Genomic DNA, 121896 nt, shown 5'->3' on the forward strand with positions numbered 1-121896 from the left:
TGGTCACACCTTTAATCCCAGCACTTGGGAGGGAAAGAGGCAGGCGGATCTCTGAGTTTGAGGCCAGCTTGGTCTATAGAGCGAGTTCTAGGACAGCTGAGACTCCACAACGAAACCCTGTCTCTGGCCAGGCAGTTGTGGTCTATGCCTTTAATCCCAGTACTCATTGTGGGGAGGGGGGAGCAGAGGCAGGTGGATCTCTGTGAGTTTGAGGCCAGCCTGGGCTACAAAGAGAGAACCAGGACAGGCTCCAAAGCTACACAGAGTAACCCTGTCTCTAAAACCAAACCAAACCAAACCAAACCAAACCAAACCAAACCAAAGGAGTATATCAGTGAGGAGGGGTGGAATGAGGGGGTGGGCAGGCAGCGGTGTGGCCTTTCCTGGGAAGCCAGCAGAAGAGCTTCAGAGAGCCACGTGGAACTGCTTGATAAATTAAAGGTCAAGGATGTGGCTGTCACTGCCCATCAGCTGTGGCCCTGAACATGTAGCCTTGCTGTGTAGAACAATCTCCTCAGGCCTGGCATGGCTGCTGCCGTCAGAGCAGCTGCACTCACCCTCTGTATTAGTCCCTTTTCTGGTCACTGACTTGGAGGCTGACAGGAAACAACTTACAGAAGGGACGGTTTATTTGGGCTCACGGTTTGATGAGGTACAGTCCATCAGGGTGGGGAAGGCATGATTGCAGGCGTGTAAGATGACTGGTCATATTGTGTCCACAGTCAGGAAACAGAGCCATGAATACCGGTCTGGTGTTCAACCTGTTTGTCCCTTTCTGTCCAGGTCAGGATCCCAGTCCATGAGTCATGCTACATTTTTCTGGCGCAAGTGTTGCCCTCTGGCCCTCTGACCTGCATGGACAAACCCTTCAACAAACATCAGACTTTGTAGGGATTCACCTTTGCCACCCTAGTGTGCAAACAGATACCCGGGTCAGCCCCGTGTCCTCGTCTTTTTTTTTTTTAATATTTATTTATTTATTTATTTATTTATTATGTATACAATATTCTGTCTGTATGCCTGAAGGCCAGAAGAGGGCGCCAGACCTCTTTACAGATGGTTGTGAGCCACCATGTGGATGCTGGGAATTGAACTCAGGACCTTTGGAAGAGCAGGCAATGCTCTTAACCACTGAGCCATCTCTCCAGCCCCCGTGTCCTTGTCTTGAAGTGGGCCTGTGAACATTAGGAGCTGCGTCAGTTTCCCACCTCTTCAAATACCTGGGACCACAGACAGACATCCAGCTTACTTTGGGGGTGGGTAGGTGGGAGTGGGGCGTGTGCTGATCTTGACACAAGCTGGAGTTATCTGGGAAGAGAGCCTCAACTGAGACAAGGCCTGCATCAGACTGGTCTGTGGGCGTGTCTGTGGGGCGTTCTCTTGATTGGCGATGGGCGTGGGAGGGCAGGTGGTCCTGAGTGGTCTAAGAGGGCACGCTGGGCAAGCATGGAGAACGAGCCAGTGAGCAGAGTTCCTCCCTGACTTCTGCTTCAGTTCCTGCTTTTTGCGCCTTCCCTGACTTTTCTTCACGATGGGCTGTAGCTGTAAAATGAAAGACATTCTTTCCCCACCCCCCAAGTTGCTTTTGGTCATAGAGTTTTATCACAGCAATAGAAAGCAAACCAAGGCAGGGGTGCTCAGGGAATGAACTCAGGTCCTCTGCTGGGCTGGGCAAGAGTTTGGCCACTGAGTTACATGCTCAGCTTTTACCTTTCTCTCCTCCCTTCCTCCTCCTTCCCTCCCTCCCTCCCTCCCTCCCTCCCTCCCTCATTCCCTTCCTTAATAGTACTGATAATTAGGTCCAGATTCTTTCATGCCTTGCAAACATTCTCCCATACAGCCATATCCCCAGCCAAGCCATCCACTTTGAGATAGGGTCTTCTCATATCCAAGAATGGCTTGGAACTAGCTGTGTAGCAGATGATAACCTCAAATTTTTGATCTTCTTGTCTCTACTCCTAAGTGCTAGGATTAGATCTATAAACTACCGCACCCAGTCTATGTGGGGCTGGGGATCATGGCTTTATACATGCTAGGCAAGCACTCTACCAACTAAGCTACATCCTGAGCTCTGTTTTTTTTCTTTAATTTTTTTTCCAAGACAGGATTTCTCTGTGTAGCCCTGACTGTCCTGGAACTTGCTTAGTAGACCAGGCTGGCCTTGAACTCATGTAGATCTGCCTGTCTCTGCCTCTGTCTCTCAAATGTTGGGACTAAAGGTGTGTGCCACCATGCCTGGCTTCTCTTTGATTTATTTCTTTTTCTTTTTATTTATTCTTCTCTCATGTATTACATCCGGACTGCAGTTTCCTTTTCTCCTCTCTTCCAAGCCCCCCCTTTAAATGTTCAAATTTATTATTGTTTTGAGGGGGACACAGGCCATGGCATGTGCAGAAGTCAGGGACTGCCCTGTGGAGTTGGTGAGGGAACACAGACCATGGCGTGGGGGGGGGGGGGTCAGGGACTGCCCTGTGGAGTTGGTGAGGGAACACAGGCCATGGCGTGTCGGGGGGGGGTCAGGGACTGCCCTGTGGAGTTGGTGAGGGAACACAGGCCATGGCGTTGGGGGGGGGGGGGTCAGGGACTGCCCTGTGGAGCTTGCTCTTTTCCTTCACTATCACAGAGTTCCAGGGATTGAGTCAGGTCATCAGACTTGCATTGTCTGGTGACAAATATGTTTACTTGCTGAACCATCTGTCTGATCTAGCTGTCCCCCACACACATTTTTTCCATCTTATTGCACAAACTGGCATTGAATTTACCATCCTCCTGCCTCAGCCTTCTGAGTGATGTCATGATTAATAGACTAAACCTCTGTACTGTAAGCTGCAACCACAGTTAAATGTTTTCCTCTGTAAGAGTTGCTATGGTCATGGTGTCTCTTTACAGCAATAGAAACCCTAAGACCGTGCTCAAAGGGCATTCATATGGAATGGGTGCTTCTCACTCCTTGAAGGAGGATACTGCAGCATACAGAGCCCCAGACACGTTTCTAACTGCTGGTGTCACCCTGCCAGCCAGGCTCTGATGCCTGAAATGGCTTTTTGAGTCAGTGGTTTCTGCCTGGGAGGGGAATCAGAGATACAGAGACACAATTCCCTGATGTGCCCTATGAGGACCCAGGTTGAGCCCTGTCCCCGGAAATGATTAGATAGGACAGGTGCTGGTCCTCCTTACTTCCCCGGGTTGGAACTTGCATCTGAGGATCAGGCTAAGGGTGAGAACCACCAAACACCAGACCTGAGAGAGTGCATCACCGTCAGGAGCTGTGGCAGGCAACCTTCCAGGGAAGTTGGAGCTTAGCAGGTTCTCTGATTGCATACTGTGTTACCAAAGGGTCTAAAAATGGCTGGCCCTGTGATGTCACAAGTCTGCAGGATGAAATAGTGATGAGTTCTGGTGTGTTCTTTGGACTTTGAAGATCTGAATTGGAATCTGGCCACCTGAAACTGCCCTGATGTGAATGCCTGGTCCTTTAACTTGGCAACTCAGTGGCTCTTTCTTTCCTTCTTTCTTTCTCTTCTTCCTCCTCCTCTTCTTCTTTGCTTCACTTTATTTTTTAAGATTTATTTATTTACTTATTATGTATACAGTGTTCTGCCTGCATGTATGTCTGCATGCCAGAAGAGGGCACCAGATCTCATTATACATAGTTGTGAGCCACCATGAAGTTGCTGGGAGTTGAACTCAGGACCTCTGGAAGAGCAGCCAGTGCTCTTAACCTCTAAGCCATCTCTCCAGCCCCCAGTGGCTATTTCTTGATGCCTTAAATGTGTGTGTGTTTTACTTCTTTTTTAAAAATAATTTATTCAATTTTTTTTTTTTTTTTTGGTTTTTCGAGACAGGGTTTCTCTTCTGTAGCTTTTGGTGCCGGTCCTGGAACTAGCTCTTGTAGACCAAGCTGGCCTCGAACTCCCAGAGATCCGCCTGCCTCTGCCTCCCGAGTGCTGGGATTAAAGGCGTGCGCCACCACTGCCTGGCAATTTATTCAAATTTATATGCATTGGTGTGAAGGTATCAGAGCCCCTGGAACTGGAGTTACAGACAGTTGTGATCTGCCATCTGGGTGCTGGGAACTGAACCTGGGTCCTCTGGAAGAACAGCCAATGCTCTTAACAGCTGAGCCATCTCTCCAGCCCCCGTGTGTGTATTTTACTTCTAATTACTTGCTTAACTGATATTGGGTCTTCTACTTCTCCAAATCCCTTCCAAATGTAGTTTTAGATTTTTTTATTTTTATTTTATGTGTATTGGTGTTTTCCTGTATGTATGTATGTTTACCACCACATGTGTGCCTGATGTGGGGGCCAGAAGAGGGCATTGGAATCTCTAGAACTGGAGTTACAGATGGTTGTTGAACTGCTATGTGGATATTAGGAATAGAACCCAGGTCTTCTGGAAGAGCAGCAAATGCTCTTAACTGCCGGACCATCTTTTTATGAAGTAATAGGAGCGGCGGCGAGGCTGCGTCCCCAACACCCCAGCCGCCTGCCCGGCTAGCTTATGCCCCAAAATAATTACACAGACACTGTATTCTTTTAAGCACTGCTTGGCCCTTTAGCTCTAGCACTTACAGGCTAATTCTCACATCCCGGTCAACCCATCTCTAATAATCTGTGAGAACCGGTCTTACCGGGAAGATTCTAGCCTATGTCCATCCTGGGTCGGAGCTCCATGCCAGGAGCGGGGCATGGCGTCTCTCTCAGGCGTCTGCTCCCAAGATGAGAGCTGTGGAATCTCTGAGCTCACTTCCTCTTCCTCCCAGTATCCTGTTCTGTTTTCTCCTCCCACCTATCTTCTAACCAATAAAATGGGCCAGGGCAGTTCCTTTATTAGCCAATGACCTTCCTCCATCATTTTTAGTCCCTTTATTTAAGGTTTTAAGATAGGGTCTCACTATATTGCTACAGTCCAGCCTTGGCTTGGGTTCAGGTCCTGAGATGGGAAACCGGCGTTTGTGCAAGAAAGAGGAAGAAATCTTGAGTGGATTGCACTCAAGTGGCCCTTGAATAGTTTGAGCTGTCTTTATTTATACTTAAACAGAATTTCCTACCAGGCTTACATAAACAACTTTATTATTGGCTCCTTTCTTTGACTTTTAAGAAATACATCATAATCATTATAAAAGCCCCCATCACTCCCCTTTATGCTTCCTAAAATATACTTTTCCATCCCCTACATAACCTTTTTCTAGACATAGAGCTCAGCATTTTTGCAGGCTTAACTACACATCTAGCCAGACACACCCTGCTCCTGCAGCACTGATGCCAGCTGGCAGCTACTTGTGGTTACAATGTTAAAACGTAATAGTCATGGCCACAACGCTTTAAGGACAATATTCAAACTCAAACAACTCCTTCATGTCTGCAAGACATGCTTTTATACAGCTCCCTTTTCTACAAGAGAGTCCCATGTCTCAATCTCTTTCTAAAAGGCAAGCTTTGATAAGCCACACTTTTCCAATCCATTATATCATACTTCTCCCACCAGTGTAAGCACCTGTGCATGGTAAAGATGGATCTCTCCATCTCATATTGTACATTGCACTCTTTCCCTATTGGATCATACTAGGCTCTATCATTGACTATGTGCTTGGTGACCAGTTGGCACTATGTGTATTCCAGAGGCTTTCCTCTATTCTGTGTAGGCATGCTTTACTCTTCTTCCCTGAACGGTGAGACACAGTTAATGTTCCAGGTGCTGTTTTCTCATATGTACCTGTTTCTATTGAGTCGGAAAAGTTCCCAGGATTAGGAGTTGTAATGAGTCATTCCAGATAAGAAATTTGAGAAGCATTAGCCCCTGCTGAATCTTAGGGGGAAATATTCAAGAAAGAGCAGGATTTCCAGGGGAAATTACAGCTGTTGCATGTGTGACTGACAGGAAAACCTAAAACCACCCAAAGAATCAACAATATAATGAGAGAAAAGAGCCTGCAGGCTGCACGAACTTTGCAAATTCCTACACTGTCCTGTGGTCTACTGGTCTTGCCAAGTGAGAATCCATTCCCACAGTGCCTTGCCCTGAAGAAATCCGTTGCACAGGTAGGCATACGCTGATCCAAGACCAGACTGCATGACTCCCAATACATACAGTCCTGGCTAGCCATGAGCTCCCAGAGATCCCCCTGCACTGGCCCCCTAAGTGCTGGGAATAAAGACGTGTACCATCACATTCAATTTATTTTAAAATTAAATTATTTATTCATTGTGTGTATGTGCACACAGGTCATGTATGCGTGCTTCTGTGCTCAGTCTGGGATGTTGTGTAACATTTTCTTCAAGACTGAAATAGTCTACCCTGCAGGGCTGCTCCTTAAGCTGGAAGGTAAACAACTCAAAATAGCTTCCGGAAGTTCCTGAAACCAACCAGATCCACTAGGCCCCTGTGGTAATTTGAATGTAATTGGCACCCATAAGCTCATAGGCAGTGGCACTATTCGGAGGTGTGGCTTTGTTACGGTAGGTATGGCCTTGTTGGAGGAAGTGTGTCAATGTGGGGTGGGTGTTGAGGTCTCATATATGTTTCAGGCACCGCCAGTGTCCCAGACTACTTCCTGTTGCCTGCAGGTCAAGATGCAGGACTCTCGGTTACTTCTCCAGCACGTGTCTGCCTACATGCCATCTTGTCACACCATGATGACAATGGACTAAGCCTCTGAAAATGTAAAGCGCTCCAATGAAATGCTTTCTTTTATAAGAGTCACCGTGGTCATGGTGTCTCTTCACGGCAGTAGAAACCCTAAGACTGCCCCTCTCTGCCATAATATGCAATAAAAGCTGAGAGTCTGTCTCAGAGGAACGAGGCCAAGCTGCACAGGAAACTCTGAGTCCAGACTAGCTGCCTGGAAGCAGAAGAGGTTTAGGACAACTGAGGCACCTGGAAAGGTCACTCTAACCTGTTACGCTGTTTGCAGGCTGTGCAGTGAGCCCCAGGTTCCCAGCTTTGGGAGCTGTCACCTATGCCGGGGTGGGCTTTGTTGATGCAGCTGTCTTTGAGTTATTTATGCTCCCATAGGTAACCCCTCACCCATATCCCTGTAAGTAATTCCCATAAAACTCACGGTCTACCAAGCTGGACTTCGGTGGCATCTGTACTTTGGTCTGTCGTGGGCTCCTCATCTGGGATGATTAGACATGTATGACATCTCTCCGGGAAAAGCTTCATTCCACAACAGCATGGGCCTATGCTATGCATGGCATCCATACTGTTTTCTCTCATTCTTTCTTAGTGATGCCTGCTTGCCCAGCACCTTTACTGGGTAGAGAAATCCTTAGCCACTTCCCCAAAGCTTTGTTCCGCTTCTTGGAGCCCCTTTTTGACCTCACCCATCTCCAATATTCTATTTTACAGGTTTACTCCCGCCAGACATGTGCCCAGGCCAACACACAAAGGGCTCTCTCCACATACGTCAGTCTCTACACCAGTTTCGCGGACACCAACCAGGCAAAGATTGGCAGATTAATTTCACTCATATGCCTACTCATAAAAAACCTCCGTTATCTCTTAACACTTGTGGACACTTACAGGATGGATAAAAGTGTTTCCAGCCTCCAGGGAAACGGCAGATGTAGTGGCTCAGGTACTCCTGGACCACATCGTTCCTTGGTTTGGTGTCCCATGGACCATCCAGACGGAAAATGGACTCATCAAACAACAACTAACCAAGCTCTCCATTAAACTCAGGTTATCTTGGCCCTCCCTTCTCTCCATTGCCCTATACCTGCAGGAAGTAGCCAGACTTGAGTCAATGCCCCTTTTCCCTAGAGAGCCCAAATCGTTTCAATTTCCTATCATCCCTATATCCAAAGAGTCTGGAATGTTAAGTTGGGAGCATAGCCCCAGCCCCCAGGCCGGAGAGCTGTATTTGTCTGGACTCCAAATCCCAACAAGCGAGGGGGCAGGACCACGCCCACAGAATATTTATGTGAGCTCCCAAAGGAGAAACACATGGTCCCTTTTCCTTTCTCCTGGTGGTCGCGTTCATGGCCTCCGGGTTCTCCCTCGAGTGCAGGACTCCCATTAAACTTGGATATTTCTTAATTTGGCTTGTTTTGGTTTGTCTTGATTGGGAATTTGCATCGGCAGAGAGCTCACGTTAGGAAAAAGTTCCTAACACATACGGTAGTGAGAAAACAGCCTGTGGGAATCTGTTTGCTCCCCCGATGGCATAGGTCACAGGGAATGAACACAGGTCATCAGGCCTTGTGGCAAGCACCCTCAGCAGCTGAGCCATCTCACTGGCATGCTAGTTCCAAATTTAGAGCTTGGCTTTGAACTTTGAACCATCCTGTACTGCAGTGGTCCCCCTCTGCTCTCTCTATCGCTAGTGCCCTCAGCAAGACCCCAAGCGCTTCTTGACTAATGCACTAGAGCCTCTCACCGCCTCCAGCTCCTCACCTGCATCCCAGGTACCTCTGGAATGTGTCTGCTGGTTTGTACTCTTCCTAGATACTTGGGGTCTGTGGGCCAGAAACAGTTGAAGGAATGGCACAAATTTGTGGGTACACAGGCTTAGGCTTCCTGGGACTTCAGTGCAGAGCACCAGAGGCTAGGCTAAGCAGAGAGAGGACAGGCTGGTCCTCAGGAGCCTGAAGGACATAGGTGCCTGGCACTCTTGGTGGGACAGAGGTGGGATTCCGTTGTGGTGGCTGTGGAGAGCAAGACGGAGGGAGGGAATCTACAATAGGGCCTTGGGCTTGGAGACCGATGCAGCCCAGTCCAGGGCAAGGCGGAGGTGCCATTTCTCATTCTGTTTGGTGGCCCTTGTTTAGGCTTTCCTTTTAGATCTGGGCCTGCATTTGCTTCTTTCTGGTAGTCCATCCCAACCCTGCTCAGCAGTCAGGGTGCCCCTTTAACGAAAGGAAAATCAGAACTCTAACCTGCGGTGCTCATTTAACAAACATTATTTATTGAACACCTACTATGTGCCGGGCCCTGGCCTATGTACAGGAAACCAAAGGGAGATAAAGAAGTAAACATACACCTTGTTAAGTGGCAACTGGCACAAAGGGTCAGCAGACTGGGTGGGCTATGAAGGGAGGGGGGGAGGCAGGAGTGAGTCTGCCCAGTGTCTCTGCAAGGGGCCTGCAGCCAGTGAGGTGAGATAAAGTCGAGAGGTAAAGGAGGTGTGGATAGGTCAGGATGTGTGAGAGCCCAAGCCTCCTGCTCCTTCTCTGATGGGGATGGGAGCCTCAGCAAGCTGCTGAGGGGAAGGACGATGAGATGTGGCTTATTTAGCCTGTTACTGGCTGCAGTGACCTGAGGCCAAGGGAATAGATTGAAAGTGGAAGGCTTTGGGGGGGGAGGGGAGTGAGGATGTTCCTGGCTCTGAGTTGAAGGTGGAGGGGGTGGGGATGGGCTGGGTGAGTAGAAACCAGGGAGGACACTGGATTCCCCAGTCCCTGCAAAGGCCCTCCAAGGCCTCTAGACCTGATTCCTCTTCCGGTGTCAAGCTGGATACAACCATTCCAGGAGATTGCTCTTCCTGCACCAGGGGCTGCTTCACCATTCAAATCTCAGCCTTGACCCTGGGGACTCTGGTCCTGGCTTTTCTCTTCTGGAGAACCCCCTCCCCCCATTAGCTACTCCTCTTTACCTTTTCCTAGGTCAACAGGAGCCATCGTGCTGGCTGACCTTGAACTTCATTTTGATCTTCCCACCTGTGCTACCCCGTGTGCAGTGCTGGGGGGTGGGGTGAGTGATGAACCTTGTGTGCGCGCTGGGCAATCCAGGACTCTAGGAACCCTTTTAAAACAGGCTGGCCTTGAACTCATGGCATTCTTCCTGCCTCATCTTCCAGAGCTGGGACCACAGACCATCCCTCACGTCTCCATTTGTTTGTTTGGGTTCTTTATTTTTGTTTGTCTCTTCCTAGCATAAACCACAGGCAGGCAGAGGCACCTTCTTGACCACTGGCTTTATGAGGTCACCTCAGCTATTGGGTACCAGGCATGTCCTTCTTTTGTTTTGTTTTGTTCTGTTTTTTGAGACAAGGTTTCTCTGTGTAGCTTTGGAGCCTGTCCTGGAACTCGTTCTGTAGACCAGGCTGGCCTCGAACTTACAGATCCAACTGCCTCTGCCTCCTGAGTGCTGGGATTAAAGGCGTGCGCCACCATCGCCGGGCTCTGTCATTCTCACTTTATAAGGACGTGAAGAGATGGAGAGATTACACCTAGACTAGGTCAAGATATGAGGTTCTAGAAAGCTGTGCTGGAGAGATGGCTCAGCAGCTAGAAACCCTTACTGCTCTCGCAGGGATCTGGGTGCAGTCCCTGCATTATATGGTGGCTCACACTCACCTGTAACTCCAGTTACAGGGGATATGAACCCTATTCTGGTCTCCTCAGACTCCTTCCCACATGTGGTGCACATATATGTAGGCAAACACTCTAACACATAAAATAAATCTAAAAGTAAAAGCCCCCAGTTCCTCCAGCACCACCCACTCCTGCTCTTGTTCCCGCGCGCTTCCCAAGTGAAGCCAGGTGTCTCTGGGCCAGGTGGCAGCAGTTGTGGTGAAACGCCCAGACCTGGCTCAGGGGACACCCCCGCCCCAACTTCCAACTCCGAGGCCCCCTGGCTGCGTGGGTCACGCCTCCCCTTGCCTCGGTATCCCCACGGGTCAGTGCAGCGGTTCAGCAGGTGACCCACCTGCTCGCGGGGACCTCTCCGTCGCGGCCCGGAGGGACGCGCCTACAAGGCTCCCCGGCGCCCGCGGGAGGGCGCGGCTTGGCGGGGGGCGCGGGCGGCGCGGGGGGCGGAGACCGGCTCGGCTTCCGCTCCCTCCTCCCGCGTCGTCTTGGGCCGCGGCGCCCGAGGCGGGAGCAGGAGGCGCCGGGAGCCGTGAGGATCCACCGCCGCCGCGCGCGCCATGGAGCCCGAGTGAGCGCGCGGCGCTCCCGGCCGCCGGACGACATGGAAACGGCGCCGACCCGGGCCCCTCCGCCGCCGCTGCCGCCGCTGCTGCTGCTGCTGGCGCTGTGCTGCAGCCTGGCCCCCGCCGCGGGTAAGGTGGGCGCGGGGGACAATGGCCGGGGTCGCAGCAGCCACTTGGCAAGTTGCGGGCGAGTTGGAGCGCGCGCCGGGGGACAGCGCGCGGGCCCTTTGTCTCTCCCGCCGGGGCCCCTCCCCGGGGACCGAGCCCGCCAGGTGCGGCGCGGGCGGGCCCTCACCTGCCCGGGGCTCGGGGCGCGCACCCACGGGCTTCGCGATGGCCCTGCGCAGGCCTGGCCTGTCGCGAACTACTGGGAAAACTTTTTGCGAGCCTGCTTACGGCGGCCGGCCTACCGAGCCCTGGGAAGTGCCTGAAGTTGCAAGCTAGGAAGTTCGGAGAGCCCCGCGCGGGGAGGCCTGGCCCTGGCTGCTGTCTCTCTGACTTGCGTGGCTGTCAGCCTTCCAAACCGACCGACACCTGCCAGGTGCCCCGTGACCCCAGTGACCCATCTGATCGCATGGGCCCCCAAACGGTGGCGCCGGCCACCGCTGACCAGTGTCCATCCCCGGGATCGGTTGCGTGGGTGCCTTGGTGTGGGGAGATAGGATCCTGTCTCATTTAGACCCACCTTTGGGGAAGTGGCCGGCTGGGGAACTTTCTAACTTTTGGTGTGTCCTGAGGGGTGGAGTTGAGGTCAGGCGGACTCTCGAGAAACGAAGGAGTTGGAAATGCCACACATGTTCTTTTAATTCGGAGATTGCCATGTGGTTTTTAAAGCAAGCCTCTTGCCACCTAAATCATTGTTTTCGGGTGTGTTGTGTTTTGTTTTTCTGGAGTGTGGCTATCCAAGGGTCCGGCAGATAGTCTTGAACTCCTGGATGGTGCTGATGGAAGTTTGGGGTGGGGTAGGGGGACAACTTCAGGTCCCTTTGTCTGGGTCTTATTAAGGCGAACAGCTGTCCCCCTGTGTATTTCCAGGGTAGACACTTGAGGGAGGTGGCTGGGCCTGGCTCTCTGCTCAGATTCCCTGGGTTGCAGTCCCTTACACCCAGGTTTCTTTTTTCTTTTTCTTTTTGGACGGGGGAGAGAGGGGGCTGGCTTCCTCTAGTTCTGGAGCTTTCGCCCTCAGCCTGAGGGCTCTGGGGGAGTCTCCCCCCAAACTTGTCTCCCTCGGGACCGTGTTTACATTTTCCGGCCATGTCTGGTGCTAGCAAAACAAGGCGAAGACAAAACCGTGACAGGCCGTGGGAAGTCCAGGCCAGCGCTGCTCTTTCCGGAAATGCCTGGGTCGTGGCTGCAGAAGGGGTTTGGGGGTGGAGGGGCTGTTTGTTTTAAAGGTGGGGTTTGTAAGTCGACTTTCCTGTCTGAGGTGGGGTTGACATTTCTGGAATCCCCTGCCTGTCGTCTAGTATCCCAGACTTAACATCTTTATAGTTTGGTGGTGTATGAGGCAAAAATAGAGTTGATTATTTTAACATTAGGAAGCCAGGCCCCAGGAGTACCAGCTGATGGTGTAATCCAGGCCTAAAATGGAAGCAAGGGAGGAATCTCCCCGAGGCTCTTATTTTGACTGTTCTTGGTGGCTGTGTGCCCCCCAAACGTTTGTGTGAGATTCACGCTTTGGGAGTCTGGAGAGAAGGCAGTAAGTGGGCAGCTAATTATTTTTCCTGATTGCTTCCTGTTGCAAATTGAAGCTGTGGGCCCACAGAAAAGCCTTTGTTCTAGTGGTCCCCGTGTGGAGAGCGGCATTCCCCAGCCTGGAAACCCTAGGCTTCCCTCCTACGGGCCCAGAGCACTTGTCCCAGGACCAGCCCAGCCTGTCTGGCCTCCTGGAGGAGGTTCCTGCAGATGTGGGCTGCCTGCCTGCCCCTGGGAGGGCCCAGCCAGCACATGTTGGGTTATATTGGGTTAACTAAATGCTGAGTGAGTCTCCTCCAAATGAGGATCCTGTTCCTTGATCCCACTGTGCTACAAATTACCCAGGCAACCTGTTTGATCCAGCATTTGTCCCGAGCGTCTCCAGGGAAGGCCACCTCACAGTTCCCGGCATGGTTGGAACCCTTTTTATTTTGACTATAGAATGTCACTGCTCAGGCATCTAGCAGGATTCACACAGGGTGTGGGGGTGGGGAGCCGCCAGGTGAGGATTCTGCCACCTACTTTGCAAGTGGGTGCCCTGGGGGCAGGAGAGTGGGATGGTCAGACCAGCCAGGGTTTTATGCGTAGTTGCACATTGTATTTGGGGGGGCTTACATATCCTCCCTGTGTTTGCTATAAGGATCTGGTGCCCTTTTCTTTCATGTGGCAGGCGTGTTAGGTGCGTGTAATACCCTGATACTGTCAGTACCATCCCTAGCCCAGGTCTGGGTAGTGGAGGCAGAGCTTCAGGGACAGTTGTGTGACATGGCCTTTGATCTTTCTGGCCTGGAATTCTGGAGGCTGGTGGTGCATGGTCTGGATTTTTGTCTTGTGTGTGTGTGTGTGTTCATGTGTGTGCATGCCTGTGCATGTAAAGGCCAGAGGTCAGCCTTTTGTAGTTTTCTGCCATGTGATACGAAGGCTGGAGGTCAGTCTTGGGTAGTGTTCCTTGGGAGCCATCTGCCTTGTTCCTTGAGACAAGGTTTCTCACCGGGAACCGGGCCTCACTGAGTATAAGCCTGTTACCATGCCTGGCTCTTCACATGGGGCTCAAGTATGTCTCAGGCTTTACCAGCCGAGCCGTCTCCCCAGGCCCTGTGCTGGATTTTTCTTCTGTGTTGTGATCCTGGGTATTCAATAACTGATGAGTTTAACTCTGCGGCCACAAATGAGAGTTGGGAAATAAAGTGATGTGGACCTGCAGCCCAAAGTCTCGTCCCAGCCTTGCCACTTGCCGGGGGAGGTAGGCAGCTGACTCCGCCCTTGCTTTTCTCCCCAGGAACATGACCATGAAAATCCTTCCTGTCACAGTTTAGTAACTTAGTGGGAGCACCCATGACTCTCACTACTGTACCTGCAGTAACTTCTTAGTGGGAGCACCCATGACTCTCACTACTGTACCTGCAGTAACTTCTTAGTGGGAGCACCCATGACTCTCACTACTGTACCTGCAGTAACTTCTTAGTGGGAGCACCCATGACTCTCACTACCATACCTGCTTTTCTGGTGACTGGCGCCAGGTTAAGCTTGCTGGGTGGAATGGGACAGGGTAGCAGACATAGACAGTCGTGGTGTCTGGGTACCCATGTGGAGGGGCACATAGGACACTGGGACTGGAATAAAGCTATGGCGAAATGAGTCCTCACCCTGGGCACATGGACCAGAGGGTCCAGACCTCAGTCCTCAAGGGCCAGATAGTCTCTGCTGAGAGAGGTCAGTTCATCTGTGACCTAGTGGCAAGGAAGATGAGACATCAGGCTGGAGTCGACCTGGGCTGACCTAGGTGAATTGTGTGGAACTGAGGTTATTTTTTTTTTTTTTTTTTGGTTTTTCAAGACAGGGTTTCTCTGTGGCTTTGGAGCCTGTCCTGGAACTAGCTCTGTAGACCAGGCTGGTCTCGAACTCACAGAGATCCACCTGCCTCTGCCTCCCGAGTGCTGGAACTGAGGTTATTATTATTATTTTAGTTATTTTTTGAAATTTGAGAACAGAGTTTACTGTAGCTGTGGTTGGCCTGGAACTGGATGTGTAGACCAAGTTGACCTTGAACTCATAGAGATCTGGCTGCCTCTGCCTTCTGAGTCTGGGATTAAAGGCATGCACTACCATACTTGGCTTTGAAACTGAATTTTTTTTTTTTTTAAGATTTATTTATTTATTATGTATACAACATTCTGCCTCTGCCCGCATGCCAGAGGAGGCCACCAGATGTCAGTACAGATGGTTGTGAGCCACCATGTGGTTGCTGGGAATTGAACTCAGGACCTCTGGAAGAGCAGCCAGTGCTCTTAACCTCTGAGCCATCTCTCCAGCCCTGAAACTGAATTTTTAAAAAGATTTATTTTTATTTTAAGTTATGTGTGTGTCTGTGTGCATATGTGCGAGTCTAGTTCACTATTGGAGTGCAGAAGAGGGCATCGAATACCCAGGAGCTAGAAGTCCAGACAGGCCACTGTGAGCTGCCCTGTGTGGTGCTGGGGACTACACACATCCTCTACAAGAGCAATAGCCTTCTGTCCAGCAGCTCTGGAACTAGCTGGTCATGCTGGCACATGCTGGCCTCCCAGCACTCAGGGGTGAAAGCAGAAGGGTCCCGAACTCAAGGCCAGTCTCTTCTTAAAACACTACCTAGTCCCCCTCCAAAAATAATCAACTGAAGAAATAAAAATAAAAATTGAGATTGAAGGGGATGAAGAGATGGCTTACTGGTTAAGAACACTTATTGTTCTAACAGAGGACCAGGGTTCAATTCCCAGCCCCAACATGGCAGCTCACAACTGTCTGTAACTCCAGTTCTAGGGAATATGACACCCCCTTCTGGCCTATGTGGGTACTGCATGCATGTGGTGCACATACATAGGCAAACTACCCATACAAATACGTCTTAAATATTGGAGTTGACACATCCTAGGAGTCACACCAGGGGCTCACCTTGTCTCAAGCAGGTATGGCCCTGGCATTGACCATACTTGTGGATTGCAACCATCAATTAATAAAACATTTTTGTTGTTCCAAAGCAAATCCCATTTTCATTGGACAGTGGCTTCCCATCTCCCAACTGCAGTTTTTGTGCTGTCTCTGGGATCTGCCTGTTCTAGTCACTTCTTAAGGGCTGATAGTGTCTTTCTCTGTTACCCAGGCTGGCCTTGAACTCTTGGGCTCAAGCAGTCCCCCTGTCTCAGTCCCCTGAGTAGCTAGAATTAGCCATCTTGTACCTGGCTGCATTTTGTATGCTCTGTCTGACTTCTTTGTAGCTTGTAGCCCGTTTTATGGCTGAGTGCTATTCTACTCTGTGGAGAGACCAAAGTTTATCTGTTTACTCTCTGGTTGAGTTGGTCCTGGTTGCCTGTGGCTTTTCAGCAGATGAGCTGGGGGGCTGTGTCAGGAGGTTCAGAAGCTAGGCAGTCTGTGCTGGCCTCCTGCCAGCCCGTTTCTCTTCACAGCCATCTGTATGGAGCCTGGGTCCTGAGAGTGTGGACCGAGTATTCTCACAGACCCAGAGGGAGCTGGACACTGTGGTCAGGAGGCACCAAGTTGGATCACTCAATAGCCTCTGGAAACAGGGTTCTGTGGGGGCAGGCGTGGTGGGAGCTGAGGGCTGTGCCCAGCTTCTGGGCTTCGTGACTCTGCTCACATTTGCTTGGAAAGCCTCGTGTGGGCTCTGAGCCAGCCGCCTGGGGTAGAGCAGTCCAAGTGTGGCGGGTGGAGGCAGCTGTGGGGCCCACAGGGAGGTGGCCCCAGGCCTAGCTGGCGGGTCTACCCTGCTTTCCCTCCAGCCTCTGGAGAGTGGCTCGCTGGCTCTTGGCCTCAGTTTCCACAGCTACAAAATTGAGCTGATCAGCCAGCCTTGCCAGCACCTGTGGGATCTGTGAAGCCTGGAAGGACACAGTGTTCCTTCCCTCACCACTACAGTGAGGGAGACACTTGGAGCCCATCTTGGGTACCCAGGTTCCCTTTTATTTTTTTATTTTTTTAATTATTTATTTTTTATTATATGTACAGTGTTCTGCCTGCATGTATGCCTGTACGCTAGAAGAGGGCACCAGATCTCACTGTAGATGGTGGTGAGCCACCATGAGGTTGCTGGGAATTGAACTCAAGATCTCTTGGAAGGGCAGATAGTGCTCTTAACCGCTGAGCCATCTCTCCAGCTCCCCAGGTTCCCTTTTAATGGAGGCTGAGTGCAGACTGCAGAACTGAATTTTTTGTCCAGTATGGGACTGGGAAGTGGCTTAAGATGCTGGAGATCAGTGCTTCTGGGGTGGCCCTAAGCCAAAAGTCACACCTCTTTGAGATGGGCCTGTTGGTATCCCTATGCGATGTTGAGATATGTGTGTCTAGGATATGGAACCTTTGTCAACGTGGTAAGTATACCTTGGTCCTTGTACTCTGAGCCCCAAGGAATCATTGCGTAGCTTCAGCCTTGGGCTTCCAGTTTATCCCTTGCCTGCCACGGTGTGGGAGTGGTTGGCATCTCACTGACAACTAGTGAGTCCTGCTTGATCTTCTGGGCAATGGTTTACTATGGTAACCTTGAGTTCCAGTGGAACCTAATGTGCTCTGAGGGGCTGTCAGCATGGCCATGGGTGTCGGTGCCAGTGTCTAGGGCTGCTGAGGGTCCCACCACAGCTTTCTGCCTCTGTGTGGAGCCCTGAAGTGTTCTTGTTTGTGTGCCTCAGTTTCCTTAATGGTAAAACAAAATCAGCTGACCCATTCTTTGAGGCCTTACCAAGCCTGGCTGAGTCTTTACTTGTCCCCCTGTCTGACACTGTTGCTTCCAATTTGTCCCTGTCACCTTGTGGGTGTAGTTGGCACCACATTTGATTTCACCAAAAGGCCACTTGGGGGTTCTACTCAACCCTTCTAGGGTCCCTTTCAGGTCTGTCCTGTTACCTCACCAGCCTATGGGCCCAGCCTGATCTCTGCAGTTCCAGCCCCTGGGACCCACAGTCTCTGGTAGAGCCCTTCTGTGTGGATAGTTTCAGTTGTCGACGTGACACAATCTCCTGTCAGCACCTAAGACGAAAGTTTCAGTGAAAGATGGTAGATCAAGTTGGTCTGTGGGCCACTGTGTAGATCAGGTTGGTCTGTGGGTCACTGTGTAGATCAGGTTGGTCTGTGGGTCACTGTGTAGCTCGGGTTGGTCTCTGCGCATGTCTGTGGGCCACTGTGTAGCTCAGGTTGGTCTCTGCGCATGTCTGTGGACCTCTGTAATTCTTTCCTTAGTTGAGTTGGGAAGACGCTGTGGGTGGCTTTGTTCCTGGGTCTGGGCCCTGGCCTGTGTAAGAGTGGAGAAAGCTGAACAGTGAGCATGCGTGCATTCATTTCTCTCTGCTCTGGATGGGAGATGTGACCTGCCGCTTCAAGCTCCTGCCTTGATTTCCCTAACCCAAACAAACCTGCACTCCCTTTAACTTGCATTTCTCCGTGTTTTTGTCACATTGACAGAACAGTTCTGACCTTTGTTGTGTTTGTTTGCATGTTTGCCAGTGCTGCGGCCACCAGCAGTGATCCACTGTGGGGAGAGGCAGTGCAAGGGGCAGCCAGAGGCCTGCACCTGAGCCTTCCACCTGCCCTCAGCAAGAGGCTGAGCCACACGGGACTGTGTTGTGAAGGCTTGGCCTGCACCAACATCTGTGTCTTAGGCCTTTTCTTTTTTTTTTATTTTTTAAATATTCATTTATTTATTTATTATGTATACAATATTCTGTCTGTGTGTATGCCTGCAGGCCAGAAGAGGGCACCAGACCCCATTATAGATGGTTGTGAGCCACCATGTGGTTGCTGGGAATTGAACTCAGGACCTTTGGAAGAGCAGGCAATAATGATCCTAACCTCTGAGCCATCTCTCCAGCCCTAGGCCTTTTCTTGTAGTCAGAGAATATATTTTTAAAGATGGCCCAGCTAGGGCCGAGAGACTGTGGCTGTACTGCCTGGTGTGGGCCCTGCTACCCACTGCCCCTTGACTGCAGCAGGTTACACTACCTCCTCTTGGTAATGGCCCGGTGGCAGTAGAGCCTGCATGGTGAGCCTGCACAAGCATCAGGGTGTGCTCCAAGCTGGTGGTTAAATGTTTGCCCGTTGTCCTTTTCTTTGGCTGTCATTTACAGAGCCAGGAGGCAGGGATGGTCTTTTAGGAGGGGCACTCGTGACAGGCTGACCCATTGTGGCCAAGGTGATGCTTCATCTGTAGGCATCTGGGAATATAGAGGATACCTGGGGTCTATCATACGTGTGCCTTGAGCTGTCCTTATGATTCTCTTGCAGATGCCCGGTAGAGCCCTGCCTACTACAGGACACCCTTGAGGTGTAGGTGGCCTTTTCTATAGGTGTTCAAACCATGGGATCACTGCTAGAGGGTTTAGGCTGCCTAGAAACATGGTCTCTGGGATCCAGGTGTACTATGTATGCCCACTTGATGTTTGTGTGTTTGTGTGTGTGTGTGTGTGTGGTGTTGGGTTTGGAACCCAAAGCCTGTGCTCAGCACACATTCTACTGTTGAGTGTATGTGCTATGCTCACCCAGTGTGTGTGTGTATGTGTGTACATGTGTGTGTGCACGTGTGCATGTGTCTGTGTGTGTGCGAACCCAAGGCCTGTGCTCAATACACATTCTACTGTTGAGTGTACCCAACTCCTATGTTTTTATTTAGGAAAACTTTTTTTTTTGGTTTTTTGAGACAGGGTTTCTCTGTGGTTTTGGAGCCTGTCCTGGAACTAGGGAAAACTTTTTTTTTTTTTAAATAAAGATTTATTTATTTTATTATATGTTTATGAGTGTTTGATTCCATGTATGGCTGTGTATCATGTGTTCACAGAGACCAGAAAAGGTGTCACAGATTCCCTGAAGCCTGAGAACCATTATGTAGCTAAACCTATCCTCTGCAAGAACATCCAGTATTCTTATCTCCAGCTCGTTGGAGCAGTCTTTAAATTTTTTTTTTTTTCATGACAGGGTTTCTCTGTGTAGCCTTGGCTGTCCTGGAACTTGCTCTGTAGACCAGGCTGGCTTCGAACTCACAGAGATTCTGCTGTCTGTCCTTCCTGAGTGCTGTAGAACAGCCTTTTTTATTGCAGTAAACTGAATTGAATAAAACTTGGAGTTTCGACTGTTTCTGTTTATTTAAAAAGTTACTTATTTATATGTGTATAGTTATTTTGCCTTCCTGTATATCTGTGTACTCCATGTGTGTTCTTTGTCCACAGAGACCAGAACAGGGCATCAGATCCTCTGGAAAAGTTACAGACAGTTGTGAATTTCCATGTGGGTGCTGGGAACCAAACCCCTGTCCTCTGAAAGAGCAGCCAGTGCTCTAAACCACAGAGCCGTATCTCTAGTGTCTGTTCTTTTTAGTTTTTATTACATATTTATTGTACATGGGAGGGGTTGGGGGTGGCACATGTACACCCTGTAGCACACATGTGTAGGTCAGAGAACAACTCACGGGAGTCAGTGCCCTCCATCCATGTGGGTCCCTATGGATCTAGCTCAGGTTTTCAGGAGTGACCCCAAGCCATCACCTGACCCCTGGCTGTGAGTGTGCAGTCTGTGACATCATCACATTGTCAATGTTGTATATCTGCCACAAATTTTCATCACCCCAGCAGAAATGTTTCACCTATAACATGGTCACTTCCCATCCCCGCTCAACCCTGGCCCCTGGTAAGTCGTCTCTTCTGCTCCATGTTCCTTTAAGTCTGACTCTTTCGGGGAACTCATGTTTGTGGAGTTAATATTTGTTTGGCTTATTTACATGATGTTTAAGGCAAACATCATAATCCTTTTGAGCTTTGCCTGCACCAGAATTATCTTTTTATAGCTCAGTACCAATCCCTGGAACAGAGATGCTCATCTTGTGAGCTCTGGACCTTGGGTTGTCTCCACGTTTGGCTATAGCGAGACACTGGTGTGTAAGGATCTGTTGGCCCTTGGCTGATTTGTTGGATCAATATTACTTGTATGTTTGATTTTTTTTTTCTTTTTTGAGACAGGGTTTCTCTGTGGCTTTGGAGCCTGTCCTGAAACTAGCTCTGTAGACCAGGCTGGTCTCCAACTCACAGAGATCCACCTGCCTCTGCCTCCCGAGTGCTGGGATTAAAGGCGTGCGTGCGCCACCATCGCCCGGCTTGTATGTTTGATTTTTGCAGGTCTTTCTCCTCACCCTCCTGAGTTGTTGAAAACAGGCAAGTGTTACCATGCCTGGCTTTTTATTTTATTCATTTCATTTTATTTTATTTGGTGGAGTTCACTATGTAGAACAGTCTAGCTTCAAACTCACAAAGATCCATCTGTCTTTCGAGCCACTGCCGCCTAGTTGATGGCTTTTCTTTATACCCTGTGGACAGCTTTTTGACCCATATTTTAGCTTGTTGTATTTTCAGCATGTCTTCATCTCTTTAATGTAAATCTGACCCTTCCCTCCTTATCTCAACCTGTTGATCCGTCAGAGGTCCTTTCTGTATCTTTTCTAACAAGAAAGCCAAGTGGTAGTGTGTGTGGCAAGCTTATTATTTGGTGTGGGCATTGTTTTGGTGTATTTGGTATTTGTTCCATATTTTCCTTCAGGTCTGTGGCTAATCTTTTATATACATATATGAAATATCATAAAGACATTAAAGAGTCTCTACCAGGTGTGGCGGTTTATGACTGTAATTCCAATACTCAGGAGGTTGAGGCAGGAGGATTGATTGACGAAAGTTTGAGGCTAGCCTGGGCTACAGAGTAAGATCTTGTCCCAAACAAAACAAAACAGCTGAGTGTGGTAGCTTATACCTGTAACCCCAGCATTCAGGAATCAGAGGTAGGAGGATTTCTGTGTGTTTGAAACCAACCTGGGCAATATAGTGAGACTGTCTCAAAAATCCTCAAACAAAATAATAATAATAACAATAATAATAATAAAAATATCAAAATGTTTTGAGTAATTGAAGTTGTCAGTCTTATTTCTTATGACTGCATGTCTTTATTCTACCTAAAGATTGTAAATATATTCTTTTTTTTTTTTTAAGGTCAATTCCTGTTTTATGGTCTTGAGTTCTAATTCAGATTATCTTTCTTGTTTTGAAAGATAATTTCTATAGTACTTTTTGGCCTGGCACTGTATGTAGTCCAGGCTAGCCTCTAACTCCCAGAGTTGCCTCTTGCCTCTGCTTTCAGAATGCTAGGATTAAAGGCATGAACTTCTGTCTACACTGGCCTCCCTGATTTTTTTTTTTAAAGATTTATTTATTATGTATACAATGTTCTGCCTCCATGTATGCCCGCACACCAGAGGAGGGCGCCAGATCTCATTACAGATGGTTGTGAGCCACCATGTGGTTGCTGGGAACTGACTGATTTTTTTTTTTTTAAAGCATTACAAATTTTAAACCTCGTTAGGCGGTGGTGGTACACACCTTTAATCCCAGTACTTGTGAGGCAGAGGCAGGTGGATCTCAGTGAGTTTGAGGCCAACCTGGTCTACAGAGCGAGTTCAAGGACAGCCAGTCTCGAAAACCAAAAAGAAACAAACAAAAAAAAAAAACAACAAAATTTAAACCTTTATATTTTATGTACATAGGTATTTTGCCTACTTGTAGTCTATGTACCGTGTATATGCAGTGCCCTTGGAAGCCAGAAGAGGATGTTAGATCCCATGGGACTGGAGCTACAGAAAGTTATGAGCCTCTTTGTGGGTGCTGGGAATTGAACCCTGGTCCTTTTGAAGAACAACCAATGTTCTTTTTTTTTAAATATTCTTTTTTTTTTAAAAAGATTTATTTATTTATTATGTATACAATGTTCTGTCTGCATGTGTGCCTACATTCCAGAAGAGGGCACCAGATCTCATTACAGATGGTTGTGAGCCACCATGTGGTTGCTGGGAATTGAACTCAGGACCTCTGGAAGGAAAGTCAGTGCTCTTAACCTCTGAGCCATCTCTCCAGCCCTGCAACCAATGTTCTTAATTGATGATCTATCTCTCCAGCTCAGAAGATTTTTACTTTTGATTATGTGTACTTGTATGTGTCTGTGTGTAGTGTTTAGTGTCCACAGAAACCAGAAGGTGGTGTCATACTCCCTAGGGCTGGAGTTGCAGGCCGTTGTGAGCCGCTTCACATGAGTTCTGGGGACTGAACTTGGTCTTCTGGGGGAGCAGTAAGTGATCTCAGCGACTGGGTTGGTTCTCCAGTCCCTTACTGTTATTCTATAAGAATATGGTATGAGGTGTGGGGAGCTGGCCCAACACTTAGATGTAATGGCCAGCCCGTCTCTATAGCAAGCTCTCTTGTTGGACTGTCTTCGGACCGCCAACCTGCAAATAATGACCCGGATACTTATTAATTATGAAAGTTTAGGCTTTTCTCAACTCTTATATATTAAATTAACCCATTTATATTAATCTGTGTTCTGCCAAGTGGTGTTACTTCTTGCACCTCCTGTTTCCTCTCTGTCTGTCTGGTGACTGAACCTTTCCTCTCCCTAGTTTTCTCCTAGCCTGGAAGTTCCACCTACACCTTCTGCCGAACTATCCGGTCAGCTTTTTACTATACCAGTCACAGCAATTCATCTTCACACAGAGTACAAATATCTCACATCATGTCTCTGTTCAACCAGATTGCCACTCTTCCCTGTGTGGTGTCCTGTCCTCAGACACGTGGCTCCTGACCCTGGACCCTCCCACCAGGTGGCCTGTGCCCTTCTGCCTGATCTTTGTACTATCAGGTGTTTTGAGATAACTGTGCAAACCCCTCCCCTGTGTTCTGTTTGGGAAGCTTGTTGACTGTCTTCGGCTTTTTACTCTTGCAGAGTAAGCCTCTTGACCTCGTCCTTTGATCTCTTGGTCTGGGAATAGTAAACGTTGACGTCCAGCAGGTGTCAGGGACCAGATGTGATGTGTTCTCTACTCCCTGGCTGTGGGAGTCAATTCGTCCACCACCTGTGACAGAGCCCGTCTCAGCATCTGGGTTTTTAATTAGATACCGTGTTTCGCTTTCAGTGGGCTGATAGTGGACTCTGTGGGAACACCCTGCCACCATGCTCGCCTGGGGAGCCCACTCCAGAGCAGACTACTTTCAGCTTCAATCTGAAGGCATAGATAATTACCAAACATATTGTTTTCCTTCTCAAATCATTACAGAATAAAAGGTGAGTGCCTCCTAGAGCTTCCCTGGGCTGTCCCTTCTGCTAGCTCTGATGGAAGGCTACTCCTGCCTGGCAGAACTCTCAGGAAATTGCTCAATGGGCCATTAATAGCTGCCCAGTGTGGCCTAGCCAGAACTCAGCCTGGGTGCCCTCCAGCCTTTGTCCCCTGTCAGCTCATATCTTTGCATACAGGGGGCAGGCTGACTCTGGGCCTGGAGCCAATCATAATGCATACCAGGTGACTTCGGGCAAGATGTGTCCTCCGTATGCTTCTGGAGGCCAGGCCACTACACCATGCTGTCTCCAGCCCAACTCAGTTCTTAAGGAGACTGGGTGGTGTGAGTCAGGGTGTGGCCACACTGTCCTAGCCCTCTCCACTCAAGTTGGAAGTTCAGCGTGGATGCCATTTCTGTCTATTTCCCTCATGTCAACCGTCAGGGCTCGGAGGCTTCACCCCTTGGCACCACAGTGCTCATTTGGTGAAAAGGCAGGATGGGTGACAACTATGGATGATGTTGGTCACCATGCTTTCTGGAACCTTCTTCTAGCCTGTTTATCTTATGTTCTAGACAGAGTAATTTGTTTCTCGTGTGTGTGTGTGCTTGCGAGTGTGTGTGTGTGGCACAGAGTCTCATTTATCCCAGGCTGTGCTTCCTATTACTTAGTTTTTGATCTTCCTGTTTCAGTTACAGCACCAGCACTCCCCGTTTTACTCGGCGCTGGGGGTTGAAGCCAGGGTTTGATGGATGGCAGGAAAGCACTCTGTCATCCCCAACCCATTTTCTTTTCTCCTTTTAAAGATTTGACTTGACTTTTAGTGAGGTATATGTGTGTTTCGTCTGTGCATGTGAGTGTAGCAGCTGAGGAGCCCAGAGGAGGGCATTAGATCCCCTGAGCTGGAGTTAGAAAAGCTTGTGAACTGTCCCAAATGGGTGCTAGGAGCCGAGCTTGGGTCCCCTGAAAGAGCAGCTGAGCCATCCCTACACGCCCCCATTTTCTTTGGGTTTTTGAGACAGGGTTCTTTTGTGTAGCCCTGACTGATCTGGAGCTCTGTAGACCAGGGCGTCCTCAAACCCAGAGCACTGCCTGCCCCTGCTTCCTAAGACTGGGATTAAGTTGTACACCACTTAATGGCTCCCCCATTTTCTTTAAACCAGATTTTCACTGTGCCCATAGCTTTCCTCAGTAAACTTCTCCAGTTCTATAGTGTCTGAAGTGGGAACATTTGGCCTGGCAGGCCCTTCCTAGCCTCTGGTCTTGTAGCATTTTCTCAGCCCTGTTTATCTCCACAGAGTCCAGAACCTTCTGTGGGCCCCTATTGGGAGTAGATCCCCTATTACCTATCAGTTTGTGGGGTACCTGCCCTGCCTCATGGCTTCCGAGCCACATGTGGAGACCCGTGTTTCCAGGACATGGACTTGAGGCCTGCCATGGACAGAGCTGTTCTCACTGAGCAGCCCATGCCCCTCAAACACACCAAACCATGAGACCTGTCTGTGTGTAGACTGGACTGTGTAACGTCATGATGGTGCCCGGTACCTGCAAGCTTCACATGGTACTTACACCTTTTTTAATTTTTTTTATTTTTGTGACAGAGTCTCAGGTTAGACTCAGACTTCCGTGTAGCTTAGGCTAGTCTTGAACTTCTATCCTCCTGCCTCTACCTCCTGAGTCCTGGGATTAAGGTGTGTGCCACCAAGCCCAGCTTGTTTTTATCATGTTGAAAAAGCTTTCTATGACCCTTTTACTCTCAGGAAAATGAAACGATAGAAGTTTTTAGTTTTCTTCCTGTGCTTGTGTGAATGTATGCTATGCATGCAGAGGCCAGAAGGGAACTGATTTCCTGGAGCTGCAGTTAGAAGGGGTTGTGAGTGCAGTGTGGATGCTGGGAACTCAGTCTAGGTCCTACAAGAGCAGCCAGTGCTCTTGACCTCTGAGCCATTGCTGGACCCCTTTCCTGTGGCACTTAGAATGTTGGAGCTTTAATGAGAAGCATGTTGCCCTTGTTCCTTTCTGTTGTGCTCTCCAGAGCATATATGCTTGAATTCTGGTTTTACCACTCCATCTTTGCTGCAGAGCTGAAGAAACACAGATCTGGTGTCCTGCTGGTTAGCTCAGAGGGCTCTGGGGTGGCATTAAGATGATATGGTGTTTCTGAGCATGTTGGCACACAAGGAATGCCAGTGCTCAGGAGCTAGAGGCAGCGTGATCAGAAATTCAAGGTCATCCTCAGCTATATAGTACATTTAAGGCCAGCCTGGGCTACATAGGACCTAACCTTAAAAGAAAGCACAAAGCTGGTGTTGGGGCTGGAGGCAAGGCACAGCTGACTGGCACCGTCTCTGCCATGGCACCAGGACTATGCTTGTCTATACAGCTATATGGTGCAGTGCTGGCAGAGCAGCTGGTGGAGAACTTGAATCTTTTCAGTTGTCCCTGTCCTGTCAGGAGGTTTGAGAGCAGCGGCAGGTGGAGACACACATCAGATTTATTCAGTGAGAGCTGGTGGAAGGTGGCATCCAGCCTGTGGCTGCTCACTTCAACCTTGAAACACAGTCTGTTAGAGAAAATCTTTCCTTCTGAGGGGCCGTGTTCTCTGAGTAGTGCCTGGTGGCTGAGCAGAGCCGAGCTTGCAGGCGTGGAGCCTCTTGGGCTTTCCCCCATCTACCTCTGAGCTCCCAGTTACGGAAGCTTTAGGTTGATCTTGTGGGGGATGTCTGTCTGCTATCTGCAGACCCTCAGGTACCCACAAAGCCTGGGTGGAAACTGGGGAGGTGGCACATGGGGCTTGTCCTACTTAGGGTCTCTGTTGCTTCCATGAGACACCATGACCAGAAGCAAGTTGGGGAGGAATGGGTCTATTTGGCTTTCACTTCCACATTGTAGTCAGCCACTGAAGGAAGTCAGGGCAGGAACCTGGAGGGAGGAACCTATGCAGAAGCCATGGAGGAGTGCTGCTCACTTGCTTGCTCTGAACCACTAGCTCAGGAGTGACCCCATGCACAATGGGCTGGGTTTAAAGATTTCTGTATATGAATGCCCTGTTGGCATGTATGCTACATGACAGAAGAGGGCATCAGAAGCCCTTATAGATGGTTGTGAGCCACCATGTGGGTGCTGGGAACTGTACTTGGGACTCCCGGAAGAGCAGCCAATGCTCTTAACCACTGAGCAATCTCTCCATCCTCCCTACAGCCAGATCTTATGGATGCATTTTCTCAATTGAGGTTCCTTCTTTTCAGATAACTCCAGCTTGTGTCAAGTTGGCTTCAAACTAACCAGCTCAGAGCCTTATTCCTCTGTTGTTGTATGGTCTCCGTGTTTGCTGCCTTCACAACTCTGTCCTGTAGAAGTAAGTGCTGAGGCTGAGGAGAACGTGGGCCCTGCCTGGTGCTATGAGGGGAGCTGCCTAGGCTGGAGCCCTGATTGAAACCCTTAGGGTTGCTTAACTTCGCTGACTGGCCATGCTATGCTGTTGGCCCTGTGCTATCTGGCAGGTGGGCCCCATAAGAACAGATGGAGAGCCGGGCGGTGGTGGCGCATGCCTTTAATCCCAGCACTTGGGAGGCAGAGGCAAGCGGATCTCTGTGAGTTCGAGGCCAGCCTGGTCTACAAAAGCTAGTTCCAGGACAGGCTCTAAAGCCACAGAGAGAAACCTTGTCTCGAGAAACCACAAAAAACAAAATAAAACAAACAAACAAACAAACAAAAAACCCCAAAAAACAGGTGGAGAGGCTTGTCTGCTGGTCCTGTGTAGTGGGGAAGATGAGGGCCACCTGGGTACTCCTGTGGACTGTGTGTCTAACAGCTGGATGTTTTTTCATAGCTGATACTTTTGCAGAGGAGTCTGGGCATTGAGCAAAATGCAGTATTTTTTTTTAAAGTTTATTTTATATGTATAATTGTTTTACCTGCATGTATGACTGTGCAGTTGTACCTGGTGTCCTCTGATATCAGAAGACATGATCATGGGTTCACAGACAATTGTGAGCAGTCATGTGGGTGCTGGGGACTGAACCCAGGTTCTCTGGAAGAGCAGCTGATGCTCCTAACCTGAGCCATCTCTCCAGCACCCCATCCCCCTCAGCTACCCTTTTCTGAGACAGAATCTTTCTTTGTAGCCTGTCTAGGCTGTTTTTGAGCCTCAGCCTTTGTAGTGCTGAGATCATAGGTGTGTACTCCCACACACTGCTCCCTATTGAATCAGGCAATCCCCCTCCCCAACCAGGCATCTGAATCCCCTTGGCAGAGTTGCCCCAGATGGTACTTTGTGAAGTTCCTTGCCTTCCTTAGGTCTCAGTCTTCTTGTCTATAGCGCAGGTGACAGCAGTTCCACCTCATGTGGGGACTAGGTGACATCTGGCAGACAGCAGGCTAGGAAGGTGGGCAGGCATGAGATCTGTGGGTTCACTAAACCAGGACCTATCCCAGAACAACCAAAGTAGAGCCTCTCTCTGGATTTCTTTGATAAGGAATTTGGGTTATCCTTGGGTCCCTGCTGCAGAGGTCTTGTGCCCTAGGGTCCGCAGGCACTGTGGGAAGGGCTCCTGGGCTCTTCTGCATCCCCACCAACCTCCAGACCTGCCACCCAGTGAGGCTCCAAGACAGCCAAACCTCAAACTCCCAAACCTCTGAGATGTTGGTGCTCTGATAAGCTTGGCTGGGGCCAGAAGGCCGAGGGTTAAACGCCATCCTGCAACCCCAGAGGTGGCTTGTATCTTCTGCTCTCATTTCATCGGTCCAGTTGGCCACAAAGGGGAAAGCGTGTTACTGGATCCTGAGTTGGCACCCGGCACCATTTGGGGCAGTGGCCCCTGGGTGCCCACTTTTTTTCCAGAGCTGTGACTTGTTTGAAAGCAGAAGTCTGCAACTTTGGCTCAATAAACAGATTTTGGAGAGCGATTATAAATTTGGTGGTTTTTATGACTGGTTTCTGCAGCTCTTAAAGGAAACAGGAGTCGCTACAAAGGTAGGCTTGTTTTTGAAATCGGTTCTCCAGTTTCCTCTCTGAGGACAGAACAATGAGATCTTTGTGGCCACACGGGAACCACTTCCCTCTCTGGCCCACAAGGGAGGGCCTGGGCCATCCCACCTTCTCCCACCTCCATGGAAATGCGTCAGTGCCAAGCGGGCTAGCTGGCAGGTCTGACTGACGGTTGCGGGGTTGGCGGTGATTCTCAGGGTGTGGCTCAGGCACCACAGCCGGACTGCAGCTCCAGTCCTGTGTCTCTGAGTTCATCTATGTCGAATTCTTGATCTGCATGACTTTTGGGGACAGTAGGACTCTGATGTCTGTGTTACCTTGAGTCTCAGTGACTTTTCCTTGTCTGGCTGTCTGTCCAAGTGCTGGGCTTCCTACATACTGAGCAAGCATTCTAGCTTTGAGCTGTTGTGTCTAATGCTAGTTCCTTAACTAAACAGGAGTCCAGGCTCAGGTCACTGCAGATGCAGGGCAGGTGGCAGTCCCGAAAATCTGGCCTCATCAGAGGCTATGTCTGAGTTGCAGCCCTGGCTTACTCAGCTTGTCACTTCTTTGTTTAGATGAATGAGGGTCAGGAGCCAAAAGGGGATAAGCATGGCACCTTAGGAGCCCCTTGGCCAGTCTTTGGGCTTTGATACCGAGAAACTGGTCCGAACAGAACTGTCCCTGAGTGTGTGTGCTTCGTGTGCTGGGTGTGCTGAGGAACAATTCCTTTTGTAAACAAACGCATTTTCCTTTGGAATACCCAGAAACAACAGATAAAAACCACTGAGGTTTTTGCTGCCACTGTCTTGTGAATGGGACAGTCCCTAGATTAGAGGTGGGGAAACTGAGGCCCAAAGAAAGAGTACAAACCTATTTGAATTGTGGTGCTTTTTTTTTTTTTTCCAGCATCTAAAGGGATTTTTTTTTTTTTAATTTGTTGGTTTGTTTTTGTTTTTCAAGACACGGTTTCTTTGTGTAGCCCTTGTTGTCCTGGAACTCATTCTGTAAAACAGACTGTTCTTGAACTCACAGAGATCTGCTTGTCTCTGCCTCCCATGTGCTGGAATTAAAGACATGTGCCACCCACCACCTGGATCTTTGAAAACTGCTTTAAGGAGTTGGGTATGGTGACTTATGCCCATCATCTCAGCACTTGGAAGGTGGAGTTCATGGCCCTCCTAGGTTACATACAAGATACCAGTCTGAAAAAAAAAATCACATCCTGGGAGGATGGCTCAGTGGTTAGATCAGGTTTGATTCCTGGCACCCACATAACAGCTCACAATTTTCTTTAACTCCAGGTCCTGGGGATCCAACACCTTCTTCTGGCCTCTGCAGGCACCAGGCATGTACCTTGTACACTGACATACATGCAGCCTAAACACCTGTACACACACACACACACACACACACACACCTCTCAAATCCAACACAAACAAAATCACCAAAGGCGCCCCTTGCTGGTGGAGACCTGTTGAACAGATGGGGGACAGACCTGGAGAGGGGCTGCAGTGTTACAGTTGCCCTCTTGGGGGAGGTGTCTCATGGGCTGGTCTTCCCACATTCATGAACCTGAGTGGCTGTCCTGTACCTGGTAGAACAAACCATGAGGCATTGGGAGAAAGCTGCACTGTGCCGTGGAAGGAATAGCCTCCACCAGAGTGTCCAAGCACTCAGTCCCCAGGGGCTCTGAGTGCATCTCCATCCTGGGATTGTTGTCCTGCTCTTTGCCGTGGTCGTGGGCCACTTCCGGGAGCCTGGCAGGCTGGGAGCCATGGGACCAAGATGGTGTGTAATCAGAATGCTATATTTTGTCGAAAATAAGAATGTTAGTAATGGGCTGGTTTCTGGCAAGTCAAACTGGGATTCTGAAATACATATTTTTCTTTACTCTGCCCTAAACCTTCTAATTAGTGAAGACGCACATTCGCAGACATAAATCAATGTCACGATTTGTCCTGGGTATCCCTGAGCTGGTAACATTATGTGGTTGCTAAATTGGGGCTTTGGGAGTGTGTGCATGCTTGTGTGTGCCTGCACGCGTGCACATTCGTGTCAGGGGTGAAGGTTCAGGAGAGGCAGAGTTCCCCCAGAGAAGCCCTGGTGGCTGCCCTCCTTCCCTTGGGCCACCCAGCACACCCACACATAAACTGTCACAGTTCTTGAGTGCGGATGTCACCCAGTTAAACTGATTAACAGGGGAAAGGACTTCCTTTCTGGAAACCTCTACTGCGGGGTGTTAGTAGCTGTATCCAGGACTCTGTGAAGGCCACTGGCCTGGGGCCATCTCTTAGATGGTTCTCTTTCTAGCTGAGGTCTTCGTCACGTGAAGACACGGACTGCACACCTGAGCTGGCTCTGGTAGGCTCCATGAAGTCCTGGGGTTAGGGGCAGGGTCTGCTCAGCTGAGGTCATGCTGGTTCACACTGGATGGGTGTGAAGTAATGTTATAGAGTATCTATGGCCACTGGTCATCTATACTCTAGGGAGTTACTAGCCAACAGTCCTGTGGGGGCCACATAAGACGGTCACTGGCCTAGGAGCCTATAGGGTGTGAGGAAAATGCCGTAGTGGGCCATAGGTAAGCCCGTTGCTGCTCCACATCAGGCTTTTGGTCTGTGAAAGGAGCGGGAGGTTAGGCTGGCCTCTGGCAGGGAACAAGCCAGCCTGGGCTGCTCCCCCACTCTGGATTCCATGTGCCTCTGCCCAGCCTCTTCTGGCTCTTCTCACTCTATTTTATTTCTGACTCGAGGCCAGTGCTTTTCAAAATGTGTTTCCTGGTTTAGACCCAAAAAAACAGGACAAAAAATGTCAGTTGAGTGTTTGCTTAATGTGCATGAAGCTCTGGGATTGATCACCATGATTGCATAAACCAGGCTTGGTGGAAAATGTGTCCCAGGATTGGTAGCTGGGCCTGTCTCCTCTGTGAACACAGTATTTATGACCTTGGTGAGCTTGTTTGGCAGTAGACCACGGTGGTACACCTATGGAAGGAAGCTTGGATCTTTCCCTCATGTGACTGAGCTGGGCTAGTGACCAGCCCACAGCTGGTGGTGGTTCTGCTCTGGGTGTTGGTCCAGGGACCTGGTATTGGGTGGCTGACTTCTGTTGAGAACAGGTAGCATGGCAATCTGATGGTCAACTCTGGAAATGTCCTTGGTAGGAGTGACATGGTGTGTGGGAATGAGGACCATATAGCTCCGGAAGGGGCTTAGGCCACTGGGGTCATAAGACCCCTCAGAGTTGGGGCTTCCCATGGTGCGAGGCCAGTGAGCTTCCCAGCAGCCACCCTGGCAGAGCCTTTTTCTGGTTCTGAGACTTCACTTGTCTTAGGACATTCAGGGCTGACTGAGCATTGTCCTGAGCCAGCTCCTCTGTGTGACAGAGTCCATGCTTTCCCACAAGCAGTGGGTATAAGGACAGTTGTCTCCTGTCGTCCCTCTGGCCTACCTCAGAGCCTTAGTGGCCTCATGTCAGGCACAGTCCCTGATTGCTGGACGCAGTGGGGACCCTCTAGCCCATGTCACTCTTTAGTGAAGCCTGGGAGGCTCCATCCTTCAGAGTGTCCAACCCAGCAACCTTGTTCTCTCTCTAAATCTCCTTTATGTATTGTGTGTTTTGTCTGCATGTATACCTGTGTACCACATGCATGCCTGATGCCCACGGAGGCCAGAAGGAGGATGTCGGATCTCTGAGGCTAGAATCAGAGGGTTGTAAGCCACTCTTAATGGCTGTTCCTCAAAGCCAGCATCAGCCAGTACTCTTAATGGCTGGGCCATCTCTCATATGTGCAGGCTTGCGTGTGATGTAGCTTGTGTCGGGGCAAGAGGACAACTTTGCGGAGTCAGGTTGAACTCAACTTGCCAGGCTTGTGCATCAGGCGCCTTTGTCCTGATGGCCGTAGCTATCTCGTTGGCCTGCCTTATTCTTTTTATCTTTTGCAAGTGACTTCTCATTTCCTGTTCTACCCCCCTTCCCAAACTCCCCCCACCCATGTTTCCTACTCGTCTGCTTCCCTGACCTTTGAAATGTGGTTCCTGCCCAGGAAGTTTGCCTAAATCTCAGAGTTAATGAAGGCTTCCTCTGGTGTAGTGAATGTGTGTGCGTGTGTATGTATGTGCACTCTTGTCTGTGTGTATACTGGCATGCTTTTGGTTGTGTGTGTTTGAAAATGGAGGTGAGTCGCATGTGTGAGTGTAAGATTGTATGGGGGTTGGAGAGGACTGGATGAAGTGCCGAGGGGCAGCAGAGAAGGGTGTGCCTGTGCGGAGAGGCAGAGGGCAAGCTGCAGCCTGCAGTTGGGGGTGTTTGCATGCAGAGGCAGCTGTGGGGAACCAGTGTTCTCTGGAGCAGAGAGGGTTGGGATTGGGGGTGTGAGGACTTGGTGTGAAGAGGTGATATTGTTCTGTAGCCAGAGACATTGAGATGCAATTGCTCACCATGCTGGCCAGTCCAAGGTAGGGTTTGTGATATTCTGGAAACTTCTTCCCACTGCTTTACCAGCACAGTGGGTTCTGCTCTGTGCTCCTGAGGGTTCCCCAACTCTGTTACAACAAAAGCTTTTGAGAGTTGCATCAGCCTCTGTTGTTGGGGAGGCCTGTCGTCTTTCCGAATGTGCTTGGTCACATTTCTGGATGTGCAGGTCGGGCCGTGACTGTTTTGGTCTTGACACAGATGATGGCCTTGGCCAGCCATGATTTGGGCCTTGTTAGACTTATCAGCTATGTATACCCCGAAGAGGTGAGCATGTCCCAGGGTTTGGGAAGACAGGGTTCCCCCCAGGCCTTGGGGACAAGTATTGAACCAGGGTCAGGACTATAGGATGAGAATGGTTAACAGCCCAGAGGTGGCCTGGTAGACTGTGCTGGGGACTGGGGCTATGGTGGGTATGGAATGGACACTGTGGCCAGATGAGGGTCCAGTGGGTCCAGAAGCCTATAAATGGAGGGATGGACACACGGACAGACAGATAAATGGGTAGATGGGTGGGTGAACAGACAGGGAGGCTATAGGTAGCTCAGGAGGAGGTGGGGAAGAGTCCATGTTTGCTGAGGTTTCCACTAAAGGTCAGCCTGTGGTAGGATAGGAGGGGTTACAAGAAGCCTAAGGTTTTAGTCTTCATAAACACCAAGCTGCTCATTTCCATCCATCATGTCACCGAGAGCAGCCTTCGTTGGGCAAGAGCCCCTGGGAAGATGTGCGATTCTGTGGCTGAGGTCATGGCCGTCATGGTTGCTTGGGTGTGAGTGACCCTGCCACTGGCCAGGAAGCAAGTGCAGTGGTCCAGCTCCTGCTGCATTCTAGGTCCCAGGTGGGAGGGACATGCAGGTGGGGAAGGTCCCAGGTTTTGGGGAACTGTGCGTCACTAAGCGGTATTTCCTTTTATTTTCATTAGATTATTGTTGTTGTTTTTGAAACAGGGTCTCTCTATGTGTCCCTCCTGTCCTGGAACTCACTATATAGACCAGGCTGGCCTTGAACTCATAAAGATCTGCCTGTCTATGTCTCCCCCAAGTGCTGGGGTTAAAGGCATGTTGGCACTTTCTTTTACCTTGACTAAGAATGTTGTCAGGGCTGGGGAGGTGACTCAGTGGTTAAGTGAACTGGCTGCTCCTCCAGAGGACCCAGATTTGATCCCCAGTACCCACATGGCAGCTCACAGCTGTCTACTATTCTAGTTCTGGGGAATCTGGTGCCCTTACACAGACATACATGTAAGCAAAACACCGGTGTAAATAAAAAGAAGTTTTTAAAAAGAAGAATGTTGTCCATGACATGGCAGTGAGCATTTTCATTTAGCCAAACATGGCCTCTTAAAGAGGCATAGAGCTTCCTGCCTGTATAGACCACCCCAACCTGTCTATAAAGTTCACGGTTCATGGTGACATTCCTGGAGTTTTGTAGGCTATCATTGTCCTGCCAGTTCTATTTAGGAAAAAAGACCTGGGATGCAGAGATGGTTCAGCAGTTAACTGTTGGCTGCTCTTTCAGAGGGCCAGAATTTGGTTCTTAGCAACTACATCAGGCAGCTAGCTCACAACCACCTGTAACCCTAACTCCAGGAGATCTGAAGCTTTTTGCTAGCCTCGAAAGTCACCTGTAAACACATGTGTGTACACACACACACACACACACACACAGAGAGAGAGAGAGAGAGAGAGAGAGAGAGAGAGAGAAGGGTTCAAATTTCAAACATGTAATATACTTAATAAGATGTATGATTATATATGGAAGGTAATGTGTAAGCCATATATGAGTCAAAACTGCAGAAAGACATGAAAGAGAACTGAGATACTTGTCTGTGGATAGGAAGGCAAGGCTGTGCAGGGGTTCCCCAACATCATCTGCAAGTTCTGTGTGCTTCCCAACAGCACCCTGTCCTCCTCTGCTCCCCCTGCCCTCACTGGAATTTCACTGTTTGGCTTTCAGAACAGTAGAGGATGGGGCACGTAAGGGTGCCCACTGTTCCAGCCATCGCTTACACTTTGTGTGGTGTTGGGGATGGAACCCAGAGTCTTGCACATATCTGGCAAGCATTCACTGAGCTACAGCCACAGCCCTTTGTGTGTGCATATGAGTGTATGTGCTTGTGTGTGGGCATGTATGAGTTTATATGGAGGCAGAGGTCAGTGTCTTCTCTAATCACTGTTGTTGTTTTTTGAGACAGGGTCTCCCGCCAATCTTGGAATTTACTGATTTGGCTAGACAAGTTGGCTAGTGAGTCCTCCTGTCTCTACCTCCCTGGGATTATAGGAGTACACTTTCTTCACTTACACACACACACACACACAGAGAGAGAGAGAGAGAGAGAGAGAGAGAGAACGAGAGAGCGAGAGAGAGAGAGAGAGAGAGAGAGAGAACTGACTGTACTCAGTGATGGGGTGCTTGCCATTTTTAAACAGACTCAGATTTTTACTGGCTGTAATCCACGTCAATGGTTCCTAGACTAGGGAGACTGAGGTAGGTGGATATCTGTGAGTTCAAGGCCAGTTTGGGCTACATAGGAGGTGTAGCTCGGTGGTAGAGAGCTCGCTTAGCATGCACAAAGACCTGGGTTTGATCCCCAGTCCTTCAAAATAAAAAGGAAGAAAGAAGAGTAAATGCATCTTCATTATTATGGGTAGCTATGTGTAGGCACCCTCAAGTCTTTTTGCTGTGCTGGCCATGGCGGTGTTTTTTGTTTTTTTGTTTTTTGTTTTTTTTGGGAGACAGGGCCTCACTATATAGTCCTGGCTGCTCTCTGAACTGTCTATGCAGATCAGGCTGGCCTTGAACTCACAGAGTTCCGTCTGCCTCTGCCTCCAGAGTGCTGGGGTTATAGGTGAGCCATCACACCCTGCCTTTATTTTTTTTTCTTTTTGAGACAGGGTCTCACTGTGTAGACCAAGCTGGCCTCAAACTCAGACCTGCCTGCCTCTGCCACCTGAGTGTGGAATTAAAGGTGTTTGACACTACCTTAGCTGATGGATTTTGCCTTTTCATCTTGTGTAAAACCTTTAAACAAAACAGCATGAAGTCCCAGCCTTGGTGTCAAGATGGCTTAGTAGTGAAGAGCCCGACCACCCTTGCAGAGGACCAAGGTTTGACTCCAGTGCTTACAGGTGGCTCGTGATTCCCTGTGACTCCAGTTCCAGAGGATCTGACACGCTTTTTTGGCCTACAGAGGTGCCAGGTTTGTGCGTCCACACACACGTGCATGCCCAAACAGGCGGTGTACCCATATACATTAAAAACAAGGCCTCAGGGCTGGAGAGATGGCTCAGTGGTTAAGAGCATTGCTTGCTCTTCCAAAGGTCCTGAGTTCAATTCCAAGGTCCTGAGTTCAATTCCCGGCAACCACATGGTGGCTCACAACCATCTGTAATGAGGTCTGGTGCCCTCTTCTGGTCTGCAGACAGAATATTGTGTACATAATAAGTAAATAAATAAATATTTAAAAAAAAAAACAAGGCCTCAGAGTCGATTCTTATGGCAGTGGAAGGCGGTGGGGGTGGGGGAACACTGAGTGGGCAGCATTGGGTGGACAGACGGATGACAGAAGGTGAACGGAGCTGGAGTGAGTGGTTCTGGATTTCCTCGGAGTTGTGGCCCTGTAGATGGGATACAAGGATGTGTGCAGGCGCCGGTCCTACGAGAATCCTAAGCTGTTATAACCAAAGCGTAGGTGCCGAGGAGATGAGGTGTGTCCCATTAGTAGAATTCATGGATTTGAGGTGCATAGCTGCAGCTTGACGTCTTTCTGGGATGTGGTCACTGTTTCATGTGTCTTCTTCCTTCTTTTCTTTTTTTCCCGAGACAGGGTTTCTCTGCGTAGCCTTGGTTGTCTTGAACTCGCTCTAGAGACCAGTCTGGGCTTAAACTCAGCAATCCACCTGCCTCTGCCTCTCAAGTGCTATGATTAAAGGTGTGTGCTACCACCTTGTTCCTTCTTTGAGACCCCAGCTCCCCACCAGAAAGCTTGCATGGTGCACCCACAGCCAGTACCATCTCCTTGGGGCACCTTGCTTAGGTGGTGTGAGGTTGTGTGAGTGTACATGTATGTGCATGCTCTCCAACAAAGTGTCTTCTTGACTGTGCATCCTTGTTCTTTCTGTAGCTTGGCCTTGCCCATTGGGTTGGCACTAGAACCCCTCCCCACCCTCATCCACCATGCGTGCACAGATTCCCATGTACTCCTTGAGCCATTGGAGGCCTAGTGTAACTGTTTGTGATTATAAATAAGGCATGGACCAAGATTGCTCCTTATTTTGGGGTCGCAGCAAAGGGTTGGATTACCTGGAATTGGACCTTGTTTGGGGTAACCATGTAAACGTTGTAAAACATAGGCTATTGGAGTAGAAGGGAAACCATCTGTTATGAATTCTATATATAAATATTGGCTATACTTACAGGGGTTAAAATGGGATTGTTGGCACGGGGATTTTCAGTCCTGGTTCTGCTGTTGCAGGGATGATAAACTGACCATAGGGCCTGGTGCCTAAGGCAGGAGGGGGCCTGAGCTGGTGTTTTTCTCTGATTTGATGGGATCCTGGGAGCAAAAGATATGTGTACCTGTCAGAGATAATTGAGCTATCAGCTTCCCTCCCTGGTTGTGGGTGCTGAAAAATCTCTGGAGATATGGGATGTTCATATTCTTGCTTTGAAGGAGTATATACAAGATTAAGCTGACGAGAACATCTGGGTGGACCAAAGGAGCCTGTCATGTGTCATAGGGAATTTGGCCTGTTCATCTGTCAGCTGTGTCTTTTCAAAACATTAACCCTTTGCTATCATTGTTTTGAGACAGACTGGTCTTGAACTTGGTGCATACCTAAGGATGACCTTGAACTTCTGGGCCTTCTGCTTCTCATGTCCTGGGCATATACCACTATGCCAGGTCAAAATGTGTGTGTGTGTGTAAACTGAGGCTCAGCAGGGTGGTAAAAATTCTTGCTCCAACCTCCCAGGTTAGTGTTAAGTGCTAAGTCCAGTGGAACTAACCCTGGCCTGGGAAGTGCTTACCACAAGCAGCTTCCAGGAGAGCTTCCTGAACCCCGCTCATTTCCCAGGGAGCACACTGCAGACCCTGGGTCTCTGTTTGGAGCATATCTCGGGGCCACTAGTGCCCTTCCCTAGAGGTCTGGCTTTTTGCCTTATCATATTCAGCTTCAAGAATAATACTTGCACAAATAGCCTCCTAGCAACAGATGTGGACTTCAGAGTTAATGTTTGAAAATACGTATTTACCAATCTTGAGGCAGAGGCTCCTCTCCTTCACCAAGCCTTTGTTGCCAGTTAGCACTCTGTTATGCCCTCAGTACCAGGGTGCATGAACACAGTGATGTGATGGAGGGAGAGAGAGAGAATGCACATGTGTGCAGTTATATGTGCATGTGGAGACCAGAGCTCAACATTGGACATCATTCCTCAGAAGTCACCCATCTTGTTTGTGTTTTTAAGAATTATTAAGTTATGTGTACATGTGTCTGTGTGTGAGTATGTGCATATGGATGAAGGTGCCTACAGGGACCCGAGGTGTTGAGTCTCCTGGAGCTGGAGCTCCTATGTGGATGCTAGGAACTGAACCTGGGTCCTCTGCATGAGTCGCATGTGCTCCTGACTGCTAAGCCATTTATTTTGTGGTCTTTAATGCAGCAGGTGCTATGGCATCGTCCATTGTCTTGTCCCTGTGTCATCTTTGTCTACTAGAGGATGCTCTGAGCTTTTCCTGATGATCTCCAAGGGCCCCAGGTGTGGTGCAAGTGGGCCATGGGGCTTAGTTCTGGCATGAAACCTTCCCCAGGCCAGAGACTCGGAAGTACAGCCCTGGTGTGTGGAGTGTGTGTGTGTGTGTGTGTGTGTGTGTGTGTGCCCCATCCTTGCTCTGTCGCCCACTGTTGTCTCCTTCCATTGTAAATGTTCTTGGGACATCTTGTCACCGTTCAGCTCCAGCTGAAGAATGACAGAGTCATCAGGCTTGGTGTGACTTGGGACAAATTGATGCTTCTTTCTGAAGACTGCAACTATGGGCCTCGAGAACATACCGCTAGGACCCCAGATCTAGCAGGAGGCTGTGCATTGAGAAGCATTGGGTACACGGAGCGAGTCACAGGGTAGAGAAGGACCATAGGACCAGCATCCAGTGCATTTTTTCCCTCATGCATGCTGCCACTATGTGTTTCTACCCCAGGAACTTTGCATGGGTTTTAATCTTCCTCCTCTGACCACCTTACATAGTATGCAGCTTTCTCCTGTACTGGCCCCTCCTCCCACCCTGTCCCGCCACTCTGTTTGCCTCATTCATCACATTAACCTACATCACTGCAAGCTCTTGGTTACATTCTTGCTCAGTATCTTGTTTCCCACTGGAACAGGAGACCCCAGAGGCCCCTGGCACGAGCAGTCCCTGTTGCCCAGCCTTCCTAGGAAGGCCTCTGGTTCTCTGCCCCTGGGACTCTCTCTCTTTCACTCCTGCATCTCTCCAGAACTCTCCCTCCTCTGTGCTTTCTTTCCTTTGCTGCCTCTGCCTTAGGAGGGGGGTGGGGTGGGAGTGGTGGTACAGAGCCCATGCCATCCAGGGTTCTCCAGGGAGAGAGAGGAAGAGAAGCAGCCTGTCCCCAGGTGAGGGTGGGAGCCACCCACATTGTGGTTTGTTTCACTGTGGGCCCCTGGGGCTACTGCCAGCTCTCCTCGAGGGAAAACGAGCTTCCCAGGAGAGTGTTGTGGGTTCCTCTTAAAGCTTAGGAATTAAGTGTGTGGTTTCCTTAGTGGTTCCTAGTGGAGCCCTGGCTCCTGGGCTTCTGGCTCCCAGTGAGGGTTAGAGAAAAAAAGATCCCAGGAGGTTACAGAACGCACCCCACCTCCACCGCCTTTGAAGAGCATATCCGAACTCCTGAGAGCAAGTTGAGGTGGGAAAGTGGTCTTTCCAGTTTGGGGAGAGCAGCAGAGTTAAGAGTCTCAGGGTTTGGGGAGTCTTACTGCTTCTCTGCTTGTACTGGCCTATTCCCGGGGTGGGAGCCTCTGAACCACTGGAGGGAAGGGGTCTCCAGTGCTGGGGACCGGAGGGAAGGCCAGAGGTGGCCGTGTATGGTTCTCTTCCCCACTGTCTCTGGTTCCTCTCCTGCTCAGCTATCCGTCCTGACTCTGTGCTCTGCCCGCAGCCTCGCCGCTCCTCCTGTTTGCCAACCGCCGGGATGTGCGGCTAGTAGATGCAGGCGGAGTGAAGCTGGAGTCCACCATTGTGGCCAGCGGCCTGGAGGACGCAGCTGCGGTCGACTTCCAGTTCTCCAAGGGCGCTGTGTACTGGACAGATGTGAGCGAGGAAGCCATCAAACAGACCTACCTGAACCAGACTGGAGCTGCTGCGCAGAGCGTCGTCATCTCTGGCCTCGTGTCACCTGATGGCCTGGCCTGTGACTGGGTTGGCAAGAAACTATACTGGACAGACTCAGAGACCAACCGCATCGAGGTAGCCAATCTCAACGGCACGTCCCGCAAGGTTCTCTTCTGGCAGGACCTGGACCAGCCAAGGGCCATTGCCCTGGATCCTGCACATGGGTAAACCTCTGTTCTTCTGGTCCTATGGGGAGTGGGGGCTAGGGTTGCTTCTGTAGAGCCCGTGTAGCAGGCTGAGGAGATGCCGTGGGGAGCAGCCCCTGGCTAGGAATCAGCTCCCTTCCAGATCCTGGACTATAAAACACACCATGTTTAGCCAGGTATGGTGGCCCACACTGCAATCCTGGCATTCTGGAGGCTGAGATAGGAGGGTTGCCACAAGTTCCAGGCTACCCTGGACTCTAAAGACTGTCGTAAAGTATGCAGGAACTGGGGGATGCCTCAGTCAGTAAAGTACCTGCCTTGTAGCCATGAGGACCCGACTTCAATCCCTAGAAAAAGTTAGGTGGGATGGCACATGTCTTGAATCCTAGCACTGTGGGCTGTGGTACACAGACCCTTTTCTAAGCTGTCCTTGGGCGGCCATGATCCTGAAGTTCTATGCTGGCTGGCTCAGTTGTGAGAACAGTCAGACAGATGTCTTGGGCAAGATAACATACTGGTTTTGTTTTTTCTTTTGCCATAGGCTGTGTTGGACTCACTTGACATCTTAGCTTTTTTACTGTCCCCAGAGCTTCTGAGAAATGCCTGCCAGGATCTCACAGATGAGGAAGCAGGACATGGGCTGCGAATCTTGCCTGAGTCTGAGCTGTAAATCTCGTAGGTGCTCTATGTAACCAGTCCCAGTGTGGGATAGGTTCCAGCTGCCCTTGTTCTGCCTTCTACCATGGCCAGGGATACTAAGCCCATCTTTGGACTGTCTCCAGCAGTGGGGTGCTGTCTGAACCCTGATGGTACTGCCTTATTGTGACCCTCCTCAGTGAGCTCCTCTGAGTTGACTAACCACTGGCTGTGGGCTGAGCAGAAGCTGGGCCAGGAGAGGCTGGTGTGACTGTGTATGTATTCTTAGGCTTGGCTGAAGGGTTTGGAGTGTGGACTGGGAGAATCGCCCCTGCTTGGTCTAGGGAGTTTGAAGAGCAGACCAGATGAGGGCAAACTATGGGGCTGAGGTCATCTGTTTGACATAGAGCTGGCATTTGAGTATGTGGGAACCAAGGTGTGTGACTTCTGGAGCCACATGCTTTGTGCAAAGGCCCAGGATGGTGTGTGTGTGTGTGTGTGTGTGTGTGTGTGTGTGTGTATACAAACACGCCTGGATGTATATATGAGGGTATATAAGAGAGATCTGTGTGCAAGCATTACATGAGTATGAGTGAATATGTTATGTGAGGATGTCTGTGCACAAGTGTGCCAAGTGTAACTGACTGATTATGCTTGTAGTGAGTATGTATTTATGAGAATATGTGTGCACATATATTCTTCACATGTGTAAATGTGCTTTTTATGTGAGACTGTATATGCATTTGTGTGAGCATGATTATACACAAGGGTTATTGAATGTGTACATATGAATGTATTGACTGTTGTATGTGCACAAATAAATATGAGTACTTAGTGTCTGTGTGCATGTGCACCAGTGAGCATGTACATCTGACTTGAGTGTGATCGAGGACCTGTGGATGGGTGTGCGTGTTTGTGAAGAAGTGTGCAGGCAGGTGTGTCCAGTTCATACACACCAGAGTTAAGTGGGGTTGTATACTAGTGGCTACCGGCTCCTTTGGGTTCCTCACTCTGAGCTTCCCAGAACTCAGGTCATCTTCCTAGGACGATCTCTGTGCTACCTGGTGAACAGTCTCAGACTTCAAATCCCCAGGGACTTCAGTACCTGACAGTCTTCTGGGGAGGCATCGACCATTATCCCAGGAGTCTGTGTGACTGAGAGGGATTGATCTGTGTGAGAGTCTGACAGAAAAGGCCCAGGCTAGCACCCTATTCCTCAACAGAACCCCCTGCGCTCTTGTCTCTCTCTGTCCCCTGCCTTCCTGCTCCCGGGACAGAATGCTATAGCTCTGCCCTACCACATTCATGAAGATGGCCCATTCTCAAGCTGGGTGTTTTTCTCCATTGCCCCAGTGCCCTTATGGGGTACTGGTGGAGTAGGGGGAAAAAAATGATACAGGTGCAGTTTGTTTGAGATGAATGAATATCTCTAGGAGAGTAGGCAGGTTCTGGGAAGAGGGTTCTGTTCAAGGCTTCTAGCTGTAGCGATGGAGCCCAGGAAGGCTTCCTACTGGGATGGAATCCAGGCTCTTGCCTTGCTCATTGCTGGACACAAGGTCTCCACCACCAAGCTACAACTCCTTTTCTTTATCTCATTTTGAGACAGACTGTCACTAGACCACTCAGCATGACCTTGAACTAACTAGTCTATCCAGGCCTTGAACTTGGAATCCTCCTGCCTTTGCTTCTCAAAGCTAGGATTATAGGCCTGTGCCACCAGCCCTGGCTTCTGTGTGGCTTTTAAGTAGAGACCTGAAGTGGGTGAAGGCAACAGCCGTGTGCTCTTTGAAAAAGAGGGAATGACCAGTGCAAAGACCCTGGGGTAGAGAGGACTAGATCCATTGGAGGGGATAACTCAAGCTCATAGGGCTCCCTCATAGCAGTTATGGGTAGCAGTGGAGGGCAGCATCTTGGTCCAGGTTGGGGGTAGAAAGTGTTTATTGTTGGGTTGTATTCTGAAGGCAGGGTCAGCTGGCAAGGGTGACATGACACTGTGTGTGTCTCCATCTATACAAAGGTGTGCTGTGACCTCATTGTGCTACTTGGAAACACTGAGAACAGACCTAGGTGGGTGGAGGCTGCCGCTGTAACACGCATGCCCTTCCTCCACCACATAAAAGAGTCCACATTATGCAGTTTCCTTCTCTCTTTGCTTTCCCATGTGGGTATGTTTGTGTACCATGTACAGAAGCCAGAAGAAGAAATTGGATCCTCTGGAACTGGAGTTACAGAGGGTTGCAAGCTGCCATGTTGGTGCTGGGAACTGAACCTGAGCCCGCTATAGAAGAGCAGCCAGGGTTGCAGCCACTGAGCCATCTCTCCAGCCCCTTATCCTTTTACCGTGATCATAGAAGGATATCTGACTGCACTGGGAAATGATGGTTTGGGTGGTACTTCATGCTTGTTTAGAGATGCTAGGTAGGCAAGCTTTATTTATTAAAATACAAATGAAATACCACTACATTTCCCCTTTTGTCTAAAAGAAAAAGGCTATAACTAATATAAGAAAAACTATATATAATAAGTACAATAACTATATATATATATGCAATAAATACATCAACAATGTCTTTTGACAAATGTAGAGAAAATGCTCCATTATCTATCCTGTCTTGGGGAGTCCGAAGTCTTGTACCGAATTTACTTTCTATCATAACTTGCTTTCTGCATCAGGTGAACAAGGAAAACTATAACTGTAACTCTCTAGTCTTCAATTCCCTCAGAGACCCAGGAAGGAAATAACATTAACTGAATAAGCTGGAAGTGAGAGCAAGTGACTTCCAAAAAATGTGGGTAATGACAGAAACAGCTGGCTACTTGGACAGTCACCCAAAGTTCCCTTGTAATGTTGGGGCATCCATCCTCAGCCTATAGGCCTAGCATATCTGACAGACTTTTTGGGAGAGATGACTCAGGTTGTTAAGAGCAGTGACTGCTTTTCCAGAGGTCCTGAGTTCAATTCCTAACAACCACATGCTGGCTCACAACCATCTGTAATGAGCTCTGGTGCCCTCTTCTGACATTCAGGCATACATACAGACAGGACACTATACAAAATAAATAAACCTAAAAAAAAAAAAAATAAAAGCTATTTAGAGACTCTAGGTTCTTGGTTGGGAACTCAGCACTCCCCCATTCTCACTGCGATTGGTGAGGTTTGTGTCCTCTTAGCCCCTTTGGCCTTGATTGTCCTTAGTAAATGTTTGGGTGGTCCGTTTGTGCACTAACTTCTGACTTCTCCCCTAGATGCTCTCCCCAGGGTCACCTCGGTGACTCTGCCTCTGGGCCAAGGTTGATTTCACCATTGGTGCCCGGACATCTCAAGCTTCCTAAGTGTAGGTGTGAAGGCTGTGAGGGTACAGCTAGGAGTGGGAATAGTGGACGGGGAGGAATAGAGAAACCTGGCTCTCTTAGCTCTTTGGGAGACTCTGATATGCCCTTGTGCCTTCCTGTGCCATTGACCCTTCTGGAGCCTTCCTTAGATGACCCAGCCACTATTGAGAAGGACGGCTGTTGTTCAGATGCCCTCTTCAGTGTGCACAGCCTAGGACCAGGTGGCCAGGAGTGGCAGAGATGGACAACTCAGTGGCTATGACACTGGCTGCTCTTCTATAGAGGGCCCAGGTCCAGTTCCCAGCACCCACATGGCAGCTCATACCCCTCTGTTCCAGTTCCAGGGGACCCAATGCTCTCTTCAAGCCCAGGTCTGGGGAAACCCTGCTGTATATCTGGATGGGGCTACAGGGCTGCTGGGCCTCCAGGATAGAAAGACAGCTGCTACTGCCATGGGGGGGGGGTTGCATGGCTTCTCCCTAACTCCACCTTCTTTCTCCCAGCATTCAGTTTAGTGCTCCCCCCCTCCCCCCAGCTCTGTTCTACCCTATCAGGCCAAGTCAGTTTCTTTATTAGCCAGTGGTATTCATAGCATATAGAGGTGATCCCACATCACCTCTGGGCCTCAGGAACTGGGGAAGAAATGTGAATTACTAATGCTGCCTGGTGTTATCTCTGGGCCACAGTGCCCCAGGCAGGAATCACAGACACAGTTTACCTTCTCATTGAGTGGCAAGGCCTGGGCCTAAAGGAGTGGGAGAAGCACAGGGAGGGAGGGAAGGCCTCTGCTGAGTCTGACCCGCCTCTGGGCTGCCCAGAGAATCCATCCCAGTTCTGGACCTGCTGATGCAGGATGAAATATCCATGAAGCTTGGGCCTTCCCTGCACATCCAGGCTGCTGTCTTGAGCTTCCACCTGTGTGTGAGAGACAAGTTCATCTGCCAGAGCCCCAGCTTCCCGTCTGTCTAATGGCGGCAGTAGGCTGACACAGGGCTGGTGTAGGAGACACTGAAGTTACCCTGTGAGAGGTGCTTGGCCATGAAGCAGGGCAGAGAAGGGGACATTTATAGGGCAGGCTCCTGTGCCTACCCTTCTGGATGATGTCCTCATGGCCCTTCCAAAAGGTGGTGATGGTTCTGGCTCGCACAGGACCCCTACCGGGAAGACAGGTGGTGGCAGAGCAGCAATGAGGGGGCCCCTCGAGATAGCTGAAACCCCTGTGAGTCTTGGCATAACCATTATTGCAAGAGGAGTGTTCCCCTTCCCAGGTCTTTATAGCTCTGGCTGGCTGGAACCCATGGCAATTCTCCTGTCTCAGACTTCCAAGTGCTGGAATTTCAGGCAAGAGCCACCAGTTTGTGGAGACCCCACAAGGGTCCCAGCTGAGTTTATTCCTCATGTTGTAAATCACATTGGTCCCTGGATCAGCTTGGGGTCAGCCTACATGAATGGTGTTTCACCTAGGAAAAATGGCGGACAAGATATGTGGGGATTAACTGACCCCAGAAGGAGTGTGCATAGAAGAGGAGGCTTGTGAGCCCTGACCTGGGCTGAACCAAGGAGTGTCACAGTGCTCCATCTTACAAGGACCGTGGGTAGGAAATGGGCTTCTGGAGGTCACTCTGATGGTGCCCCCTTCTCTCTGCAGAGGGACAGACAGAACAAACCGTGTCTGCCGCTTTTGTGTCCTTTGGCTCACCCATGGACTCCCAGGATGGGAGCCTGTGTCCTCCAAGTTGATGTGGTTTTCCACATACACATCCTCTGGTTACATTCTCTGGGCGCTGGCAGGGTTGGGGTTATCATCTTGGATGCGGAGTCTGGGCACAGAACACATAAAGGCACTGTGGAGTGGAGTGTCTTAGAAATATATGACATGGGCCCCTCATTGGGAGCTTCTCAACGTGGCTCTAAAAAGCCTCCTCGACACCGGGCAGTGGTGGCGCACGCCTTTAATCCCAGCACTTGGGAGGCAGAGGCAGGCGGATCTCTGTGAGTTCTAGGCCAGCCTGGTCTATAAGAGCTAGTGCCAGGACAGGCTCCAAAGCTACGGAGAAACCCTGTCTCGAAAAACTAAAAAAAAAAAAAAATAATAAAATAAAAAAATTAAAAAGCCTCCTCAGACTCACTGCTGTTTCTTTTGTGCATACCTACTGTAGCTTGTGTTTTTTATGGGGGGGGGGGGTCAGTGTCATATGTCCCGGGCAGGACCCAAACTCACCGTGTAGTCCAGGCTGGCTTTGGACCATTGATTCTCTGCTTCAGTCTCTTTGGTACTAGGGATAACAGGGTGTGCACTGCTACACTAGGCTCAATGAGAAGTTTTTCTGCTAGGGAGGGGGAAGGTCCTCATAGCATGTTCTTAGCTGAGAGCAAGCTGGAAGTGTATAGGGCCATGGGCAACCCAGTGACATTTTGGTCCCTGAGGTCAGTGCAGATTATATGCTCTGTAATTCTTTTTCTATATGTCTGGTGGTGGAGGCCGGGGCTTTGTCACTGAGCTACAACCCAGCCCTCTGTCCTGGGATGATAATCTGTGTATGTGTGTGGGAGACTTGTGCCTGTATCATTGCGCACTGTGGAGGTCAGAGGGCAACTTTCACGAATCAGTTTTTTCTTTCCACTTGTAGAGGCAGGGTCTCTCTGCTCTCCATTTCTGGATAGCTGGGCTGTGAGCTTCCAGCGATTCTCCTGCTTTAGGAGTGCTGGGACCACAGACGCATGGCACCGCATCCTGCTTCTTTCTGTAGGCTCTGGGGATTTACTTAGTGCTTCAGACTTGTGAGCTCGTACAGCAAGGGCCTTAGCTGGTGAGCTAGCTCATCTGCCCGTGTGCGTGTGCACACATGAGTGTCTGTGTGTGTGTGCGTGAAGGTTTAATTTAATCTTATGTTTGTGAGTGATTTGTCTGTTTTATGTAAGTGTGCCATGTGTGTGTAGTTCTCATTGAGTTCAGAAGAAGGTGTTAGCTCCCCTGTGAACCTGCGTGTGAGTGCTGGGGACTGAACCTGCAAGAGTAGCCTGCTTTCAACTGCTGCCAAACCATCCCTCAATCTCTTATAGTTTATATATTTCCCCCCCCCCCTTTTTTTTATTTGAGACAGGGTTTCTCTGTGTAACTTGGCTGTCCTGGAACTTGCTCTGTAGACCAGGCTGGCCTCGAACTCACAGAGATCTGCCTCTGCCTCCCGAGTGCTGGGATTAAAGGCGTGTGTCGCTACCAACCCACACATTTTATATTTTTAAGAACATGTTTCTCAGGGCTAGAGACATGGCTCAGCACTTCTCTTCTTGAGGACCTCAGTTTGGTTCTTAACACCCACTTTGAGCAGTTTACAGTGAGCTATAGCTTCAGCTCAGGGAGATCAATCCCTATGGATTCCTGCATTCACTCCTTCCTCACATACACACACACACACACACCTGAAAATAAAATAAATATTGAAAAAAGCCTGAGCAGGGTTGGCATATGCTTGTTATCCTAGCTCTTGGGAAGTAGAGGAAGCAGTGGAATCAGAAGTTTGGGGCCAGCCTTAGCTATAGGAGATGGAAGTGAAGGTGATGGAGGAGGAAGGGTGGTATAGTGGAGGTGATGGAAGAGGTAGTGGTGTGTTAGAGGTGATGGAGGAGGCGGTGGTGTAATGGGGGTGATGGAGGAGGCGCTGTGGTGTGGTGGTGGAGGTGATGGAGGTCCTGGTGGTGTGGTGGAGGTGATGGGGGAGGTGATGGTGGTAGAGGTGATGGTGGTGGAGGTGATGGAGGAGGTGATGGAGGTGGTGATGGAGGTGATGGAGGTGGTGGAGGTGATGGAGGTCCTGGTGGTGTGGGGGAGGTGATGGGGGAGGTGATGGTGGTGGAGGTGGTGGAGGAGGTGATGGTGGTAGAGGTGATGGTGGTGGTGGAGGTGATGGAGGTGATGGAGGTGGTGGTGAAGGTGATAGAGGTGGTGGTATGCTCCTGTTTCAGCGTTTCATTTCAAACATGAAATCCCTTAACCTAAAAACCTAAAGTTATGGTCCCTCAAGCCCTTATCTCTGGTTGTTCCTCATAGGTCTGATGGGTGAGCTTTTCAGACCTGTTGGAGGTTGGGACCAACCCTCAGGTCTGTTTGTGTCTCTCCTCTATCCTTGCCTCATTAGGTACATGTACTGGACCGATTGGGGGGAAGCACCGCGGATTGAGCGAGCAGGAATGGATGGCAGTACCCGGAAGATCATTGTAGACTCCGACATTTACTGGCCCAATGGGCTGACCATCGACCTGGAGGAGCAAAAGCTGTACTGGGCTGACGCCAAGCTCAGCTTCATCCATCGTGCCAACCTGGATGGCTCCTTCCGGTGAGTGCACAGTGGCCGAGGTGCCCTCCCCACTATACCGTTTCCTTCAGGGAATTGAGGCTCCTTTAACTTGGGTCCTAGCTTCTTACCAAAGATTGTTTGATGACTTTGGAAATAGAGCACAGGTACCACATCTGACGTCACAGCTAATGTGACTGTTTACACAGCAATATGTTGAAAATTCCTTCCAAACTGGGTAGAAAGAAACATATAGCTCTCTGAGATGCCTGGCTATACAAGCGTGACTACTGAGATCTATCCCAGGAACCCACGTGGTAGAAGTAGAGAAAGTTGTCCTTTGACCTTCCTGCAGGTGCAGTGGCATTCATCTTTCTGCCCATATATACACCACACACACGGTAATTAAAAAAATAAAGTACACCTGACTCATAGATATGCCTACGTTTTGCTATGAAACTGTAGACAGAAGTTTCTGTTTCTCCTGCCTGGTCCTGCAGACACTCAGTCCCAAATAAGCACACGGAGGCTTCTATTAATTATAAACTGTTTGGCCTATTAGCTCAGGCTTATTAAGTAGCTCTTATAACTTATATTAACCCATAATTTTTGTCTGATTAGCCATGTGGCTTGGTACCTTTTCTCAGTAAGACATTCTCATCCTGCTTCCTTAGCATCTGGCTGGTGGCTGCATCTCTGCCTTTTCTCTTCCCAGAATTCTCTTTAGTCTGGTTTCCCTGCCTATACTTCCTGCCTGGCTACTAGTCAATCAGTCTTTTATTAAACCAGTATGAGTGACAAGTCTTTACAGTGTACAAGAGCATTGTCGCACAGCATGAGTGAGAAAATCTCAATGTTCAGGAGCTGGAGAGGTAGCTCAGTGGTTACTAACACCTGATGGTCTTGAGAGGACCTGAGTTCACTTCCCAGCACTCATGTTGGGAGGCTTGTCTAATGCCCTCTTCTGATCTCCTTGGGCAGCTGCACTCAGATGCACATACACATAAATAGAAATATTTATATTTCTATATAATAATAATAATATAAAATTCAGTGTTTAAACTGTTTTGGATTTTAGAGGTGCAGGTCAGGGTTGGGCCTGGATGGGGCTGGGACATTCACTGCTGCCTCTGCCCTGTTTTTGTCTTAGTGTCTCCAGGGCAGCAGGGGCTGTGTGAATATTATCACTGCATCTCTAGTCTTGCTAGAGAGCTGTGAACATAGTAGGTGCTTGATAAACAGGGGGCAGGTGGATGAATAAGAAGGCCAGTTTTCTTGCTTGGTGATGGCTGTTAGAACTTCCCAGCCTGTTTGGTGTAGCTGTGCACCATCATTACACTTGAGACTCACTGTGACCTTTGTGTCAGGGGAGGGTAGTTTACTCCATGACCGATTATTACTTGCTGAGTTGGCAAGGTTCAAGGTCTTGGACTCTTTGTGGGAGGGTTAATATGGTCTTTGCACAGGAGGAGCTCCTGGTCTAGGGGCATAGGAGCTGGTGCTAAAAGTCCATCTGAAGGCTCAAGTGAGATTGGGAAGGCCAGCGCGCCATCCATGTTGGGATGCTGGGAAGCCTTGTGTCCTGTCCCCAGGTGAGGGTGGGGATACACACAGGTTGGCTAGATCAGGGCCTGGCCTGAGCTTTGGAAATGAGGTCATCCTGGGGACACTGGACTGTGGTAACATGTGATCCTAGCATGACCAAGACTGTCCCAGAGTCCAGAAAGCTACCGGCCTGGGAGCTTTGGGCAAGGGGTCATGACAAGAGAGTGACAGTTAATATAGTGGTGATGGTGGCCCAGGGACATTTGCCAGTTCAGTTAATGTTCACAGAAACACCATGCCACCGCCTGTATGATGATAGGGAGTTCCCTAGGCTGCACAGCTGGCCAGAGCCTCCTGCCCCGGGGTTGGTCGTTAAGCAATCATAAGTTGCTGGCTGTGTTCATTCCACTCTTATTACCAGTGTTCATAATCTCATTAAATATGATGTCCACTGTGTGGGATATTCTGAGCACAGAGGACTGAAAGTGTTTCCCTGCTGTCGATGTGGCTTCAGGATAGAGCACATCTGGCTGAATTAGCATGGAGCTGCTTGCACAGCAGGGCTGGGGATCCAGGCTTTCCTGCAGCTGCTTGTCTTCTGTAGGGTGCACTTGTCCCTTTGTCCAGGGACATTTATGTTTTTGCCATAGGCCTGGAAGGCTGGCTGCGTGTGGGCAGTGCCCATGCACACCCAGAGGGACTGACTAGAGTTGCCTAGGTGGGGTGTGTTCATAGCTGTTTTCTTTTGGTGGGGTTTGTTGTGGCCCGGGGGCCTCCAGGATTGGGCCGAGTTGATCGATAGTCTTCTGACCACTCTGCCCTTTTCCCATCTGCTGCAGGCAGAAGGTGGTAGAGGGCAGCCTCACTCACCCCTTTGCCCTGACGCTCTCTGGGGACACGCTCTACTGGACGGACTGGCAGACCCGCTCTATCCACGCCTGCAATAAGTGGACAGGGGAGAAGAGGAAGGAGATCCTTAGTGCTCTCTACTCCCCCATGGATATTCAGGTGCTGAGCCAGGAGCGGCAGCCTCCCTGTAAGTGTGAGCAGGCACTGGGGGATGGGGTAGGCGGGGTGCAGGGGTGATAGGGCAGGGCTCCCAGGTAAGAAAGGCTAAATCTGACAGATCGCCGGTGCAGGTAGGATAGGATGTAGACGGGAGGGGCCTAGCCCAGATGTGAGGTTCAGCCAGGTCATTGGGGCTGGATAGGGTCAAGCAGACCTATTCTGCAGAAGCTTCTGTGCAGGGGTGGCACCTCTCTAGAGATGTGCATGCCTAGGAGGACTTTGTGTGTGTGTGTGTGTGTGTGTGTACGTGTATGGGTGCTTCTGCCTTTGACAGTCCAGGTAGGGGTGTGTGTGTGCGTGTGCGTGTATGTGTTTGTATGTACATTATGGTGCTTCTGCCTGTGACAGTCCAGGTAGGGGTGTGTGTGTGTGTGTGTGTGTGTATGTATGTATGTGTGTGTATGTATGTGTGTGTGTGTATGTACATGTATGGTGCTTCTGCCTGTGACGGTCCAGGTAGGTGTGTGTGTGCGTGTGTGTATGTGTGTATGTATGGTGCTTCTGTCCCCAGACAGGCTAGTGTGGTGGACAGACAGGGCCCCTCTAGAGTTGTTCTGGGCTTTCTAGAGAAGGTGCCATTCTGAAGACCCAGTGGAGTCTTAATGTGTGAAATTCTTGCTTGGAGTTGTTGGTTCTCAGCCTGGGGTCTTAGACGGTAGAGTCCTAGCAGACGTTGGTGATGGTGATGTTGAGCTTCCATGACAGATATGGGGGTTGGTGGGAGATGAGAGGGCTCACCTAGTTGCACAGGGACTTTAGGGATCGGAAGTTCTGACCACACTTGAACTTAGGGCTTAGAACCCAAGCCAGAAAAGCATCAGTTAGCATAGAATGAGGGGGAAGGTGGTCTGTCTGATCTGGGCAAGATTATCATGGTTCCTGAACCCCTTGCAGCAGCCCATGTTTCACTCCCATTATTGGGAGGGCAAAGGTCAATTGCAGGAAACAATTTCCCGTTTACAGTGTTTCAGTGATGCTCAGCCCCACGTCCCTTGGGTAGAAGGAGGGTCTAGAAAAACTTTTGTTAGATTCAGCTGTGCGTTGGTCAGAGATGGGTCTGAGTGTGTGGTCACCCGTGTGAATGGAGCCTGCAGCAGGCAGAGCAGAGAGACACGGTGAGTCATTTGCTCAGCAGACCACTGACCCGGGGTTCCCAGGGATTGCCACATAACCAGGTCCGGAGGATTTCTGTGGAAGCGTGGTGGGTGGTTTTCTTGGGGAGAGTGTCCTTTAAAAGTTTGTCTTCTTGTTGGAAGAGCTCAGGGTGGGGAAAATGTTCCTCTTGGGGCAGGTCAGGTCTGGGATGGTTTCTGAGAAGCTACAGAACAGCTGGCAAGGATGAAAACCCTACATGTGGGTGGTCAGTGGTGAGGTAGGACTAGGTTGGCTCACAGGGAAAGGGTCCTGATAACGTGGGAGGGCTTTGGGCCAGAGGGACACCCGAGAGCTGTTCTGCAAGACACTTGAGGACGTGGTGGGATCTGGAAATGGACAGCAGGACAGGGGTGGGGATCATGTGTCTTGCACTGCAACTTTCTTTCTCTTCTGTCCTGTTTCTGCCAGTCCACACTCGATGTGAGGAGGACAATGGGGGCTGCTCCCACCTGTGTCTGCTGTCCCCGAGGGAGCCTTTCTACTCGTGTGCCTGCCCTACTGGTGTGCAGTTGCAGGACAACGGAAAGACGTGCAAGGCAGGTGAGGTGGAGCGTTGGCACCGGCAGGGGGCCCGGCCTTGGGGGGGGTGGCTGTGAGGTGGGGCACTGGCACTGGTTTGGGGGAGTGGCTGTGAGGGGGAGTGCTGGCACCGGCAGGGGGCCCGGTCTGGTGGGGATGGCTGCCACTGTCTTGGGTATCCCCAAGTAAATATGGTGACCTCTTTACAAAGGTCTGCTTGCTTTTTTGAAGCCTCTGAGCATTGTTACCTCTGGAGCTGGGGTTCATGGTCAGCTCTTGGCTGTGTTTGACCCATGAACCAACTCTTTGGGCATCTTGGGTCTCGTCAAAAAGTGACGTCCTGACCTAGTAGTACCCTCAAAGTGCCGAGCACGTCAATGTGTGGTCACACCTTAAAAGTTAGCTGTTCTGAGTTTTTAGCCAAAAGCCATTAGCTGTAAAAATCGAAAGATGGCAGCATTGGTGGCCGCTGTGTGGCGCCTGACTGCGCTTTCCTCTTCAGTACCATTTTTGTCCACTGAGAGCAACATCCATGGCATTATAAGTGCAGACATGCGATTTGGTTTGGCTCTCCTGCATCTTTGTTGTTTATTTTTCTTCTTGTGGCTCCTTCCCCTGATTCTTCCCTCTCTATTAACGCCCCTGTGCAAATGTGGCTCCCAGATCAGCCTTGTTGAATGTTTTCTTTCTGACTCAGTGTTGACTTCCTCTTTTTTACATATTTCTTTTCTTTCCTTTCCTTTTCTGAGATTATAACTAATTACATCATTTCCCCCTTTGCTTTCTTCCCTCCAAACTCTTCTATATACCACTCCTTTCTCTCTTTCAAATTCATTCTTTTTATTAATTGTTACATGTGTATGTGTGTGTATGCATATACATGTGTGTATACATATATTCTTAAATACAACTCAGTCTGTATGATGTTACTTTTTACAGTAAGGTATGAAATATAAACTTAGTCTGATCATTTCATATGGGATAACCAATGGTGCACTCTTCCCTGGAGAAGACTGTTCCTCCTGCTCTCAGTGTTCCTTAGTGGCCTGGATTTCTTTGTATAACGTTGAGGTCTCATTGACTTTCCTTGTCTACTTTAGCCTGCCTATTGTTGTCCTTTGTAAAGACAGGATTTCATTATGTAGCTCTGGCTATCCTGGAACTTGTTACATAAACCAGGATGGCCTCAAATTCATAGAGATCCACCTGCCTCTGCTTCCTTAGTGTTGGAATTAAAGGCTTGTGCCCTCATATCCATTGATTCACCTCTGATTCACACACCTGCTACCTTTGCTGCTCCGGGGCTCCTGGTGTCATTATCGCAGCGTTCTCATCGCAGGGGAATGCATTTCCTGCTGTGCTTCCTCAGGTAGCTTGCTCTGGTTCCCCTAGACTTAGAGATGCTGCCCAGTGCTGCCCAGCCTTGGGAATGAGTCAGGGGTCAGAGGACGGCTCCCTGGGTTGTTGCGGATCCTCCCTTTTTCCTTCTTAGGCAGAGCCTGATTCCTGCAATCATTGCTCCACTCCCACAAAGACAGGGGAGGCGACTGGCTACCTGCCACCACACCTGGTCCAAGCAGCTTCCTAGAAACTGTCTCCTGGTGTCGGTGTTTGTGGGTGCAGGGCTGTCCTCGCTCAGCCCTAGCTGAGTTCAGCCCAGGGTGTGACTCTGAGGGTTTCCTGGCTCCTGCTGTGTGCTCTGCAGTGTGGGTCTTAGATTGTAGATAGTGTTGGGGTTGGAGCCAGGTCCTTCAGTGACTCAGATGTTCGGAGATCACATTTATACTTTCCTAAGAATTCTGTCTCCACTGGATGTGAAAGGCACTCTTAGAAAGACTGTTGAAAATGTCAAGCAGAAGGGACAAAGCATTTTGTGTCACTCCAAGACCTGCTCAGGTGGGAGTGTGGGACAGGCTGAGGGCATCCCTTTAGCCGGTGTGGACTTATGTATGATAAATCCGATTTTTCCACTTTGGTTGCAGATGCCCTGACTAGGGTGTTCTGTTAAAAGGAGGGAGGTGATGCCAGGCGGTGGTGGCACACAGTTGGGAGGCAGAGATAGGCAGATCTCTGTAAGTTTGAGACCAGCTTGGTCTGCAGAGCAAGTTCCAGGACAGCCAAGGATACATAAGGAGGGAGCTGTTTCCAGATGAGATAAGGTATGTGTCCTGGTTAGGATTTTACTGCTGTGAGAAACACCTTGATCAAAAACAGCTCAGGGCGGAAAGGTTTGTCTGTCTCACAGGTCACAGTGTTACAGTCCATCATGAACACATCAGGGTGGGAACTTAGGCAGGAACTGAGGCAGAGGCCCTGGAGCGACCCTGCTTCCCGCTGATATCTCATGCCCGCTCTGCCTGCTTTCTTAGGAAACGAGGACCACCTGCCCAGGGATGGACCCACCCATACCAATCACTAATCAAGAAAATGCCCCCTGGCCGGGCAGTGGTGGCGCACACCTTTAATCCCAGCACTCGGGAGGCAGAGGCAGGCGGATCTCTGGGAGTTCGAGACCAGCCTGGTCTACAAGAGCTAGTTCCAGGACAGGCTCCAAAACCACAGAGAAACCCTGTCTCGAAAAACCAAAAAGAAAAAAAAAAAAAAAAAAGAAAATGCCCTGTAGACTCCCCTCACTCAGATGGAAGCATTTTCTTTTCCTTTTAAAATTTTATGCTGGGTGGTGGTGGTGGTGGCTGCACCTGCCTTTAATCCCAGCCCTCTAGAGGCAGAGGCAGGTGGATCTCTTGAGTCTGAGGTCAGCCTGCCCTACAGAGCAAGTTCCAGGACAGCCAGGGCTACACAGAGAAACCCTGTCTCAAAAAATTCAAATCAGAACAAAGCAAAAATCTTATTTATTCATGTTTGAGAATTTGATATAATATATTTCAATAGTATATGCTCTCTTCTCCCAGTTCCTCCTAGGTCCTCCCCATTTCCCTACCCACCCAAATGCATATTCTTTCTCTCTCTTAAAAAAAAAAAAAGGCACACACAAAATAAACTGGAGTCCAGTTTGTGATGGAGAGCTACTCCTGAGCGTGAGGCCTGCCCTGGAGTCACCCTGCTGAAGGAAACCAGCTTTCTCTCTCCCAGAAACTATTGATTGCAAAGAGCTTCTTGACTTGGGGCGGGACTTCATGCCCACCCCCATCTCTGCCAGGGGATTTGTCTGACTTGAACTTGTGCATACTGTCTAGTCTCTGTGAGGTCATGTGTGCATCTGACCTGCTGTCTGGAAAATGCTGCTTCCTCCACCACTGACTCTCGCAGTCTCTCCCCCTCCTCTTCCGCACAGATCCTCTGGGCTTTGAGAGGAGCGGTGTGGAAAAGACATTCAGTTTAGGGCTGAGTGCTCCAACCTTGGAGGCATTTTTTCTAGTTGAAGTTCCCTTTTCCCAGGGAAACCCTAGTTTTTGTGTCAAGCTGACAAAAAACTAGGGGAGTACAGGGTGTGCCCCAGAGTTCTGTGTGAGGATAGGACCGAGAGTCCCTGTTTTCTCTCAGGAATTCCCAGCCTTGCCTCCTTCAGGACTTCCTGTCTGCTGGATCCCTTGGGCAGTTCCTGGGCTGCTAGAACTACCCTGGAACTAGAACTGCTAGAGAGAATCAAGAATCCAGAGTTAGGCTGGGGATGTGGCTTGGTGGTAGACTCTTTGCTGAGTATGCTTGAAGGTGCCATACAAATCAGAGTAATGTGGATTCTGTCCTTGAGAAGCCTAGGGTCTACTTGGAGGAGGACCTATCTACACACACCCACAGCTCTCAGCCTAAGAGGCAAGCTTCAGTGAGGTGGCCATCCATGCACTGTGTCTGTGCTCTTTGCAGGCTGTTAGCATCCCTTGGTGTGCATCGCTTTGCATGCTGCAGGGTGTGGTGCTGTGTAGAGTACAGATTTTGCCTGTTGAGATGCTCTGTGTACTGACTGTACATACATACTCTCTGTATGATTGGTTTTGGGTAAGGCAAAGCAAAGAGACCACTAAATCCTGCCATCTTCTTGTGTTTGGTGGTGTGGTCTTGAGGTTCTGGTGGCACCTTCCCACACTCCCATTAACTGGGGGCAGAAGGAACAAATGCTTGTGTAGCCAGTTAGTGGAGTGGTATCCCTCATGACCCTGAGCTGCTCTCTCTCCTTCTGAGAGGTAAAGAGAGCAGAGTGGCCCCCTGGGCGTGGCTGGAGATTGAGTGAGAAGCGTGTGCATATGGAGGCTGGCGTTAGACGTGGAACAGTTTTCTCTGTCACTCTGTACCTTATATATACACCTTAGTTCAGCCACTCTAGATAGCTAGCGTGGTCTGGGGACCCTTTCTCTGACAGCCCTCCGCAGAACGAGCAGAACGAGCCATCCACCGAGCCATCTCTCCAGCTCAATGCAACTTTTTTTTTTTTTTAAAGATAGGATCCTCTTGGGCTGGAGAGATGGCTCAGAGGTTAAGAACACTGACTGTTCTTCCAGAGGTTCTGAGTTCAATTCCCAGCAACCCCATGATGGCTCACAACCGTCTATAATAAGATCTGGTGCCCTCTTCTGGCCTGCAGGGACAAATACAAACAGAATGCTGAATAAATAAATCTTTTTTTTTTTTTAAAAAAAAAAAAAAAACAAGATAGAATCCTCTTATGTAGCCTCGGCTAGCCTGAAAATCCAGTGTGTAGTCCAGGCTGCCCTCAAATTCATTTCTCCTGACACTGCTTCTCAAGAACTGGGATTACAGACATGTACTATCATGTTAAAAAACAAAACAAGGCTGGGGGTGGTGGCGCACATGTAGTTCCAGACCAGCCTGGTCTACAGAGCTAGTTCCAGGACAGGCCCCAAAGCTACAGAGAAACCCTGTCTCGAAAAACATAAAACAACCCCCCCCCCCAACAAACCAAACAAAAACATCAAAACTTCTCACATTGTTAGGGTGAGAACAGAGTGCATACCTGTCCTTTGCGCTCAGGAGCTTTGGGGTCTCTGCTTCCTGTCCTCCAGCTCTTCTGAAGTGGCTGCCGCTCAGCAGAGGGTCTCATAGCAAGTAACCTGCTCTCTCCCAGATCAGTCAGGGCTCTGTGTGGCCTGGGGTGGCTGTGTTGTAGATTTTCCCCATCAGGGACATCCCTGACCCTAGGAAGCTGGAAGCTGAGAGCCCTGTGTGTTTGGCCTGGGCCAGTCTCCCTCCCTGCCCCCACTGGAACAGCCTCCACAAGCAGCTGGCTTTGGTTTCCCCCATGTTTTTCCAATTATGTGGAATGGGCTAAAAACAGCAGTAGCAGGGGCCTTATTTGGGAGTCGCCACTGCTGACTGCTGACTGCCCTCCGAAGCCTTCAGCTCCCTTGCCGCCAGTGTCTCGGTGTCCCACCTTTTGCGGGCCCTTTGTCCTGTTGTTCTGACTTTTGTCACCTAGGCTTTGGGGCAGTGACTTAACCACACTTGTCCTACTGCCTAGGGTCACAATTCACCAAGACAGAGGACTCTATAACCAGGCAAAGCTGGCTGCAGGACCTGCTGCCATGGGTCCCCTAGATAAAGCCTAGGATGGGCATAGATTTGGGTATTTACCCCCCGCTGCACTTCTCCTAGACATAGTTTTAACTTGTTTCACTGTTGGGATTAGGAGCAAAAAGAAGGTGGATGGAAGCTGCAGAAAGAACAGAGGGCGTCACTATTGGGTCTGATGGGTAGGTGGGACAAATCCTCATGTCTGTCCGTCTGTCTGTCTGTCCATCCATCCGTCCATCCACCCACCCAGGCAGATTAGCCAGATGGGCAGGCAGCCCTCAGCCAGGGCCAAGAATAATGGGCGTGTTTGTTCCCAGAGTCTGGCTGGCTAGTCACTTATCAGGGAAGTAGGTCAAAGGGAAAAGAAAAGAGGTCCTGTGGGGGAGTCAGCTCTGCAGCCTTGATTGGCATTGACTTTGCAAACAGAAGGCAGCTGCTGTTCTCAGCCATGGACTGTGAATTTTTAATAGCAAGAAAATCTGATCGGACAGTCTGGAGACTGTGTGGCCAGCCTGCATGCTATCCTGTTGTGTTTCTGTGTTACCAGGTGTAACTGTATCAGAAGCACACACTTTCTCAGTGTCCCATGAGATCAGCTCTGACAGTTGATACTTTTGTGTAACTTCCACCCAGCTAGGGAGGGTTTTCATCACGCAGAAAATACCCCAAGCCGCCCCCCCCATCTGACTCTGATTTCTTTTCTTTTGTGTGTTTGAGTCCTTTGCCTGCATGTTTGTCTGTGTACCACATGCATGCTTGGTACCTAAGGAACTGGTAAGCCATGTGATTGTTGGGTATCAAACCCGGGCCCTGTGCAAGAATAGTGCTCTTAACCCCTGGGCTAACTCTCAGCTTCTTCATCTCACTATAAGGCAGATAGCTCCCTGCTGCTCTGAGGTAGGCCCATGCCACATACTAAGAATGGTAAACTTTCCCTGGGGTCTGGGCATAGCTGGCACAGTGCCAGCTACCACTTAGTGCTTCCTGGCTGTGATGACCAGCGTGACAGAGACTGACATTGTGCTGTGATCATTGCTTCAGTCTGACTCCTGTCCCCCTCTCTCCTATAGCCCAAGTCCAGCCTGAAGTCCTTCTGGTGCACTCTTGGTTTTTGGTGAAAAGTTTTGGGTTTACAGGGTCCTGACCCTGCAGTGACCCCTAGACTCCCAGAGAAAGCGCCAGTCCCCCCTGCTTTTTCTGGCATGAGACTCCCTGGACTTGTGGTTGCCAGCAATTAGAAGGAACCTTGCCAGGCCCAAAGTACTCATCTGACACTTGGGCCCCCCGCTTGTCTTCAGAGAAGCGTTTAGGTTCCAGCTCCTAGCCTCCAATCCTTGTTTACCCTGTACCTCCCGTTCCCTGGAAATGGATGGTTAGTTCCTTCTGGCCCTGCTGCCTGGCCCCTCTTCCTGTGCCTGGGTAGCCATTGCTCCAGGCCTCCCTCCAGGACCTGCTTTGATGCCAGGTTTCCTTGGCTCTACTGTAGGCCCTGTGAGGGATGGCATGTGCCTTAGGTTCTGCTCCCAACTCTGCTACGAAGGACAAATGTATTCGCCTCTCTCACTTCAGCTTCCTACTGGACCAGGGTCAGGGGCTAGGAATTGGGATACGTTGTTAAATGCAGTGGCAAGAGCTGAGGTTCTCTGGTATCCCTGGGCTCTGTAGCAGCTAGCTGGGATGCATCAGGTGGGACCTTGCTTGTTCTCTCTGGACCACTCTCAGGAACATGGTGGGTGTTAGAGTGTGTGGGTTCTGGCCTCAATTCTTTCTCTGTGGCTGTGAAGTCTGGGTTCTTTTACTTTATCCACTTGGGAATGTCATCTGCGATCCCAGCTCTGAACTTGTAAGCTGTATTTTATTTTATTTATTTTAGTTTTATGAGATCAGGTTGACCTTCAGCTTGTGATGATTTTCCTGCTTCTGCCTTCCAAGAGCTAGGACTGCAGATATGTACCACATGGTTGCTTTGAATCATGTGGGCTGTGGATAGTCAACACTGGCCTAAGGAGAAAAGGGTGTCTTCATATAGCTCAGTGTATTAGACTCTTTGGACCCTGGCCAGCCACCAAGTGATGACAGTAGTGTATTCCCGGGGTGGAGACTGCTGCCATAGCTCTCAGCCCTACCTTCCTTCTCCCCTCCTGGAGCTGCTTGGGAAATCTTTGGACTGGCTTTGCTTCCCAGGTGGGGACTGTGCACAAAGGTGAGCGCATGCTCACAGCCGCCAATGGGGCTGTGGCTTCTGTCTCATGGTTTCTGTCCACCCTGCCTGGGGCTGCCTTCTGCAGAGTCTCCTGATGCAGAGGGCACAGCTGTCCATTAAGCTGTAGCCAGCTCTAAGAGCCGCAGGACTGCATGTGACCAGCAGTAAAAATAACTACACTGGGGCTAGAGGGCAAGCATGTGTTGTATTCTATTGGAGGACGTGAGTTCAGTTCCCAGCACCTCTGTCTGGCAGCTCTAGGGTGTCTGACCTCTGCGGGCAGCTGCACTCATATTCTCTCTCTGACACACACATGCACACACACACACATGCACACACACACACATGCACACACACACACATGCACACACACATATACCCATCCATATGCGCGCGTGCACACACACCCCAAAACTTACAAAGAAAACAGAAAAAGGACTGCTGTATCTAGAACACTACTGTGTTCCTAGACCCAGAAAGACTGGCTTTTTGGAAGAACTGAACCTTGTAACTGAAGCAGTATGTATTAGGCACTTTCTTTGTAACCTGACAAAAGCACTTTGAGAAGGGTTTATTTTGGCTCACAGTTGGAGCGCACAGTCCATCATGGCGGGAAGGATGGCAGCAGGGCTGTGAGGTCACTGATCATATTGCAGTCAGGGAGCAGCGTGAGGTGAGTGCTGGAGCCTAGTGTACTGAGATCTCAGCCCGTGGGTGTGTGCTGCCTACCTTCAGGGTGACCTTCTCAGCTAGACCTCTCTGGAAACACTCACAGCACACAGAGGTGTGTCTCCCAGATGATTCCAAGTCCTGTCAAGCTGAGCATGAAGACCGTTGCATGGTGCCCTTCTGCAGCTAACTCACCTTTATGGCCTTTATAGTCTCCCCACCCTCTGCCTCAACCCTAATTTGCCCAGTAAAGCCATACTTGATGTGTCACCTCTGACCTCCATGAGGGTCTCCAGGGGGTGTGTTATTGCTGTAGGGAATGGGGGTCTGTGCTGGGGCTAAAATCAGGGCTTTGCCATAGACTCTCTAGCCTTGATGGGGGACTGTCCGCACTTTAGTCCGGATCCGCTCCAGTAGCTTGCTCAAGGTGCTCAGTAGAGAATGTGCTTGGGCACTGACATGGGGCTGCTTTCCTTCAAGCTTATGGTGACTGGACAGTACTGCTGGTGTAAGACCCTCTCGGTGGCCCGAGGGTCATGGTAGAGAGGGAAAGCAGACATATAGGTGAGAACCAGTGAGGAACTGTCACTGGGAAATGGAAGAGGAGGGGGTCCATCTGCAAGAGGCCTAAGATTGCCTTTGCCTTTCTTCTCTCTGGTCATTCTGTGCTCCTGGGCAGCAAGTGACTTAGTTGAGAGCTATGCATTCAGCCCAAAGCTCAGGCCTGGTGTCTGCTGGGCCATTCCCGATGAGCTAAAACTTCCTGTGCTTACTTGTGGGGCTCCTTAGGGTGAGCCATATAGGCAGGCAGTCACTTGGGTCTTGGGGTTATAAGCATAGCCCAAGACAGGCCCGGCCACTTCCTTTGGGTCTGTGACCCTGTGGTCATTAGCAGGGTTTCCCAGGCCAAGGTACTGGGCTGCGGTCTTGGCATTTGTCTAACCACTTACCCCCCAGGGGGCAGAGGAGAAACTTAATCAATTGCTAAAAAACAGAAAGAATCTGGCTACCAGCCAAATGGGAAGCCGCAGGGCCGGCTGTTTTCGGCCTTTCAGACAGCAGAGTGAACGGAGACCCATACAGCCTCAGGCCTAGGCCGTAAGGAAGCAGCAGCTCGTGCCTGCTGGGAGGGCAGCTGAGGAGACCGGGACAGAGAAGGGCTGGACCGCAGCTGCCCTCAGATCTCAGCTTTCTATCTTAATGAGAAGGAAGTTGGCAGGGCAGAGCCACAGGGGTCATGGATGCCTCCCAGACTGTGTGGAGCCTCACTGAGGGGCCACGGCCCTTTAGGGGCAGCCTATGACCTTGGGATTGTGGTGGACTGTGTGGGAGGGTTGGCTGTGAGGTGACCAGGGTTCTGCCTGGGGAATCGGCCTTCTCTTTTGTATTAATTGGGTCTTGCATCCCCAAGATGAATTGTTATTTTGCTTGTAGAGATAAAAGGCCCTGGAGAAATGAGCTTTTCAGTTCCCACATGTCCAGTGGTTGTCCCAGGCTTCAGCAAAGGCCCCTGAAGACCATGGGGTCACACTTTTAGATTGTGGATGTGATTTTTGGCCCCATCCTGCTTTTCACCTTGTTCTTCCCTTCATATTGAGACCCCAGCAGTTATAGCCACCTGTTCCCAGCCCTGGCTCCAGGACTTTGCTTTCTTAAGTGGTTCCATGGAAAAAAGCCTTGCATCCCTCCTAGACGGAGACCCCTCCCAGGATCTACCTGACCCCAGTTCAGAAGCCTTTTTTTTCCATATAAGGAAAAGTTTGTTTACCACAGAAAGGAAACCATTAATATAAACCGGAAAGACGATTTATAAAGTATTATCTATGTGTATGAGTGTTTTTCCTACATGTGTGTGTCCCATATGCATGTCTGATACCTGCAGAGACCAGAAGAGGGTGTCTGATCCCCTGGAACTGGAGCTACAGGTGTTTGTGAGCCACCATATGGGTGCTGGGAATTGAATCCAGGTCTTCTGCAAGAGCAGCCGGTGCTTTTAACTGCTGAGAGTCTCTCCAGCCTGGTAAACAGGAACATTTAAATGATCCATAGTGGCCGGGCGGTGGTGGCGCACGCCTTTAATCCCAGCACTCAGGAGGCAGAGGCAGGCGGATCTCTGTGAGTTCAAGGCCAGCCTGGTCTACAAGAGCTAGTTCCGAGACGGGTACCAAAGCTACAGAGAAACCCTGTTTCGAAAAACAAAACAAAACAAAACAAAAAACAAAACAAAACAAAAAAAACGTTCCATAGTTCTGCTGCCTGAATGAAGCTGCTTGAAACAGCCCCATATTTCTACTTTTTCTCTAAAAAGTTTTTATTGGGTATTTATTTATTGTTTTATTTGTACGTGTGTACATGTGCCGTGCTGTGTATGTGGAAGTCAGATGACTCAGAGGAGTTGGTTCTCTCTACCACGTGGGTCCTGGAGATTGTACTAGGTCACCATGCTTGGTGGCAGGCACCTTCATCCACTGAGCCATCTGGCTGGCATGGTTTCCACCTCTTCCGTGTGTATATTCAAGTCCAAGTGCACATTTGTTCACCATGTATGCAGACTCATCTCACTCCTTACAATCCAAGAGTGTTTCCTGATCCATAGAGAGCCTCTGTGACATCTGCGATTTAAAATTAACCTCTCCCTCCCTCTCTCCCTCCCTCTCTCCTTTCTTTCCCTCCTTCTTCCCTTCCCCTCTTTCTTGTATATTATGGAATATCTAGAGCAGTGGTTCTCAACCTTCCTAATGCTGTGACCCTTCAATATAGTTCTTCATGTTGCTGTGACCCCTAACCATAAAATTATTTCCATTGTTACTTCATAACTGTAATTTTGCTGTTATAAATCATAATGTAAATATCTGATATGAAGGATTTTGATATGCGACCCCTGTGAAAGGATCATTTGACCACCGAATGGGTCTCAGTCCACAGATTGAGAACCACCAGTCTAGACTGCTCACAGGTTCTCCTTTTTTCTTTTTCTTTTTTTTTGGGGGGGGGGGGGCGGGAACAGGGTTTCTCTGTATAACCCTGACTGTCCTGGAACTCATTCTGTATATCAGGCTGGCCTCAAACTCACAGAGAACTGTCTGACTTTGCCTCCTGAGTACTGGGATTAAGGATGTGCTCCATATCACCGGCCAGGTTCTCCTCTTTGGGGTTGGGTTTTGCTGTCATCCTGAGCTGTGGTGACTGTGTGTGGGTCTGTGTGCACTGGAGCTTCTATCCCCGGGCTCTGAGCTGTGCTCAGAGGGGCAGCAGGTCCTGTCTGCTGTCCAGAAAGCCTGAGTGGCTGTGACACTTGCAGAGGCTACAGCACACTAGACTTTATAGGCTTTCCTGCCACTCAGCCAGTGTGTTACCGGAAGCTACTTGTTTTCATGGTTATTGACTGTGCTTTCCTTTCCTTCCTCCCTTCTCTTCCCCTTCCCTTTCCATTTCCCGTTCCCTTTTCGCTCCCTCCTTCCCTCCCTCCTTTCCTTCCTATCTTTGCTCTTTCTTGTTAAAAGATTTTATGTGTATGAATGTTTGCCTGCATGTATGTGCCCTGTGTGTGCAGTGATGATGGAGGCCAGAAGACAGCATTGGGACCCCTGGAACTGGAGTTACTGGTCATTGTGATCTGCCATGTGGGTTCTGGGAACAGAGCACAGACCAATAAGAGTTCATAACTGCTGAACCAGCTCTCCAGCCTCTATTTTATCTTATGTTTTATTGTATGTGGATGTGCCCATGTATACCACAGTACCCATGGGACAGCTTTGTTCTCTCCTTCCACATTTGTACGGGGTCCAGGAATTGAACTCAGGTCTTTATGTTTGCTTATTAAGAGCTTTTTACCCAGTGTGCCATCTCGTTTGCCCCAATTCTTACTTCTTTTACAAGGGTTAATGCTCCCCAGCCACAAACCACAGGGCTCGCTCAAGGTTTCCCTACAGCTTGAGGGCTCAGGATATTTGCTTTTTTACACAGATAACGAGAAAATCAGAAGTATGCTCTGTGACACACGGGATGATAACAAAGTTCATGCAGTAATGTTCATAAGTGAGATTCTGTTTGTGCGCAGCCGTAAGCTCTCACTTCAGTGCTGCCCGTGACTAGACTCTTTCCTGGAGATGTTTGTCCTCCCTGGTCCCTAATGGGAAATATTTGCCAGTCTTGTTAGAGAACCCCAGGTCAGCCCTGTGGCCCTTTGAGCTTGTTTCCTTCTTTTTATTTTTATTTTTATTTTTTTTTATTTTCGAGACAGAGTTTCTCTTTGTAGTTTTGTAGTTCTTGTCCTGGAACTAACTTTTGTAGACCAGGCTGGCCTCGAACTCACAAAGATCCTCCTGTCTCTGCCTCCCGAGTGCTGGGATTAAAGGCGTGCGCCACCACCACCCAGTTTAGCTTGTTTCCATCTAGGCTTTTGTTTGAGGGCGGCAGTCTGTCCTGCTGTCTGTGTCTATGGTTGGAATGCTATTGCATGCACAGCGTGCTGTTTTTCTTACGGCTTCCTTAAGGACAGGCTGGGTTTGGAGTTGCCTGGTGCCCTGTGTGTCCTCAGCAGAGTCCTCAGCAGAGTGTGGCCCAAGGGATTCACCTCCCTCCCCCATAGCGCCCATGCTGGCCTCTGAGCTCAGCTTATACTTAACTGCTGTGCTGCCCACCCCTGCTTCCGAGTGATCACTGTGCCTTTGTCCAGCTGTCCCTTCTGCTTGGGTTCCTTCTGAAGCTTCCTACCACAGCACCTATGTGTGACCTAGTTTGTACGCCATGCCTCTTTTGAGGTAATCCAATGAAGCTGAAGCACTGTGCAGATGGTGGTCCACAGAGCACGTCCACTTAGGAGGAGGGCCATAGAGACACACAGGGCAGTCAGCTGTGTGAAGCCGGAGGCAGGAATCAGAGTGATTGGCAGTGAACCAAGGAACGCCAAGTATTTCCGGCAACACCAAGAGCTGAGGGAGGCAGGAAGGACCCTCCCTTGGAGCCCAGGGAGAGAGTTGGCCCTGCTGCACCTGACTCCTGACTTCTGAACTCGTTAAAATCACGGGTTAGGGTGTGAAGGCTGTACCCTGTGTCTGGCACCTGGCCTGCAGTGGGAATGCTCCCTCCTGTGTCCTGTGTGTTCCTGGAGGAAGTCGAGAAGCCAGGTGTCCACACAGTAGGTCTAGGGTTGTCAGTGCCTACTACAGAGAGAGGAAGGTTTCACTTTCAGGAAAGGGCCTTGCTACCAGTCTTCACCACCTGTGGAGAAAGAAAGATAATTGTAAAAAACAAGTCTTTGCTCAAACTTTCCGTTTCTAAATGGTTTGCTTCCTTGATGTCTAAACAAATATCATTTGCTGGTTCTGCAGGCACCAAGCAGTAAGCACGCCTCTTCTTTATGGCTGGCGCTGTTTGTTGTCCACCTGGCCTGCCCCAGGCCTGCAGCACCAGGGTTTTTGTTATGACCTCACTTTAAAAGACCCTTCTCAGAGGCCAGCCATGGGTGCCGGCCTTGGCAAACATTGGTGGGAGGCTCCTCTGCGGCTGCCCTTTGCTGGCCTGACCTTGGCCAGAGCCCTGGAAGTCTGTGTACTGAGCCCAGCCCTCACACCTTGGGTACATGGCTGAGATGTGGCCCTGTCTCGGGCATCCTGTTGTGGTTTCTGTATTTTTCTTGGCATCACTAAAAATGCCTCAAATTGCTGTGCAGCCTTGGAGTTCCAGAGGACCTCCTGCTCATCATGATGGAGTCACTAACAGCCTCAGGGTTAGCTCCGCAATGAATTACTGCTGCAGTCGCCAAGACTTAATTCACAGTCTTTCTCGGGTGACTGGGAGGCGGCCTTGTTCCTGGGTGTGCTCTAAGACCTTATATTTACTTAACTCGCAGAGGGCTAGGGCCCGTGTGGAGTCCTTGGGGCATTCTGCTGGATTCTTTCCTGGGATGGCAGAGGCTCCTGAGCCAGAGAGCAGCCTCTCAGGCCTCCACAGCCCCTCTCCTCTCCTTCTCCACTCCCTTGCTGTATTTCATGGCTACAGTTTGAGATTGTTGATTCTTTCTTGGTCTTGTTCTCTTTGTGGTCTCTGCTCTGTGACCCTGGGAGTGTGAAAGGGCTCGAGAGTCTGTTTTTCCCACCTCTTCCTTTGCTATAGTGGGTCTAGGCTGATGTTAAAGTAGTTAGCTACCCATAGATACTGGTGGTGTGACCAAATTGGTTGCTTCTGACAAATTTCTTGCACCCACTCCTCAGGTGGCTCAAGAGATCTTCCCACTTGCTGCTGCGCGGCCCTTGAGCCAGGAACTTGGCCCCTCTCTGTACCAGGTTTCTCAACCATACATACTTCATGGCAGAGTCACACCTAATGTGAAGATGGTCCTCATATAGGTGGCTGCATTAGGATTGCGGGGACAGGGTTAGCAAAACAGGTTCGAATGTGGTATTGGGAGCAAGTGTCAGTTTCCACGGGGGATCATTGATTCTGAAGTGTTCCATGGGAGCACTGTGAATCCAGGGGACAGTTGCCGCACACTGTCCCTTATAGAGGCTCTGACAGTTAGGGCCGTTCCTGGCCCTTCTTGGGCATCTTCTATAAGCAGACCTCTCTTATCCATCGAGCTGACATCTGGCTCAGTGTTAGAGCCAGAAAGTGACTCAAGGGCCACCTGGCCGGTGAAGAAATAAGCCCAGAGACTGGACCCTGCCAGATGCTCACACCAGGTAGGTTCTGCTCCAGGACTGTGTCTCCATGCAGGTTTGACCCCTGTTCATTGCAGGAAAGAGTCCATACCAGTCCCCATGATTTTGTGGGTTGGGTACCCTGCCAGGCTGTCCACAGAGGCCCAAAAGATCAGAAGGTGGTGTGTGACCTGGGCTGTGAAGGACATGTCAGCAGTTAGCAGATCATGTGGGAATGGAGCCCAGAGGAGGACAATCAGTTGAGATTCCAAGTTACGCTTTCCTTCCTTCCCAACATGGACCTTTCTTAGGCAGCTGGAATTTGGGCCAAGGGTCTCTGTGGCTTTTGGGCTTTAAGGACTCCCACAAGTGCTACTTCGCCTCACTTCTTTACCTGGTGCCTCAGTTTCCCCAGCCCTGTGTAGGAAGTTGTTGTATTTAATCCCTTTAATGAAGGAATCAAAGCAGGTGTCCTGACCCTGAGGGACCTTAGCCAGCCAGGATGGGTACAGGCAGCTCTCTGCTATTTGACAGCAACATGGTCAGACGTGACTGATACCGGACTGTTGGCTTGGGGGCTGGCGTGTGAGGGAAGTCCCAGCTGTTGTCACTGCTGCAAAATGCTTCTTAACTGTAGGCGCATGGCCCTGTGCTGCTGGAAGTCATCTTTGGCCCTGACGTTCTTGGTTCTGTGGATACTAGAGAACAGTAAGGGCTGGAAGGAATGACTGGCTGTGTTACAACTCTGGGAGGGAGCTATACGCTGACCCAAGTAGCATCGGGAGGCATTGTGTCATGGTTGAGGTCATGCTTGGGTCCACAAGTCTGCATGAGGCTCTGTGGGCATCTCTCTGAGATGCTTTGCTGGAGGGTTGAAACAGAGGCAGATGCCCACACTGCTCTGTACCAGGTGCTGGGGTGCCCAGGTCATTCCTTTTCTCAGGTCTGTGTCCTAAGACCTCCTCCCCCTCCCCCCGCCAATATAGTATCTCACTATGTAGCCCTGGCTGTCCTGGAACGCACTGTGTAGACCAAGCTGACCTGGAGCTCACAGAGATCCACTTACCTCTGCCTTCTAAGTGCTGCGATTAAAGGTGTTCACTACCACTACAACCCTTTTACTAGTGAGTCTTAAAAAATTATTATTACTTTTTTAATGTTCATTAGTGTTTTTCTTCCATGCATGTCTGTGTGAGTGTCAGAATCCCTGGAACTGGACTTAGAGACAGTTGTAAGCTTCTATGTGGTTGCTGGGAGTTGAACCCAGGTCCTCTGGAAGAGTAGTCAATGCTCTGAGCCATCTTTCCAGCCTTTGTATTGATTCTTTTTTTTTAAAAAATTCATTTATTCTTACTTTATGTGCATTGATGTTTTGCCTGCACGTATGTCTGCATGAGGGGGACAGATCTTAGAGTTACAGACAGTTGTGAGCTGCCATGTGGGTGCTGGAAATTGAACCCAGATCTTCTGCAAGAACAGTCAGTGCTCTTAACCTCTGAGCTATCTCTCCAACTTCCCTCCTCGTTATATTGCCTCTTAAGGTGTGGTTTCAACTCAGGCCCTAGGGATTGGAGCATGTGAGGGTGCGGCATGCTGTTGGTTCAGAAGAGACTCTAGCAGCCACTTGACCCCCAAGCCTGGCTGTAAGGTCTGAGCCTCACCAAGTAGCCAGATTGGTTAGGGATGATATTCCTGGGGCTGCAGAGCCTGGCATTATCTCACATCAGGAAGGAGATTTGTGAGGGCACTCCTAATATACCTGAGGCTCTCTGCATGGAGCCCAAGGCCACAAAGTGTAAGCAGCAGCTAGGGAGACCTGGGTTCCACAGGTTCTCGTGTCTAGTGCTGAGCTGACTTTGACAGCTCACAGTGGCCCTGAGATAATCCTGGTAGTGTGTTCCTTGTCTGTCTCCTGCGGCAGCCCCATCTATAGACCTTGCTCTGCAGAGGCCACAGTGGGAGGAACTTGTAGGGCTGGGCTGGGCTCGGGGGAGGCAATGCCTGGCTCTGGGGCTGCCTTCCGTTTCTCCCTCAGTTGCCAGGTGTTTCTGAGTGGGCTTACTTCTGTAACAGTGCTTGTGCAGCGGGTGTCCAGGGCCATGCCTGCATTTCAGAGCCAGGCTCCCTCCACCCCAGCACTGTGTTATGTCAGAACTGGGTGCAGGTGACTTGATACAGATTCCTGTCCCTGGCTGGGAACTGGGTGCCTGAACAAGACGGGGCGCCTGCTGTAAGCTGTGTAGGTGGATAGAAGAGGAGAATAGGACTGGCAATTCAGGTCTGGAGCCCTGTGCTTCCAGTAGTTTTTTGTTTTGTTTTGTTTTGTTTTTTTACAGAGGCAGACTTGTCAGGAAAGGGACTAGAGGGCTGGCAAAAACAGCGCTCACACTGGTGGAAGGCAGATGGCCTGCCTAGAGGGCTTCAGGCTGACTATTCAACCTCTCAGTTCTTCTGTGTTATCTTCTGTAAGACAGAAGCCCCCCAGTTGCTATTGTGGTCTAGGGTCCTGGCTGGCCCCACTGGAAGTCCAGGCTCTTGTGCTGGGTCAGCCACAGCGACTGACCTCTGACCTCACTGCTTATGTCTCCACAGGGGCTGAGGAAGTGTTGCTGCTGGCCCGGAGGACGGACCTGAGAAGGATCTCTCTGGATACGCCTGACTTCACAGACATAGTGCTGCAGGTGGGCGACATCCGGCATGCCATTGCCATCGACTATGACCCGCTGGAGGGCTACGTGTACTGGACAGATGATGAGGTGCGGGCTATCCGCAGGGCGTATCTGGATGGGTCAGGCGCACAGACACTTGTGAACACTGAGATCAATGACCCCGATGGCATTGCTGTGGACTGGGTCGCCCGGAACCTCTACTGGACAGATACAGGCACTGACCGAATCGAAGTGACTCGCCTCAATGGCACCTCCCGAAAGATCCTGGTATCTGAAGACCTGGATGAACCTCGGGCCATTGTGTTGCACCCTGTGATGGGGTAAGGCTGGGACTGCAGGTGGGCTATGGGGTGTTCCCTTCTACCCCAGTCCCCCTGAGATGCGCTTGCTAATAAGCAGAGTTCTGAGTCGGTGAGCGAGGTGAGTTTGAAAAGAACATTTCTTGGACGAGCTCCCAGTGCTGCTGATGCAGCTGCTCCTTGACTTTGAGAGCTTGGGCACGGGCCATCAGGTAGTGGGTGAGAAACCCTGGAGGGCTGGGTGAAGGTTTGGTTGGTAAGAGTCTTGCCTCGTAAGCATAAGGACCCAAGTTGGTCCCTAGAATCCACATTAAAAAACAAAAAACCCCAGGGAATTGGGATGCAGCTCAGAGGATTGTTCAGCAGGTAAGTGCTTGCTATGCAGATACGAGGGTAAGAGTTTGGACCTCCAGAAACCCATGTAAATGTCTGGTGGACATGGCTAGGGCAGAGCCTCTGAGACTCCAGCGTCTGTGCCTGGTGGGGAAGGGGATTCCTGAGCGAGAATGTTAACCAAGCAGACCTTGATGGGGAGGGTGCTATGGAGCTCTGATGTTGGGATGGAGCCAGGGAGAGTCTACTTAGTGCAGGGCATGAACCTGTCTAAAAGTCGGGCTGGTCTAGTGTGGTGGCTGTGGGCTTCTGATCGCTGTGAGCACCACGTGTGTTTTCCCCTTTTATGGAGGAACCAGAGCATAGCAGATCCTGCAGATGCCTACAGGTTCTGGTGCCAGAGCTGGATCCTGTCTATCTGTGGGGCCTTGTAAGTCGGAGAGGATGGAGGGGTTATGTGTGGAGGCCCAGAGCAGGTGGGTAGCAGGGTCTTGGGGCCAGCAGCCAATGATGGAGTGTGGGGGAAGGTTCGAGGCTGAAGTAGTCCTTCAGTGACCCTGGGCCCAGTAATTGGCAGAAGAATTTGCTCTGTGGTAGTGACCAAAGCACAGTGTTGTTCCCAAAGAGGATGGATACAGGGAGCAGTGGGGTAACTGGATCTCTCAGGGTGAGGAAGCAGGGGTCTCGTGGTGGTCGGCTCAGATGATGGGTCAGGAGCTTAGGATCTATTCCAGTATACCACCATGAACTCAGTGAGGTCACAGTCCCATGGGTCACAGTGTTCTCCTATGTGAACTGAGCGGGAAGCAGATGCCAGGGTATTTACCCGCCTGTGACATCTGAGCCAAAGAATCCAGGGAAATGGGACAGCCAGTGACGTGTGTATGATCCCAGGTCTAGGGAATAGTATTTCAGACAGGGGGACCAGGAGGATGGTCAGAGGTGGCAGGAGACAAGGCTATATTCTCAGACCAGAGTGGCCTGGATTTTGTTGCATTAAAACTTCTGTCCTCACTAGGTAGTGATGTTGCAGGCCTTTAATCCTAGCACTCAGGAGGCAGGGGCAGGCAGATCTCTCTGAACACGCAGATCTCAAGGCCTGCCTGGTCTATAGAACTAGTTCTAAAACAGCCAAGGTTACACAAAGAGCCCTGTCTCAAAAAACCAAAAATCAAAACAAAACAAAACAAAAAAAACAAAACCAAAAAAACTCTGCCCTCTGCTGCCCTTCAGCTTTTTCCTTGGGTTGAGCACACGTCTCACATCCTGAGTATATGGAGCTTTGCTACCATTTATAGAAGGCTTCCCGCTGCCCTCCTTCCTGATGTTCTGGCCTCTAGCAAATAGGTCACGGATAAGGCTGCCCCAGGCCCTCTGCAGGGTCACTTCCAGAGCTCTCCTATGGGAGGAAATGGAACCTGCTGCCCCTGGGAGCCCAGTACCACCCTGTGCTGTGGGGGTGTCCTGATGTTCCCACCGAGCTTAGGCTGTGTTGGCCAGCAGTTTGGGGGAGGTGTGGCCCTCAGAATTGGGGTGCAGCAGGGACAGAACAGACACCACCATGGTCATTTGCTTTTTCTCTAGCCTCATGTACTGGACAGATTGGGGGGAGAACCCCAAAATCGAATGTGCCAACCTGGATGGGCGAGATCGGCATGTCCTGGTGAACACCTCCCTTGGGTGGCCCAATGGATTGGCTCTGGATCTGCAGGAGGGCAAGCTGTACTGGGGGGATGCCAAGACTGATAAAATCGAGGTGAGTGAAGCCTATGAGGTGAAGGTGTGCCTGAGAACGCATACTCCATATAGGGTAGCATGTGACCAGACTCTTCTTTGTTGTTCCTGAGCTCAAAGTTTCATGCAGAGGCCAAGCCTGGACACCCTGCAACCCGTCCCATGTGTTTGCCATAGATATCAGTAGATAGCTGTGTCCTGCTATGTGGCCGAATGGAATCTGCAAAGAAATAACTTATGGTGGGTTTGGTTTGTGGCTCAGTTGGTAGAGTGTTTACCCAGCATGTGCAGAGCCCTGGGTTCAATTCCCAGCACCGCACACATGGGGCACGGCAGCACGTATCTATATCTGAGCTCTCAGGAGATGGAGGCAGGAGGCTCAGGAGTTCAGGTCATCCTTTACTGCACAGTGAATTTGAGCTCCTGGGATATTAGAGACCTGTCAAAAAATATAAATAAATAAAACCAAACCAAAATGGCTGTGGTTGCACATGTCTTTAATTCCAGCACATGGAAAGCAGAGGCAGATGGGTGGATCTCTGTGAGAGTGAGACCAGCCTAGTCTATATAGTGAGTTCCAGGCTAGCTAGGGAGGCATAGTGAGTCCATTTCAAAAACAAAATGTTTATGGGGCTGGGGGCTGGCTGATGTGATGGTTCATTGGGGAAAGTAGCTGCTGCCAGGCCTGACTGCATGAGTTCCATTCTTGGAACCCACGTGCAGGAGGAAGAGAACCGACTTCTGCAAGTTGTGTCTTGACCTCCACGTATGATCTGTGCCACGTGTGTCCTCCCTGCCTCACACACACAAAGTAAAAAAAGTCTTAATCAAAAGTTAAATATGCAAGTGCTTAAAAAATGGTTTCTGGTGATTTGTTCTGTCAGTCTAAGGAGGTCTGTGCTGGCTTCGAAGGAGGAGGCGGGAGGATTGGTATAAATTTGAGGTCAAGGGGGCTGGAGAGATGGCTCAGTGGTTAGGAGCATTGCCTGCTCTTCCAAGGGTCCTGAGTTCGATTCCCAGCAACCACATGGTGGCTCACGGCCATCTGTGATGAGGTCTGGTGCCCTCTTCTGGCTGGCCTGCAGACATACACGCAGACAGAATATTGTATGCATGATAAATGGATGGATATTTAAAGAAAAAAAAAAATTTGAGGTCAACCTGAGTTACATGGTGAATCCTAGGTCTGCTTGGGCTACAAAGTGGAACCCTGTCTCAAAACAAAACAACCAGAAATGCTGGTCATCTGTAGTGTGGTGTTTTACTTTTTTGGCTTTTTAGTCTTTTTTGGGGGGCCCGCCACCCAGCTCCCGAATAAATTCACTCACAGACGCTTATTCTTAGTTATGAATGCCCGGCCTTAGCTTGGCTTGTTCCTTGTCAGCTTTTCTTAAATTATCCCGATGACCTTTTTTTTTTTTTTTTCGAGACAGGGTTTCTCTGTGGCTTTGGAGCCTGTCCTGGAACTAGCTCTGTAGACCAGGCTGGTCTCGAACTCACAGAGATCCACCTGCCTCTGCCTCCCGAGTGCTGGGATTAAAGGCGTGCGCCACCATCGCCCGGCTTACTGATGACCTTTTGTCTCCGGGCTTTTTCCTTTCCTTCTGTACATCTTACTTTCACTTTTACTCCGTGGCTGGCTGGGTGGCTGGCCCTGACGTCCTCCTCTCCTTGTCCTCTTGCTCTTCCATGCCTCATTTCTCCTTCTGTTTATCCTCTCTTCCTCTCGGTCTGCCAGCCCTGCGTATCCTTGCTCCTGCCTTGCTCTTCGCTATTCAGCTCTTTATTAGGGCCATCACGTGTTTTAGACAGGCCAAAAAAAAAACAAAAAAACCCATATTCACAGCTTTACAGAGTTAAACAAATGCAGCATAAACGAATGTCACACACCTTAAAATAATATTCCCCAACAGTTCTCGGGTGTCCTCCATGCGTCTTAAGATGTAAGGCTGTACTGGAGCCAGTAGCTGCTCTACTGTGGCGGGCGGCACCACAGCAGCTGGAAATGGGGGGCTGCACATCTGCACAGCCTCCCAGAGCAGCCGTCTTGCTCATCAATACCTGTGCATCATGCAGCACCCCTTGGGGTACTTTGGATGGGTAACCCTGTCAGCATCATAAGCAATTCTTTTACCTTGTTTGGTGCGCCTCCTCGGGGTGGACACTATCCTGCTTTTTCTGGTATCTTCTTGTGGCTCCTTGTGAATAGGGGTCATTACCTGTTTATCACCACTGAAGGTACTCTCCTTATGGCTCCTGGAGAGGCCTGGGCTGGGTGGCCTCCAGGAGATGGTAGGAGCTGGAGGAGGCTGTATCTTAAACTTTGTTTCTAGGGGAGCAGGGGTCCTCAGTGATGTGGGTGGCATGAACTCAGGGTTGGATGAGAGAAAATGCCTGTCTCCTGGGCCAGTGAGCCAGAGACAGTCTCTTCCTCCAATGCAGCTGAGAAGGCTTCATCTTTGATACTGTAGTTGCCAATGGGAGCATGCCAGGGTTACATGGCACCCACAGATGGACCACATAGCTGATGCTCTGTGTGCTCCCAGCAGAGTGGCCTTCGGTGTGCTCAGTGCTGTGTGGTGATCACTGCTGTCCCCTTTCAGAATACTTCTTCATCTGGACGGCAAAGCCCGTGCAGGTCATAGTCCCTCCTTGAGCTTCTGGTCCCTCAGCTCCTGGGACACTCCTCACCCTCTGTCTCTGTGATTGATTTCTTGGGTTTATTTCCTGTGACTAGACCCCTCCAGTCTAAAATAGCCTTTTAAGTCTGGCTTTGTTGGGAGCATAATGTATTCAGGTTCCGTGCTGTCCCCTGCACAAACACGTCTTCCTCTTTTGTAACAGGTTGCATGCCAGTGTGTGGTGGGCATTGCAGGTCCTCTCACCAGTCCTTCCTCCCCTCCTGTCCATCTGTCAGGAGAGACTTCTGTGGATATCTGTGGACACCTGTTTGTCTGAATGCCACTTCTGCCTTCCCTTGAGTGTGTGTCTGGGAGAATTGCTGGTCAGATGGCATTTAAAGTGTGATTTACACACAGTCATCTGTGACTACTAGTTCCGGGGACGTGGCGACCTCTTCTGGCTAACACAGGAACTGCATGCATATGAGGCACAGGTGTAAAACATTTGCACATGCTGGGTGTAGCAATGCATTACTGTAATCCTAGACAGAGACAAGTGGATCTCTGTGAGTTTGAGACCAGCCTAGTCTACATAGTAAGTTCCAGGCTAGCCAGAACTACAGAGAAAGAAAGCCCTCGCCCCCTGCACTGTAGGACATTTCTGTAATTTCTATTTCCACACATTAGAGCAGGTAAGAACTGCTTATTGCCAATTTCATTTCCTTCCAGATCTAGGAGGGCCTGTATTCTTTACCAAGGGATGCCACGGGGTGTGGTTCCTCTGTCATGGGGAGGCTCTGTCTCTATGTCAGCCCCGATCCTCACCCTGGGTGTGGCTTGACCTGGTCAGGAAAGGTCATTTTGCTTCAGGGAAACCAGGAGTAGGAGCCAAGGCTGAGCCATCTGGCATCCACTGCCTTGTTTCCTGGTGTCTGTGCGGGCTGCTTTCACCGCTCCAGTGGATCCAGGAAGAGTATGCTCTACTGCAGTTACTGTTACGTGCTCAAAGTTAATTGTATAAATTGGGCTAGGGATATAGATCAATACCAATATAGTTGGTAGGATGCTTGTCTAGCACGCATGAGGCCCTGAGTTCCATCCCAGAGCATGATGATATTAACTAAACATGGTAGTGTATACCTGTAATTCCAGCATTAGGGAGGCAGAAGCAGGATGATCAGAAGTAGTGAACCTGAGGCAAGTCTGGGCTTTATGAGATCTCAAGAAAGAAGGGTAGTAAAGAAGGAAGGAAGGAAGGAAGGAAGGAAGGAAGAATGAATAGAGCGAGGGACTGGCAAGGAGGCTCAGCAGGTAAGGGTACCTGTTACCAAGCCTGGGAAAGCCTTAGAACCCACCTGATGGAAGGTGAGAACTGGCTCCTGAAGATGGTCCTAACTTCCACAATGACACCATGGCACACGCACATGCTTGCACATACAACAGAGACCTAGAGAAATAGAGAAGACGTGAGAGATAATGCTGACCTCTGATAGATTTCTTTGTTCAGATGATTTTCTTTCTGGCATCATCAGTCCCTTCCCAGCCCCTGATTGGACTATATTGAGGAATTGCACGGTCCCTAGGTAGGTTACCCGGAGCCCTGCCATCTCTGTCTTGTCATGGAAATAAAAGAATGAACTCGGGTCTGGCTGTGGTGGCTCACACTTTTAATCCCAGCATGTGGGAGGCAGAGGTAGGCAGTTCTCTGTGAGTTCAAGGCCAGCCTGGTTTACAGATCAAGTTCCAGGACAGCCAGGGCTACACAGAAAACTCTCTAAAAAAACAAAAGAATAAACTCTGTTCTTGTGAGCTGAAGCTGACTGCCCTCTACTGCTCAGCTGACATCACTGAGCCAGAGAGTTCAGTCCCTGCAGTCTCCAGCTGAGATACCCCCAAACAAACAGCTGCCTTTGCCCCTGCCTGGTTCCCACAGCAGCTCTGCTGGTCTCCAAGTCGTCCTGAATGGCTTTAGATAGGAATCCAGCTTTGGTCCTTTGTCTTATTATATTTCCAGGGTGGGCTAGCAACTGATTGATTAGTCTCCTGCTGCAGGTGGAAACTGAGGCCCAAGGGTTTCAAGGACTGATGCAAGGACACTGGTCTCCATGGGTACAGTAGGGAGGGTCCCCAGTGTGGGCACTGGAACTGCACCGTCATCCCTGCTGAATTAGCACTTAGCGCTCTTGCTGCTGAACTGTAGTGGTTTAGTGTCTCTGCTCAGCCTGCCTTGCAGTGCTGGCTGCCTGCTTTCCTGATGAGCAAGAAGAGGCCAGCCAAGGCTTGCCTGTAATTACCTGGTGTGTTTCATCATCCTGTCCTGAGATCCCTGAGCCTGGGATGTTGCCACTACCGCTGCTGGTCTTTGTGGATCACTAGAGTCCCACTTATCCAGTGACTTTTAAAAACAGTAACAAACAGACTGGGTCTCAGGCTGGTCTTGAAATGACCATGTAGCTGAGAGTGTTCTTGAACTCCTTATCTTTCTTCTACCCATGAGTGCTAGGATTGTCAGTGTGCCTTACCAAGCCTAGTTTATGGGGATCAAACTCAGGGCTTCATATATGCCAGGTATGTCCTCCACCAGCTGAGCCACAACCCCAGTCTTAGTGTTTGGTTTAATCAGCATAACCTTTTTCAGAAGAAGACTTGGCTCTTCTATGTCAGACATTGAAGGAAAATACCGTAGACCTGTGGGGTTAGGTTTATAACTAGAGGTGCCCAAGAGGGACGAACCTGTCCAGGTTGTGGGGCGGCCTGGCCCTTTGAAGTTGTTTTGCGTGCCCACCCCTGCACCTGTAGCAGTCATTGCTATTGGGTCCCAGGAATCCTTCCTAAAGTGCTCATCTGGTCCGAGCTCCTCTCCATGGTGCTCCAGGCCCCAGGGCATGCCTCATCAGCTCTTAGGGAGAGGATTCTTTTTGCCTGTTCACAACATCCAACTCCAGGTTAGGGAGGCTGCAGGAGCAGCCTCCACTCCATTGGCCAAGGATGTGGGAAGTGACATTTATCCTGTAACACCTAGCTTCTCATGGCACCTGGCTAGGTGCTCATGCAGTAGAGGCTCCAGGGCAGCTCAAGCCTGAGGCAGGCCCCAGATTGGCTCATGGTACATTCCCTGCCTATTCAGACCCATATGATGTGGGATGCCCTTCTGTATATGTGTTGCCTTTTATTGGTTGAAGAATAAAGCTGTTTCATCCAATACTTAGCAGAGTAAAGCCAGATGGGAAATCCAAATAGAGATATAGAGCGAGTAGGCAGAGTCAGGGAGACACCATGTAGCTGCCAAAGGAGAGAGATGCTGATAAGCCACAGCCTTGTGATTATATGCACATTAATAAAAATGGGTTGGGCTAGAGAGATGGCTCAGAGGTTAAGAGCATTGCCTGCTCTTCCAGAGGTCCTGAGTTCAATTCCCAGCAACCACATGGTGGCTCACAACCATCTGTAATGAGGTCTGGTGCCCTCTTCATGTCCAGCAGGCATACAAACAGACTGTATACATAATAAACACTGTATACATAATAAATAAATAAATTAAAAAAATAAAATCATAAGTAAAAATTAAAAAAAAATAAAATAAAAATGGGTTAATTTAAGATACAAGAGTTAGCCAGGAATACGCCTAAGCTATTGGCCAAAGAGTGTTGTAACTAATATAGTTTCCTTGTGATTATTCGGGTCTGAGCGGCTGGGAAACCAATGAGCAGTCTCTGTTTATACTGTGTATCTGTCAACGAATAGGTGATCAACATGGATGGGACAAAGAGGCGGACCCTGCTAGAGGACAAGCTCCCACATATTTTTGGGTTCACATTGCTGGGGGACTTCATCTACTGGACCGACTGGCAGCGACGCAGTATTGAGAGGGTACACAAGGTCAAGGCCAGCCGGGATGTCATCATCGATCAGTTGCCTGACCTGATGGGACTCAAAGCAGTGAATGTGGCCAAGGTTGTCGGTGAGTGCTGGAAAGTTCTGAGTCATGGCTGGGCTTGGCCAATTGGTACCAGGAGAGGTGGCAGGTTCAGACCTGGGTGTCCAAGAGGGTATCCTTCTCTAAGGATGGGCAGGACAGGACATGGTGACTGTGTCTGGCTAAGGATAATAGAGCAGATAGGTTGGCATGTTGCTCAAGGATACAGTACAGGTAGTGGTCAAGGATTAGATGGTTGGCCAATATATGTCAGCCCTGGTAAGAACTTCCGTGCCTAAGGCCAACTCTATGTTAGTCCTAGTTCCCGCCCCATGAACACTGGAGACAGAGAAGACCACGTGAGTAGCAGGTGGTTAAAGCCGGGGCTCTCTGTATCTGTCTTGCCCTGTGGCTGAGCTGGGCTGCCTCTCAAAACACACTTTTTACCCAAACGGCAGAATGGTCAAGGAGTTCACTTCACTTAGGAGAACTTTATTTGGCTTGTTGGGCTGTGTTTCTAAGGACTCCAAGTTCAAGTCCATAAGTGCCACTCAGACAGTGACGTCCAGGTGGGGACCAGGGCCTGTTCCACAGAGCAGGGGTCTGTTCCCTCCTGCTGAGGGCTGCAGAGGAAACTCAGCAGTTGGGCCTGCCTTTCTCTCTGCCCCACCCCCCATCCTGATAAAGGGAAGAAGATTCTTTTTTAGCTTAAATTTCTAACACTAAGTTCCTTCCAGCAGCAAATCAGAAACAGAGTGAAGTAACAGGCTGGCCCAAAATAAGTGAGCATGACACTTGCTGTCTGCTTTGGTAAAAATGCATGCCGTGGCTATCCATGGCAAACCTGAGTTTTATAGGTTGCCAGGAGGCGTCCGTGAGTCAGGGAACATAAGCAGGGTCAGAGCTGAGGAGCTGCAGGCGTGTAGTCATTGGTGTGCACCATCGCTCCTCAGTGGGCTTGTAGCCAGGCTGGGCCACCCCCTGGGACCGATGCCTGGTGATGGAGGGCCCTGTTGCCTTGTCACTCCAACTAACCACACGAGGGTGGGCTTTGGCTGCCACCATCCAGGCTTTTTCCCACTTCTCCTTCCATGTCCCCTTTGGGTGGGTGGCAGGATTACAGTCACACACATCTGTGAACTGGGTGCCCCTCTCGTTGGACCAGTCTAGAGCTGTGTATTTGCCTCACAGGAACCAACCCCTGTGCAGATGGCAACGGAGGGTGCAGCCATCTGTGCTTCTACACCCCTCGGGCCACCAAGTGCGGCTGCCCCATCGGCCTGGAGCTGTTGAGTGACATGAAGACGTGCATTGTCCCTGAGGCCTTCCTGGTCTTCACCAGCAGAGCCACCATCCACAGGATCTCTCTGGAGACGAACAATAACGATGTGGCCATCCCTCTCACAGGTGTCAAAGAGGCCTCTGCACTGGACTTTGATGTGTCCAACAACCACATCTACTGGACAGACGTCAGCCTCAAGGTACCTAGCGTGAGGTCACTAACGCCTGCGCTTTCTGAGGGACCTTGCCTGTGAAACAGCTGCTCCATGACTGATTTCTTTAAGAATTACGATAATAGGGTGAGAGAGATGGGCCAGCGGTCGAATGCCTCCTTCTCTTCCCGAGACTCCAAGGGCAGTTCCCAGCACTCACACCAGGTAGCTCACTAGATCCTGTAGCTCCAGCTCCAGGGCATCTGATACCCTCTTCTGGCCTTTGTGGGTACTCTACACACATGGTGCGCTTAAATGTACTCAGGCACACATAGGTACGCAGAGACTGTTTTAAGGAATTAGGTGCTGAAGGGATGGGTCAGCAGGTAAGAGCACTGGCTGCTCTTCCAGGGGATCCAGGTTCAATTTCCAGCACCTTTGTAGTGGTCCACAACAATGTGTAATTACAGTTCTATGGGATCCAGTGCCCTCCTCTGGCCTCAGCAGGTACTACATGCATATAGCACACAGACATAAATTCAGACAAAACACCCAAACATAATAAAAATAAATCTAAAACCATTTTTCAATCTTAAGACAATTAGAGTATTGAGACTAAGAAAATATTTTAGCGGTCAAAGAGCTTGTAATGCAAACATCAACCAGAGTTTCAATTTACTGGTGGGCATGACAGTCTGCCAGAACTCCCAGCCTCTAAAGACAGAGGCAGGGGATACTTGTTGCAAGCTGTCTAGCTAGACTAGTTGTAGGGCCAGCACTGGGTTCAGTTAAGAGACCTTGTTTCAGTGAGTAAGGTAGAAGAATGATAGAAGACAACGCCCAGCGCCAGCCTCGGGCCTCCCCATCCACATGGGGTGTGTATACATATGGAAACACACACAAGCGCACACACAAAGAAAAAATAATTACAGTATTGAATATAACTCAGCGTGGACTGATGAAATATTCGTGCACTCACTTTTGTTTGTTTCTTTGTTTTTGTGTTTTGGGACAATCTTGTTGGGGAGCTCTAGGTAGCCTAGAACTTGCTATATAGACCAGCTGGACTTCAACTCACAGCGATGCACCTGCTTCTGAGTGCTGACATTTAAGTGCTCCTAATAAGCAAATGTGAATGACTGTCTTGGTGGGTCCTGGGGCCTTGCCCAGGGCTTCTGCAGAGTTCTGTGGAAAATACTCGGGGAACTTGGCATTGACCCATACTCTCCCACAGCCTGTTTGCCTTGCAACTGTTTCCAGTCACCGTGTAGGTGCCATTGTCCCGGATGGTGAGCAGGGGCAGAGACTTGTCTCCTAAGTGGGGTCTATGGAACATGCTGACTTTGTAAATGGTTCTCTTGGGATATGGTGATTCCTGTGTGTTTAGGATCACCAGGCTGGGTGAGGAATGGTGCTATATCTGTGAGATATGAGAAACCTAAAATGCTACCTGTCCTTTTCTAGTGAAAATTGATCCCTGCTCTAATATATGGCTAACACACTTTGATCACCTTTCCTGGGTAATAGAGGCCTGTACAGGTACAGGCCTGTAATTCTAGTACTTGGGGTCTGAGGCAAGAGAATTGCTGTGAGTTTGAGATCAGCCTGACTATCCTGTTTCAACAAAAGAGGACTGGGGGAAGGGAAGTGCAGAGAAACAAGGTTGGCTATATCTTTTTTTTTTTAAAATATTTATTTTTATTATGTATACACTATCCAGTGTGCATGTATGCCTGCAGGCCAGAAGAGGGCACCAGATCTCATTACAGATGGTTGTGAGCCACATGTGGTTGCTGGGAATTGAACTCAGGACCTTTGGAAGAACAGGCAATGCTCTTAACCACTGAGCCATCTCTCCAACCCCAAGGTCAGCTACATCTTACGCTACTATTTATTTGCTTGTGGTTATTTACTTATTGTTTTTGATGTCTATTTTTATTTGTGTACCCATGTTATGGACTCTAGTGACCTTGGAGACCAGGAAAGGGTACCAGATCTCTGGAACTGGAGTTACAGGCAGTTATGAGATGCCTGATTTGGGTGCTGGAAACCAAATTTGGGTCCTCTTCAAGAGCAGCAGGAACTTGTGACCACTGAGCTATCTCTCCAGTCCTAATTCTCCTCCTCCTCCTCTTCCTCCTCCTCCTCTTCCCTTACAGATGGTTGAAGGCTATAATGTGGGTGTTGGGAACTGTTTGTTCCTTTGTAAGAGCAACAAGTGCTCTTAACCACCAAGCTAACTCTCCAGCTCTGCCCCTTTCTTAGTTGTTAATAGTTCCCAAGGGAGTTTCTTGTTTGAAAAGTTCTTTGCCATATACATACATATATATATATATAAGATTTTATTTTACTTATGTATGTGTTTATCTCTGTGACTGGATGAGCATATGTGTGCCCACAGAGGCCAGAAGAGCGGTCGGATCCCTCTGAAGTAGTTACAAGTCTTTGTAGAACTGTTGTAGGTACCAGCACCTGAACTCTGGTTCTCATGGTTGAGCAGCAAGTGCTTGTAACCACTGAACTGTCTCTTCAGTTCCAGTCTTTTATATTTTTATCCGTTCCTAGATTCAAGTATAATTACTGGGTGGAGTGTTTTCAAGACTCAGGATACGTGTAAAATCACACATGGACATGCACAAACATCCAAGTTGCTTTTTCTGCAAAGGTCATCTTCCTGTATTTCATTCATCTGTCTGGAGACTCTGCTGTCTCCTGGTTGAAGTCTGGAAAAGATGCCGGATCCTAACATGGCTTTTTCCATCCTCCCCCTCCCAGACTATCAGCCGAGCCTTCATGAATGGGAGCTCGGTGGAGCATGTGATCGAGTTTGGCCTTGACTACCCTGAAGGAATGGCCGTGGACTGGATGGGCAAGAACCTCTATTGGGCTGACACAGGGACCAACAGGATTGAGGTGGCCCGGCTGGATGGGCAGTTCCGGCAGGTGCTTGTATGGAAAGACCTTGACAACCCCAGGTCTCTGGCTCTGGATCCTACTAAAGGGTAAGCATTGCTTTTGTTTGTCACATGATCCAGGGCCCTCCCTCTGCATCGAAGTCACTGGCTCCACCTATCACTCTGTGCTGACAATTATACTGTCTGACATTAGCCTTGAAGATGCCAACACTGACAGGGACCCTGCAAGATTGTCTTTCTTATTCTTAGAGGGGAAACAGGCCAGTGTTGAATCTGTTGTCAGTCACTGAACTCTGACTGCTTTCATGGCCTGTCTTAAGTGTCACTTGGGATTTTACACACAGAAACTGACTCAGAGGGAACTAGGAGACAACTCCATTGGTAAAGTATTTGCATGGGGTTCTGAGTTGGATCCCCAGAACTAATGTAAAAAGGCAGGTGCAGCCTGGCTTCTATCACAAACACTGGCAAGCCAGGGACAGGCAGAGTCTCAGGTTTGCTGGCTAGCCAGTGCGGCTAGCCAAATGGGCAAGCTCCAGGCTCAGTGAGAGACCTTGACTCAAAATATGATAGAAGATGATTGAGGAAGACACTCAGTGTTAGCCTCTGAGTACACATGCAAACACACACACACACACACACACACACACACGTCTCAGAGAAGCTAATGCCCCGTGGCCAGTTAGATCAGGTTGAGCCAACTGATGCCATCTCAGGCCTCCTTTCCAAAATGGTGACCAGACTGCCTCTCAGAGCTGTCCTTGAGGCACTTGGATTTAGGGGTGTTCAGAAATGGTGGCTTACAAGCCCCTGGGCCTTGGCCTAGGATCCCCCCCTCCCAAGAGCTAGTTCCACCCTGGAAGCTGAGGCTTGGTGGCCAAGTGCAGTTTCATCCTGGTCCCAGGTGTGTCCCTTTTTAGTGCCAGGCACATATAGAGCATCCATGTGGTCATGAGGAGCAACTGAATCCTGCCCCCTCCTGGAACATATGCTGTTAGCTATAATGGCAGGATGAAGAAAAAGGTCCAGCAAAGGCCAAGAAAATCTTCCAAACCTTAGAATGAGATTGTGAGCCTTCTTAGATGTGCAGGGGAAGAGGGAGAGGGGGACCTCTTCTGTGCTGCGTCAGCCCTGGTCAGTTTTCTCACTGTGTGAAAGAAAGGGCCATCTGTCTGAATATGCCCACATCTCTTGATTGACACACGTAGCTGGCTTAGTTAAGATATGTTGCCTGCTTGGACAGTCTTGTCTGATGGCTTCCTCTGCTTGCCCCTAGAGAGAGCCGGAGCTGTGGTACAAGCTCAGCTACATCTGGCTCATTCTTACTTCCTGGGGAGATGTCACTGACCGAATTCCACCAGGGCAGGAGGGTTGAGTCTAGGAGTTGGTGGCTATTCTCTGTCCCAAACCACAACTCACCTGAGCCCTGCCCATCTCCTCTCTCCTGGTACCTTCCAGCTACATCTACTGGACCGAGTGGGGCGGCAAGCCAAGGATTGTGCGAGCCTTCATGGATGGGACCAATTGCATGACACTGGTAGACAAAGTTGGTCGGGCCAATGACCTCACCATTGACTATGCTGACCAGCGACTGTACTGGACTGACCTGGACACGAACATGATCGAGTCTTCCAACATGCTGGGTGAGGGCTGAGTGGCAGGGCTCTGGCTTCCCTTTCCTTACATGTGAGTCTGTACTAGTTTGTGAGCCACTTGGCATTACAAAGGCACGGACACAGCCACAAGCCTTCTCCCCTTTCCTGGGGTATATCTATCTCCATCTAGCCCTGGTACCCTTGCTGTTGTGTTGGGAAAGGCTTTCTAGGTTCCGAGTCGCAGCCAACACCTGAACTAGGAGTGGTATACCACCCTCTACCACATGGTAGCCCCTTTTTTTAAAAAATATTTATTTATTATGTATACAGTATTCTGTCTGCTTGTATGCCTACAGGCCAGAAGAGGGCGCCATACATCATTACAGATGGTTGTGAGCCACCATGTGGTTGCTGGGAATTGAACTCTGGACCTTTGGAAGAGCCATCTCTCCAACCCCTGTGGTAGCCCTTTTTATTGGTGGGGAAACTGAGCCTGGATAATGTCATAGGACTTGCCTGAAATCACCCAGCAAAAGAACTTTGGAGCTCAGCAGGGCCAGATTCAGCCAATACCACCCAGTAGTGTAAGCTCCTCCTCTGTGGCCATACACCTTCCTAATCATGATATTCATTTTGAGAACCTGAATATTTTGTACATTTTTTGCTTTTTAGAAATAATTTTTTGGCTGGAATGTAGCTCAGTTAGTAGGTGCTTGCCGAGCATGCTTGAAACCCCTGGGTTCAGTCCCTATCACCTGTACCATATAAACTAGGTATGGTAGTGTAGCCTGTAATCCCAGCTCACGAGGTGCGGGTAGGAGGATCAGAAGGTTAAGGTCATCCTTGGTTACATACTGAATTTGAGTCTACCCTGGGCTACACAAGACCACATGGATGGATGGACAGAGAACTGGTTTTTATTGTTCTCATTGTCAATTTTTTGTTTTGTTTTCAGACAAGGTTTCTGTGTTGTGTGCCCCTGGCAGCCTTAGAACTAGCTCCATAGACCAGGCTAGCCTCGAACTCACAGAGATCCATCTGCCTCTCCCTCATAAGTGCTGGGATTAAAAGTGTGTGTCACCACCGCCAGACTGGCAAGAATTGTTTTTGAAGCTAACGTTGCTTTAAGCTATACTACATACAATTTTCTTCTTGTGATGTGACAAACATGTCCTCATATTGCAAACTTATTTTTGCTGGTACAATTTGTACCATGACTAGAACACACGAGGAGATATGGACTTGCCGCCTACAGGCTGTAAAACGTAGTTGTGTGGGGCTGGACCTACGACTGGTCCGGGGGCTCTGGGAACCTACCTGTAGGCTCCTTCCTTCCTAGAACCTTGTGCTATCCCTCTCTGCTCTGCCAGGCCTGTTCCCTGCCTCTCCCTGGCACGTGGCCTCATGCCTGTCGTGTGCTGTGTGCACCAGTGTGCTGAGCCCCTTGTTAACAGGTAGCTCAGGAAGAGAGGTCTGCTCGGTCCTCTCTGTGTCGTTCTACTCTAGGGAGGGCCGGGCTTTCTCTGCAGGGTCTCAGACGTCTGTCCTTTCCTGTTGCTCCGAGTCCCCCCAGGAGCATTGTAGCTATGTGACTCTGAGGACCGGGTATAAATGGCCCGTGTGCTAGTTTAAATAAAATGGAGCCAGGTATGCTGATTCATTCCTGGAATCCTAGCAGTTGGCAGGCTGAGGCAAGAGGCCAACCCAGGCTACATAGTGAATTCTGGCTGCCTAGGCTACAGCACTGAAACAGTCAGAATAAACAAAGAAACCAAGTTACTCTCTGCTGAAAGCAATTCCGTGAGTGTCCTTTGGCTGATGCATGGGTTTCTCCCTGAAGACGCTGGCAGGGCTTGCTGCTTAGGTGGACAACCAGCCCAATTCATGAAGCTGCTCAGGCTTCCCTGTATGGCTGAGATTCCTGGAAATCAAGGTTGGCTCGACTCTCCTAGAAGCTCCCTGAGCTCATTGGCCTGACAGCTCTCTTGCTGACCTATGTATTGTGTCCCCACGCAGGTCAGGAGCGCATGGTGATAGCCGATGATCTGCCCTACCCCTTTGGCCTGACACAGTACAGCGATTACATCTACTGGACTGACTGGAACCTGCATAGTATCGAGCGGGCTGACAAGACCAGCGGGCAGAACCGCACCCTCATCCAGGGCCACCTGGACTTCGTCATGGACATCCTGGTGTTCCACTCCTCCCGTCAGGACGGCCTCAATGACTGCGTGCACAGCAATGGCCAGTGTGGGCAGCTGTGCCTTGCCATCCCTGGAGGCCACCGCTGTGGCTGTGCTTCACACTACACGCTGGACCCCAGCAGCCGTAACTGCAGCCGTAAGTGCCGTGATCCCCACTGCACGCCCCAGGCCTCAGTCCTTTAGAACAACTGGCATAATGGGCAAGGGTAGGAGAGGGCTTCTTGAGTTGGGGTGTCATATGTACCCAGATGGTTGGGCAGGTTGTCCTCTGCACAGTCTTCATGGTACTACCTGGTTGGGTACTGCCAGATGGGATGAAGGCAAACCCCTCAGCTGCCTGTTTCTGTGGGGAAGATCTTTGAATGTAGAATTGTTTAGAAGATGGGGGCAGGAGGATCTCAGTGTATTGCTGGCGCTGTCCTGAGTGTTTCTCCTGACGACACACATTTGAACCTCAAGCTTATAGAGTTGAGTATCCCAGTCCTAGAACCTGGGGCATAGAGATATGTAACAACCTGGTCAAGCGGGGGCTGGAGAGATGGCTCAGAGGTTAAGAGCATTGCCTCCTCTTCCAAAGGTCCTGAGTTCAATTCCCAGCAACCACATGGTGGCTCACAACCATCTGTAATGGGGTCTGGTGCCCTCTTCTGGCCTGCAGGCATACACACAGACAGAATATTGTATACATAATAAATATTTAAAAAAAAAAAAAAAACAAACAACCTGGTCAAGCATGCACAGCTGAGACAGTTGGAGCCACCAGAATGCCTCCTGAGTCTGCATTCTTGACCTCTTCCCAGGAGCCTGTTCAGTCCCATGTTTACGGTCCCAGCCCTGGTAGGGAAAGTGAGTCAGGAGGCCAGAGAGGGACTTCCTCATAGCCCTCTGTGAGCACAGGTGTGTCCTGTCAGCGGGCTTTTTGTGATGTCATGTTGGCCTCTACAAAGAACTGGAGAGTTCTTAGGTCTCTGTCACCTGGGTCCGTCCCCCCCCGTAGTAGCTGTTTTCCCTTCCCTGTTGAATCATTGTGGACCCTGAAGTTTGAAAGGACAGAAAATGTGCCTGACACTGAGCTTGTCTGTCGTGGTCCAGGGCCAGAGCTTGGTCTCCCCAGAATTGTGATTTTTTTTGTTTATTGTCTTATGTATATGGGTGTTTCACCTACATGTATGTCTGTGTACCACATGTGTGCTTGGTGCCCAGAGAGTCCAAAAGAGGGCCTTGGATGCTCTGGAACTGGAGTTACAGACAGTTGTGAGCTGCCATGTAGGTGCTGGGAATATAACCCAGGTCCTCTGGAAGAGCATTTCTCCATTATTTTTTGAAGATGAAGTCTCACTATGTAGCTGGCCTGGAATTCGCTATGTAGGCAAGCCTGCCCTCAAACTCATAGAGATTCACCTCCTCTGCTTCCCTGAGTGCTGTGTGTGCCCATGCCCTGCTGGGGCTGTGCTCTTGTAGGGCAGGTAGAGATGCAGAAGCAAGAACTCTTGCTTCCTTGGGTCTTGGGACAGTAGCTCGGATTTCAAGCCACCTCTTTTAGCCCCTGTTCCTGGAGACTTCCTGGCACCTTCCATATATCTGGTGCTATAGTTTCTGAATCTGGGCAGCTAGTCTTGGGCCTCAGGACGTGTGCCCTAGCTGGGTGGGAGAATCCAGCCTACTTTCTGATCTCTCCAAAAGCAGTTTTTTTTCCCTTCTGGTCACTATACACACACACACACACACACACACACTCACATGCATGTAATTTTAATAATAAAAACAAATCTTAAATTAATCTCTGGAGCTGGGCATGTAGCTCCAGTGCTGACCTACAACACACAGACCCCCGGGTTCAATCTTAGCATGGCATAAAACTAGGTGTGGTGGCACACACCTGTAGTCCCAGTTCCTGAGAGGTAGAGGCAGGAGGATGAGGAGTGCACGACCATTCTCGACTCAGAGACTACTCTGTGCTACATGAGACCCCCTCCCCCACCTCCAAAGCATCAGCCTATTCAGAACCATACAGACTTGGGATGATAACAGAAACAGCCACAACAGAGAAAGATGGCCCATCACTCGGGCCAGCCCACAGCTCTGTGTCCACTCTTCTCTAAGGGGTTCAGTGGGAACAGGTGCTGGTCTGTAACCACACTGGCTGCTGTACCCCTGGCCCCAGCCTCTAAGCTTCCATTCACTGATGTTCTCTGCTCTGTCTGTCCAGCACCCTTTGCTTGCTGATGCTCACCGCTTGGTCTGTTTGTCCAGCTTCTCAGCTTGCACTTGCTGATGTTTGGTACTCAGTCTGTTTGTCCAGAGACTTAAGCTTGCAGTGCTTGCTGCTCAGTCTTTTTGTCCAGCCCCTTGCTTGCACTTGCTGATGCTCTCTGCTCAGTCTGTCTGTCCCGCTCCAGCGCCCTCAGCTTGCTGATGCTCGGCGCTCGGTCTGTTTGTCCCACTCCAGCGCCCTCCACCTTCTTGCTGTTCAGCCAGAAATTTGCCATCAGCCGGATGATTCCCGATGACCAGCTCAGTCCGGACCTTGTCTTGCCCCTGCATGGGCTGAGGAATGTCAAAGCCATCAGCTACGACCCACTGGACAAGTTCATCTACTGGGTGGATGGGCGCCAGAACATCAAGAGGGCCAAGGACGACGGTACCCAGGCAGGTGCCCCTAAGGGCAGGGTGTGACTTACAGGCTGCTCCCCTTTTCTGGGTAGGGCTCGTGGCAAACAAGAATTTGGACTTTGGTTATGTAATTATGGGTGTGATCCTGGGCATGCGAAACCCTGGACTGTGGTTAACAGAAACTGGATTTCCCAGTTGATAAGGGTTGGGGATTGGGTGGTGGTGGGCCAGGCTCTAAGGATCTTCTGTCCAAGGTGATTTTCTGTTGCTCAGGCAGGGCTCACGCTACATGCTTCCTTTATTTAAATGGTTCATACAGTCGGTCCTGGTCTGTGCGTCTCTATGTGCACATGTGGGAATGAGACAGCGATGTCAGATGTCATTCCACAGCATCCGTCCACAAGGTGTCTCACCGGGACCTGGGACTCACTGATTAGGCTAGGCTACTGCTGGCAAGCCGCAGAGATCTGCCTGTCTCCACCATGCCCAGCTCTCCTATGTGGGTGCTGCCCCTCGTGCTTGCACGCCAAGTGCTTTTCCAAGCCTCTCTCTTGCGTAGTTAATTTTGTAATGTAATAAACATTGTGCCAGTGCCAAATTACCCAATAGAAACAGTTGGGTTTGTGGGACAAAGAGGGGTAGGCCTGGTACTCAAAAACTTTTTAGTGGGGCTAGAGAGAGGGCTCAGTGGTTAAGAGCACTCGCTGCTCTTCTAGAACACAGAGTTTGATTCCCAGCACCCACATGGCTCACAACTGTATGTAACTCCAGTCGTAGGGGATCCAGTGCCCTCTTCTGACCTCCTTGGGTACCAGGCATGCACATGGTGCACTGATATGTATGCAAGCAAAATACTATACACATAAAAATGAATAATAATTTTACTCCCCCCTCCCTGAAACTCTATCAGTGATACATAGAAAGCAGGATGGATTGTAGGAAATGTTGGAGCCCCTTTCCTGGCTAGTCACTCCTATATCTGTGGGTATAGAACATCAGGATTGCAGTATGTGGGCTTTATGAGATGGGAGCATCTTGGGAAGCAGGGCAGGAGGTTCTGGCTGTAGGTGTGGCTGGATGTGGCTTGTAGCATATGAGTGGAGGTGTGTGTCATCCAGTCTTCTTGGAGCCACATGCCCAGACAGGTGTCTACATTCATTCCACCCGCCTGTGTGTTGTCTATTTGTATGTGTAGGGTGCATGTCTCTGTGCACATGAGTGTGCGTGGGAGGATCCTGGTGTTGATGCTGGGAATCCTCTTTCATCGGTCATCCATCCTATTCACCGAGGCAAGGTCTCTCAATCAAACCCATGGTCGTGCTGCTCTGCTTGCTTTGGGGATCCCCCATTTCTGCTTTCTGGGCCTGTCATGCCCACCTTGCACTTCCATGAATTTCTGAGACTCTCGACTCCAGTCCTCATGCATGTGCTGCCAGCTCTTTAACCTTTGAGCCACCTCCTCTACCCTTGGTTTGCATTTTTAAGACAGGTTTTTCTGTATCCCAGGCTGACCTCAGACTCAGTATGTAGCCAAGGCTGGCTCCTCATCTTCCCATTTCCTCCTGGGTACTGGGGCTACATTTGTATGCTGCTACACCTGGCTTCTCCATTCTTTTAGCGTTTCCCATAAATGAAATTGTGTGTTATCAAATGCTGAGCCTGAATTTTCATTAGCAATTTATTATGCTTGTTTGTTTGTTTATTTATTTATTTGTATATGTGTGAGCAAGTCACATGGTTTAAATGTGGAGGTCAGAGGAACTTACAGAAGTCAGCTCTCTCCTTCAACACATGAATCCTGGGTATTAAACTCCAGGGTCAGGCTTAGCAGCAATTGGCTTTACCCACTGAGCCCTTTTGCCAGCCTAGTGCTCCCCCCATTTCTTGGAGACAGGGTGTCTCTCTGTAACTCTGGATGTCCTGGAACTTGTTTTGTACACCATTCTGGCCTGACTCATAGATACCCTCCTGCCTCTGCCTCTCAACTGCTGGAATAAAAGTTGTGCACCACTACATCCAGTCAGCCTAGTTTTCAAATCTACCAGTCTTCCGCTGTGCGTGACCAGTCCAGGAAGGATACACATCCTGGAGCAGCCAAGCCTGCCTTGGGGCGCCTTTCCCAAGATGCCTTTTACAAAAGCTATAGAAGCCTTCGGCCCCTTTACCAATATATGACAACTTGATGCTTTGTGAAGCTAAGAGGAGGAGAGCTTACTCCCACGGACTGGTGTACAGAGCTTCTCTGGGAACTCCAGAAGTGTAGTTTTGTTTTTTTGCTTGTTTTGTGAGCTGGGCTGTGACTGGAGACTAGTGTCCCTTCGAGATGATGTCTGTTTTAGTCACTTTTCGGTTGCTGTGACTACACACTGAGAAGAATAACTGATAGAAGAGAGGGTCAGCTCACAGTTCACAGTACAGTCTGATAGAGCTCAGAAGCCAGGGTGGCGGGGGTTGGTCACATTGTATCCATAGTGACTGAGCAGAGTACCGGGTCCCAGTGCTTGGGAGGCAGAGGCAGCTGGACCTCTCTGCGTTGATCTAGACCAGCCAGGACTGCCTTGTGAGATACTGTCTCCAAACAGCAAAGCAGCAGCGGAGGCAGAGGGGAATGGAGGCTGTGCTTTGCTTTCTTTCCTTTAAAAGCATTTTTTAATAGTTATCTTTTCACTGAGGCAGAGGGAATATGTGTCCCAGCATGCATGGGGGTGGAGTCACAGGACGACCTGGGAGAGTCTGGTCTTGCCTTCTGTATTGTGGGTTCCAGAGAGCAAACTTAGTTCATCAAGTTCACCAGTGACCTCACTGTCTTCTTTTCATATAGCCCAGGCTCCTCTGCAGGGAATGTGCCACCCATGGTGTGCTTTCCCGCTAGATTAACCCAGTCAAGGTAATCTCCCACTAGTTTGCTTCAAGTCCAGGTGGTCTCACAGGTAAATTCTAGATGTCATGAGGTTGAAAATTGAGATCAACTATCATGAGACCTATCTGATAAAAATTCTCACTGGCCTGTCAGGTTATTAAGTCACGATTACAACCCCACCCCTATCTGTGTTTGTGGTGAAAATGAGTGGTTGGCACTTTACCCAGGGCTGGGCCAGTGGCTCAGGATTGTCGTCTCTCCGACAGTCATCTTGAGTGCTGATGACCATAGCCTCCTCCCTCCCCACCCTCAAGAAAGTTCCATAGTCCAGATCTCCTGAAAGTCCCTGAGATTCTCAGAACCACCTGCCCCACTCCTCTTGCCTTCCTCAGACACCTTCATATAGGCCCACACCCTCCCTCTGTTTCTCCCTACCCTGTTTTCTTGACTGCCCAGATACCCCTCTACCTGCACCTCTTCCCGCCCATCACTTGCTGCATGCCCTTGCCCTGCTTCACCCTCCCCACCCCACCTACCCCAGCACCTGCACTGTGCCCCTTGCCTGCCTCCACAACCTGGGTCTCTCCTCCATAGGGTTCAGTGAGATGAGCCCTCTGTCTCCTCACAACCTGGGTCTCTCCTCCATAGGGTTCAGTGAGAAGAGCCCTCTGGTCCTCTCACAACCTGGGTCTCTCCTCCATAGGGTTCAGTGAGAAGAGCCCTCGGTCTCCATTCCTACTATTCTGGCTACTGAATTAAAAGAACAAAAGTCTGAGCATCCAAAGCCAATAGCTTGAATCCTAAGCAGTAGGGATGAAGGGAGAGGTTGGGCTTCAGGTCCTGTGTCTTTTTAGTTGAAGCTTGCCAGTGTCCTCTGGTGGATTCTCTTTTGAGGCCTAGAGTCCTAAGTCCTCCAGGAGCTCCTCCTGGTTGTTCTATGCATTTTCTTCCTTCCTTCCTTCCTTCCTTCCTTCCCTCCCTCCCTCCCTCCCTCCCTCCTTCCTTCCTTTTTTTCCTGGCCCTGACTGTCCTGAAACTCACTCTGTAGATCAGGCCTGCCTTGAATTCCTTGATTAAGAGATTCGCTTGCCTCTGCCTCCTGAGCGCTGGGATTAAAGGCATGTGCCACCATTGCCCGGCCGTTCTGTGCATTCTTAAGTGGACATACCATTGAGATCTAAGTTGAGGGCCACCAGGATGTCTCAATGGATAAAGGTGCTTGAAACCATGCCTGACAGATGGCCTGAGTTCGGATCCTAGGACCCACATGGTAGAAGGAAAGAACCAACTCTTACAAGGTATCCTCTGAGCTCCACATGTGTGCTATGAAATGTGCATGCATACACATACATGCACAAAATCAAATAAATGTTTGTTGTAAAGAGCCAAGTCTGGAGGAAATGCCTCCAATTTGTTGGAATCTTGACTTGGAGGCTGAACTTGGGGCTTCTGTCCCCTGGGTTCCTGTGCATGACAGTGGGGTGCAAGCTTGGTCTGCTCCTTCTCGCAGCTCTCCATGCTGACCTCTCCCAGTCAGAGTTTGAGCCCAGACAGACAGCCGCATGATCTCAGCATCGACATCTACAGCCGGACACTGTTCTGGACCTGTGAGGCCACCAACACCATCAATGTCCACCGACTGGATGGAGACGCCATGGGAGTGGTGCTTCGCGGGGACCGTGACAAGCCAAGGGCCATTGCTGTCAATGCTGAGCGAGGGTAGGTGCCCCAGGGTGGGCAGGCAGTGGGGTGAGGGCTGCATCCTGCTCAGGCATGTAGTCACTCGCTGGTCCCTCTGGACCTGTGGTATTGGTCTCTTGGGGGCTAGGCAGTGTTTTCAACATTGTACCCAGGATCCCCAGCTGCGTGAGCAGAAGGCGAAGTCTGGATGGGGGTGGAGAACTCTGGGGTTGAGAGCTCTGCGGCGTGGACCTTGTGTGTGTAATTTGTCCACCTTGATCTATGGGGCTGCATACATTCTGCCCAAGATCCAACTCAAAATATGTCATTCCTGAATCTCTCAGTAGCCTACGTGTTGGTCCTCAGAGCGCCTGGTGTGGGAGAGGGCCCTGGGACAGGTGTCCTTGAAACTTAAGGACAAAGCTGAGCTTGCAGAGCCTCGGGCAGGAGTCCAGTGGCCTCTAAATCCTGCAGGGCTGACATGTAAAGCAGGTGTTATGTATGGGGCTGCTGATGAGGGCAAGGGTGCCAGGGTTCACATCCTGACTCCTGCACTTAACTGCCCCATGACTGTGTACAAGTGATGCAGCCCCTCAGAGTCTTGGTGGCCATTTCTGTGACCATGAGGAAGATGGTGGTGTCAGTATTTCAGCCTTCAAGTGGAGCCCTAGTTGCTGGAGGACAGCTATCCTGGAGCTGGGGAAGCCTCTTCTGAGGAGATGGGCACGGGGATGCTCCTTGGCAGTTGGGCAGGGGTATAGACAAGTGTTCTCTGGCTACAGTGTTTATCCACTTACTTCTCAGAGCCCAGAGGTCCACAGTCCAGGTATTGGCAGGGTCCCCTTCCTCTGATGCAAAGCAAGACAGTCCCAGCTCTGGTGCCTGCGGGCGTTCCTTGACTTGTCCCATCGTTCCAGACTTCCCCTCTGACCACACTGCCTTTCTATGTGCTCTGGCCATCATATTTCTCTTCAGCAGCCTCTCACTGGGTTTGGGGCCCACCCTCACACCCAGGGATTTCATTTCAATTCTCATATTTTCAAAGACCCGATTTTCAGAGAAGCTCACACCTTGGTGGCATGAATTTGAGGGACACTATTCCCCCATGAGGTGTGGTTCATCAGCCTCTAGGACCAACTGTGGGAAGCTAGGGCGGCTGGTTGGATGACAGTAGGGCCAGGCTGGGCTGGTGCTATGGATGAGGGGGTAGCGAGAGCTCCCAGCACCGCTCTTTACCTACGGCTTCTATACACTGTTTCTACAGGTACATGTACTTCACCAACATGCAGGACCATGCGGCCAAGATTGAGCGTGCCTCTCTGGATGGCACAGAGCGGGAGGTCCTCTTCACCACGGGCCTCATCCGTCCCGTGGCCCTCGTGGTGGACAATGCCCTGGGAAAGCTCTTCTGGGTGGATGCAGACCTGAAGCGCATCGAAAGCTGTGACCTTTCAGGTATGCGTCCTGGATGTCTCTGGTCTTTGAGACCTCTGTCGGCAACCTACAGGTGTGACCCTCCCAGGAACTCGCAGCTTTTCTTGCTACCAGTAGGGGCAGCAGCTACCACCTTGTCCTGGGCCATCTGAGCCTGGCATTGTGTTTCAGTTCTGTATATTCATGTGTATTCCTAACACCATGAGGGCCTGGATGTGAGCCCTGGGCTATGGAGAAGCAGGATTCAGTACTTAGGAGGGTGCTGGATCCTTGCAGCTTTTCATCTAATAAAAGCTGTGTGGCTGGGGAGAGGTGACTTGTGGGTAAAGAGCTTGCTGCGCAACCTAAGGGCCTGAATTCTGATCCCTAGCACCCGTGTAAAAAGCAGGGACTATGGCCCTTGCCTGGGGTCCCAGTGTTGGGAAGGCAGACACAGGAGAATCCGTTGGACTCTCTGGCCAGCCACTTCTAGCCAAATCAGTTTCAGTAAGAGATCCTGTCTCAAAAAATGATGTGGAGAGCCACCCAGATGATTCGCTGGGTAACGGCTCTTGCCACCAAACCTGACGACAGGAGTCTGAGCCCCAGGATCCACATGGTGAAGGTGAGAACCGACTCCTCCTACAAGTTGCCCTCTTGTAACGCACCATGCCTGTCTGTGCCCTATGCGCTACCATACAGTTCCTGAACCGGGCAAGGGGCTGGAGATTGAAACACACACAAAGACACACAGACAGAGACATGGGTTATCCTTGAATCCCCCAAGAATGCCCCCTTTATTGTGTCCAGGGGCAACTTATATAGGGATCCTTAACTGATAGCCACGCCCCAGCCGAACCCACCAGAAACCACTCTCCTGCCATCAGGAACTCCTGAGGGTCTCATGTTCAGAGCAGATGCAGGCTGTCTTAGAGCAGAGGAAAACAACTGTTTACAAGAAATTCAGGATCTGGGGGTTCACTACTCCCAACACCCTCTGACATCTCTAGGTGTGCTGTGGCATGTACCCCCTCCCACATGCAAATAAATGTAATGAAATATAAGGGGGTGGAAAGATGGCTCTTCTTTCAGAGGACCCGAGTTTAGTTCTCAGCACTGGCATGACAGTTCACACACAGTTGTAACTCCTGCTCCAGGAGATCCTTTTGACCTCCTTTGGACACTGTAGGCTTCTGGAGCACAGACATACATACAGGCAAAGCACTCATGCATAAAACTGAAAAATAAATGCTTAAAAATACTTTTATAAAGCTGGGTGTAGTGATGCACACCTTTAATCCCAGCAGAGGTAGGTGGATCTCTGTGAGTTTGAGGCCAACCTTGTCTACATGAAGAGCTCCTGGAGAGCAAGGGCCATATAGGGAAGCCCTGTCTCAATCAATCAATACCTTAAAGAAATAAATGAGATGGAGAAATGATTGAGACTCTGGCCTTCACATGCATGCACACACATGTATATACATGTATACATATATTTCCTCCACTCAAATATCTCACACACACACACACACATTAGTGATGGATGGGCACAGGAAGCACCATGCCAGTGACCATGTGGTATGATCCTGATCCCTAGTGGGAGGAGCCTGCTTCCATGGCGTCTGCTCCAGCTCCCAGCTCTGGAGAGGGCAGAAATACCCTAGACTCCCTCATGACCCTCTCTTTACATCTCTAGTCTCCTATGCCTAGTGGGTCTGACTCTTCACTGGGCTGCCACTCATGGAGCCTTTATGCTACCCCTAGGGGCCAACCGCCTTACCCTGGAAGATGCCAACATCGTGCAGCCAATGGGTCTGACAGTGCTGGGCAGGCACCTCTACTGGATCGATCGCCAGCAGCAGATGATTGAACGTGTGGAGAAGACCACTGGGGACAAGCGGACTAGGGTTCAGGGCCGTGTCACCCACCTGACAGGCATCCATGCCGTGGAGGAAGTCAGCCTGGAGGAGTTCTGTATGTGAGAGGGGACAGCTTTTGTGGTAGGGTCCTCTGGGGGAGTGTAACACTGCTTAGGGACTCCTGAATCAGCCCTGATGAAGTCAGCTGGGCTGCTGGTGTAAGAACCACGGACCCGAGGAGGCCATGGGCTCAGCACTGAAGGCCAGTATTTGTCCAGGTGTCCCCCTCTGCAGTAACTTTTGTTTGCTGCTATACAGAAGTCCCCAAGCTTGTTTTTTGCTGTCTGTCTGTCTGTCTACGATCTTCCTGTCTACCAGTGCCACCCTTTCCATCTGTCCTTCTCTCATATGTCTACATCTATCTGTTTACTTTTAAGACACAGTCTCTCTAGGTAGCCCAGGTTAGCCTAGAGTTCCTGACAGCCTTCCAGCCTCAAGCTCCTGAGTGCTAGCATTCTCTGAGCTGTGCGTGCATGCGTGCGTGCATGCACTCTTGGGCCTGTGATGAAACAGTGCACATTATGGCAATGATTGTGTGATGAAGCAAGGCTACATGCTTCACAGCTGGGAACCAAAACAGAGGGAGAGATGAGTTCCCACTGTCTCCTTTGAAGACACCCCCCGATGATCTGAAGACTCCCCTCCAGGCTCCAGCTGTTTGTTTTGCTTTTTAGTCCTGGGATTTAGACCTGGGATTGAATTCAGATCTCATGCATGCTGCACAAGTATTCTCCTCTTGAGCTATGTCTCCAGCTTGGTCCCATTCTTTAAAGGGTCTGCTGCCTCAGGTTTCAGAACTAGGACTGCCCCTCCATGCTGCTGATTCTCCATGCGGTCCAGGACCTTCACCCCACGCCCTTGGTGCTAAGCAGGTCTGCACCTGCAGCCCTTGTCTGCTCCCTGTCCTCCTGTGTCCCTCCATTGGAATCCCTCCTGCTGGGTGCTAATTCTGCCTCCAGGACTGAGCTTTCACCTTGGCTGTCTCTGCTGGGACCATGGGGAACCCCCTGCATTGCATCCCCTGTTCAGGTGTGTTCAACTTTTGACAATGTGATGAAATGTTGTCAGCTATAAAATTCGTGCTAGAAAAAATCACACAAGTTGCAAAAAAAAAGCCCTAATTTTTTTCAAATTCTATGTATGTATGGTGTATGTAGGGATGGGAGCATGCATGCCATGGAGCGTGTGCAGGTCAGAGAGCACCTCTGTGGAGTTGGAGCATGTGCAGGTCAGAGAGCACCTCTGTGGAGTTGGAGCGTGTGCAGGTCAGAGAGCACCTCTGTGGAGTTGGGCCTCTCTTTCATCCCTTCTGTGGGCATCCTAGATACTTTCCCTGCTGCTGTGATAAACACTGTGACCAAAAGCAACCGGGGAAGAAGGGGTGTGTTTGACTGACAGGTCACAGTCCATCACTGAAGGAAGCCAGGGCAGGAATTCAAGGCAGGAACTCAGGCAGATGCCATGGAGGAACACTGCTTAATGGCTTGCTCCCATGGCTTGCTTGGCCTGTGTTCTTGTACCATCCAGCACCACCTGCCCAGGCATATTGCCCAGGATGGGCCTTCTTACATCATTCAGTAATCAGGAGAATGTCCCAGAGACGTGCCCACAGGCCCATCTGTTAGAGGCAGTTCCTCAATTGAATTCCCTTCCCTCTTCAAATGACGCTAGTTTTTGTCAAATTGACGAAAGGCTAACCAGCACAGTGTGTTCCAGGGGTTGAACTCGAGTTGGCAAGCTTGAATGTCCAGTTCTTTCACTTCTGAGCCATCTCTCTGGCCCTGTCATGATGTTTCTGATTTTGTGTTGGAAGACATTCATAGTTAGCCCGAGATGCATGCTTGTCCTATGAGCATGTCTCAAGTGCTAGCTAGCACACAGTAACCCTGCCATGGGCCCCTCTCATGCAGTTTGGGTTTAGGCCAGAGCCCTAGATTTGGTCATGTTGTTTCTGTTGCTCGACCCTATAGGCTGGGAATCTACAGCCAAAACCTGTAGAATAATATATGGAATACAAGTGCTCTGGGGAGTGGGGAGGTTTGTCAATCCGCCCAAAGCTGGGCTGAGTTCTGAAACAGGAAATTAGCACTTGGGTTGGCTAGACGCAGCTTCTCTGTCCTCTGGATCACTGGGGTCCTGAGAAGTGAGCTGTCTGGATAAATTGCGTCTCCCCAGTCTGTGTATCTGCAGATATAGGGTAAAACATCACATTCTAGCCAGGCACGTGGGTGCATACTTGCAATCCCAGTACTCAGGAGGCCAAGGCAGGAGGATCGTAGCAAGTTTGAGGTCATCTTACTTTAGATAACGAGTTCCAGGCTAGCCTGGGCTCCATAATGAGACCCTGTCTCAGTAGACAAAGCCGACAGGATATCTCTGTTCTCCTGACTCCTTACAAAGTCACAGGCTCCTAGATGTCATAAGCCTTCAGAATGACCATGTTGTGGTTGGAATGGTGACACTCTTGCCCAATAGAGTCCACAGAAAGTCGTACTAGCCATATTTCCTTATAACTGAGGGGACTGTGAAGGACCAGGTAGCCTTTAGTGAGCCAGGGTAAGAATTAGACATACCCTTATGGAAACTTAACGTGAGGTGTCCCAGATAACAAGGGCAGGGAATTCTCAAGTAAGCTCTCCTTCGGGGGTGTGGAACACCCAGCATGCTTTCTCATGAGAGTCTATGCCAGACTTAAGTCTGAGCTCCCTGCAGTCCACAGAGCAAGGGCTGACAGAATGGAATAGCTTCAGGATGCAGGCTCTTTGGGAAAGTGAGAATTATTTGCTCTGTGGTATAACGGAGTGGGCTTGCTGAGCTCTGCTGTAATCTGTGACCACCTCAGTTTTCAAACTGCACAGTCCTGGAGGCACATACCTGCAATGCTGGCCACTGGGATACTGAGGCAGGAGGAACTAGTGTTAGAGGCCAGCCTGAAATATTTAGCAAGACCTCTTTAAGAGACAGTAGAGACTAGAGACATGATTTGGTAGTAAGAGCACTTGCTGTGCAAGTGTGGAGTTCTGAGTTCAAATCCCAACACCCTCATAAAAAGCTCAGTGTGATCTAGGGGGTGTGGAGGATTGGTGGGATCAGCCTAGCTCCAGGTTCAGAGAGAGACTGTGCTTCAAGAGAATAAGGCAGAAAATGATGTGACAGCCAGCATCCTTTTGTTGACCTCTGTGTGTGTACACAGATGTGCAAATCCCCCTACACATGTGCATACACCACACACATGAAACCAAACAAAAACCTGAGCTAGGGATGGTGATGTAGCTCAGTTGGTAAAGGGCTCGCCCAGTGCGCACAAGACTCTTGTTCAGTCCCAGCACTCTGCTCCTGCCCTTCTTCTGTCACTGGGTTTAAAACACTCGGATCACCCACAATGACCTCGTCCTGCGATTCCTTACCTGTTACATTGCAAAGGCTCTGCTTCCAGTTAAGCTCACGTGTATGGGTCATAGGGGTCAGGACATGGGCACATCCACTATAACAGCAGAGAAAGCAGCAGACAGTGTAGAGCCATGGTGGGAAGGGTAGGGGTATGGGGTACAGAGACAGGCTTGGGTGTACTGTTCAAAGTCTGAAACGGCTTCCAGGTTCTGTTTTCTTTCTTTTTAAATATTTTATTCTTTGAGAATTTCATAGAATTTATTTTGATTCTGTTCATCCTTACTCTTCCCCCAACTGTTCCCAGACCCACCCCATCTACCTACCTACCTTTTTTAAATTTTATTTTTTTTGAATAATCCGTCAGCTCTTAATTTGTGCTTCCCATGTTTAGCTGTGGGGCCATCCAGGGCAGCATGGTTAACTTACCGGAAGCCACACCCTTACGATGATGTGACTCCTCCCTAACCCCACAGGAATCACCCACTGTCTATAGCGCCTCAGCTGGAGATAGTGCTTCTGCTTCTGAGTGACTTTGTGCCTCACGCTGGGATGCTGACTGCGTTGATGTAGTAATATGGGCGGCGGGGCTGCGTTCCCAGCACCCCGGCTGCCTGCTTGGCTAGCTTATGCCCCGATATAATTACACGGACACTGTATTCTTTTAATCACTGCTTGGCCCATTTCTATCTAGCCTCTTCTCGGCTAACTCTCACACCTGGACTAGCCCATTTCTAATATTCTATGTAGCACAGCTAGGTGCGCTTACCGGGAAGATTCTAGCCTAAGTCCATCTTGGGTCAGAGCTTCATCGTGTGCGTCTGCCTGGGAGCTGGGAGCATGGCGTCTCTCTGAGGCGTCTGCTCCCGAGAGGAGAGCTGTGGAGTCTGAGCTCACTTCCTCTTCCTCCCAGCGTTCTGTTCTGTTTACTCCTCCCACCTATCTTCTAACCAATGAGGGCCAAGCAGTTTCTTTTTATTTAACCAATGACCTTCCTCCATCATTTCCCCTTTTTCGGTTTAAACAAAAAAAAGGCTTTAACTTTAACATAACAAAATTACATATAACAAAACAGTTATCAAGTAAAAGTTACAATAATCTTTATCATAACTAAGGAAAACTATAACTATAACTAACTATTCTTAACTCCATCAAAGACTCCAGAAAGATACAATACTACCTAAGCAAACAAGAAAAAAGCAACTTTTAAAACTCTAGAAATGACAGAGACATCTCGCTGCCTGGACAGTCACCCAAAGTTCCTCTGTACTGTTGGGGCATCCATCTTCAGCCTTCAGGCCCATGGTATCCAGCAGACATTTTCATAAAGCAGGAAAATTCAAAGTCAGTTCAGTCACTATCTGTTGTGTCCTGCAGAATGTCTTGCAGACTCCTTCATGAATCAGGAACCCCTAAAGATCATCTCACCTTTAGGCAAGTTCAGTAGTCCTCTCTCTGCGGGTTCTCTGTTTCCAGTTTATGCAATAGTCCAGGCAAGAGCAGTTTCTTGCCCAAATGGCTATCAAACTCCATAAGGATCCTCTTCAATGCCCATCTTCCTCTTGAAGTAGATTGGTGCTGCCAGGAGCAGAGTGTCTCATTGTCATGAAAAGTCCTAAGTTATTAAAACATTTAAAATGCCATATTCTATAATCTTTGAAAAATATGAAGAATGCCTATCTAAAATATATCTATGCACATCTAGAAAATCTTAACTAACATGACTACAAACTTGACTATTATTTATGATTATCCATCAACAACCTATATTTCCTATTTATACATTACATTTTAATAATGAACTACACAATCACAATACCTTAATCAATATCAGAAATACATATACATATAACAAAATTGACCGTAAATCTTTATCAATAAAGCAAAATCTATACTAATGCAAATTATTCATACCTATATCATATCCCCCTTTAAATGTAAAAGAACATTTATAAACATTTTTTGGGAATATGGGCGCAATTATTTCTCTCCAAACTGCTTCCTGCTGAATGGGGGCGTCGTTAATTAGGTCTTTCATGGTATAACCTGTGTGCTAGTTTCATCTCAGTTGGCAGTTGAGCGAAGCAATTTTCTGAAGGTGTTCACACCAACCCTTCAGGAGGGCGTGGTCCATCATACCAAATCGGAATAGAAGAAATGAACAGGGTCTCATCCTCTGTGAAAACAAAATAAGAAACTCCTTTCCAAAGCATCATGTCCTTAGATCCAAATTTCAAAGTCAAGGCATCAAAATATCTATGTTGGATTAGCTCAGCAGCATTTATAAATAAATATCTTTCAGCATCTTTTGCTCCTTCCTCAGCATTCAAATAATTCAAAGAGAGCATAATAGCATACAGTATCAAAATTCTCTGTGTATTTTCCATCTTTGTACAGCTTTGTTTTAACCTCTATTTTGTTTATTTTTACTTTTAACTTTTTGCTTTTTGAGACAGGTTCTCTGTATTTTTGACCTGGAATAACTCTGTAGACCAGGCTGTCCTTGAACTCTCAGAGATCCGCCTGTCTCTGCCTCCCAGGCATTGGGATTAAAGGTGTATGCTACTACACCTTGAACTCACAGAGATCTGTTTGTCCCTGCCTTCTAGGCACTGGGATTAAAGGTGTGTGCTACCACACCTTGAAGTCACAGAGGTCAATCTCCCTCTGCCTCCCAAGTGTTGGGATTAAAGGTGTGTACTACCACACCCAACAACTCTCTTTCATTTTTTACTTTTAAGAACTTTTAACTTTTAGCTTGCATATATTTTTAACACGCTGTAAATCATTTAAAAATTTTCTTTGTCTTTGATGCTCTCTTTACTGTATCTCTCTCTGTTTTTCTGACCACATGAGTCTTTAATTTACCAAGCAATCTCAGTAGGACTAAAGCCGTGGCTTTGACGGCTGGATCCAGCCCATTCCTTAGCTTTTCAGCCTCATGGCTAAGGTACTGGCTGTAGCCATGTTTCCTGCTACAACTCTATGGCATTTCAAGGTCCCTGCCAAAAGCGAGCTTCAGCAGCCTGTGCTTGCAAACCGCACAAACCGCCTGCGTAAAAGAGTCAGAGTTTGCCCTGGCAGGACAGCCCAGAAAGCCAGCATTTTTAAACGGCGCAGCTTTTTTCCTGCTAAGGCTGAAAAACGAAAAGCATGCGTTCAGCTTTTCGTCAACACCATTTAAGTGTTTCGTGGCAGGACCTCTTAATGAGCTGCAGGGTTTTGCAGCTAAAGCTGAGTCAGGAAGCTTCTCTTAGATGAGAGCGCTTGCTTGCCTCTAGCAAGCAGAGTGCCACAAATGCTTTAAAGCCAGAGTTCACGCTGGCAGCACAGCCCCAAGAAGCTGTGCTTTAAAATGACACAGCGATTTTTCTGCTGCTTTTGCCCAATCAGGAAATCTCTTTACAGCACGCCACCAACAAACAGCAAAAATCTGTGTTAAACTCTCTCTCCCTTATTTTTAAGCCTTCTCAGGTTTTTTAAGTGGGTTTAGTCCATCACGTCGGGTGCCATTTGTAGTAATAAGGGTGGCGAGGCTGCGTACCCAGCACCCCGGCCGCCTGCTCGGCTAGCTTATGCCCTGAAATAATTACCCAGACACTGTATTCTTTTAATCACTGCTTGGCCCATTTCTATCTAGCCTCTTCTCGGCTAACTCTCACACCTGGACTAGCCCATTTCTAATATTCTATGTAGCACAGCTAGGTACGCTTACCGGGAAGATTCTAGCCTAAGTCCATCTTGGGTCAGAGCTTCATCGCGTGCGTCTGCCTGGGAGCTGGGAGCATGGCGTCTCTCTGAGGCGTCTGCTCCCAAGAGGAGAGCTGTGGAGTCTGAGCTCACTTCCTCTTCCTCCCAGCATTCTGTTCTGTTTACTCCTCCCACCTATCTTCTAACCAATGAGGGCCAAGCAGTTTCTTTTTATTTAACCAATGACCTTCCTCCATCACGTTGATCTCAGTGCCTGCAGCGGGACAGCTCTGTGTTTGCAGCACAGCACAGCTGCCAGACTCCATTTGTTTTTAAAAAATAATTTTTATTTTCATAAAGGTGTTTTGCCTTCGTGTATATCTTTGTTGAGGGTGTTGGGTCTCCTTCAGCTGGAATTGTAGACAGTAGTGAGCTGTCATGTGGGATCCTCAGAAAGAGCAGCTCTTAGCCACTAATCATCTCTCCAGCCCCCAAGACTCGGTTTTGTTGTTGTTATTTGTGTTGTTCGTTTGTTGTTTTCTTGTTGTTTTCCAAGACAGGTTTTTTTTTTCCTCCCCCCTTCCTCTTTGTAGCTTTGGAGCCCTTCTGGAACTCACTCTTTAGACCAGGCCAGTCTCAAACCCTCAGAGATCTGCCTGTCTCTGCCTCCCGAGTGCTGGGATTAAAGGCCTACGCCACCCCCGCCTGGCGAGACTTGGTTTTTCTATCAGTTTCTATGTTAGTATTGATCAACGGGGCTGCTGAAGGAACCAAGTGAGATGATCTTCTGTAGAAGCCTGCCATTCACCTGCACAGGATGAGCTCTGAGTAGGAAGGGAGAACCTGATCTTCTCCATCCTGCTCTGTCCATACAGCAGCCCATCCGTGTGCCCGAGACAATGGTGGCTGCTCCCACATCTGCATTGCCAAGGGTGATGGAACGCCACGTTGCTCATGCCCAGTCCACCTCGTGCTCCTGCAGAACCTGCTGACCTGTGGTGGTGAGTGAACCTTCTGTTGGGTCTTTGACTAGTGCCCTGCATGCGTTAAGGTGACAGAACCCATGGCATCTAATCTCCAAAGCAGTCATTTCTTTACCTATAGCCCTCTCCCTAATTAACACTTCTGTGTGCTTTTCCTGCAGCTCACAGATTTTAATCAGTTGTATCTTAGTTTTCAGATAGTCCTGATGCGTGTGTATGCACTTGTACTGTGGGGGCCAGGGGTTAATCTGTGCTGTTATTCCCCAGCCATCCACCTTGTCTTTTGTTTGTTTTGTTTTTTTCAGACAAGGTCTCTCACTGGGAACTGGAGCTTGCCAGTTAGGCTAGGCTGACTGTCTAGTGAGCCCAGAGACCCTGTGTCTACATCCCCAGCCCTGGAATTAGGAACACGTGCCACCACACCTGGCTGTTTACACTGGGTGCTGGGGGTTGAACTCAGGTCCTCAGGCTTGTGTGGCTAGTACTGATCCCTACCCCAATAGCTGAAATATTTAAATAACCCTTGTGTTGTTCAGAATTGTGTTGTGAGGTGTAGGTTGGTTCAATGGTAAGTATTTTTGCCTGGAAGGATTTATTTGGTCTCTAGATAGTTAGGAATGTCCCAGCTCTCTTTGATTTCTGCTTTAATTTCACTGTGGTCTGAGAGCTTCCCTTGTGGGATTTCTTTCTTTAAATAGATTGAAGTAATTGAAGTGTACTTTATGGCCACTATGTGTTCTGGACTCCATCTTTGTGAGTGTTTTATGTGCCCTTGGGGAGAATGGGCATTCTGCTGTTGTCAGGTGGAATATTCTAGAAAGATTTATTAGATCCAGTTGATAGATAGTATTGATCAGTCATCTTTATCCTTCCTGACCACCTATTCTGCTGTCAGTTATCCACAGGGCTGTTGGATCTTATAGAAGGTTTCTTTTTTAAAATTATTTTTATTTTATGTGCATAAGTGTTCACCTGCATGTAATGAACCACATGCCTCCAGTGTCCACAGGGCCAGAAGAGGGATATTGTATCCCTTGGAACTGGAGTTACAAGCAGTGCATGGGTACCATGAACTGAACCCCGATCTTCTGTAAGAGCAGTCAGAACTTTGAACTATTCTAAAAGTCTCTCTAGTCCCCCTGGTAAGAGGTTTGTGCTTCTGACTCCACCCCCCCATTTTCCTGGGGCCTACATGGCTGTGATGGCAATGTGTCATCAGGAACCAGGTTGGGAATACCTGGGTTCAGATCCTGGACTCTGACCTTCGGATGAACTCTTGCCTGCTGTGAGCTCTGCTTTCCTCTCTAGGAGACTGAGAGCAGACCTGGCAGGCTGGTTTCCTTTAAGTAACGGAGCACGTGTTAGGGAATGGCTGTGTTAAAAGTGATGGTCTTTAAAGTCACCATGATGAAGTCTGCTCCCAGGGCTTCCTTCCTCTCTGCTGTGACCTGGGCACGCCGGGTAGCCTGGGCTGCATTCTACCTTAGTATCCTCTGTGAGCTTCTGGGAGGGTCAGGCTTCATCCTTGCCCATGACCTCTCCTTGTATGCTTTTGGCATTGGCTGAGCGCATGGACACTTTTTTTAATGGTTAGTCTTGCTCCTGGCTCCGGGAGCTCTGGGAATGACTGCCTGACACACCAAACCCTAGATTTTGGCCAAGAACAGAGACACATTTTGTGTCTGTCCACTCTCTTTCACTTCTGGTGACTTACACAGGCTGGTGATCTGAAGATGTTTCTGCATGGCTCCCATGGATGCCTGAGCCTTCCTGCCTGGGGTAGGGGCAGTGCACCCAGGCCTTGCTCTCCACTTGGGAGCATGTGCCCCTCTGTCATTTCCTCACCATGAGGCTTCAGGTTTCTTCTTTTGGTTTGTTTTGGTTTGTTTTTGAGACAGTATCTCTCTCCCATAGTCCTGACTGGCCTTGAGCTTTTGATGTAGCCAAAGTTAATCTTGAACTCCAGATCTTTTCCCATCTCCAAAGTGCACTGTTTATAGGCACGTGCCTTTACACTCAGCTTGAGGCCCCTTCTCACAGCCCAAGAGATGTGTGTCTTTTACACAGACAGTTTGCAATCTTTTATGGCCATTTGTCTGGTCACAGGACGAAGGGCTTGCTGAGGTTCTAAAATGTGTTGGGTCTAAAATGCTCCAGTGTTTCAGCAGCACAACCCACCACTCCCTTGTGTGGCCCACCCTAGCCACACGCCCTGTCTCTTCCCCATAGCCCCGTCACTCGTGCAGTGGCTCCTAGGTGTAGAGAGGAGGAAATGGAGGCTTTGAGAAGCCAAGTAACTTCTTGGGTCTTCCACCCTGTTTTGCCATGTTGGCAGTCTGTGCTGCTTAAATCAAAAATTCCCAGGCAGTCTGTGCTCTTTACCATAGAAAAGAGACATGTGGGGGCTCTGTGAGCATAGACCCCTGAGGTTGTATCACCAACAGCCACATCAAAACAGTTGTGGCACCTGTAACCCCAGTGTGATGAGAGGCAGAGACAGACATGTCACTAGGGTTGCTGGCTGTCAGCCTAACTCCAGGTGTAGTGAGAGACCCTGTTTCTCAGGAATAAGGTGGAGAGAGAGAAGAATGCTATCCATGTCTGCATAGGAGCATGCTCCCCCCCCACACACACACACTAAAAAAAAGAAAAGAAGAGACATGCATTGAAGATGTAGCTCAGGTGGTAGAGCACATGTGCAAGGCCCTGGCTTCAGTCCTTAGCACTGTGTAAACAAGGTATGGTGATGCACACCTGTAATCCCTGAGACAGAGATAGAGACAGAGGACCAGCAGTTCAAGGTCTTCCTTGGCTACTCAGTAAGTTTGAAGCCAACCTACTACTTGAAAGTGTGCTATGGGCTTCCTGCAGTTGTGTGGTTCACTGGGGTGAGCCTGTGTGACTGTGCTCTCCTCTCTCCCAGAGCCTCCTACCTGCTCCCCTGATCAGTTTGCCTGTGCCACTGGTGAGATTGACTGCATCCCCGGAGCCTGGCGCTGTGACGGCTTCCCCGAGTGTGCCGACCAGAGCGATGAGGAAGGCTGCCCAGTGTGCTCCGCCTCCCAGTTCCCCTGTGCTCGAGGCCAGTGTGTGGACCTGCGCCTGCGCTGTGATGGTGAGGCCGACTGCCAGGATCGCTCGGATGAAGCCAACTGCGATGGTGAGGCTCTGCCCTGCCCACCCTGGCTGCTATGTTCCACCCAGGCCCTGCCAAAGCCATTTGGTCTTCCCTCCTGTACACCAAGCATTAGGCTCTACCTCACCTTCCTCAAGTAGAGGGCTGGAAAGCAGCTAAATAGGCAGGTCCTCTTGGTGGGAACAAATGAAGTGAATTTTAGGCGCAGCCTGAAGAAATGCTTCACTCTCTCAACCGAGCTACCTTCCCAGGCTTTTCCTTAGGGTGTGTGCACGTGCGTGTGTGCACGCATGCATATGTGTGCCGTGTGCACCATGTTGTGCTAATGGAGGTCAGAAGACAGCAGCTTGTAGAAGTCAGTTTTCTCCTTCTACTGTTCGGGTCTCAGCGAACATGTTGATCACCAGGCTTGACTGTAAGCATCTTTTTGTTTTGTTTTGTTTTGTTTTTTTCAGGACAGGGTTTTTGTGTGTAGCTTTGGAGCCTGTCCTAGAACTCACACTGTAGACCAGGCTGGCCTCAGACCCACTCGTCTCTGCCTCCTGAGTGCTGGGATTAAAGGCGCGCACTGCCACCACCTGGCGGCTGTAAGCCAGTGGCTCTCAGCCTTCCTAGCAGAGACCCTTTAATACAGTTCCTCAGGTTGTGGTATTCCTAACCATAAAATTATTTCGTTGCTACTTCATAACTCTAATTTTGCTACTGTTATGAATCTTAATATAAATATCTGCTATGCAGGACGTCTGATATGTGACCTTTGTCATAGGGTTGTTCGAGCCCAAATTGAGACTCCCTGCACTAAGCCGTCTCACTGGCCAGCCTTTAAAATTTTTTAAATTCAGTTTTTGCGTATGCGTGTTTTGCCTACATGTATGTATGTGCACATGTGCCTGCCTGGTGCTTGCCGAAGCCGGAAGAGGGTGTTGGATCGACTGGAACTGGAGTTACAGATGATTGTAAACTGCCATGTGGGTGCTGGGAATTGAACCCGGGTCCTCTGGAAGTGGACCTTACCTGGGTATCTCTCTAGCCCTCACTGACCCTTCTTTATAGTTTTCTAATATATCTCTTTTGCACTTGCTATGCATGGCATGATACATGACCTGCGCTGCCCTTGGTCATCTGCCACATGTTTTAGCACCATAGGCACAGATCTGTCACTGAGCCGTTCCTGTGATCACTCTTACTGCCTTTGCCCAAAACTGCTGGGTGATGTTCTCCATGACTCAGATGCTGTCTGCCACCATCCTCCGCCCTCATTCAGCAGAGACCTGGAGTGACCTTGGCGGCTTCCTCTGTGTGACTGTGATGATGACTTTGCTGCTCACCAGGGCTCTGAGGGATCTGGTGGAGACCATGGACCAGGGCTTAACATATGATGGCATGTGCCAAACTCAGCTAGCTGCCTTGTCTATAAATAAGGGTCCATTGGCACGCCTGGCCCAGTTACTGTTGTACGTGTGGATACTCTCATGCTAGACAGGGGAGCTGGGTGGTTGGTTGCGGAGCCAGTAATAGTGTGTGCTTCTAGTTTGAGTGTCACTTGATGAGTTCAAAATCCATCCTTCCCTCCTCCCACTCACCTGCCCACACTCCTCCTGGTGTGAGATACACCCACCAATAGCAGGTGCTGGCCCCCGACTCCTAGGAAGGACAAAGTGCCCTTGTCTCCTTTCCCAGGTCAGGAACCTGGGGCATGTTAGGAGAGAGTCCAGATGGGTGGTTGTGGGAGATGATGCCAAGCACCCAGGTGTTCCCCAAGGTGCTGTAACTCAATAGTTTTCCCTGCCCAGTCTCCGTCCACATGTTGGAGGAGATGGCCTTGGTCCCCCTGAGTGCAACTTATTCCTTCGTGGAGTTCTGGGCTCCACTGCCCCAGCCCGCCTGCACTGAGGAAATAGTTATTTCTGCCAACTCCACTTCAGCCCCACCTCCTTGGCCCTGGACCTGAGGCTGTTCCTGCTCTTTGCTGTCTCTGACTCAGACTGCATGCCTCCTGGTGGCAGGCTGGCATCAAGGTCTCTTCCTTACTGTCATGGTCCCACCCCTCTTCACGCTGAACAGACCTTGGAACAGGGGACCTGTTGGGCTGAGATGGAGTTTCCTATGGTCTTTCCTAGCTGGAAAAGCGTTCTTGCTGTTGGCTCAGTGTTGGTTGGGGCCAGGACAGCAGCTGCCCTCCAGCTTCTCTAAGCATGACCCCTTACTCCCTCACAGCTGTCTGTCTGCCCAATCAGTTCCGGTGCACCAGCGGCCAGTGTGTCCTCATCAAGCAGCAGTGCGACTCCTTTCCTGACTGTGCTGATGGATCTGATGAGCTCATGTGTGGTAAGTGCTTCCAGGCAGGTCCCTAATGGGATGGGATCTCCGAGGTGGGCTGGGGCTGTGGGAAATTTCATTTAGTGGGTGTCCTAGTTTTGTTTCTGTTGCTCTGATGAAATGCTCTTACAAAAGCAACTTGGGGAGTACAGGTTTACTTGACTTTCAGTTCCAGGTTACAGTCCGCCATTGTGGGGAGGTTAGGGGAAGGACTTTCAGTTCCAGGTTACAGTCAGCCATTGTGGGGAGGTCAGGGGAAGGATTTTCAGTTCCAGGTTACAATCCGCCATTGTGGGGAGGTCAGGGGAAAGACTTTCAGTTCCAGGTTACAGTCCGCCATTGTTGGGAGGTCAAGGGAAAGACTTTCGGTTCCAGGTTACAGTCCGCCATTGTGGAGAGGTCAAGGGAGGGGCTCGAAGCAGCTGGTCACAGTTAAGAAAAGAGAATGAATGCAGGCATGCCTACTAATCAGCTCTTTCTCTTTTCTTACACAGTTTAGGACCCAAACCCAGTAGTCTGGGTTTTTCCACATCATATGCCATACATAACCCTTGAGTAACATGGACTAACACCCAAGGATGTGAGTGTTAGTGCTAGATAATAGGTGGTCGGGGCAGTCAGGAAGGCTTCCTAAAGACTGTCAGTCAGACAGGAAGGAACTGGAATTCCAGAGAGGATGTGATGATTTTCTGCCTGGGTCTACTCCATCTACCCCATGGGGACCAGAGCAGAGATGTCTGCTGCTGGAAAGGAGGGCATAATGGGGAAAGGACATTTCTCATGGACTTAGAAACCATCACAGCTTAGATGCCTTGGGCACTGACTCTGGAGTGGCCTGGTTTAGATGGCAGAGTTGGGTGGCTGATGTCTTCTGCTGGGCAGGTCTGTTCATGGACTGCCATAGGCCTGATGTTCACACTCAGGCTCCATCTTCTGAAACAAAAGCTTTTTCCCAGCTCTTTCATGTTGTGGGCAGTTAAGAAGGAATGGAGTTGATGTCCTTGGGAATGCTGTGTCCCAAGGTAAACATTTTTGTCAGCTGAATCAGGGACGTGTCTTTCACACTCTGGTGGCCTTGCAATTGAGGTGATATAAAAGTTGCTCTGCTCCCTATAGACCCCAGAAGACTGGTACCCAGCTGCTCACACTGACTCCAGATCATACCATCCTGCTCTGTTATCTCACGACATGGGCTAACTCAGGAATACTCGCTGCCACCTTCGCCAGGCATGGTGCTGGGCAAAAGCCTGTGAGCACAGTTTAGGCCATTGGAAATGAGGCAGAGTTGGCCAGGCAGAGAACAGGGTTGAGCAGGCTCAGGAGCAGCAGACAGTTGTCCCAAAGTGAGCCATATCCCATGTCCCTAGCTCATCTGCTCCTTCCTGCGGGTGCCAAGTTTGGGCAAAGGCAGCCCTGCTTGGGTTCACAGCCTTCCGTGTGGAAGGCCATCACTTTGGGGTTAACGTGAGTGATCTATCCAACAGAAATCAACAAGCCACCCTCCGATGACATCCCAGCCCACAGCAGTGCCATTGGGCCTGTCATTGGCATCATCCTCTCTCTCTTCGTCATGGGCGGGGTCTACTTTGTCTGCCAGCGAGTGATGTGCCAGCGCTACACGGGGGCCAATGGGCCCTTCCCCCATGAGTACGTCAGTGGAACCCCTCACGTGCCTCTCAATTTCATAGCCCCGGGTGGCTCACAGCATGGTCCCTTCCCAGGTAAGGAGCCTGAAGCTGCCTCTCTGATAGAGGAGGTTTGGGGAGTTGTCTGGGAAGCACCCAGAGGGCCACCCACAGAGACACAGTTTGTGTTTGCAGATGCCCAGGGCAACACTTTCTGCTTCAGATCCTATCAGTAGTATGGCAGGCCCATCTCTGGGCCTTAAGAGGGCTGAAAGTGCCTGTTCACTCAGGGTCCACCATGGTGGTGGCCCAACCCTATACAGCCTTGGCTTCCTCTCTCCTGGCCTAGTCTGTCTTCTCACTAAGCCAGCCTCCTTGAACTGTAGTATCCAGAGGTTGATGTGACCTGGCTCATCTTGGGGGTGGAGGGCAGGGCTTTTCAGGGGCTGCCATGATCTCCGCATCTCAGCATTCTCAGCATACCTGAGCTCTGTCTGTGTGGTATCTCTGTACTCAGCCCTACACAGGGCTCCCTTCTGCAGGCTTCCCAGGAGTTACTGTGAGTCTGCATGTTTTGTAGAGACCTGGGTAGCTTGCCCTGATACAGCCAAAGACCTGTGTCCGTTGGGATACGTTTACCTGAGTGGAAATTTCATGGGCATCAGGGCCCAAAGCGGGAGTTTGCTCATTGTGACCTGCCTCTCCTTCCCCACAGGCATCCCATGCAGCAAGTCCATGATGAGTTCCATGAGCCTGGTGGGGGGGCGGGGCAGCGTGCCCCTCTACGACCGGAATCATGTCACAGGGGCCTCATCCAGCAGCTCATCCAGCACAAAAGCCACGCTGTATCCACCGGTGAGTGAGACAGGCTGATAAATGGGTGACAGTGGGGGACTCCTGTCAGTGCCAGCTGGCTCCAGGGACTTCCTGGGTGGGAGATCTTTTTAGAGCTAGTAATTCTTCCAGTGCCCCAAAGAACGGTGGTGCATGCTCCCCCTTTGTTTCCCTCACTGGTGCCGTTGTTTTCTGAATAGAAAAGGGTGGCTATGGAGATGGTGGTCTGCAAACACATATGTCCACAAAGGGACGTGGCTCTGTTCATAGCGTGTTTGCCTAGCATGTTCAAAGCTCTAGACTCCATCCCTAGTTCAACACATACCGGGGCTAGCGGGTATAGGGGTGGAGGCAGAGAGGTGAAGAACCCAGGGTCATCTTTGTCCATACATCCTTGTTTATACAAGAAGTTTGAGGACAGTCTGGGATGCATGTCTTCCTGTCTCAAAAACCAACATATGTGGCGGTGCACACTTTTAATCCCAGCACTTGGGAGGCAGAGGCAGGAGGATCTCTGTGAGTTTGAGGCCAGCCTGGTCTACATAACAAGTTACAGGAAAACCAAGGCTACATAGGAAAACATTGTCTAAACAAACAAACAAAATACAAACAAACAAAAAAATCAAAGACAAAACTCAAAGAATAAAAGAAACACAGAAAGCTCTCACCTCCAATTCCAGTTATTCCTGGGACTTTCTGGTGTGTACGCGGTTCTCTCATCTTGCATCATGGTCCTCACTGCCTTGCTGGGCCCATCTAGCCCAGGAGAATGTCTCTCGTCCTTACCAGGAATATTTGTGACTTCCACCATGGCATCAATTTCTTGAAAACAGATGGTTATCATCCAAAGACAGACAACCAAGCAGTATAATTTTTGTGGCTAAAATATTCTGTGGAGCCTTTCATCTGATTTTAGGGGGTGCTGTCTCCCAGCCTCATCCTACGAGGAAGAGATTGTGGAGAGTGACTGACCAGCCCTCTCCTGTGAGGGAATGTTCTCCCTGAGGCAAGCTGAGGAGAAACCTTGTCTGCAGAGTGGCTTGCTGCACTGTATGAATCTTCTCCCATACCTGTGGGAATACATGCCAGCATCCCTTCCCCCTGCAGATGCTAAAAACTACAGATAGTGTCAGGCAGACACACACTGGTTCTCCCTGTACAAAGGCCTGTGGTCAAGTCTGTGATTTAATAATAAGTCTGAATAATCCTAATACTATCTATCCTTCAGTAAGTTATTACAGGGCTGACAGGATGGTTTAGCAGGGGAAGGTGCTTGGCACCAAACTTGTCATTGTGAGTTCAGTTCCTTGAACCCACGTGGTAGGAGAAAACCGATTCTCTCAAGCTGTCCTCTGACCTCCACACGTGCTATGGCACATGTGTTGCTGGGCACTGGTGGCACACTCCTTTCATCCCAGCGCTCGGGAGGCAGAGGTAGGCAGATGAGAGTTAAGTCAGATCATAACCATTTTCAGGCCTGTGTTGGCTGTGGTATCAAATCCTAGAGGGCAAAACCACAGTGAGGGGGCCGCAGTGGCAGTGTCCTTGAAGACCTTGGTGCTCGGCTTTGCTCCATAAGCACTTTGCTTCCCCAGTTTTTGCAGCTTACACAAAGGCAAGGACAGCCCCTTGTATATCTTCCAGGGTCTCCCCGGAGAGTCCACATTGCCAAGGATTCACCCCTCCCCTTTGGGGTGTCCCTTGTTGTCTGTGTGTTGTCGACGCCTTATCATGCCTCTCCTCATCCTGGGCGGATGGGGCTGAGGACAGTGTTATCTCTGGGTGACAGGATAGGAGCTGAGTCTTCCGAAAGTTCCGGAGTCTAATTTTAGGGGCCAGCATCTAGAGTTTAGAAATCCCTGTTGTTCTTGTACTCTCCACAGCCTCCACAACACAAAGCTACCCTCTCTTGAGTTGCAGCCCTGCACTCAGTGGGCTGAGCATACTCACAGCTCTACAGAAGTAGCTCAAGTGCTCCCAAGTAATGAGATTAAAGGCATAAGCCACTACTGCCTGGCTCTGTCTCTTTTAGTCTGGATCAATCTTGTGTAACCCATAGTAGCCTTGAACTCACAGAGAGCCATAGCCTCTGCCTGTTAAATTAAAGGTGTGTGCCACCACTGCCTAGTCTCTACGGCTAACTAGTGGCTAGCTCTGCACTCTGATCTTCAGGCAATCTTTATTTGTTAGATTATAAACAAAATATCCCCACAGGCACCCTTGGCTTGCACTTGGTGTGCCCTGTGTACATTCCATTAGCGCATCCCTAGGAGGAGTGTGCTTAGGAACCACAGTCTGGCTCATCCTCAGAAACGCAGATGCGATTCCCCTGGCACTGTCTTTTCTGTGTCACGGGTAGGTCGATGGGAGCTGTCCCAATCTTAGTGCCTGGGTCTTGGCACCTATTTGGGTGCCTTAGTCTATCATTTTAACCTCTATTGCTACAGGAGACACAGTTCCTGTGTGTGCCAGCAGAGGGCCACACTTTCAAGACTTGCTGTCAGCACTCCACGGTTTATTTTGCCTCATGGGTTCAGAGTTCAAAGGCTTCAGCCTGGAGTTCCTCGCCCAGCACTCTTGGCAAAACATCATGGTAGAAGTGCTTCATGAGCTAGGAAGCAAAGAGAAAGCGAGCAAGGGGCTGGGAGGAGGTGCTTCTGCAGGGACCCACTTCTTCCAAGGAGGCCCCGTTTTGTACCTTTTGCCACCTCCAGTGCCTTCATATTATTTCTCTTTTCTTTCTTTTGTTTTATTTTGGTGTTTTTTTTTTGTTTGTTTGTTTGTTTTGGTTTTTCAAGACAGGGTTTCTTTTTGTAGCCTCGGCTGTCCTAGACCTCACTCTTTCCCAGACTGTCCTCAGACACACAGCCTGCCCCTGTCTCCTGAGTACTTGGATTACCGCCTGGCTCTATTATTTTTCATCTAGGGATTGATCCATCGATTGGGTCACAACACTCAGGATGTAGTCAGAGACATACCGAGAGGTCCCTGCTGCCATCAATGTCCATCAGGGCACATTCTCACAGTCCAGGGTGTCTTCTTATCACAGCTGGGGTGGATGGTAGGGCAAAGCTCCTTGAGAAAGGGGTGGGGCCGCTCCCTCCTTATCCAACCTCTTTGTTAGAAAGTGCTCCAGGAGGGACTTGGGGCGTCCTGAGCAGGAGCTAGGTCACAGGCAATGGCAGGAGGTGCAGGAGTGAAAGCCAAGTGCAGTCAGCATGAAGTTCCCGAGGAAGCAGAGAGGTGCACACGGGCAGGTGGAGACAATGGGTGCCGATGGAGGAGACCAGGGCTCTTGGTGTTCATGGCCAAGATCTGGTTGTGGTCCTGAGGGGTCTCTACTGGCCAGCAAAGTGATGCCTGAGAAGGACAAGGACAGTTGGGTGGAAAGCATTCTGTCCCCATGCCTCTGGCCACCACCAGCTCTGGGGAAGATGGCTGATGTTTCCCTTCTGCTTTTTAAGTTCACTAGCTCTAGAGAGGTCTGTGGACCATGGGCTGAGAACAGACCTCAGGCTGTCAAGCTGGAGGGGTGGTTTAGCCAAGGGAGGCCTGGAATAAACCCTGCTTGCTCTCTTTAGATCCTGAACCCGCCACCATCCCCAGCTACGGACCCCTCCCTGTACAACATGGATATGTGTTACTCTTCGAACATCCCAGCCACTGCCAGACCATACAGGTAGGAGTCCATCCTTACCTTCCATAGGAAGGAGGGTCTCATCTTCATCTTCCTTAAGGTGTGTCTCATGGGTTCTATCTTTCCCATTTCACTCCACTCTCTGGGTCCTCAGGGTTGCCTGTGTGTGAGCTCAGGGCAGGCTAAGTGTTGCTTAGACACCAGGTGATTTTTCTTTTTTTGAGTCATGATTTCTCTGTGTAGCTTTGGAGTGCTGGGATTAAAGGCGTGTGCCACCACCACCAAGCGAGTACGTCTTCTTAATGGGCTTGGGACACCTTGGAGCATGGCCTTGAAGGAATCCAGCAGAGTATTTGCACCCATTGGGGGAAACCAGTGCTTAGGCTCCAGTCCCTGCTGTGACCCACCGCAGCTATTGGCCCTGGCGACCCTGCCCACCATGATGCCAGGGCCTCAGAAGGTTCAAGTGTGTGTTTAAAAATCACTGTGATGAGCCGGGCAGTGGTGGTGCATGCCTTTAATCCCAGCACTTGGGAGGCAGAGGCAGGCGGATCTCTGTGAGTTCTAGACCAGCCTGGTCTACAAGAGCTAGTTCCAGGACAGGCTCCAAAACCACAGAGAAACCCTGTCTCGAAAAACCAAAAAAAAAAAAAAAAAAAAAAAGAACCACTGTGATGCTGGCCCTTGGTCAGAGCCTGACAAGGGTAACCTCTGTTAGGATTATTTTATTTTATTTTTTAATTATTTGTATGTGCCTGAGGAGGTCAGGGGATCCCTTGGAGCTGCGGTTACAAGCAGTTGTGAGCTGCCTGGTGTGAGTACTGGGAATCAAACTTTGGTCCTCTGCAAGAATAGTTCATGTTCTTAAACACTGAGTCGTCTTTCCAGCCCAAGGGATGATTCTTGCTCTTTTCTCAAAACAGTGGTTTCTCTGAGCCTGAGAAGTCTACAAGCCGGCTTAGCCTGACCCTGACCACCAAGTTACCTTTATTTTGGGGTCTCAGACCAAATTCCATGAGTGAGAATGCTGTTATGAGCCATTTTTAATCTTGGGGTTATGTAAATACATAGCCTACCCCTCTTCAGAAGGTCCCAATGGTAAACTAAACAATTCCACCAAAACTCACACCAGGGAACCAGTGAGTTTATTGGTCTGTCTTAGAGGACTATGGTGACCTCTCCCCTACCAAGTCCCCATACTGGAAAGTCTTCTCCCAGCATGGATGGAGTTATCCCAGGCCAAACATATTTTGAGTAGAATTGCCTATACATGACTGGGAGGTTCAGAGGGAGCAACAAGTGAGGGTTCAGTGATCCCCTCCAGCCTCTTTTCCTATGAGGAAATATCAGTAGTAAGCAGGACCCCAAGTGATGGATCCCTAGAAGCGGGCCCACCTGCTCTAATGAAAACAGCTGGGCGTGTTGCTCAGAGAACCCACATTCTACAGCAGAGTGGCCACAGAATATAGAGGAGAAGCAGGATCCAGGGACACTGCTGTGGTTGCCGTAGCTAATCAGAATCTAGGGTGCAAGGATGGGCATAACTCACAGGGCTACCTTCTAGGTACTCTGGGCCTCAACCCCAGAGGAGGAGCTACCTGCCAAGGCAGGTAGAGAAGGCCTGGGCCCATCCAGCATGTAGACCAGGGTTCTGGCACCTGTCCAGACCATACAGTCTCCCTGCCTGGGTCCCTGGCCTACTGGGCCTTCCAGGGTTGCCCTGCCTGCCATCTAGTGACCATTTCTGGGAACGCTTGCACCAACTTGTCAGAGACTGCAGCCCTCTTTATATTGCTGCTCAAGGACCTGTGGTGGATTCCTAGTGTCAAAGTATAACACCAGTCCCCAGACTAGAAATAGCTGTGCCTACAAAGCCATTTCTCCAAGTCTCCCACCTGCCTGCCTTTGCTCTGGGTCCTACTCCAAGGCACTGTCCTTTCCGTGGCCTGACCTTGCTGAGGCTGAGTTGTGTGTTGCCACTATTTCAGCCTCCCATTCCTGTTCATGGTGACCCCAGCATGGTGGGTCCTGGCTCTGAAAAGATACCATGATCCTGGCTTTCGTGAGTTCAGGACACGGGGCCTGACCCAGAGTTTCTGCACCACTGCAGGAGACTGGAAGATGTCACCAAGGTCAGGGCGCTATAACTTAAGACATGACTGTTCCAGAACCACATATCCTCAACAGTTGCAGAAAAGAGCATGTGTCCATAGCTATTAAACACTTTCTCCTGTGGACACTTATGCTTCTAGCATGTTCCACATAGAATCTTACTTCATCCTTACAAAAGCGTCTTAAGAAATAAGGCTGGGGCCCTGCGGTCGTGGCGGCATGTGCCTTTAATCCCAGCACTCGGGAGGCAGAGGCAGGTGGATCTCTGTGAGTTTGAGACCAGCCTGGTCTACAGAGCAAGATCCAGGACAGGCTCCAAAGTTACACAGAGAAACTCTGCTTCAATAAATAAACAAACAAACAAACAAACAAATAAATAAATAAGGCTGGAGATGATCTATCACACAAGCATTGGGAGTGGAGTAAAAGGCCACATATAGTGGAGAGTTGCTGTAGTCCCAGCGCCAGGGAGGCAGAGGCAGGATCCTGGGGGCCAGCCAGTCTAGCTAAATTGATGAGCTCCAGGTTCAGTAAGAGCCCCTGCCCAAAGGATAAAGTGGAGAGAGATGGGAGGACACACTTGAGTTCGACCTCTGACCTCCATACATGGGTACATGCATCCTCACACATACATATGAATATGCATGTACATATCCAAAGCAGAAAGTGTTTCCTTTTGAGAAACGGAAGTTCGGAGGTTAAGTGAGCTCCTCCCAAAGTCAGCGAACAGGTTCTGCTAACTTGTTGTCTGGAAAGGGATCAGGGACCTAGTTCTTACCAAGCCCTGGCTGTGGAGGCAGAGTGGGAGAAAGAGAAAGTGAACTCTGAGTTATGCCACCTAGCAGACCTTGCCCCTGAAAGCTTGCTGAGGACAAGCAGTTCAAGGGCTTTGTATTGGCACACCTGCCAACCTCCTCTCTTTTCCCTCTAGACCCTACATCATCCGGGGCATGGCACCCCCAACAACACCGTGCAGCACAGACGTGTGTGACAGCGACTACAGCACCAGTCGCTGGAAGACCAGCAAATACTACCTGGACTTGAATTCGGACTCAGACCCCTATCCACCCCCACCCACCCCCCACAGCCAATACCTGTCTGCAGAGGACAGCTGCCCGCCCTCGCCTGTCACCGAAAGAAGCTATTGCCACCTCTTCCCACCTCCTCCATCCCCCTGCACGGACTCGTCCTGACCTCGGCTGCCCACCCCGGCCTCGCTGCCTCCCTGTAAATATTTTTAAATATGAACAAAGGAAAAATATATTTTATGATTTAAAAAATAAATATAATTGGGATTTTTTAAAAATGAGAAATGTGAACAGTGATGGGGGTGGGCAGGGCTGGGAAAACTTTGTACAGTGGAGAAATATTTATAAACTTAATTTTTTAAAACATAACTGCCATTCTTTTGTGCTTTGTGAATATTTAAGTTGCCTATTCCCAAAGAATGAACGGTCCCCCACTTGGTGGCTGTTGTGTGCATATTCTCCTATGCATGGGTATCCCTGTATCAAGCCCCCTCAAGCAGAGACATAGGTCGAGCCAGTGGAGTGAACTGACCTGTACAGAATAGCATATCATACTCTGCAAAAGGCTCAGGGCATTTCCTGTTTTGTACTGGATTCCTGGGATTCAAGCTGGGTTGGCATGCTGGCTCAGCCTGGTGCCAGTCATGAGGTCTGAGGCCAGGGCAGCCCATCTGACCCTTCCATTTGTGTAGACCCCATTGGATTGAG

The 121896-nt window shown here is 49.8% G+C and overlaps 1 protein-coding gene across 2 annotated transcripts; it reads left to right on the top strand.

Moving 5' to 3' along the window:
- Positions 1-10804: 10804 nt before the first annotated feature.
- Lrp5 (LDL receptor related protein 5) lies at positions 10805-121554 on the top strand. Of its 2 annotated transcripts, XM_041661415.1 has the most exons (23): positions 10805-11008; positions 40304-40700; positions 48791-48988; positions 51331-51527; positions 53123-53254; positions 70826-71222; positions 73119-73290; positions 79634-79850; positions 80997-81286; positions 84014-84240; positions 85612-85796; positions 87765-88088; positions 90402-90601; positions 94936-95144; positions 96370-96560; positions 98283-98492; positions 106390-106515; positions 109421-109657; positions 111851-111961; positions 113437-113673; positions 114293-114432; positions 117993-118090; positions 121092-121554. In XM_041661415.1, exons 1-23 carry the CDS (start codon positions 10918-10920, stop codon positions 121351-121353), a joined length of 4848 nt encoding a protein of 1615 aa, XP_041517349.1. In that variant the 5' UTR covers positions 10805-10917; the 3' UTR covers positions 121354-121554. The 2 variants fall into 2 exon arrangements, with proteins under 2 accessions (XP_041517349.1, XP_041517350.1); XM_041661416.1 differs by lacking the exons at positions 10805-11008; positions 40304-40700; positions 48791-48988 and adding an exon at positions 50980-51209.
- Positions 121555-121896: the final 342 nt, after the last annotated feature.

Source organism: Microtus oregoni, unplaced genomic scaffold, assembly GCF_018167655.1.
Source record: "Microtus oregoni isolate MIOR12 unplaced genomic scaffold, Mior012 000012F_ref0000307, whole genome shotgun sequence".
Classification (NCBI taxonomy): Eukaryota; Metazoa; Chordata; class Mammalia; order Rodentia; family Cricetidae; genus Microtus; species Microtus oregoni.

Bases quoted from the DNA above. Each gene is read 5' to 3' on its own strand.
- Lrp5 (XM_041661415.1), top strand. From the start codon at position 10,918: ATGGAAACGGCGCCGACCCGGGCCCCTCCGCCGCCGCTGCCGCCGCTG. The intron at 51,528-53,122 runs GTAAGTGTGAGC...TGTTTCTGCCAG, and splicing joins CCAGGAGCGGCAGCCTCCCT to TCCACACTCGATGTGAGGAG. The intron at 90,602-94,935 runs GCAGGTGCCCCT...TCCTTCTCGCAG, and splicing joins CCAAGGACGACGGTACCCAG to CTCTCCATGCTGACCTCTCC.